At 39.5% G+C, this 144,179-nt stretch overlaps 6 protein-coding genes across 7 annotated transcripts; 3 read left to right on the forward strand and 3 right to left on the reverse strand.

Moving 5' to 3' along the window:
* The first annotated feature begins 4,441 nt into the window (after nucleotides 1-4,441).
* On the forward strand, nucleotides 4,442-10,425 carry stbd1 (starch binding domain 1). The gene is made up of 3 exons (XM_034125651.1): nucleotides 4,442-4,787; nucleotides 5,851-6,227; nucleotides 7,079-10,425. The coding sequence occupies exons 1-3, from the start codon at nucleotides 4,511-4,513 to the stop codon at nucleotides 9,491-9,493; spliced, it is 3,069 nt and encodes a 1,022-aa protein (XP_033981542.1). The 5' UTR covers nucleotides 4,442-4,510; the 3' UTR covers nucleotides 9,494-10,425.
* Nucleotides 10,426-15,370: 4,945 nt separating this feature from the next.
* atp8b5b (ATPase phospholipid transporting 8B5b) lies at nucleotides 15,371-32,403 on the reverse strand. The gene is made up of 28 exons (XM_034125938.1): nucleotides 32,093-32,403; nucleotides 30,558-30,635; nucleotides 30,381-30,439; nucleotides 30,138-30,251; nucleotides 29,505-29,603; nucleotides 29,290-29,351; nucleotides 29,100-29,172; nucleotides 28,848-28,918; nucleotides 28,530-28,612; nucleotides 27,663-27,821; nucleotides 26,423-26,511; nucleotides 25,770-25,963; nucleotides 25,469-25,677; nucleotides 25,312-25,355; nucleotides 25,052-25,217; nucleotides 24,422-24,610; nucleotides 24,163-24,278; nucleotides 23,900-24,064; nucleotides 23,553-23,664; nucleotides 23,270-23,375; nucleotides 22,640-22,790; nucleotides 21,899-22,082; nucleotides 19,620-19,843; nucleotides 18,953-19,036; nucleotides 18,581-18,826; nucleotides 17,935-18,073; nucleotides 17,531-17,661; nucleotides 15,371-17,223 (listed from the first exon to the last, which is right to left on the reverse strand). Exons 2-28 carry the CDS (start codon nucleotides 30,610-30,612, stop codon nucleotides 16,957-16,959), a joined length of 3,591 nt encoding a protein of 1,196 aa, XP_033981829.1. The 5' UTR covers nucleotides 30,613-30,635; nucleotides 32,093-32,403; the 3' UTR covers nucleotides 15,371-16,956.
* Nucleotides 32,404-35,232: 2,829 nt separating this feature from the next.
* On the reverse strand, nucleotides 35,233-102,151 carry LOC117479029 (protein unc-13 homolog B-like). 2 transcript variants are annotated; one of them, XM_034126044.1, is made up of 41 exons: nucleotides 101,943-102,151; nucleotides 90,699-90,728; nucleotides 81,945-82,044; nucleotides 80,124-80,241; nucleotides 79,656-79,779; nucleotides 77,541-77,614; nucleotides 77,203-77,260; nucleotides 75,604-75,817; nucleotides 63,303-63,593; nucleotides 63,118-63,208; nucleotides 55,056-55,102; nucleotides 54,752-54,830; nucleotides 54,472-54,477; nucleotides 53,782-53,856; nucleotides 53,406-53,625; nucleotides 53,086-53,313; nucleotides 52,819-52,960; nucleotides 52,443-52,612; nucleotides 50,389-50,504; nucleotides 49,350-49,513; nucleotides 48,743-48,893; nucleotides 48,434-48,502; nucleotides 47,984-48,073; nucleotides 47,583-47,720; nucleotides 46,769-46,899; nucleotides 46,448-46,533; nucleotides 45,860-45,986; nucleotides 45,601-45,697; nucleotides 45,089-45,232; nucleotides 44,459-44,536; nucleotides 44,242-44,319; nucleotides 39,723-39,811; nucleotides 39,484-39,630; nucleotides 39,174-39,297; nucleotides 39,029-39,082; nucleotides 38,520-38,597; nucleotides 37,921-38,068; nucleotides 37,140-37,196; nucleotides 36,835-36,927; nucleotides 36,590-36,749; nucleotides 35,233-36,017 (listed from the first exon to the last, which is right to left on the reverse strand). In XM_034126044.1, exons 1-41 carry the CDS (start codon nucleotides 101,962-101,964, stop codon nucleotides 35,732-35,734), a joined length of 4,794 nt encoding a protein of 1,597 aa, XP_033981935.1. In that variant the 5' UTR covers nucleotides 101,965-102,151; the 3' UTR covers nucleotides 35,233-35,731. The 2 variants fall into 2 exon arrangements, with proteins under 2 accessions (XP_033981935.1, XP_033981937.1); XM_034126046.1 differs by lacking the exon at nucleotides 54,472-54,477 and having other exon boundaries at nucleotides 35,732-36,017.
* Nucleotides 55,615-60,873, reverse strand: LOC117479030. The gene is made up of 3 exons (XM_034126047.1): nucleotides 60,717-60,873; nucleotides 56,116-58,535; nucleotides 55,615-55,852 (listed from the first exon to the last, which is right to left on the reverse strand). The coding sequence occupies exons 2-3, from the start codon at nucleotides 58,448-58,450 to the stop codon at nucleotides 55,803-55,805; spliced, it is 2,385 nt and encodes a 794-aa protein (XP_033981938.1). The 5' UTR covers nucleotides 58,451-58,535; nucleotides 60,717-60,873; the 3' UTR covers nucleotides 55,615-55,802.
* Nucleotides 102,152-103,862: 1,711 nt separating the features above from the next.
* LOC117479032 (stomatin-like protein 2, mitochondrial) lies at nucleotides 103,863-109,996 on the forward strand. The gene is made up of 10 exons (XM_034126049.1): nucleotides 103,863-104,055; nucleotides 104,489-104,641; nucleotides 104,756-104,855; nucleotides 105,181-105,239; nucleotides 105,338-105,439; nucleotides 106,630-106,764; nucleotides 107,096-107,240; nucleotides 107,831-107,910; nucleotides 108,005-108,133; nucleotides 108,807-109,996. The coding sequence occupies exons 1-10, from the start codon at nucleotides 104,011-104,013 to the stop codon at nucleotides 108,897-108,899; spliced, it is 1,041 nt and encodes a 346-aa protein (XP_033981940.1). The 5' UTR covers nucleotides 103,863-104,010; the 3' UTR covers nucleotides 108,900-109,996.
* Nucleotides 109,997-110,562: 566 nt separating this feature from the next.
* Nucleotides 110,563-121,357, forward strand: pigo (phosphatidylinositol glycan anchor biosynthesis, class O). The gene is made up of 11 exons (XM_034126048.1): nucleotides 110,563-110,942; nucleotides 111,085-111,581; nucleotides 112,196-112,339; nucleotides 112,432-112,555; nucleotides 112,636-112,795; nucleotides 114,166-114,348; nucleotides 114,802-116,395; nucleotides 116,609-116,812; nucleotides 117,125-117,309; nucleotides 118,107-118,177; nucleotides 119,109-121,357. Exons 2-11 carry the CDS (start codon nucleotides 111,086-111,088, stop codon nucleotides 119,236-119,238), a joined length of 3,291 nt encoding a protein of 1,096 aa, XP_033981939.1. The 5' UTR covers nucleotides 110,563-110,942; nucleotide 111,085; the 3' UTR covers nucleotides 119,239-121,357.
* Nucleotides 121,358-144,179: the final 22,822 nt, after the last annotated feature.

Below are 144,179 nucleotides of genomic sequence, written 5' to 3' on the forward strand. Positions count from 1 at the left end.
CTGAAGACTTTGACAAATGTTAACATTGTAGCACACTTACTTCCCTAGCGATGTGACATAAAACATCATTATGTATAACCTATTCTTATTTTTACTTATTATTGGCGATGAACTGTGACGTTCCACATTTTACAATGGAGGGACAAAGGTATCCTCTATTTTCTGAAGCACAGAAGATACAACAAGTGATTGTGTGGAATGATTTATAGGATAAATCAGTTCACAGGCAGGTAATGGCTAGACAAACAGAGTGGAAATTGAAACCATTGACTGATTGGGGACAATTTGAAGCAGGTGGGGAGGAAAGGGGGGAAGGGAAGGGAATGGAGGCGGAGTCAAGAGTTTGGAGGAAAGGTAGAACATGTACATGAACAGGTTTGAAGAAGTGGGAATGTGGTTGGAAGAAAGGAAATAAATTCAGGATATAACATCAGGTCAGAGAGCTTAACATCAACAGATCATTTCGACAGGGTCAAGCTTATACCCTGTTTGTAACAACAGAAAATACATAGTTTTTTAAGTGTTCGTACATTCCCACCAATGACAGGGAGCATCACCGAGGGTGTCGGGGCTTTCAGCTGCTAGTTGAGCCTTTGATTATTCTACATGACTCAGTATCCAGATGACATTTACACCAAACAGCTGGAAATGAAAGACTTCAGACTGTTAAGCTGAGTGCGGTTGGGACATTGTTAAAGTTGACCTGAGAACTCCTGACATCTTGTGGCGGAAATTAGTCTAACAGTGTTTCAAATACAGTTGTTACTTGTCGACCATGTGAAAATCATTTCTGCTCAGTCATTTCATTGCATATACAGTGTTGCCAGAGCCGGCCCGACCCATTAAGCAACATAAGCGGCCGCTTAGGGCCCCACAGCCACTAAGGGCCCCCTAGCCCCCCTACCATCGCCGTGATAAGTATATGTTTAATTAATTTTGTTAATATGCCTAGATTGCCTACTCTCAAAGTCATTATATTATTGAGTCAATAATATAATACATTAACCGTGCTTTACCTGAACCTCATCATGACACTAGAGAGGACGGCAGGATTGTACTTTCCCGTGTTTAGTGAATGCAACAGAGGCAAGACACCAGAACAACCAGAGAGTTGAATGGAAATAAACATCTGTCTTATTGGATGACAGGTACCTATCCTGTGAGCTGTGACAATGTTTAAAATAAACTGTCAGTCGGACTCAGAGTTTTTGAAGATGGACATAAGAAGATTTTTCTTTGGCTCACACAACAACCCCAGAGCCAGTACTTGAGCCAGGTAAACAAGGTATGTAAAAGTCAGTAAACTTCCAAGTTATGCGAACATGTAAGCAAAGCATAAATTACAGCTACGTTGAAGTTACTTTGAATCGTGGGGGTAAGCTAAACCGTTAGCAAGTAGCTATAACTAGCCAGATATATTAAATAAACACTTTGTCATACAATCTAAATGTTATGTTTTTTAGCGTTACCTGGTGATTTCAAAGAAAGCTCTCTGGGAAATGTTGACTTACTGTTCGACATGAAGCTAGAAGCTACCTTACAGTACACAGTTGATCCTAAGTCCTGTCAGTTAAAGTGTTTCATAGTTAGCTTAGCTAAGCATCAACCTAGCACTGAAATATATGGATGTTATGTGACAGTATTTCTGAGAAAAAGTCAGCTGAAATGGTGGCATAGTTGCCACTGCTTTACGTGTCGACAGCATGTTTGAATGTATTTGCAGCAGTAAATGTGGCTGTTTGGCCACTGACGTTGCCATAACAACACCTGCATTTAAATGTGCAACCTCTTTTTGTGACAGATTTTTGCATGAAATTATAATTCTTCTGAATGATATTCCTATTGACAGCTAGTTTATATGTGAACATTATGAGATGGACAGCCAGAGAGAATAAATGTAAAACAGTCATGAAATACTATATGACAAAACAAGAATACAGTTTAAAAGGGCAGTGATTAGTAAAATATCCAGAAAGAAAAATCTGTTTACAGTTCTGTTTCATATGGGTGTTGAGAGGTGTATCCATAGATCTCTTAATTTTGCTCTCAAAGTGCACCAGATTGATGCTTTTAACTTCAATATTAAAAAAAAAATCTTCCCGGGGAAGCATGCCCCCGGACCCCCCTAGAGGAGGTTAGGTCCACGGTGTTTACATGCTTATTTATACAATATGTGAGCTTATGCTAACATCATAAGACAAAAGTTGGTTCCGTGTTGTGTGTAGTGAGAACGCACTAGAGTGAGGGGGGCCCCCAAGCCAAAGCTCGCTTAGGGCCCCCAAAAGTCTAGGGCCGGCCCTGAGTGTTGCTAAAAGCAAGTTGGAATGGAATATTGCCAGCGGACTGTGATATACCTTTTGCCATGTTATGGAATCAAACCAAAGATTCACATTTCAAAAATGTTCGCAGATAAACTAATTGTATGAGTCAGTGTGCAAGTGGGTGAGTCAAATTCAGTACCATGCAGTGAAAACACACCTCATGATAGTGAATTTATATTCTCCCCACAAGGCAGCTGTGTACAGGTGAATGTGTTTTAAGGCAGAAGTTAGGAAGTGGAGATTATATATCATCATTATAATCAAGATGTTACTCCGTTGTCCATTTCTTGCCTCAAATGTTTTCCTCAATCTGACAACATTTACCCCTCCCTCATCGACCTGGGCTGCCACAGCAGCAGCCACGGTGCTGCAACTGAGGCTAAACTTCAAGGTTGATGAGGGAGGGGTAAATGTTGTCAGATTGAGGAAATTCACCAGGAGAGTTTTCTTGACTAATAGAATGAATTCTGGGGGTTGGAGCTTAGACTTTCCGACTTTCAATTTTAAGGACCACCCTAATGTAAGTGTGCAGAATATGGAATATGACAGTTTAAAAGCTGCTCTAACACAGCTGAGAGCAATCTCAGTTAACGATCTGCATCTGCTGCCAATCAGGAGGACTGTCAATCACATGTCAGTTAAACAGAAACACAGAATAAATCACAACTCATTACAAAGGTTTAATGTAACTCATATACTTTGATCAGCTGATATTGTTTCTCATTTGACTTGTATTAAGCCTCACATCCCTGTGCAATTGTCTGAGGAAAACCTTCACAGAGTTTGCAATGTCCCAAAAAAATGTTAAAAACGTTTCAGTGTACATATTTGTATGTATGTGATCTGTGCACATTCTTCTTTTAATATAGACTTCTTATATCAGAGCACCTTGCAAAAGACACTCACCAAATCCTTCTCAGGCCTGTCACAAGAATGTAATTTAGTGTGTTGAGTCTTGTAATGTGTCTTCTCCTCTGTATTTATTTCTGTCGCTGCAGTGGGACTGTCCCAGTTTTTATATCCAGCAGGAGGAGCTTCAGAGTGTTCAGGAACTTTCTTGCTATTACTCCATCTCTCCACTGGGAGGAGCTGTGACTCCGCTGATTTCTGGATCTTTCCTGTGTGTTCATGAAGCTATTTTTATGATACATCTCTACTTGGATTTTGATGCTAAAGAAAAGTATTTATTTGTATTTTATTTTGAATATATCTATATATTGTCATTATGAATTATTTGTTAATCGATCTAAGAAAATCACTGACACTAGAATATGTACAGTAGAGCCACATCGTTTATCAAAAAGCAAACCATTTTACTCCTAAGGCGGTACTCATGAACAACATTACATATTGCACAAACCTGCACAACCCTCTTATTCTAAATAAAGTTTAAAATGTACATATCACAGTTATATATTTGTTACAATATGTTTTGTATTTTATTTTCTCTATTCTATATCTATGTTCTTTATATTACAGTAGCCTACTTTGTTTCGGTTTTTTGACAAAAAATACTGTAATTTTCAAATGTTTTATGATTATGTATATTAATTTGATTTATTTTCTAAATATTCGTTTTGTATTTATTATAATGTATTTATGCTATAAACACCCTCATTTATAATTATGGTTATCATCATCAATATTATTTGTATTTATTATTTATTTGTGGTTCACGTATACTGCCTATAAAGAGATATGGTTTGTTTTTTGAGCAAAGTAGATTCAGGCAATGATCAAACAAGGTCAATAGATAAAAAGTAAAAACATATATTTTTTTCTTCGGCTTTAAAAATATATTTTGATTAAGAAACTGTGCACACACACCCTTAACGGAGGTGTACAAATAACCTTCCCTTTGAAGGGCCAAATCCTATTCATTATTTTGAGACAGGATGTCATCAGACTGTCTCTCAGTGGATCACGGTTTGCTCCTCTCAGTTGGATGTGTGGAACAGGCTGCATAAACAGCTCCTTTCCCTTTTTATGAATGAATGCCGAGTCCCCGTGATCCAGCCAGCCAATGGGCAGCTCGCACCTGCACCGTGTGCAGCTCTGCAGCAACAAGAGGTCACTACACTGAAACTACGTGCAGGATAGAGCGACAGCCCGCAGCCGATCAGTCAGGCCTGCATACGCACATACAGACACACACTTCGGGCAGATTACTCCCACCACAGACCGCCATAATGCCGCTGAAAAACGGCAACACCGTAGGCGTGGAGAGACGCATGGACCTGGCGTCTCTCTTCTGCATGATCGGGCGGCACGGTCCCGCCGTGGCTCTGGCTGTGATCGCGATCGTGTCGGTGCTGGCGGGGTTCGTCATCTACCGGACCGTGAGGGGGAAGAGGAGGAAGGCCCCGGCCGCAGACGGTGATGGCAAAAGCCCCGGAGAGGAGAGAGACGCAGCGGGGGTCCAGGAGCAGAGCCCGGAGGAAGCCCGCAGCTGTGTGCAGTCAACAGGTACACATCCACACATAACGGAATAATAACGTATATAATGAGGAGAGTGTTCAAGACCTTTGCTTTCACTAAGGTAAAATAATATAAAATAGCCTTTGCATTGTCAACACTAGGTCAGTATATTGTGCATAGGACAATAATGCCTTTGAATCTTGAATATTGAAATATCATAATGGCACCATGCATTTGAAAGGGTACATCACATGTTACTATTAATATATTGTGAGTTAGGTTACAGGAATGATACTGTAGGTCAAACATAACTATACAACTCTATTATTAACCCTGTAAAAGCTTCATAGGTTTATAAACGGATATATTTAGCTAAAACAAATAATGTTAGTAGGCTACATGTTGGCAGTGATGAAAACATTGACTACTTTGTAAGGTATTTCCACACTTCTTTCTACTCAATTCAAGTTCTACTAAGGTTGCAGTTACTACTTTTACCTTTTATTACATTATGACAGTGGAATTAACTGGTTACTGGTTATTTATTCTTCTACTATACTAAAATCCACAAGGGAAATAATGTACTTTCTATTATTACTACATACTGTAGTAAGCTATCTGTCTGTTGGAGCAACTATGCTTATCAAATACATTTTTTAAAACAAAACATTTCATAAACTTAGAATATGTAATGCATTGTTATGTATTAAACTAACCCTAACCCTATAGTACAAATGTTATTTGATCAAATTACCTTTGATCATTACTTGATCAATTCAGATTGCCAAATATACAATTGAGTAATAGGGGTACACAAAGGAGATTTGGGGCAGGTCAAATAAGTTGTTGTTGCTGATTGCATTGATTACTTACCCTGTGATTAGATCATTTGCTGTATTGTCCTTTCATAAAAGGGTACAAAGGTGGAGAAAAACAAGAAACCTTTTTGTAAACCAGTAGAGATACTTATCAAATGTTACAACTGAATACATTTATCTTGCACTTACCACTTTCAAGTAGTCTATTCATTGTTTTGATAAAGTCAGACAAAAATGTTAAAAGGTAGAACCCAGAAATAAATTCAAAATCTTTCCTCTTATATCCCATTTAGACGCGAGTGATGACGTTTTATCAGATGTTGGTCTGATTCAGAGTGACCTCAAAGTCAGGCACCGTCGTTCTGCTGCTGCTGAAAACACATCTTCACCTTACCCTCATCTCAAGAGTGAGACCCAAGTACCAGACAACAAGCACACCACTTCAGATGACGCGGAGGAAGTGGCAGTTGTGTGGGACTCTTACCAAGTATCAGAGGCGTATGCAGAAGAGGCTTCTAAGAGCCAGCAAAGTGGTACTTACACGGAGGCTGAATTGGTGCTGGAGGATGCTGTTGACTGCCAGGATGTGTTGGAAGAACTCCATTATAATGAGAGCTGCCTGAACAAGACTGAGACTATTAAGGATGAGAACAATGAGGAGGAAGAGAAGGTAAGCAGCCATTTGTCTCAGAGTGAGGTTATATGCAAGCTTCAGACACATTTCAATCTAAAGGGATAGTTTGGACGTTTTAAAGTGGGGTTGTATGTGGTACTTCTCCATCAGTGTATAACACAACCCCATATTTTAGCCACCGGAAAGAAAGACCAATAAAAAAAGAACAATATCAGAATAAGTGTATGTTATATTTATAATTCTTAGATTCAGTTTGAATTTAGTTCCCTTTCAGAAACATTGTCTGTATATCTGTCAAACAGCAAGTTAATGTGGGAAAACAATTCTGAAAATATCATTCATATAGTTAGAATACGTCGAGCTGACGCCTCTGTCCACAGCACTGTAGGTTTGGCTTCAGTGGCGTAACCTCTATCTGCTTCTCCCAACTCATAGTGGGCTGAATGACCTCAGGCAACCCCAAATCAACACATCCAAACTATCCCTTTGAAACAATTATTGAGGTTCTGGTAGCTGATATTTTGGTTACCTTTGGACAGAGACATTTAGTTTCGACCCCCAATTCCACATGGTGTGTTTTGATGAGCTTAGCTAACAAGTTTTAAACTAGTATCTATTTTGTAATCCAACGCTTGGCAAGAAAGCAAATAAGTATATTTCCCCATTTGTCAGATCTCCTTTGTTTTAGGATTTAGAACACTAACCCAGTTGGAATATTTCTCTCTCATCTACAGATCAATTTTCCTTATACTTCATTCTCTGTTTAGTAACCGACTTGCACAGAGTAGGAGATCAGCCACAGGCAGTTTCTCTGTCTTGTATGTATTTTTATCTACTGACAGGCAAAGTTAGACCTGAAGATATTAACTTTCTCTTCATGTGTCTAGGTGTTGAAATCAGAAGGCCAGGAGGATGAGGATCTGAGCACAGATGAGGATGTTTCTGACAAGCAAACCAGAGAAGAGGGGGACAACTTTCTGTGTGCTTTCATTAATCCAGTTTGCTTCGAACAAACCCGTCATATGAGTGAAAACAGTGATGAAGACAAAGATAATAAAACAACAAACGACATGGAGGACTCTGAAGAGCCTGTCATTCATATAGAAGATGTACCTGTTCCTTGTGTTTGTTATGACAATGAAGAGTTTGAAGAAGAGGACCCAGAAAGTATTGATTGCAATAGTTATTCCGCTGATAATTACTTCTCTCCGGATGAGGGAAATGGATGTGAGGAGGCAGAGGAGGAGTGTTTAAAGGATGAAGGTCATGATGACAGTCTGTCAGGTATGACAACTGATCAACCAAACGCTCAAATCTCAGGCATTGAAGATTTCATCGACTTGTCATCAGATTGTCCACAGAGAGAATATAAAACAGCTTCATCTCTTGATGAAGACACTGATATTACCATTATTTGCCCTCACATATCGTCACAAGAGACAGGAAATCAGCATGAAAACATCCAGAATGGTACAGCTGTGGCGTTGGCTGAAGAACGCGATGACCAAGTGTATGAACCTCATGTTCAATCTCGCTATGAAGACATAGAAAATGTCCAAATGATAAGGAATGAAGCTTGGGACGAGGCAAGTGTTTCTGATGAGCCTGATGTAGTTGCCAGTGATGGTGAAAACATTGCTACCCCAGAAGATATTCAAAAGGCTGCTGATACGGACACAATTGAAAATGGCACTGATTCTGTAATTGTTGAAGAAATATTGTGTCCTCAACTGCGCCCCATTTGCCAAGAACAACAAAGTGACCATGTAGAAACAAATGAAAATGTCGACGAGACAAGAGTCGATGACCCTGATGCTTGCAAAAATGCTAGCTGCACCGCACTACTAATGTCAGAAGCTATCTCTTGTCCTGTAATGTTGTCTTCCTCCCATGACCAACAAAGTGACCACATGGAGAATAATGTAACTTTGGACAAAATAACGGTTCAATCCGACATCGATGCCCCTGCCTGTGACCATTCTACAACCACTTCACTAATAATGCCTATGGAACCATCCCATCCTGACATGTTATCTTCCTCCCAAGACCAACAAAGTGACCAACAAATAATTCCTGAAGATACCACTGGTGCTGCTTCCGTCATGACCGAGGACAATAAGCCTCCGAAATGTCAAATTCGCTTGCCATCTTTCGAGCAATTCGAAATGAGGGATAATGACCCATCATTGGTTGGTAGTGCTGGTGTAGAGAGTGGGATTTCAAGCATGGCTGTCAGCCCTGATGCTGGGAACGACTTTGACGTGATCTTTGAACATACAGTGCTTCCGATGATGGATTGTTATCTAAAGTCTGACGGACAGATGGAGGCTCAAAAGATCCTCTTTGCTAATGATGCAGCCATATCCAGCATTGAAGACGATACGGCAGGTATGGTGTTCCAACCTTTCCCATCCCATCACTCCCAGCAACCCCACAGCGAGCAAACAAGTTGGACTGATTATGAATCATTAGCAGCAAACAAGGACATGTTTGGCCATGAGATCGAGGAGAGTTACCACAGAAGAGCGATAGATCAGTTTGCGGCGGAGATTGCAAATAGTGTTACTAGCTTTGTCGAGGAGTTGGACAAACAGTCAGATGTGAAAGTTGTAGAGGTTGTAGAGGTTGTAGAGGTTAAAGAACAGAAGGCAGGAGTAAGTGTTGAAAAGAAAGAGGAAACAAAAGCAGAGAAAGAAGAGGACTACGAAAAGACTGAAATCAGTATCATGGAGGCAACTATGGACCATAATGAATGGATCATGGATGGAAACTACCAAACCCTTCCCTGGATGAATCTTTCTGCTTTATCTATTCCTCAAGACCTTACAAAAACCAACGAGCTTCCCACTGAAGAGAGCCAAAACAGCTCGGCTTCAACGGACACCACTTGTGTGGATCCAATAGAAATCCCACCTTCTACTGATGTCCAACAAACCAGCACTCTCTCTCTCGTCGACGATAACACGGAAAATAACAAGAAGGTTGTGGCGGTCCAGCCCATGCCCCAGAACGTTAACGTGACCTTCCGCGTCCATTATATCACCCAATTGCCAAACCAGACGGTGGCTGTCACGGGGAACCAGCAGGAGCTTGGGAACTGGAAGGAATTCATCCCGCTTGAGAGAGCCAAGAACGGGCACTGGGCCACGGTGGTCAGCCTGCCCGCGGAGAGTCACGTGGAGTGGAAGTTTGTGGTGGTGGACAAGGGAGAGGTGTGTCGCTGGGAGGAAGGCGGCAACCACCATCTTGACACGGGTTACGGAGACGATCTGCTGGTGCACCAACGTTGGGGACTCTTCTAAAAGGCGAGGTTCGAAAAAGATTGACAAGGGCATGTTCAGTATTGGTGGTGGATACGGATCCAGAGAGTTTATATCGTATGGTAATGTATATCCATCGTTATGGTTTTACAACTTGATTTGAATTTGAACAGTATTTGGCCACACGTGTTTTGACCTGAAGGGTTAGGGTTAGGGTTATCCACACAATGGCATACTTTAGTTATCTAATGGGATTTGTCTTAGAGGATTCCTCTAAACTAGACAGTGATTAAATGGATCTTTGAGGGAACTTTGAAGATTGCCTTCAAAATACAGAAGCATTACATGAGACGTCTTCCTTTCTTCCGTGGCAGTATCTGTGATTATGCAAATTGCACCTCTTTAAAAAGCTCTACTTAATGCAAGTGTTTGATTAATGTGAATGGAGACTTTATTATACTGTCCTTATGCTGCTTAAGTACTCTCCAACAATGTCTGAGAATAAATGCACATAGTTCACTTTTACTACAGCAATAAAGAAAGCAATAAATGTATATTGTATACTGGTGTTATATCAGGTATTCTAATGTGTTTGCCTCTTAACTTTGATATAGTTGATGCTTCTTTATCTCGCCGGACTGTGTGCATGTACCACTGTCCCATTGTTGTTCTATCAATGTGCCTTTTAAACATGATTTTTCTAATAATGTGTTATAATACATCAAAACAGTGTTTTTCTTTTAAAGCGGTAATTTTCTTCATTTTAAGTTGAGTGAATGTCTTAAGGTGTATTGTCTATTTTCTTAATACAGTCACTTTCTTGGTCATGTGTATGCTTTTAATCGAAATAGACTTCTATCACAAATCATGTAAGTTTTATGCAAATATCTTGTTATGCAATACTGTGGAGATAATGCTTCTTTTGAATGTCATTGAGGTAGAGTTTGTTACCAAATAAACAAATCTAACAAGTCTGTCAAATCTATGTGTTTATTATACCAGTTCATTCATTGAGTCCACATTTTCCGGATTTGATTGAAGTTGAAATGTATTATTAGCTAAGCACATGAGGAAATAATATAAAAAATCTGCATTGAAGTTGATCAATTCTATGTATTTATTTTAGTGTCTTTTTTATATTCTGTGAATCTTTTAATCTTGTCAACACTTATGTTAAAGCTAATATATTATTATTTTACACAATATATATATATATATAGATAAGGGGATGCTGCGATCCATTTGTGAAGACAGATTTGCAGATCTCCATTCCAAATGATTGTTTTTAAACTGCTTACAGCAGGTCCACTCAATTATTTCTCAACCAAGCATCGACATGTACAAATGCTGTGCTTTTGCTCTCTCAATCCATGTGAATCATTTACTGTTGTTGCGACAAACAAACAGCCTGAGACAGATTCAATATTTTAACTGATACCTTCTTACATTTCTGTGATTCAGACCAAAAGCCGAGCTGGTGACCTTGTTCTGAGTCCAGCTGGCTCAGAGGTGGCTCACGCAGAGAAAGCGCCATTAGCAGGCGTGTTTCCCTGCCAACTTGTCAGCTCCACTGAGCGCCGTGCTGAAGGTGACTTCACTGCGTCTGAAAAGAGGGTGCTCTTCATCTTCCAGCCAAGGAACGAACGTACGCATGCACAAATGAAATGTTTCGCCAGTCCCGTACATGATTAATCTGCACTGCAGGGAAGCGGGAGGTTATTTCAGGGGATGGAACCAAAAGAAAGCAGTGCTGGGAGAGGGAGGGGAGATGCATTATGGGAAGAATGAGTTATAGTTCATTGGCAATCTGGCAAATAGAAGAATTTAGAGTAAGCCATGCAGACTTTGAAATGAAAAGAATAATAATTTACAGATAAAAAAATCAACAATGAACACACACACACACACACACACACACACACACACACACACACACACAACACACACACACACACACACACACACACACACACACACACACACACACACACACACACACACACACACACACACACACACACACACACACACAAAAGCTGTTTGATCCTGTTTTGCCTTGATCTTTACCCTTTGTAGTGTGTACACAAAACTATCCTAGAACATTATAAACATTTTAGATCTTCCAGATATGTATAAACATTTTACATTTTCTCGCACTGTCCCCCTCGCACCTGCACGCCGGAGGAGGGCCTAAACAGAGACATAACCGCACATTACAGTGTATAGTGCAGAACTACAATTATCTACCAGCAAAATGGCCAAAATATATTCTGCTCAGAGAGCCTTGGAGCTAATAATGGATGAGAGTGAGTGGAATGCATTAGAAGAACTTCATCAATATATTTTTCGGATATACTGTATTTTATGAATAGTGACTGTTAATTGTTTTTATTTGCTTTGTGTTTATATCTGTTCTACTGTATGTCATTTATATGGATGTTTCATCATCTCTATATATTTCACAGCCAAATACTTTCGGATGTGTGGTTCTTGTGTTTCAATTACTGTTAAATTGCTTTATTTCCTTCAGGGCTTTGATTATTATGACAGATTAAAAATAATAAACATTAATGAAAAAATGTTTCATTTACATTTGTCCTAGAAAAGCATGAGCAAAATGTAAACCTAGTTTTTATTATAGTGTATATTTTTTTAACATAAATTACATTTTTATCACAAAAAACGATGGACACTTCCATTGTTAAATTTGATCTAGCAAAGAGTATTTTCAAAAACGAATCATATATTTCATTTATATTGTTGGGGAATGAGTTAAAGACAATATATATAAGGAATTGTGCTTGTTGAATTTTGTTCTGTATTTTTTTTAAACCCTGAAACATGTCCCGGGTCAATTTGACCCGAACATTACCAAAGGGTGCGAAATGTGAACATAACACAAGGGTTAAGCACTTTAGACATAGATACAACATTGTTTAGCGTAAAATACTGTCAGCTGTATTATAGACTTTGAGTTTTCCTGTGGTTAACAGTTACACAGAACGAGTGGATTTGGTATCTTTGCTTTTGTCACGGTTCAAAAAGGAGTAATAATGTTTGCCGTCTTGGTTTGGACCACAGAGCCTCCATTTTAAAATCATCCTCTACATGTTCTGATTATACATCCATTATCTTCATTCATAAAACTCATTCAGAGGAAAATGTACAACCCTTTTTCCCACTTAACATTAGCTGTATAATATTTGCGTACTGTATGAAGGTTATTATGACAACAGCAACATTTAGACCTGCCACTGTGCGTCTTCTTCATATACATATGTAACAGCCTGTGAAATGTCTTAGCAGCAGTTGTAAGCATTTGAAAAAGCCTAACTATCCAAAAAGAACAATTCTTTTGGGAGCCTATTGACCCTCAAGCTTTGCATAATAAACACGTTGCACCTTTTAGCCAAAAAATGCCTCTTGGACTCATCTGCCTCACTTCAAACAGGGTCAACTGACCAGGTGAAAATCACGTGATTTCTTGGATCCATTCTATTTGAAAACAAGAGTTCAGGGAACTTTTGCCCGTTTGCCCTATTGCAGAGTTCCAAATGTAACAACACATGATGTTATTTAGAGGTTCTGTTTACACTGAAAGCCTCTGATGTCAATATGTTCAATTTGTGTCACCATACAAAACTTGGATAAGATCTGTGATAAAACCCCTTTCTAAAGAGCCAGCAGAAGTGATGTAAATGCATTCTCCTGGGTCATGTGTGTGGCGTGTAAATGCAACTCACCCCCCTCACTGGTGCTAACGCGGCAGCAGGGAGCGTGTGCACTTTTCTAAGGTTGAAGGTAATCCTTAATTTAGACACAAGGCTTACAAGTGACACCACTCAAACACTCTACTTATAGTTAACTCTCTCTTTGTATGTCTCCTGCTATCTCACATAGACTTTTGGACAAGTACACACACACAGGGTTTGTCCAACATCTGAACAGTTAAGCCACTGTTGAACCAATGTTTGATTTCTGCAAAGGCTAAAGTCTTAACACTGGCCATTGCTCTGTCTTCAAATGCTGAGTAAGGTTGTCCTTGAGTTGACAAAGCCTTCAAATCATCACCCTATAATGGTTATTCAGCTCCTACTGTGTCTCACTGTGAAAGCTAATCATCCATTGTCCATCCAAAAGATAACGCTTTATCATCCAAGATGCCTGAATGTCCCAGAGAGGCTGCAATGTTACAAATAAAAGTATGATGGATAAGCGATACAATATTTTTTCCGTAATCCTTTCTTATTATCACCTTAATCTGCAAACCTCTGCCTATAGAGGGAAGTGACAGTGTTGAAAGGGGTAGAGAGAGGGGATGACACACAGCAAACAGTCGCAGGATGGATTCATGGGGATCTTATATCTAAGCAACACTACAGCCAAAAAAATCAAGAAATACAGTTTTTTGAAGTAGATTTTTTTTTATAATTGTAATTTAATTTATTTAAAATGTTGGCACTTTTCACGCATTCTTAATTAATTTTTTCATTTGTCTTGTGTATGTTTTAAAAAAAGATAAAGTATAAAAAAAAGAAGATATCCTCTGGGGACCATCAATGTCCAACCAATCGAGATGGAAATATGGCAGGAAGTCATCGTGGTTCTCTAAAAACAGCGCAGCGGTTTGTTGCCTGGTACTCTGACACACACACAGTGATGATCCTCTAGCTGGAGTTGGAAAGCCTCGTGTGAAATTCTTTTTGAAGTGGACTCTACCGTCTCCTCTTACAGGAGCTTTCCACTTGACCTTTGACCCAGGAGAGTTTTACGATAATGTCACAGTGTATGTACCATAGTGTGTCTTTACCCCAACATCTAACTATAACTCTATACATCTTACATTTGCTTCAAATCTGCCCTTAATTTATCTATTTCTGTATCAAATCTGACTGTCTTTTTGTAACAATAAATGTCAGAGCTTATTTTTAGCTTAAAGAATTTAACTGAATTCTTTTTGGGTCTCTGCTCGCTTCTTATTTTAACGATATGGACCAGAAGGTAAGTTTTAATGAATAGAAAATGTTAGACTAAAGTTTAACAATGTTTATCTGGTTAATCAGAAACACTATCTCAGGTTCTTACGTAATGAAAAATAGTCTGTGGTTGTGGTTTGGGTGTGTCACACTGGCAGGATATTTATAAATCATTCCTGTTCCATACTGTGGGATCATGCAGCGACCTTCACTGACCTTCACTGGAGTCTGCTGACTGTGCACCGCCATAAGGGGGGGGACAAGGGTTAAACTGGAGCAGAAGGAGGCTGTTTGAGTTTCATTTTTTAACCTTTATGCTGAATAAATGTGGCATTCAGGGGCATCATGTCAAGTTCATGTGGAAATCTATCAAAATGCATGTGAAGAGTTTTGATTTCTAAAGTGTTTGGCTTCTAATGGTATTTCAAAATGAGTCTATACAATTTCCAAAGATTTATTTAAGGAATTAAATGTTTTTTCTTTAACCTTCTTGTTAACCTTTAGATTTTGAGCACATTTCTGCAATAGAAATGTTATCCTCTTCAGTTACTGTTTTCTTTTTTTTAAACCTGTTATTCGGAAAAGCTTTTGTCAGTGATGTCATCGCTTGCTGTCCCAGAGAAAACTGCAGTTGTGAGCTGAATGCAGTAATCCGTGTGTGTGTGTGCAGATGTTACAGTCAAGGATGTATGTACTGCAGACAGGCAGAGAGAGATGTGGGAAGGTGATACAATATTTACAATAATCAAACATTGTTGAACTTTATACAGATGATGCTGTCTGTGTAAAGGCTTGCACTTGTATGCATGTTTCTATCAATCAATCTATAATATACATGCCTAGTTTTAATTCAAAGAAGGATTATACAAATCCCATAATGATCCTGTTTGAAGGCAAACATGCTGTTAAGAGCTTTAAATAAAAGACATCACCCAGTACATTGTCAATTGTATGATCTTATTTGTTTTGCACGCCAATAACCTCCCATGTGGAGACTTTTTGACGATGAAATATTTTAAAATCTCCTCCGATTTGACTCTCGTAGACTTAAATGATACAAATGTTAAAATAAAAACACAGGATATGTTGCTGGACTTAAAAAAAAGATTTTATAAGGAAATATGTGCAGAGTGCTTTCACTGTTCCTTTTTGACACTTAAACCATCACTGTACCTTCATTTTTCTGATAAAGGGTCCACACTGACCCCTGGCTGTACTTTGAGAATACTGCGGTACCTAATCTCTTCATAGGCGACAGACATATTACATGAGCAGACAGGTTATTAACACAGAGCAGAGAAATATAACAAGGTTTAACCAAAATGTAAATCAGTATGTAAACAACAGAGGTTCCTAGATCTTAACAGAAATGACTCTTTTCTCAGAATGACACCCTGAGTCATGACAATTCACTCAAGGAAAACAAATACAAAGTTACAAAAGGCATCTTCATGTTGCAGGCACTGTGGGAGTCCAGTTTCACCAGATCAGGTAGTGGCAACCTTTACACAAAAACATCTACAGATCATGACACAAAGTTAATCTCATTCTCATTTTGCAAGTTCTAGCCCATTAAGTAGCAAAACACAGTATTTCTTATCATTTCCCAAAGCTTACCATAAGCGTTTTCGTTACTCCCTACAGTGTGAAATCATGCTTGAGATAGGCAATGCAAACTTTTTTTTCCTGTCAAATATATTGAACAGTCTTCTAAGGCAGCTGGGCTGTGAGGAGGCACGGTTCAATTTAAATCAAAAACTCTCTTTGTTAGTGCGGTAAATGTTGTGTTGACTTCTGAAATTTGAGTCAGCTGTTCCAAAACCTCCTTATACATCAAATTCAAGGATTTATTCTAGGCCAATTTGCTAAAAAAGTGCTAAGAAGGCCAGTAAGCAAACACTGGAACATAGACCATTTGCTAACGTTGGTATTAAAAAAAATATCTAGTATGCCTACATTTCAATTGTTGCACAAAATATTTTTTAATCAACCACAACATTTCCCCCCATAAATTCCTTAACATTCACGAATCCTGAGTAGGCATGTTGACGGTGTATTCAAAGAGTAAAAACCTGAAATTTAAGATAATGCAGATTTAATCTCTCTCTTTTTTTACTAAAATGTGCTTTGAAGCATCTGAAAAGTGTTCAGTTTTTTCTCCGAAAACATCCCTGCTGAAAAGCATTTTAACATACTGTACGACGTCTGGACTTTCTTGATTGTCGTTGTAATAAAATGAATCTATCTGTAAGGAGGAAAATAAGTGTCAAACACTCTGGTATGCTTTGAAAAATGCCCATGAATAATGTAGACTGAAGTGTTTCTGTATTAACAGTGTTATACTTATTTAGCTAAAACCTGCAAAAGCAGCATTGTGGTCCTCTCGGTTCTTTTGAGCCACAGGTTCACAGTGATAACAACATTCATACCTCACAAAAAAACTCAAAGTCAAGTGTGAAAGTTCCGCGGAAACTATCCAGATGATGAGCTTTACCCTGTATTTCAAAATCAAAGCGCTCTACCTCCAGCCTACGGGCTCTGAGCATCCTCCTGCTCCTCTGTGATGGTGCGGTAGTGCTGCGGCTGGTTCTGAGCCAGAGGAGAGTCGGTCTGAGAGAACAGGGCGGGGCGGCTCCTCAGGGGCAGCCTCAGCAGGAAGCGGCGGGACGTCACCAGGTCTCCGTAGCCCTGAGCGTGGGAGAAGGCGTAGCCGGAGCGACGGGTGCTGATACGCCTGGTGGGGGGGCGACGGGGTGCGGGGGCCGGCAGAGCCTCTTTACGAAGCTTGTGTCTCACCTACAGGGAGAGAGGGACGAGAATGAAATGAAGATGTGGGTTCATTTTGTAATGTATTTATCCAATGTTGATAGTTTCTTTAGGAGTAGTAGGTTAGTCTATCATAGTGAATTATAACTCAGTCCATATATCTTCGTATTGTGTATTGGGTATATTCCTATTGTCAAGATATTTACTGTTTTTTTTTATTCATGTGCAAAGGCTTTTTTACTTGCTGCTTTACCGACACAAATTCCAAACTTTGGGGACCTATGATGCTGATGTTCAGGTTTATATATGTTGTGCCTCTACTGTGACATGTTCTCACCTTGTCGTTGATGGTGGGCCGGAGCTGAAGGACGATGAAGCGGTAAGCCACCACAGGCAGAATACAGAGGAGGGACGTCAGGAAGATGGTGAGCCACACGTTGGGCTGAGTCAGAGAGTTTCTCGCCGTGCCTGGAGTTCATCAAAATCAGTCAGAATCACAGAGTAAAAGGCTTTGCTATTTAACAAAACAATAATATTGTATATTGGTCGTAAGTGATTGTGCACATAATTAAAATACTCACAAAAAAAGAGGATGACATGACAAATAATTTACATTGGTATATCGAGATTGGCCTTTTATAAAGACATTACCTTATACATATTGCGTTGTCTGTTTCAGAAGACTCATATTTGAAAAAACATGCAACAATCTGCCTCCCTGAATGAGCTGAGTGAACTCACCGATGAAGGGGAAGTAGGAGGTGAAGATGAGGAACATGCCGTTGCTGTACATGGTGAGTGTGATGGCGAAGTAGACGGCCAGGCTTCCCCAAACAAAAAACTGGTTCACTGCCGTCCAGTAAAATGTGTCGAGACAAAGCTGAAAAAAAGCAAACATTATTTATATTTTATTATGAATAAAATGTATATTTCCTCTTAAATGTCGTGTTGTTGGTATTTATGGCATTTTGATTTGATTTATAGAGAAAATTGTATTTAAATAATTTCAGAATCAGAATATGTTATTGTCCCACAGAGGGAGTGAATACTTTTTTATTTTTTAAATGAATTTCCATTATTAGTTTTACATTTCAAAGAAAAATTATATATTTTTTAAGTACATTTTTCTCAAAAATGTGCGACTTTAATTTGAATATTTCAAAGATTTTTCTGGCAAATATATATATTTTTTTATAATATCAGAGAAATATATTTTCATGAAAATATTCAACACATTTTTAATTATTTTAACCTACAATGGCCCTGATATGCCATCATAGCAATGTATTAAAATATCTTAAAGAATCGCTTTATTATATGAATTCAAAGCCCCTGCACCCTTGCTACATGGTGTGTTGCTCCTGGAGACAGGAAGTGTTCTCCTCACCTGCACGCTCATCACGATCAGCAGGCAGGTCTGCGCCAACAGAGCGAAGGACTGATAGTCGGCGATGTCTTTGCCGTCGTCTCGCACTGTGTCGTACATGGCGGCCCACGGGATGAAGAAGAGGATGAGGGAGCTGTAGCAGCTGTGCAGCATGCAGCGCACGAACATCTTCTTACTGAAGTACAGGTTGAGCTGGCCCGGAGTGTAGAGCTGAGGGTACTGGGAGCTCCAGCGGTCGTTCACATCCTGCACAAACACAGCATCAGTGAGAGAGGATACATACTGATGACTCATATCATTTTCAACAAAAGAAAATATTTGATTTGAGTTATTCCAAACTGATTTATTAATAATTCCCCCCTTAGTGCATACCTGGTCAAAGAGGCTCATGCCGAGGACAGGAAGCGCCGTGTACACCAAGTTATACAGGGTGATGAACCACTCGTCATACACTGTCTGTGACCACCAAAAACATGTAAATACAGTGTTAATAACATTTACTCATGTTAACGCCTCCAGAGCAACATTTAGTAAAGAAAATGTCACTACAATTTGGAAATAGTTTTTTCCAAATACATTTTTGGATAGAAACATTTCCACACGTGTCCTTTACATTTTAGCTTGAGCGTATCTGTGCTAAAATGTACAAGGACACGTGTGGAAATGTTTCTATCCAAAAATATATTTGGAAAAAACTATTGACTACAATAAGTCAGCCATATTTACTTTTGTAAAGAAAATAATATTCATATTTAGTTGGAACTATGACGTTTTGTTTAAACCTTATGGCATTTCAGTCTGTATTTGTTGTTATATTGTATAATCTCCATGTGAATATTGAACATCCCCTGAATTGCAATACATGTATACATCTGTACTACGGATATAATCAACATTAGAATAATTTATTTATCTGTGGGTTGGTTCGATTTATAAATGTTTTTACATACTGTATTACTTGTGTGTCTCATGTGGTCCCTTATTTATTCTCTCTACATGTAACCCTTTTAATTATGTAAGAACATTCTGTGTCCCTCACCTGTGCAGAGAAGCCGCAGAAGAAGGCGTACCAGAAATGAACGAAGGTGAAGGTGAAGTTCTTGTAAAAGAAGTACTGTAAGAACTTGCACATGCGCAGGTAGGACCAGCGGCCGTGCACCAGCAGGAGGCGCTGCAGGTAACGGAACTGAGCGAAGGAGTAGTCGCTGGAGAGGACCGCCTGCATGCCCTCCTGACCGCTGATACCCACACCGATGTGAGCGGCTGTAGGACAGACAGAAACGAACATTTTAATAATAAAAAACAGTACGTATTTTCTGGCTATTTAGTTTTACAAAAGCTCAATAGAGTGGTGCAGTGATGACGTATTGTTCTAGACCAGGGGTCTCCAACCTTTCTTCATCTGAGAGCTACTTTCAAAAAATGAAAGTGGCCAAGAGCTACTTGCATCACATCGCTTACATTTATTCACATAGCCCTCATCAGTTGAATTAAGCTATACTTTTGTACACGTGTGAAATTGCAATACCTAAAGCTTATCAAAAATAAGGTCCAAGAAAACGAAGATTTCTCACATATTATTATGGCCCACATAATAAGTACATCACTGAACATTCACATAAGTGTCCTTAATCACCACCTTACAAGCATTTCACTCTTTTGTTAGTGAGATTAATGGCACTGCATACAGTCCACCATAGAGGTGTATGCTGGACCCACTTAGGTTCACTTAATAGAGTCATTTAAATGTTCATCAGTCGGTCTTGTTCTGTATTTAGATTTCATTCATGTCAGAAAAAGCTGCTTCACAAAGGTATGTAGAACAGAACCAAATAAAGCAGACATTTTCAGTGCTGCTTGGTGAATGTTCTTATAGTTTTCTGGGTCTACAAGGCTCCAGAAATGTTGTGAGTTTTGCTGAGACTTAAGCTGAACATTATTTTGGAGATCTCCACAGGATTGACACTGAACAGTTGTTCAGCCATCTTTTTCTTCTTCTTCTTCGTCTTGACATTAAATTATAAACCATAATAAATCAATTGTATAGGTCTAGCCTCCCTATATCTGTGTGTGAAAATGGTTCCATCCTCAAAAACAAAAAACTAATACTTCTGCAGTCTAGCTGCAGCTTCTAGCTACGGTCTTCTGTTAAAAAAAAGACACACATGACTTGAGTCTGAAAACAGCAGGAGTATTTACAATAGCATTATAAAAACAAAAATAGTGCATGTGGGTGCACACTTACATTCTCTGTCTTACTGTTACATAAATCCCATGAATGTATGAGATTAAGTTAGCTTCATCATATCTCAATCAGTGATTAAGTGAATAATAAAGTTTCTATCGGGTCACTATCAGCCTGTCACTCATTATTTTCAGGGAGGGGGCGGGGTTTGGAGGAACGGAGAGGAGACGGTGATCGCGGAAGCTTTCCTCCTGCCTTCACAAACTTTACACAAGTATTTATCAACTGAAAATAGCAAGAGGACATTCATACTCTGCAATCCAAGACTTGATTAAATCCACCAAAAACCTGACATGACGATAACGAGTGTTTTTCAAAAAACACAAATCCCTCCCTGTGTGTCTCTGAGGCGCAGCGACACGGCCTGATTCAGAGCGGGTCATTCTGCTGTTAGTTCTGGACTCGTGCTGGTGGAGAAAGCAGACTGCTCCGTGTGTGTTGTCGCTGTGCTGCTGTCACGTCTGTTCCTTGATCTCTGCGTCACCGACCATTTGATATTCGTGTGACAGAAAAAAATCTAAAATAAAAAAACGTTATTGTCCAGCCGCGGCCGAAAAATCAATAAGCAACCTTACTACGCTATAATCGATAATCGAGCGGCGAGCTACTGAAAAGCTGCCCGCGAGCTACCGGTAGCTCGCGATCGACGTGTTGGAGAGCCCTGTTCTAGACAGACCAGGCAGTTAGCATTGCAAGGGCTCCCTCGCAATGGGATTCTTCCATTGGAGTTTGGAAAAATGAACATAAAAAAATTACATATTTGGCACGTTTTTGATACTTACAAGTTTAGTGCAGCAAGATAACTACCAACTATTATGGCCTATAGTAAACGTAATGCTATAAACTAACAACATCATGGTCACATAACTTGTCCTAACCAATGCTATGCTAAAGGCGGCTAATATTCGCGTGATGACATTTAGTAATGTCATTTAGTCCCTTGCTAGCAATCGGTTTTAGGTTCAAAAAACCTTTGAGACAAGGGAACCAGAAGTGGTAAAATGGTAACACATTCCCAGGATTAAGGACTCATTCCTGCACCACTCTACAGTGTCTGAGTTGAGAGAGCTCACCCTTGATCATGCTGACATCGTTGGCCCCGTCCCCGATGGCCAGAGTGATGGCCTGCTTGTATTTCTTCACCAGCTGAACCACCTGGGCCTTCTGCAGGGGGGTGACCCTGCAGCAGATCACTGTCTGACACATACAGGCCGTCCTCAGCAGCTCCAGGTGCAGGTCCTTCTCCAGAGCAAAGGCCTGAGGAGCAAAGGGAAGAACTGGTTAGGCAACTAGTCAGGTCTAACCCTCAAACACCACCCTAACCCCCTCAAAACACCTAACATAAGTCCTCTCCCCACTGTAGAGAAAGACAGTACGTTCTAATGAATAAATACTTAATCCTTAATTTAATTCTTTTCCAGAAGCATGTCAAAATGTAATAATATTCTACCAGGAATAAGTGAATACTTCCACTTTCTAATACGTTTCCTTAATAAACTTGATTTTAAATATTCTAGCTTTCTGCAAGAGTGTCTAAAATACTCATATTGATCAAATCAAACAAAGATTAAGCATTTAAAATACAAAGAAAAATGTCTTTATGAAGAACAAACAAAACAAACAAACAGTACTAGAATAATCTGTAAAGATCTGTATAATACAAATATGTATATTTGAATTGTACAATGTGTTGACCGTTTATCTAGAGTTAAAAAATAAAATAAAATAAAATAAAAATTATTTTTAGAAAGACTTTCTTTGGATAGCTGATATATTTAGCAAAAAGGGAAACATTTAGAAATGTGCTTTCTTACCAGACTGTGTCCGTTGATAACCAGGCCGTATTCTCCCTCCACCTTCTCATCCTCCACCCTCTCTATCTTCTGGAGCCAGAACAAACCGGCGCGAGACGAGATCACAGACGGCTCGTCCGCCGATTCTGGACACATTTTCTTTCTTGCATTCCTGAAAAAAGGAGGAAACGGAGACGAGTTAAAAAAAATAAAAAGCTTTGACATTTTTATGAACTTTTATGTTTTCCACAGTAATGTAATTGATTCAAACAATAATTGAACTCATATACACATACTAATTAAACCACTGTCATTTGGAGCTAACAAGTGCTAAGTGCATATCTAAAACTAATACCTTTTAAATACTAAAACATCACTCTATATTTTGTAATATAAATGTCACTTTTACAATGTCTTTTTTATGTGTAAATAAATATTTTCATTATATTTTATTTGTATTTTTTATTGGACATTTGTCACTAAACCCCATTACCTCTGGGATGAAGAAGTATAATAATTTGAGTATACCAAAAAGTAAAACATCTAAAAGCTTCAGTGTGTTTAATTTAATATATTCATTTAAGTAAGATGATGTTGCCTCTGCCTCTGATGAGCATCCTGTGTGTAGTTCTTTGTGTGTGAGTAACTTACACCAGCTCCTCTTTGACTCCTTCAGGCGTGTTGGCCGCCACGACGAAAATCTCCTTCATCTCCTCTCTCAGCATGTTGCAGGAATACCCGATGTTCTCCGCCGTCTCTGTTTCAAAACATACATGTTTAAAATGACTGTGATTCAAATGATCTGCTAAACATGTCTAGTCCACGACTCGTTCAGTAACCGATGACACAGGATGATCATATAAACACAAACATATTTCTTTCACATTATAATACTGTATTACCTATATTGGTAAATATCATTTGTGACACTCACCCTGTTTATCCCCAGTCAACACCCAGATTTTGATGTCAGCTTTAGCCAGTTGCTCTATGGTCTGCGGCACGCCGTCCTGCAGCTTGTCCTCCACAGCTGTGGCTCCCAACAGCTAAAAACCACAGAGTATGGGGTGTTAATGGAAACAACTATTATTTTGTATCATTCTGTGTGTAAAAAGCAACAATAATTTCACTTTTTCCCCCAATATTGTATGTTTAAAGCAACAATTGTAACACAAGCATCAATGGTCAACCTTACAATATCATCACAATATCTTTATTGAGGTATTTGGTCAATACTAATGTGATGTATGATTTTCTTTATATAACCCAGTCCAGACTGACCTGCAGGTCTTTCTCTATCTCTTCGTAAAGTTCATCGAGCATCTCCTCTCGGCCGTCCATGGCGGTGCTGGCCTCATGGTGGCGCTTTCTCCACTTATCCATGTATTCCTCATCCAGATCTTTGTAGGCCAGGACCAGAGTCCGGAGACCGTCGCCTGCATACTCCTGTTTCAGTTCAGAACAGGTCAAATGAAAGAATCCTGACGATTGCTGAGTGTGTTATATCACCAAACATATCACATCAATCGAACTGCATGGCTCACGTTCAGGTGTCTCGTGGTGACCTCCTTCAGCTTGTTGCAGGACGGGTGTAGTCTCTCATAGATGATGGTGTCTGCTCCTTTGCAGTATAGAGTCAACTTGCCTTCGGGGCTACGCACTGCAAATCATGGTGAAAGTTGCTTAGTGAGGGCATTGTTATTGATTAAATATCTTAAGAACATTTTGAATTACTATCTTCAAACAGCAAGTTTTGGCAAAATCTGAAACAAAATAAATAAATGTAGCACATATTTCTCTCACCTATGACTGACATCCTCTTTCGCACGTTGTTGAAGTCAAGAACCGCCAGGAGTTCATATGTGACTTGTTTTCCCATCTCCACGGCCGTGATGCTCTCCGGTGTGCGTGAGCGGAACACAAAGCCGAAGTTCCTGGCTGCGGTCACCAGAGCGCCCTCGTCAGGAGACTGAGCCTGGTAGTACAGCTCCCCTAAAAGAAAGAATTACAAAAAAGTTAGAATGTGAGGATTTCTGTAGTGGGAGGCATTGCTTTCTTCCACTGGGTCACTAGAGAGCATGTTGGCTTTACTACCTTTCTCAAATGATACCTGGTAAATGGTTCATATAAAAAAAGGAAAACTATCTCGATGTGGTTTTCTATATTGTCTTAATGTGCAATATTAATATGTTTATTTTTACGATTTGTCTTGAATTCTTTCCTGGCTCCTTCAATAACTTATATGTTAGTTTATTATTTATTTTTTTATTTTTTTGGTACTGCTACTTTTTATTTTACAATGTTTTTTGTATTCACTAAGATTTATTTAACTTTTGCCTTTTATCTGCACAAAAATAATGAGGCAATGGGCAATGTGATTCTTCTGTTATGCAGCCATGTAGTAACAACGCCTTGCCACTAGAGGTCGCTCACCCTCTTTCTTCTCCTCGGGCATCACTGTGTGGCACAGAGCCAGCAGGCGGAAGAAGTCCTGAGCCTCTGGGTTCCCCTCCTTCACCGTCTCCAGCAGACTGTGGTCGTGAAAGATGAACTTGGGATCCGCCAGCTGGTTCCAGGAGAAGTCCAATCTCTCCGTCTTCTGCAGAGAGAAAAGAAGCAGACAGAGAAACTAAAGAGCTGGAGACAAGATTCACAAATATATAAAAAACTGTGTATCAGTTTTCTCCTCTCACCTCAGTTATTTCCACTCTTTGTCCAGAAAAGTCAAACAGCTCCCCTGAATAACAGAGACCTTATTTCAGACATCTTATCATCCTAACTCATTCCCACATTAAGGAGTCATTCCTGCACCACATGTTTAACTCGTTTATCGTTATCAGAGCAGCTCACCGTAGGCTTTCCCGTTGATAGAGCACTTGTTGAAAGCCATGATGTTCTGCGTCAGAGTTCCAGTCTTGTCACTGAAGATGTATTTGATCTGGCCCAGCTCCTCGTTGAGGGTGGTGGTCCTCGCATGGGCAGGGGTGTCATTCTTTGGGTAATACATTTTCCTGTCCCAGTCTATGTAGAAGCTGTTCCCCAGGCGGATGATCTCCACACTGATGTTGAAACAAAAAGGGATCAGTGTAAGACGCAAGACAACTCTAACTCTGAAGGCGTCGCGATAAATGTTGTCGATTTCTGTACCTACCTGACATAAAGCGAAATGGGCACCACCGTGTTGAGGACGATGACGTAGGACCAAAAGGAGAAGAAGGATGAGAGGCCAGCACCGACCCCCTGATCACGAGGGAGGAAGACCGTAAACACAGAGCCCTCCCTTACCTCCCAGATTGCACTGCCGATGGCCAGAATGGAGCACATGGATGCCAGGAAGCCAAAGATCTGATGGATTCAGAATAGCACACATTCACATCAATTGACTTGTAAATTAACAAAAAAATGTAACAGGAAGAGGAAAGACACAAACAAGGTTTTTTCCAGTGTTTTTAAAAAGTATTTCTTGTCACTGTTTGTTAAAGGAGTCGATTAGTTATTTGCAAAATCAAGCAGTGCACAATCCTGAAATTATATTATGCTTTTTTTCCTATTTTTTAGCATTGCAATGGGAAATTTCAGACACATTAATCGTAATTTGGTTTAATTGTTAAATAGTTTATTTAATGAGAGAAAACTACAGTCATAAAAATGAAATACCCAATTGCATTTGTTGCTACAACAAAGTAGCAAAGCAAATGTATAACATATTTACTGTAATATGAACACTAAGATAACATAAGAAAACCTTTTCTGCTGAGCATGTGTGTGTGTTTGTGTGGCAGTGAGCATGGACAAGACACTCACACACAACACCAGGACATTCATCAGGTGGTCGATGCTGGTGCGTTTGAATGTGGTCTTTCCACTGTTCTGCATCAGCTTGGTGTCTGGACCTGGAAACATTCAACTTCTTTTTAGATGCATTGAAAATCATGTAAGCAAAGGTACACAATCCACCTCAGACACTCCTAATAAGCCATTCACATTTAATGTTAAGTCTTCAGGAAGTTTATAATTATGGTATTGTGGATTCATTTTAATTAAGCATACATTGTTTTCTCATCAAGTGTATACTTTACAAATGAATGTAGGCCTGTAATGACAAATGCAAGCTATTTTCATTTAATTATTTAATTTGAGGCAGCACCTCTTCTTTTTATCCTTAAAGGTAGGGTAGGTAAGAATGGAGAAACCAGCTCGAGTGCGCTAGAATTCGAAACTACGCAGCCGAAAAAAATCTGCCCCTTCCTTCAAACTTCCTTACAGAGCCCCTCCTCCAACACACACAAACGCGCACATGACCAATGAGGGCACGAGATAAGTTTGTGCACGAGATGGAAGGCTGACAGGCAGGTAGGGCTAAAATAACTGGTCGTGCTTTTTACAGCGCTACGGCTTCCACAGATGACATTTTTGTATGTAGGCTATTTATTGTCAAAGCATTTAATGTATTCATTGCTATCGGGATGTTAAGAGCATTCCATGGAATATAACAAAAAGTGTTTCTGAAGTGAATTACCTACCCCACCTTTAACGTTAGCACTAGTTGCACTCAACTCAAGATATTTATTATGACTTATTTTACTTTCGGTCAGATAGAATATTTTTTGCTTTTACTCAGTTGACCAGGCTGGTGTTTAACATGACTCACTAATAATATCTTATCAGTCAAAAGTTCAAACTCAGCTTATCAAATGCTAACTGAATGTAGTAAAGTGGTAACAGTTAGCTTATGTTTTGCCAAATATGTTAATAGCTTGAAGCTAAAGCAGTGTCATTAAATAATTATACATACCTTAACGTGGCTTTATCTTTTTAAATTTCATTTATTACATATTCACTGCTGTATTTACCGTTATTATTCCGTATTTTTGTGTGTTTTAAATACATAATTTGCTCAACTTGACCTAGTCTGTTGTGTGTAGCATTAGCGCCCTCTGCTGTCCCGACATGAGCGGTGCAACCCAAATGAAATGTACCTGTCCTCGTGCGTTTTTTGGACTACATTAGCATTAAGCGTTAGCAGACTTGAGGAACTACTTACCTCCAAAGATGACCAGACCGAAGCACCACTCGGTGTTCCTCAGCGTGCATCCTCTGAGCAGCACCTTGTCGTTGTCCAGAGAGTAGGTCTGTCCGTCCAGAGACAGGGTTCCTTTGAATTTATCCAGCCGGTTGTTGGGAGGCTCACATCGGACTTCACCTGAGAGAGACCGAGGCTAGTGTCAGCAACATATCGAAGTAAACTGTCAAAGTATCGTGTGGAAATACAGGGAGTTATACACTGAAACGCCTGTGTTAATAGATAGAAATATATGAAGAACTGCATTGATTTATATGGCACCTCTCATACAAACATGCAGCCCTAAGTGTTACATAAAAGGAAACTGTTATCAAAACATTTGCAAGATAAAAAATAAAATAAAAACCGTCATATTGTGAAAAAAAAAACATGTTTATTATATATCATATTGGAGCCATTCACGAGGTAGATATGATATTTGGCTCGATTCTTAGAGGTTTACATAAGAACAAATATTAATAGATTCTTACCTTCATTTCTAATACAAAAATATTACAAATCACATTCAGCAAACTTACATTTGAATGAAAATCCACTTAAAACCTTTTCCCCTCAATATTTTTTCCCTATAATAATTTCAATTTTCATATTTTTTACAGAGTAAATTGTCATATTCTTAGTTAACGTCCTTTGTATATTATTCTTGTAAACATTTCTTTTTTTTGTAGTTTTTAAAATAGCTTTTACATGTTTTTTAATTCCTTTCATTGTTTTCACCCATGCACTATACGTCAAAGCAAATTCCTTGTATGTGTAAACCTACTGGGCAATACACCGGAATGGGATTCTGACAAAATCTTGGATTCATTTCTTATTTCAGATTTTTACCAATGAAGTGAGTCAGGAGGTCAGTGCTGTCCCCCAAATCCCCGGTTACAGTCAGCGCCTGCTTCACCTTCAGATTGGTCTCACTGGGGGACACCAAGAGGACATGAGAAGGAGGGAAGACAGTGTGAGACGTTAGCCGTTAGCCGTAAGTCACACACACACACACACAGACACACACACACACACACACACACACACACACACACACACACACACACACACACACACACACACACACACACACACACACACACACACACACACACACACACACACACACACACACACACACACACACACACAGTTCTGCACACTCACCCATCTAACTCAGCTGTTTCTATGTAAATCAGGTTGAGAGGCTCGCTGCTGGACAGCAACATAAGATCCGCCTGAAATGAAAACAGAATGGTTAACTGATAGAAGATTAGATAAAAATCACTTGTGGGAACTTTGACTTATTCTAGCTGTTTTCACCTAGCTGTTTTCACTGTTTCATCAACGTATATAGATCAGCTTTACGCTATAAAACGCCATAATGAACACACAGTTAACAATCATGTCCATACTTACTGTGACAAACTGATTATTCTTCAGTTTGATGATGTCTCCAACCTGCACGTTCATCCATTTTTCTTTTTTTAGTCTGACAAGATAAAAAAGAAGATGACATGAATTCACAGAACAGCAAACAGAATATGAGCTTTCAAAGACTAAAACGGCTATGTAAAATGTTAAAAGTATACAGTGTTGAATATCTTACTCTCCATCGATGAGGACGTTTACCATGCGGTTGTTCACCTGCTTGTCGCTTGTGTGTCTGTTCTACTCAGGTGTCATGGAACAAAATGAAAATAAATTAGATAAATTATATTTTTGAATTCAGTAAGTCATATTCTGCCCCAGTATTAAGTGTGGTTCCTCTTTAGTTATTGTGTTTCAGTTTAGTTCTGTTCAATTGTGATAATTAGATCTTACTATGTCATCGCTGGCGTCTTTGACTGCTGTTATAGACAGCACTAAAATCAGAGGGACGGCGGTCGTGAACCACGAGAGAGAGGAGATTTGTGGGATCAGCTGTTGACACAAACACACACCGATGCTTTAATATTATGCATCTGTTCATGATGCACACAGATTCAATATTCGTGAGGCTAAATAAGGTCAAATTACTGCCAAAGAATTTGCAGATAACATTGGCGAAGACATCCATTTCTGCCACGATTCTCACTATAATAATAACAAGAATATTATAATAATAACTTTTTATAGCAACTTTCATAAAAGTAATGCAGCAGGAAGCACTCAAGGAAAATAGACAAACACAATTAAACTAATACAAAAGTATACACATGATGGAAAAGTATACACATGATGAAAAAAGTAAAAATCACAAAACATTGATAAAAAAAGATGAAATTGAGAACCTAGCATTGGACAGAAAATCCATGAACTTAAAAAGTAAAATAATAACAAATGTAAAACATTAAAATCAGGCTAGCTACATTTTGTAATAATTCGTACTCATTGAAAAAGTCAAATGACCCCTAATACAGTCCGTGTTGACATGCATCACAGCACTAGAGTAGGTCAATAAAGAGAAATGTCTACCTGCAGGACCATGAGGAACATGAAGTAGGCGTTGGCGAGCCTCCGGAACTGCTCGAAGAGGTTGAGTGGCAGGAAGGTGAAAACATTGTATTTGGAGGTCCGGATGGCGTTGTTCTGAAGGACAGAATAGTTACACATGAAGGGACATAAGCAAGTGATAGCTACAGCGCTGTGTAGCCTCATTTGATGCCATATTACTTCTGCTTTTTTAAAGACAGCACAGAGCTTTGTGTCTATACTTACAGCATATTGGTAGGAGAGGTTGTACGGTCTGTCGTTAGCTCGAAAAAGTCTCTCCTCCTCTGTTAGAAAAGAATAATGAATTATGTAAGCATCAGTACCATGAGTCCATGTACTGTATGTTACACACTTTAGGACATATACAGACACACAATAACATTTGTGAGCTTCCCAACTCACCTATCTTCTTCTCTTTCCCACACAACCCGCTAAAGAATGACGTTACGGATCCCATGTTTAGTTCTCCATATCTCACACCTGGAGGAAGAGCTTGTGTTTACATATCACAGAATAAATAGAACTTATTGAAGTGAAGTGAACCATACAGACATATCAACTGAAAAGGGAAACTGGCATGAGTGAGGGGGAAGCAGTTTATTTATGGTAGGTCATGTTTGTGTTTAGCTTTGGTTCAGTATGAAAAGATATATAGATGACCAAGTGCTAGCAGAGGAAATAAGTGATTTCATTTAAGCAAAAACAATTGTAAGGAAGAAACGGGGGATAAAAAACAACAACGAAAAAATATGTTTTTTAGCCTTAAACAGCAAGGTGTGTTCAATTATACACTTGTGTCATTATGCATCACATGTGGTGTTATTAGTCAATTTATAGTTAGCCAAGGCTGGAGACCATCTTTTGACGTTAATTGCAAGCTTTTTTAAAAATAGTCGCAATCTTAGTAAAGTAGCTATTCGTCATGGAACTAAGGACTACGGTCAAGGACTCCCTGGATCAAGACATACAATTGATTAAATTATATTAAATATACTCTTAAGTGACATCACTATGTAACACTCGCTCTAACACATTGTACGTGATAGGCTAATGAGCGGGAAATCTCTAAGCGGACCAATCACAACCGGTATTATGAGAAAAATGAAGCATTTTGGACATTAAACCATGCAAACATGTCACGGTCGAGGCCTAAAATTCGAATATGAAACCAGAAAATGAGCATAATAGGACCCCGTTAAGTGAGAAAACACACAGCTCTTTCATTAAGACAATATCAGGCAACATCCTTGAGACGTTATCTGTGCTGCAGTGCTGTAAAGACACATCTAACCGCTCCCTTCTCAACCCTTTGTACCACAGTGAAGTCTTTGGCACATAATCCATGATCGCAAAGATTAAGATAGCGATATGACCATGAACCTCTGACTTGTTCTGAATCAGGTGAGGAGAAGAAAACTTTGAATACAAAACAGAACATCTTGTTTTTGCCTCATAGTTGTGATTTTGTATAGTCTTGGAACAACAGATCCTTTCAAAAGTGGAAAAGGAAGAGTGGGAAATGTTCAGGGTGAAATTCATAACTATAAAAGTAAGCCAAAGGATGGTGCCTGCTTGAATATATAGCAAAGAAAATAAACCAGCTACTATTCTATACTGTATTCCTTATCGATATTAGTCAAAAATATCCTACACCTTAGAGAAAAACACTTTTCTCACAACTACACTACTGCTAATAGCTTGACCCCGATTTGTGTTGTTATATAGATCCAAACTCACTCTGTATATTGTTCTCACAACACTTTGAAAGAGTTATTGTGAATCGGAAGTGTGCCACCAGGCTTGGACTTTGAAATGAGAGAAACATTTGAAATACATGACCTTTCTAAGGGTTTAAAACGTGAGCCCATTTCCTCAAAAGCGCCTGAACATCCACCGATTCCCCAAGGTGTGCAACCAAATGTAAAACAGCCACATACCTGAAACAAAAATGGGTTTTCCCGCAGACACAGACTCAGGGAACACAGGGCCCTAAAAAAAAAATAGAGGACAAAAACAAATTTCAATCGTCCCTTTGCCTCCGCTTTAAACGAAGTAAATCCAGGCCTTATAGAGGTCTGTTTGGACGTCCAGGCTCCAGCAGAGAGGACAGACGGGGCCCTCCAGCCGGGATGAAAGACACGCAGGATGGACGACAGGTGAAGTGGTGACAGAGGCGCCTGCAGCAGAGGTTTCAGGTTCGTGCAGGAAGAGCTGGGATCCCCCCGCGGCCAACAGCTCAGGGCCTTGAGTAAACACTGCAGCGATCTTTGGACCTGGATGGTAAAACGGGGCAGGACGGGGGCTGTAAAACAACAGTACAGGTGAACGGCTACAGCCAATCAGAGCCAACGTTAGGGTTGTAACAGGGGCGGTCAGGTATGTAACACACCCTGTGAGGCTGTGCATGCTCACACTGGGGACTTACCCCTACAATATCAGTACCTAAAAACAGTTTACATATACTTACATGTAGGAAATGCCAATCATCGGTCACATTTTTGATAAATTACTTAAAATGACAGCTCCATATATTGTGACTTCCTGACTGATATGCTCTTCCAAAATGGAATTTAATATGTGTGCTCAAACACAAAGGAACCCAGTGTCATCCAGGGGACTTCAACATGCTCGCTAAATTAGTTATTGTGTTGTGTGTGTGTCGTGTACATGTACATAGATGCCTACAGTATCTGCATGTATGCACAAATACTACCAACAACAAAAGTCCCGATATATTGTTTGTCCAATTCAATATGCAAAAGTACCTGCATTATACTGTATGCAAGCAAGCGTGCTTTTATTTTATGGCTATTCCGACCCACAATCCTTTGCAGGGGGTATACTGTTTAAGCATTGGGGTCAAAGCTCAAGGCACTATGTCATGACAAAGTAGTATGAGCCAAATGGATGCATACTGCATGAGACACTAGACCTTTTATTTATTACCACCCTTTTATTTTATGTTATTGTTTGTTTTGTATTGCTTTTTATTCATTCTACTGTGTTGTGTACTGTTTTTATACTGTTCCATGCCCACTGCTTGTAGCACTTCGAGATTTGAAGTCAAATATGAAGTGCTTTATAAATGAAACCCATTATTATTATTATTATGCAAAAAGGAAAAAGGACAAGATTTGGAACGCAGCAGTGATTCGTTTTTTTTAAGATGATGCAACTCCACAGAAGACACTAAATGATGTCACGTGTATCAATTTTCAGGCACCATCAAATTGAAATTGAGGAACATTTAGCATTTCACTAGTGTTATGAAATTGCTCTGCCTGTTTAACAAGAATACCCAATAGGAGAAAAAGCATACATGCATTTCATATCATCAGTTGTTGGATTATAAAGGGTCAGTTTGGCTACATTACAGTAAAAGAAGGAGATGTTTGCTATTATTTGTCTTGGTTTTGACAAATGTATGACACATTATTAAATTAATATTGATAAGATGAAAAATCCAATCAAAACCTGTGGTTCATATCAGTTGGGGAAAAAAAGCAGGTTCACAAAGGTATAGATACTTCTCAAATACTTTATACAAAATTCATTATCGGAATGTTGACAAGGTGACAATACAAAGAAAACACCACAAAATGGCAGTTACTGTGACTGATACACTTGTTAACTATTGCAGTGATTTAGTGCAAGGGTTAACACATTTTAAAATAAAAAAAGAGAGAAAGATCAAAAGTGAACACTTGTAACTTGGCACGAGGAACATGTATATTAAAAGAGGCTATGAACCATTTCGTATTCACAAAGGATAACGTACTGTAACAAAGACAAGTCGGTTTAAAAATATGCACACATTGAGGTTCTCATATTATATATTCATTAAAAGTAACATTATAATATCCTTTCATCTGTTATACACATTCACTGGATCTCACTTCATATTACTCCATAGAACAGAATGTGATTGACATCTTTAAAAAGGAAACTTAACACAAAATAAAACTAAGAGATACAGTTAGAAATATCAAAGATAAAAAAAGACAAGGTACATCACTTGGAAAATGTAATAGACATCCTAATGGGCAAAGACTTGGGCAAAGACTTGGCAAAATTAAATACAAGGATTTAAAAAAAAGGTTAAAAAGATACACATTTCACCAAAGTAAGGCCACTCAGACAGAGCAGGAAGAGAGTTGTAAACCACAAATAAATCTACGCTCGTGTTCAAATGTTCAGATATGGTGGAAGAAAACGACCTGAAAGTTCGACATGTTTTTTTCCTCAATTATAAATGAACAAAAGACTTCATTATCGCTATTGTCAGTCAAAGACGCGATTCCCCATCATTTAGTTATTAATAAAACACTTTATTCTGAGGGCGTGTAACTCATCTTGTTGAGCTGCAGATCTATGCAACTCGTTCAGACGTACCACTCTGTGCAAATAAAAAATAAAAAAACCGGTAAACAACAATTTCAATCTAGGGCTTTGGAAAAGCACAGACAAAGAATAAATATGTATAAAAAAATAAATAAAATGGCTGCACCCTCATGGTTGAGTAAATGGAGCTTTTTGTGAGGAACAAATCTGGCCATAGCAGGGTTCACTTTTTTCGCATTTTTAATTATTTAAATCATATTGTTGTTGATTATATACGTATTATATCATTATTCTTTTCCTGGGGGGACACAGGAATGAGAGTTGAAAATGGCAAGGCACATCCTGGTAAATCCTTTAAATTCAGGGAATACAATATCACTTTTAAGTACCTTCTCTTGACATTAACTGTCCACGATATGAAACCAGTACATATTTCATCACTTCCGCTCTATTCAATAATTGACCTATTAAGATATACGCCCGTATCCTAGCTACAAGCCATTAATTTGTTCCAAAAAAAGAAGCCTCTTTTATAAGATTAAGTGAATTCACATTTACTCAAACCATCACAGTGGAGCTACACAAAGAGACTTTTTTGTTTACTTCACACATTCACAGTTGGCAGAGTGTAAGGCATCGAACACATGGCCTAGGTTTGAAGGGGTTTAGGTGGTGGTTGGTGGTGGTGGTTGGTGGTGGTGGTGGTTGGTGGTGGTGGTGGTTGGTGGTGGTGGTTGGTGGTGGTGGTGGTTGGTGGTGGTGGTGGTGGTGGTGGTGGGGGTGGGGGGGTTATTGCACAACAACACTGGGGGAATTGTGGGAACATGTTGGCCCTCCAGCCGGGCCTGGCACCCGATGCTCCCTTGAGGCTGTGGCGTGCGCACTTTGCCTCTCCGGCTGATGAGGAGAGAGGTTAAAGAAGGTTAAATGACAGAGTAAGTGGTCTAGTGCCGAGTGAAACAGCTGGTTAGTGTGAAGGTTGAGTGACTTGTGTGCCGTACAGTAGCTCGGTAAATAATAACAGGAGTGATTGAAGAACAAGGAGTCCAAAACACCCAGAGTGTGAACGTGACAGTGTGTCGGTGACTTTGATAAGGCGCCATCAAACAGTCAACAGCAGCTAAGACACGTCAAGTAAAAGTGGTTGTAAAAAAAATAAATGACCACAGGTTTTTTTTTAGATCTTTGTGAAATCAGAAGACCTTCGAATTCCGTCTTTGTCTCTCCAGCTCCTCTCATCTGCCCTCCTCGGCCGATCGAGTTTCTGATTTCAGCTTCACGAACTCCTTGGCCACGTCGTCGCTGGAGCGCTGGGAGAGGATGCGCATGGCGGTGAGGCCCGTGTCATCCATCTGGATGCGTTGGCCCAGATGACACCAGCACACGCAGCTGCCCTTCCCCGTGATGTCTTTGAGCTGTATCACAGACATGCCGACCACTCTGTCTGCGCGGCCGAAGCAGTAGTCTTTGACGCAGAGTTGCAGCTCGTAACACTCAAAGCCCTCCTGTTTACCCAGAACACTGCAGGGAGAAACAGTCATTTATCAACACAGCAGCAGGTTGGTCAACTTGGGTTAAGAATGTACAGAGGAGCACCCTGTTTAAGTAAGGCTGCAACCAACGATTATTTAGAATTGTTTGGTTTATAGACAGTATAAAAAGTGTAATACACCATTTTTCAGAGCCCACTGTCAACTACTAGAGAAGCTTGAAGTGCTATTGTCTTTGGTCTTTTTTTTCCATTCTGGTTTTTGGATAGAGATTTCTCTCTATCTAATTGACAATATAAACTATTGGTCAATTACTCAACTAATCATTGCCGCTGTAGTTTTTAGTACTGAACCTGGCATCTAAAGCAGCCACATATCATGGATTAGCCTGTTTGGCAAACATAAACATCACTGCCTAAGGTGAAATACTTAGCACATCACTGTAAATGTAAAAGTCTCATGTATACTCTAAATAAACAAGATAAGGGGAAAACAATAACATGGCTAATGTCAGGTATCCAATGTTCAACATCAATAAAAAGGAGATTACAGTGGTCCCTTTTCCTTTACTTTTCATGAAGAATTAAGAAAACGGATACTTACAATTGGAAAGTCTCGTTGAACTTTGGAGACCAGCTGTTGTTCTTGGATTTGGTCTGGAATTTGCGTTTCTTGTCGCTGAGGTTAGGCCCGATCATGGTGACCTCCACGAAGGGTCGGAACATGCCCGACGTCTGCCATTTTATATCGTTGGCTCCTATGACTAAATACGCAAAATGGCATTAAAATCACACTTGGTTTTAAAATTGCCACACATTTAGCACCACGTTATGAAAACTCAAACAGACCTTTGACGGAAACTTTCTGCTCCTTGTTCCCAGGATTCGTGTGCAGCTCAGTCTGCACTGTCACCTCACCAATTGGCTTGTCCACGCCTGAAGCTGGATAAATGCACAGACAAAGAAATTAGCCTATATTTGGCCAAATAAAGGAACAGAAATGTGTAATACACAATGCAGAGTAGGTATGAAGAGGGGGTGCAGGTGGAGAGGTTAGGTTAGGGTTAAAAGTGAGGCACAAAGTGACAAAATGTACAAAGAGGGAGCGGTTGGGGAGGGAGAAAGGGGCTAGCAGATGATTTAATGAGACCTACCCCTGCTGGGCTGTGTTTTCTCATTGGGAGTCAACCTCATACCCTTCCCATTGTGCACTGGCACAGAGGCAGCAGAGGAGATAAAAGAGAAGACAGCAACAACATGTCAACACATTTCTGCATCAAAAACACTTCAAATACACAGGTGCAAACCAAAAACACACAAAACAACAGGTGCAAGGAGGGGGTATTATCAAACACACTATATGGAGGTAGATTTGTGTAAATATTATTTGTGTGACCAAATCGACAATCCCTGTTTAATCTGTAAATGTAAAAAATGGCGAAAGAATATTTAGAAATTATAAAACAGATCTGCAAATACACTAACAAATTCAACAAATAAAATAAATCTGTGAAAACATTAAATTAATTTACAATTAAATGAAAAGCATTTGTAAATATATGTCTAACAGTGACAACTTTCAGGCATTCATGAGTTTTTACATTTTTATTTATGAATGGAGAAATGATTTTACTTTTACTCTTGACACACAGACAGCAACACAAACTATGTGTTTATGACGTGGTTTCCACATTTTAAAACAAGAGCATGAGGTCGGATTATTTGCAGATCCGTTATCTTTTCAAAATCTTTTCTTGAGTTTACAATTATTTTTGTGCATTTGTGGAAGGTGTTACATTTGCAGATTACACATTTACACACCAATTTTCAATCAGTTTACACAATAAGCCAATCCAACTCCATGTACATAGTGCCCTCTCCTGGTCTAACATGGGACATTTTTCAGATGTGTTATTATGGGGGGGTCAGAAGTACCTTGTGCTTGCTGGGTGGTCACAAAGGTCTTGATGAGTGTGTCTGTTGACTGAGTGTAGAGGGACAGCGCGTGGCGTAGCGACGATAGCTCGGGACTTTTCTCCAGGAACGCCTTCTTCAGCCCGTTGCCTCCTGCGTGGAAGTATTGCTGCAAAGGAAAACCGAAAATGAGTCGGCATATAAAAGTCTGGAAGAACAACTGGTGGTTTACTGTATTTTGGTCAAATAGTAATAGGAACTCTAGGTCAAATAAATAACTCCTTAGCAAGATGAATACGCATTTAATTTGACTAAAATTACTCTAGTCTGTACTCTACATCTAAAGGCAATATTCCAAAGATATGAGAGCCAAGATGTACATCCTCTAATCCAAAAACCCCAATGGCTTCTTAATTATATTTCAATATCAAGAAAAAGAAAAAATCACTGTATTTTGAAACTAAAGAGGAAAAACTGTGAGGTTTAACAAAAACATAATAATTTTACCATTTTCTTTGCAAAATGTTCTAGCTTTCAAGCTGCTTACATAACCTTTTAGAATACTTGATTAATGGATGAATAGTTGATGAATGAAACCAAAACCTGCAGTATAAACTGACCTTGATCGTGTCCAGTGCCACATCCATGACAGCACACTGCCTGGGAGACAGGCTTTTAGCCTCCCCCGCCATGTGATCCTGCACATCCACATGGAGAGCAAAGACACAAGTTAAATCCACAACACATCTATTAAGGTCATTTAATCTAACATGCTTTAAAATATTAGAATATTCCATTTACAAAAAGTACTTTTAGTCAATCTGCGTATTCTGTTAAAGCTGCACTAAAATGGAAATCTATCCACAATAACATTTCTTGTGTCATTTTTTTGTTTTTATTAGCATTTCCTGTAGAATGAGCGCCTACTGTATATTGCACACTGTTATTGTTTTATTAACTCAAGAGTATTTCAAAGTATTATAATTAGTTTGTTTCAGGTTTTTTGTCCCGGGATGACAGATGAAAAACAGACTCATGGTTACTCTGCCGCTTTAACAGAAATGTCTTTTAGTTTGCACTGACCCTGTTAAATAAACTCACAATAATAAACATGAATAAATTATAGTACCTTGAGTTTGGAGAGCTGACCCAGTTCTTTGGCAGCTGAGAGAATCTGTGCTCCCTGAAAAAAAAAAGAAAGAAGGGGAATTCATTTTTTTGCTGCGGTTATAATATGACGTTTCACTGTAAATGTGGAATGCTGTTGAGCTTACAAAGGTGTCGTTGCCCTGTGGCAGGACTATAGTCTTCTCCAGGCTACTCATTACGATCCTCCACAGCTCCTTCAGCACACGCTTCAATACGGTCTTCTCACAAGCAGTGGCAAACAGTGTGAGCCTGCAAACACACAATACATTCAGCAAAGTGTGAAAGCAAAATGTGAAGTAAAATGTTGCCTTGTTGTTATATATTGTTGGGCAGTTTAATCTACAACGGACAAGGTTCTCTAGGGGTCATTGCACCTTTGAAATTGTCTGTAAATGTGGCAATATTGGCAATTTATTGTATTATTCATCCACTCACTTTCCATCCAGGAAGTCCATGAGTGGCCGCAGCATGTTGTCAGAGTCGGCGTCCACCTGGTTTTTGTTGTTGTCATTGAGCGGCCCTTTGATCTGGTACAGCAGAGACGCCATCTGTCGCATGCAATCGTTGATGCGGCTCTGGAAACTACAAAGGAAAAAGAAGATGATCAATCGGCACAAATACATGTGTGGTCACAGATTTAAATGTAAAACAATGTGTTTTTAGGATTAGGGTACCTGTTCCCGAATGTTCTGCTGAGCTCATCCAGCACGTTGTTCAGCTTCACCTGCAGGTCGTTCAGCAAGTCACTAGCCTCGGAGTCCATCTGCAGAGAGGATCGAGGAAGGGTGTTTATTAGGATTTAACAGGGTTTTTTTGCATATAAAAGAAAAATCCTAAATATTTAAACTCCAAAGTATGTGCTAGTTTTGGAGCTAATGTAATTATTTAACTTCATAATTGCAGATATTAGAATCAAAATCCATCCAATAAACTTGCTGCACTTAAGCGCAAATTCTAGAAGATACAAGTAGAAGCAAGAGTATAAGATTTTAAATAAATATCTTCACGTTATTATGAAAAATGTACACCGATGCCACCAGTCCAGCTTCATACAAAGGGGGTCCCAAAAAGAGGAAAGAGGCAGGTTTTATGCTGCATTCATGTTGTGTCGCAATAACCTTAAAAAAGGAATACTCAAAACATTTTTCAAGCAAATCAGGAAGTCTGAGACATTTTTGGAACAAGACTTGCGGAAGTTCACCTCGTGTTACGCAGAAAAATGGCGGACAAAAGTGATAGTAAAAAGGTTTAATATTAATCCATACAGTATGAAACAATATAGAATTAGGTTGTAACTACTAGTTGAAAGTGTTGTTATAGTTTATTTAATAAAAGAGCACAAAGTGACAGTAGATAGATTAGTTGCAATTTGGTGCTATAAATAAGTATTATTAAAAAAAAAAAAACACCTTGAATTTCCGGGGGGGCGCGGGGCTCCGTCAAGACAATGGTAGGGGAAACACTGGTGACCTCTAAATGGCAAAGTTAGATATATCCGAGTTTTGGTAGTTTTATGAAAATTGCTGTTGCAACAACAAGCCTGGGAAATACCTCTTATTTTCTAGCTAGCATTTTGTTTCACAGCTCATGGACACACCCAAGACGGAACTTCCTAACATTGTAACTGGGACTATCCAATGGCATGCAAAAGCACCAAAACTCTAATAATGTTTGTAATATACACTCCATCACAAAAATCATAATTGTGGTTTGTAAAGAGTATAATAAATTATTAAAATTCAAGGCACACATCCGAGTAAAACCCACCTTTTTACCAGCAATGTCAATCTTTCGAAGGTAGCGCATAAAAAAAAAAAAAAAAAAAAGTTTAATATTGCAGGAGATGTGCGTGTCATACAACTCACACAGGCACAGGGCGACGGAACAAGTAGGAAAGCAAATTACCTTTCAGTATACCTAACGCAGGTATACTGTGGGACATCTAAATAAGCACTGCCTGCAGGGAAGCTAAACCGTGGCACGGATCATTAAGTCAATGATCCAATGGCCTTTTGATTCATGGCCTGTCAGGGTGGTGTAGGACCATTAGTGAGGAGAGACTGAGACGCAGCACAAAGGGAAGGCTTCAGGGGAGGAAAGGCAGCTAGGGATGGATTGTGTTCGTTTGTAATGTGCTCTACGGGTTTTGTTTTGCCTGGGAGTATTTTTGGGGGATATTAATATTTATGGTTCTTTACTCCTGCACTCACCTTCTTGTCTTCACATGGCTACGACAGCATAGAGATGTAGAGGGTAACAGAGGACAACCTCGATTAACATTTAATCTCCCATTTGGAAATTCATTTATTTTAAAAAGACTACGGAGAATCGATTACCATTACACAAAGTGCTGTGGCAGCAGATACTGGAATGCATACCTTGTCTACTGGTTCATCAATCTTTGTGTGGTCGTAATGGTAAAAAAAATGAAAATGAAAAACTGTTAAACGACTCCTGTTCTGTTACTGCATCCCTGTATAGTAAAATCTAAAGAATACAAATATTTTTTTACAAAAAGGTTTTTCCCATTGGAAAGATAATGCCGTATTTCACCCACCTTCTCCGAGTCAGGCTATTGCAACAAAAAGTTACAAAGAAAACACAAAATTAAAGAAAGGAAACAACAAAATGTCAGAAATAACCTTTTTTTTCCGGGGGGGGAATGACTTTTGAAGGAAAGGCTAACAAAAGTGAAAGAGGGTAAAGATTTTGAGGTGGAATTCACCACAGATGACCTGATAAAAAATGAACACAATAAACTCCACCATGATAACCACGCTTGTGTCAGTAGGACTGAGTATCACTAAGATGTTGCTGTGAGTAGGAAGAACATGGCCCACAAGAATGATGAGGTTAAAGCACTTCACACTGCAACAAACCTCAACCTCATTTTTCTCCCCTACTTCTTCTTCTTCCTCCTCCTCCTCATCATCATCACTCTCCTCAAACTGGGAGTGGCAGTGAAAAGACAACACAATGTAGTTAAATCTCACTGCCGTAAAATACCACAATCGTAATCAACAAAGTTTGTTTGTTCAAGATCATTTAAGAGCTTCTATTTTGCACAAAATTATAACAAGTGATGTCAACATTTGAGTATATGCAAACATGCATCAAACATGTTTGCATATACAGAGAACTTGCCTGCCATGCTAGCATTCTATTGTTGGGCTAGAAAAAGAGAGGGAAAAACATAATTGAGACCCAAAACGGATTCACTATTTATGTAGTAATGACTTGAGACCGACCGTTGCATTTTCACCCAGAGTAGACAACAAGATAAGCACATCCAGTGCATGCTAACTGATCATTTAGCCTAACCTAGCCTTAGCTAAAGCTAAACCTTTAAATTACAGATTGATTTATACCATAGGATTAAAGAAAATTACCCATGTTGATTTAATTTAATGAAATCAGTAATATAGTTCCATATCCAGATTATGAAATTAGTAGTAGTTGAACCCCAGAAAAGAATAAAAAACCACATCTCCTGCTAGCGTTAATTAGCTTAGCATACCTCACAAGCTAACAGCTTGGCTTTTGACTGATGAATTTTATATAATTCGGTGTAGCTATCTTTAAAATCACATACTTAAAACTATCAAAATTTAAATCAATATGTGTCAATATATTTTAATTTCCTATATGCTATAGCTTGCGAATAAGGAAAATAAAGTTCACTCTGAAACAAAAGGCTACATTTGACCAGAAAGCTGAAAACATTTTGGTGGTAGATACAACTTCCACTTCCGTAAAGAATATTCTTCGCTGAACTCCAGTATCTTATGATTTCCTGATTTTAAGCCACTCACTTAACATCTCAAAGAGCTCACGTGTAACATCAACATTAGTAAAATACTTGCAAGACAAAGTGACTTATCTCAACAACCAACCTTAGAAATAAGTTCTAAATAACCATTTTTTTCTACAGATGTGGCGACCTTCAGTTTTCTTTTTAAAGCCATGGTTGCAGTGACTTTGGTCTGACCTTTCCCCAAGCAACACCATGAAGTACACATTTGTACTTCATGAAAAAACAAATAGGCATACATAACAGGGACATTTGCGACAGACATTTATGTCCTACGTCCTGACTACCAATCAAGTGTCATCATCAGGTAAAACATTTGAGAGGGGGTGGCTAAGTAAGATAGTGGATATACGGGTCTCTACACTACAGTTGAAACTACTACCAATGATTCTAATATGCTACCACCCACAGTACCCACCAGAGCCTCTGCTTCATTATCCTCAGTCATGACCTATTTCCAAGTCAGAGGCAGATGAAGATAATCAATACAGGGGTGTACCACACACCATTTAACTGATTAAACAACCAAAATATGTACTTTAACATCTGCCCGTTTCGGCTACTCAGAAAGACCATGAAGGAAACCTACCTCCTCTTCTCCTGCCTGTTCCTCCTCCTTCATTTCCTCCTCATTTTCCTCTTCCATCTCTCCATATAGCTTTAGTTGTAAAGTGAACACACTGGTTGAAACTCTAGCTACAGTGTCTGACAACTGTAGTCCTACAATCGACCACAAAAAAGCTACATCTACACTAAATGGGCTAAAACACTTAATGTAAAAGCATGGCGAGTGATTTAAAGCAGTGGGAGGTCAGATCTGACACAGAGGCTATTGATTGTTCTCACTGTAGCTACACTAAGACATTAATAGAGGACATGATTTCATTAGGTATGAGGCTAATCTCTGTCAGTATTGATCTATGCTTATGCGTCATTGAAAGCATCACATCAGACATCGGGACGGCGTATTGACCTGTTTAACAACTTCCAGTCCGGCTTTATTAGGAACAAAGATGATGTCCTAGTACGAGGATAGTACGAGGATTCTACTTCACATGGTCACAACTAAGACTACTGAACCTACCAGCACTTCTTCTGTCGCACTCTGATACACAAGAGACACAAAATAATGATGAACAAGGAACCACCGCTAGAATATGTGCATTTCTTACTCAAGATTATTTTCTTTCTTTTAAGACATCATATTAGAGTTCAAATATATTAAATAAATAAACAAATAAATAAGTAGCCAGGGTAGTAACTTAAAACCCACAATGGCCCTAATACTGCATTGCTATTAACATGATCGTAGTGGTATACTCCAGTCATCCATCCCGTTTGAAGCCACAGCACATCATGCTCACCTTTGTCTTTATGCTTACCTGTTTTGCACCCATCGACTCAAACATCTTCTCCAGCTGGATTCTTAACTGCTGCACGTTATTCAGCAGGACACATGGCTGCCAGAGGACAATGGAAACACATTACACACATGTAGCAGGAACTCTACAGGGAATTGTAATAACTATTATATTGAATATTCAAAACCTATGTAGAAGAAGTTTGAGGAAGACATGTTATAAGGTGTTGACAACTTACAATCTTCTCCTTGTCAATATAAGTAGGAAAACTCTTGGTCAGAATGGCACTGTACTGCAGAAGAACTTTGGCAATAGTCTGAAAGAGAGAGAGAGAAAATAAATGTATTTAAAAAGTGTATGGAACAAAATGTCGCCTGGAACAAAAAGTTTGAAATCCGATTACTTTTTTTTTCCACGGGGACTATACAGTATTACATCGAAGGATCACTCCCAACTTTTGGTATTAAAAACATTCCCAATTGTCCTGTAATCTATTTTCTGGCATTCAGGAACAAAGAATTGGAGGGAGGGGAGTATTACCACCAATACAACATTTATTTTTAATGAGAAAATATAAAATTCCCTTGAGAATGTCCCTCCAGACAATGCTGTAGCCATTTTGTTATTTTCCCTATATCTTACATTTTCCTTACATCTTTTTTTTCTAGCATAATCAAATATTTATAGTTATTTTCTGCTTCATGATCCCCGATGTATTATCAATTATGCACATTTTAGACCTAAATCCATGTTTCATGTAGCTCCAGCAACTAAAAGTTACAATAATGCAATGGTTTTTTTTTTTTCCCCTGTTGAATTATTTTGCAATGTGATGTACTTGATATCAGATTTTTGTGTCGGGTGTTACCATGGAGAAGCGGCGGCTGTACTGAGCCATGACAGCGGGGTCGGGACACTCCAGTTTCTTGATGATCTCAAAGCTCTGGTTGAGCTGCGTGAAGATGTCCACCACGGAGCAGGAGAACAGAGCGTGCTCCGACGTCTGCTGGAACTGAGACACAAAAAAATACATTGACCATACAGTTATTAGAGTTTTAAAAATATCTACATGCTGTAAAACAAAAACGTTCAAATCAGAAATTAAGGTTAAACCATTTTTATGAAAGACCATCATACAGCTGAAGTAACACGACAACAAAAGTCCATTTTCAAGTAGCCCTCTTTTTTTTTATATCCTATTAAAGTGAATATATTTTGGTTTTGGAATGACAAAACTACGACTTTCCAAAACCAGTATTTTTCAGTTTTCTGACATTTTTTGAACAAACAAATAATAGACGACACTAGAAAATAATGGGCAGAATTATATATAATAAAATAACCATTAGTAGCAGCTAAAGTCAATTTCAACTTTCTTACTCCGTCTTTTTTGTCTCGCTCTAGCGCTCCATGCATGAACTCCATGGACACGCCCTCATTTTCCTCCAACCACTGAAGCACGAATTGTAGGAACCATCTGCAAATAAAAACAATTGGAATTATTTATTCATTTGGATAATATATTATTATATATATATTTCCCAATACCTGGTTTATGGATCAATAAATTGGTAATCAAAAGTTGCTTTAAAAAAAAAGATGTAATGTTTCCCCGTGCCTGCGAGTGAAAAGCACTTACGATGGGTAGTCGGGGACAACGTCCTTAAAGCTCGGCAGGTCTTTGACGTATTCATTGTTGAGCCACTTGACCTTGAAGTGCAGGTTCATGTAGTCGGTGCTCTTACACAGCCTGTGCTTCTCGTGCTCTGCAAATACAAACACATACAGAGAGATGTATGCCATAGCATTATGGGAAAGGGAAGAACCAAGTTTGTTTAGACTAAAAGTCAGGATATCTCCGGCTCGCCATTTTGAACATTCTTTTTTAAACACGTTTCTACAAATACTCATTTCATAACTGTCTTGTGAGGCTTACTCGCCAACATTGATCTGACACAGACTGTCGTTACTGTAGGGGATTCATCTCGAGGACAGGGGCTGTGATACAAATCTGACTGCTTCTGGGGACTGGTAGTGCTCTACAGTACACTTTTCGATGTTTTTAATATACATATTTCTTCTCCGTGTTCTTACACAATTTAGCCCAGTAGAGTAATAATAGTACCATGAGTCTTTGGTATGGTTCTACAGGATATTACGAATAGATATACCCAAGTTTTATCCTATACTATGTGATGATGGATATCTGACACTGGGTGTGACTTACCTTCCATGGCATACTTCATGTCTTGAGCGAACAATGTCCACATGACCTCGGCTGACACCTTCCCCACGTTCATTTCTTGAGGGAATCTAAGAGAGATAGGGGACAATTTGACATACATTTCCTATTCTTAAGCATACATAAACAATCCTACGCAGTTACCACTGGAAAATGGAAAAATATAATATATAATATAATGAATAGACATCCACAACAAATGCATGAGGCAGGATGCAGGGAAACTGCTTAAGATGTTGTAGGTCGTTATGTTTCCTGCAATTAAAAAACAGTTAAAGATAAAGGGAGTGTGTGCATGTCACTAACTGGTTCAGCACAGGCGTGTAGGAGTTCCTGTCCTCTTCAATGATGGAGACGATGAGCATGATGAGTTTGGGCCAGAAGTCCAAGTTCTTGATGCTCGGACCTTGCTCCTCCAAAGAGAGCTCATCTTTGTTCTAGATTAGAAAAACAACACAGTCAGCCACCGAAAAGAGACTTCCAAACAATCAGTTTACATCTGAAACACATGTCTGGCATTACTTACTTACTTAAACAACTAAGTAAAGAGTATAGCAAGGGGTTCTTTGGGAACATTTTGTAGAGGGCGTAATGCAATAGGACCTTAAAAATGCAATTGCTTTGGCACGAGAAAAGACCCTGAATAATAAACAATAAATATTTCTAGTGAGTTCAAATTCATTTTGACAGCCATATCTGACATCTAAATGACAGCAGAGCACCCTCAGAGTGTAGCTCAGACAATGTCCTGATGTCGAATTTCAAAACCAAATCCCTTTAAAATGTAATGTAGAAGCAGCTGGATGATTGGCACATGAGGTTCAAGGTTCTTTATTGTCAAACTAACATAGCTACAGAGTAATTATGTCGTTGAAAATCTTAGGTCACAGGCTTCTCCAACAATGCAACACAATAATACAGATAAGCAGACAATATTAACCAATATTAAAATATACTATATTAAAGGTAATACAAAAAGAAAAATGGTTTTAAAAAAGAAAGTGAGAGAAAAAAAAGTGGAATAGTGCAATACGAGTCTATATACAAGTTATTGGAATGATATATTAGATAATAGATAAATAATGACTAAGTAGCAGATGAATGTTATGACATGACTTACTGTGTCTACAGGTTGGTACTGTCTGCTGTACAGCTCATGGCAGTTATTGAAGATGTAGTCGTATGTGGAGTTGAGGCAGGCCTTGACACAGTCCTTCACCACCTGACTGGCTCTGGGTGGAGACTGTAACTCCTGGACCTAAACACCAGAGGGAGATAGCAACACTGGCAGTGAATGACGGCAAACAATCATTGTTACCCAATTTGTTTTTACATTAAGTTAAAGGAAAGGGTTATCTGCTATAAGGGGAGTAGATACATAAAATACTGTACATCTACACCATCAGGTTGGTATTTCATGGACAAGCTGTGACAAAATGTCATATTTAAAAAACAATTGATAACCGTTTCGTACAGAATGCATAGGTCTTAAAAAGAAAAACATGAAACACTGTTTGCTACCTTCATCCTGAAGAAGGTGATGCTGGTTAGAAGGTCCACCGTGGATTTCAAATCCTGCAGGCGATCCTTGTTGCTGGCAGGAAAGTGGTTCTACAGAGGGAAAATGGTTTTATACGTGTCACAAAATGCAGATTCAAACATTATAATTGCAAGATTTTCCCCTGTTCCTTCTTTAGAGGGTGTCATTTGCTTAACTTTACACAAAGAGACCCAAATACTAACAGTCATTGTAAATTAAACAGTTTTTCTGCAATTGCCTGGGTCATATTAATGAAAACAAGTGAGGGAAGAGGTACTTGAATTCAACTTTGCATATAGAGTGATAATAAAAGAAACCTGAACAACATAGCAAAATAAATATTTAAAGATATCAGGGAAACTATTTACTTTTTCCAAACAATATCAGGCATTAATGGCAGGAATATATATGAGTTACAATCAGATAATTACCCTGTAGGTTGAGAGGTCAATGCGCAGGGAGTTGTGTAGCTGGTCTAAAAGCTTCACAAAGCGTTCTTTCTGTATGGTGAATAAAAGACAAAAACAATGAGATTTCATATGTACACAAACATATTTCTAATTATATAATGTATATGTCTAATAAATAATGAGATTTTAAATGGAAATCAGGATCAGTATTTATATATAAGGACAAAAACACAAATTCTTGTATGTGTTTATGTTTTAATATTAGAGAAAGAAAGAGAGAAAGAAATTAAATACATATGTATTGTCTGTGTGTGCTAAATTAATACAAACCCCAAAATTGGAAGCAGAAAAGCGGTCGGAGGCGGACACATTGGTGGAGGCGGTTGTGTGGGCGTAGAAGGCGTTGATGTTGGCCAGCAGGGTGCTCATCACCGCGGGAACCCCGGGACACATGTACTTAGACGACAGACAGGCAAAGTGCCTTGAAAGAAAAGCACAGGGAATGCTTGATGAAGACCTGGGACATTTGTTTGTCACAGAGGAAAGGTTTTTTTCAAAGCAACGTGGGAGTACAGGGCCATGTCTTTATTTGATCAGCCTGCGTAATCAACTTGTTTTCAGCTAATGATCCCTTTTAGAAACATCTGCCCTGCCGTCGTCATCTGTCCGTCAGCTCATTGGCACATTCAGGGAGAAGGATGGTCCCATTGGGGTGTGCTTTGGGTGAGTGATGGGCCCAGCTATAAGGCATTTATATTGTTGCATGACATCTCATGGAGACAAATCCATCCTCCGCCCATTTATAATTGATTTTCCTTCATTCGGAGGCCAACAGGGAACTACTAAGCCACTGAGAGGCACTTTGATGCGAGAGCAAAAGGTGGATGGGACAAACACATGGACAGGGCTGAGGAGAAAGTTCATATCTGATACTTACGTCATGGCCTGGTAGATTGACTCAATCCCATAGCGCATGGCAAACTCGTCCACGATTTCCTGAGCTACGTCGTCATAGTAGACCTTCCAGGAGTCGTCTCCGCGAGCTTCTGGGATTTTCACCCCGCCTTGGCCGAGAACATCGGTGTAGTGGTGGAACAGGTTCTGTAATGCACGGAGACAATGTGTTAATGTCATCTGAATGGCTTTCATACAGGAGGTCTCTTCCAGCCTTTTTGCCTTATGTTTTGAGATTGAAGTACGATGGTACGGTGGCTGACAGGTGCAAACATGCTACAACAAGCCAAAACTCTTCCATTAGGAGAAACACACTGCAGCTTGAGTAATGATGCAAGTATAAAAACACAAATGTGACAAAAAACATGCAAATGCTGAAACATCTTCACCAACTTGACAACCCTTGCGCAGCATTTAGAAAACATTAATCAACTTGATGACAGGCGCGAAACGATGCAATAAACTCAAAACACAACCAAAACAGGGGCACTAGAGGTGATGCACACAGCTGGGACCTGAGCGCTTGTTGACAATACAGATTATAAAGTTGGCCAACAGTTATCTTGGCATATTTTGACAATGTAATCGCATGATTCCTTCTGATATTATTGCCAACTTTGTAATCCCCGAACATCAAAAAGCAAGCGCTCCGCACTCAGTTGTGTGCTTCTTGCAGTGTTTTGTTTATGCAGCGCTTTTGGTTAACAATGTGCATGTTTTGTCAAATTGGTTAAGATGTTTCTTCATTTGTATATGTTTTGGCACATTTGTGTATTTATTATTTACGTTATCTCAGACGCTGCAGCGCGTTTTTCCTAATGGATCTGTTTTGGGCCGTTGTAGCGTGTTTTCACTTGTTGGCCTCCGTAAATTTGAATAAAGAAGAAATATTTTCAAACAATTCAACCATGGCAAGTAATGAGATTATCATGATTATCAACAACATAATTCCTAATTTCATGCAATGCTCATTGATACCATGTGTGTTTAGCACAACCCATGGCAAGAGAAAAATCAAATACCTCATGCAGGGAGGTGTACTGCACATGATATGGAGCCACTTTCTCCTCTCCCTTGATCTCCACGTTGATCTGAAGGCGAATGGCACCTGACACGGCGGATTTGTCCGTTCTCTTCTCTGTAATTAAACATAAATTACATTCAGATACATGTGCATGCGTTCTCGATTCATAACTCTGATGACATGGAGGCGCACATGGATCAAGGTCTGTTTAACACTAATTACAGGCTATTACCATGGCAGAGCTATGTAGAAGGGGGGGGTTCTGTTTCTGCAGTTAATGGCAACGCTTGAGGGTGAGGGAGACAATGGCAGTGGGCTGAAGACACTTGAACCAGAGCTTTCCTGGAGGGTGTAGTACTTGGCAGCTAGCCCCTGCTATTTGCCCTGACAGGCATATCATTAGGGGTAATTAGTACATGTCGAGCCGAGCGGTCGATTTCCGACTAGTGCTGCTTCATGATAATCACACATCAGGAGGAGAAACAGGGAAAGTGCAAGAAGATAGAGATAGAGAAAATGTTGCTTCAAAGTCTTATTTCTAATGACCCCGAACCAGATTTATATTTGTCCTTGTTGATGTGATTATCAGGGAGATATTAGATTGAGCACTTCATGGATCCCAGATTGTGAGACACAGCTGATTTATTGGCACATTCATATTCAGTGTCATGCTGTTTCAATGGGAGATTTATTAAAGCCACGGTTAAGTAATTTAAAGCACTTCAATCAAGTAGAAACGAGAGATGCTCAAGGAGTGAACGCCTCAGTCTTAAAAGCACCATGGCTGTGAAAATGAGTAGTGCTTTTAAAAAGGACAGTGATCAAACCAACATGAGACAATGCCTAAGGTTGTTCAATATATGTGGGGGGAGGCATATAGAGATCTGTATCGCAACCGGTTGACCAATCACGTCAAAGCCAGAGAGCTAACCAATCAGAGCTACTTATACTGTACAACCAGTGCTTATAGGAAATAGACTAATAAATCAGCTCCTGTGTAATTAACCGTATGGAGAAGTACTGGGGAATATAATGAAACCAAATGTTTTTGTCAGCAATCGCAGAGGGAATTGACGGAAAAAGCTCGCCAGAGAAAGTCAGTTATCTTAATGCAGACTATTATGAAAGATAAAAAAAAGTTGCTGGAGGCAGAATAAACGTGGCTAATGAGCTTCAAACTACACACTGACTGAACTTTCTGCAAGCAGAACTTTTACTCGCTCAACAGAACAACACAGATGTGTTACGACTATGCACCTCATTGGTAGTAGATCAATTCTACTTTAATAGAAAGTAATGTACTATGTAAGAGGGAACGTGGGAAAAAAGCCAAAGTTAGAACGTAGCGAAACAGACATCGTAAATGAGGAACAACATGCAGTATGTCAAGATCCATTGGCCGTGGGGTAAGGTATTTCAATATTTAAAAGGAGGTTGTGTTTCGTACCAGTGCACAACTTTCTACTGAACTAGCTCAGGTTTTTTAAACCAGTTCCATTAGGGATTCTTGGAAACTTGGAGCAGTTTATGTAGAAACATTGTGATCAAGGATGTGCAATCAACAGAGGAAAATGCAGACTGTACACACAGTAGCAAGATGGTGGATTGCATCAGTAACCTGTAGCTTCTCTTCAGTTTTAAAGTTATTTGTGTTTACAAAACAAAAAATTACCAACTATTTACTGATAACATTGCACACCTTATTTTTTCTGAAAATGTCACACTAGACGTACCTACAAGACATACCAGGGTTGTTTAAATTACATTTGGGAACTTACTTTTTGGGTTAAGAATTGTTTTTACTTTGTTCCAAACTGCTCTGAACAGTTCCAAGTTTGCATTTTATGTTGATGAAAAGGTGAAGAGAAACTGCTGCTATTGCTTTTACTTAGCGTTTTTACAGTGGTGCTATCCTTATGTCTAAATGTTCATCCTTTAAAAAAAGAGCATGAATGAGTTTTTAGGTTTGTGCTTGACTTGGTTCTATTTAATGTTTGATGTACAAACCGTATGCTTCTGATTGAATGTTCATAACAAAGACAGCGTACTGACCCAGGTTGTACCAAACGTCCATTTCTCCACTCAGAGTTCGAACTTCAATTATACTCTGGCCCAGGAAGTCATCAGATTCCCTCTTTAGACGCTGCTTCACCCTCGACTTGATGTCATCATCCTCGTCCCAAACGCGCACTTTAATTCGATCTGAGGAATTGTGGCATTCGCTAGCGAGATAGCAGGAAAAAAAACATGTATATAACCCAAAGAAAAGTATACAAGATTCAATAGCATAAATAAGAGAGATGGTACTGACAAACGAAGGTAGTGCTACTCTTAGTTTGTTGTATGCTTGGGACTATTAGAAAGAACTTTGCTAAGTGTTTTTACATTTATACAAACATTTAATATTCAAGGAAAATGTGTGACTTACAAGTGGTACTTCTCTTCCCAGACAGGATTGAGGTTTCCATAGATAGTCTTGGTTCTCTTCTTGGTCTTTCCCACCTGAACGGTAACATATGGATCGCTGGATCCTGTCTTGTCCTTTGCCTGAAGACCTTGGGCACAAAAGACTATCGCGAAGAGGGAAAAACAAAAACATTTGGAATAACCATTACAAAGAATCAGATGAAACAGATGAGGATGATGCTGAAGGTTAATGATGTGGTTGAGTTCAACAATTTTCTGTCAGTTTCACCTGTGATGGTGATCTTGGCTGACCACTTCGAGGTGCCGTCCAGTACGCTCTGCTTGATGGTCTTCATCTGCTGCGCATGGATGGCTTTGCTTATGATGAACACTTCCCTGATCAGCTCAAAGATCTCTGGTTTGTTCCTTTCCCGGATCTTCATCCTGTCCTTCATGGCCATGATAATATTCTGAGTACGGTCTTCAGCCCCGTGCTTACAACTCTTCTCCGCAGCACCTGAACATTCAACAAAAAATGTATTTAGGAATAAAATCCAAGTTCGAAGTAGAGCCTGTAATGTTAGTAATTGTTTTCGGTACGGTACTCACGCTGTAGACAGTCAGCATTCAGAAGCTCTTGGCACTTTTCATGGCACTTGACCCCACACTCAGAACAACGCATGCCTTGGCGGGCAATTCCCCACAAAAGCCCCTCGCACTCATAGCAGTATGTAGGGGTAGTGGCGGTCCACACCTCGAAGTTATGTGGTGTAGTGCAGGATATGGGGTAGATGAGAGCCTGCAAGGTCTTCTTGTACACATGGTTTTTCTACAGAAGGAAGAATTTTTTGTTAAAGATGGAATTCCTGATTCAGTTATGTTGAAAGAAGAAAGGGTAACATTCAACAACTACAGCCTCAACATAGTTATATTTTTGGTGGATTCCAAAAATGAAGCCAGAAGAAGTTTAAGGTGTTGTACTCACCAGCTCCCCGTCCTTGACCGAGGACCGTACAGCCATGGCCGAAGCGATTCCCGCCTTCCTGGCTTGAACGAGAGACTGAACAACAGGTGACGGACGGACGAAATGTTAGCATTTATGAAACAAATCTACAACCCACAACCAAAGCACACCTCAAAATATTACCATGAAAAAATAAAGGGTCAGTGTGGTTAAAAAGGATGCTGGGGTAGTTGGAAGGGAGGTGAGTAGGGTTATTATTTTCCCAATGATGAATCCTTACCAGAAGATCAGAAAACCCGGGTTAGTATTAATATTTCTAAGCAGCTACAAATGATACCGTTATACCAGTACAGCAACAACACTATAAAAAGATACCAAAACCATCAGCCAGACATTCTGATGGAGTGTTAGTAGAGTATTCTGTCCTTGTACCTTTATTATTTGTGGCTTGCGGGTGAAAAAGAATGCAAACCAAAAAGGTGGAGGAAGGATTTGTTACAGTATATTTTACTGCTAATATCAAGTAGGAATACAAACTACCAATGACCAAGAAGCTGCATGCAAGTGTTTTAATTTTTTAGAGGTTTGCGATCAAAGAGATCGATATGGTGTACATACATGTTCGAGGAAACTACTTTTTTTATTTGTCCTACTTGATATTTTGGTACTTAGGTAGAAAAGGGAAGGGGCAACTGGGTTCTATTAACTTACCATAGCCTGACCAAGGAGAGTGAGTGCATTCAAGAGAGTTGTGGGGAATAGTTTTGGGTTTAAGAGAGGAGGGAGAGAGAAATTAGAAGGCTGATTTAATATTTTTCTCCATTTTTTTATAACAATCTCATCCTAAATTCAGCTTAAAGGTACAGAGAACTGTGACTCCTGGGGTGGTCCAACAAGTACAGATATATGCATTTACATAGAATGAACCAAACAGACAGGATGATGTATGACATACAGTTTAGATAATAGTGAATGACAAGTTAGTACTGACCACGTCGCTGACCAAGGCGAGAGGTTTCTTTTTACGCAAGTCTGGCATGCTGTCAATTCCATACAGACCAGGTCCGCCCCTTTGCACCAAGAAAAATAAAATTAAGGTGAATGAAAAGTCCTCGCAAACAAAGCATGGTAATGCATTACATTTTCACGGTTATCCTAATAATCAAATGATTGCAATCACAACAGTATTAAATTGAATGCTAATTGTTTTAATGACTTGTAATAAAAATGTCAAAATATGATTCTGAAAATTGTGTTAAGCCAAACAAATGTTGGGGTAACTATATATGACTTACCCTGGTTTGTCCCAGGCTTGTCTTGCATTGGGTTCTTCATCTCGGACCTACAAGGTTTGAAATAAGAGAATTTAGCTTGACAATGTTAAGGCTAAAAAATAACAGTATATATTATGGGAAAAAGTTACATTTGGTTGAGTTTCACCTCTCTGATGTTTCAGAACATGCTAAGTCAAATAAAAATGAAGTGATGATGCTTTTAAAAAAACACAGAAACACATTAATGTTGCTCGGCTCTTTAATTGTAAAATAATTGTTTTGTGAAATGCAATGGTGGACCAACATTATGTAGGAACATGTATACAAAACCACACAAAAAGTTATATTCACACAAATTAAGATAAGAAAAGTCTGTTTACCTACAATCTGCTTTTAAAAGAAAACCAGGTAATTCAGAAGGCCTAGATCAAACATTTCCAAGGCTTTCACAAACCACCAATTGTATGAAACACGTAAAGAAGTTATTTTACTTTCTCTTAGTTAATGTAAGTTTCTTATATTGTTTAAAAAACATTAGGGGAAAATAAAGCAGCTGCACAAACACTAGCACTAGGAACAGAACTGGTGAATCTTTCTCTAACATGACATGAATAAGACAAATTATAAACTATTCATCATATAGAATAACTTGGGTATATCATGTGTTATTTTCTTTGCAGTGCACACAGACATTCCCTTTGACAAAGACAAATAATGGAGAACAAGAAAAACTGTTAACCCAACATTATCAACAGGAAAAAAGCATAACTATAGAGAAAGTGTTATATGAGTAACCTGATTATCTTCTCCACCACACTCTGCAAAATAAGTAGAAAAAACGAAGAACAATTAGTAACCATATGGAGTAGTTGACCAAACTATTTCAAGCATGTTTGAAACTGGTTAAAAGAGTCACAAGCAATCAACTAATGACTCTTAAATCAACAAGTGTTTCTAAATCATAGCAGTATAACTCTATATACATTGAGTCTCAATGCAACATACACACATTATATCTAATATAAGTTGTTTCTGACCTTATTTAGCAGTAGAAGTCAAATAAAGTATCATTAAAATATACCTGGGTAAAATTCATCTTGAGATTGGGATTGAGATCCCTGGGAGCCTTGAGAGCCATGGGAGCCTTGAGAGCCTTGAGAGCCATGGGAGCCTTGAGAGCCTTGAGAGCCATGGGAGCCTTGAGAGCCTTGAGAGCCATGGGAGCCATGGGACCCCTGTGACCCATGAGCAGATTTGGACAGTCTATGACGCGTTTGCCTCTTTTCCCTCAGAATGCGCTGGAAATTAGCTACACGCTCTTTGTGACTAGCATCCATGTGCTTTTCTTGAATAACCTCATCAGGAACATGGTTTTCCTTAATTGGACTTAACCGCACCTCATTCGTACTGAGTACTGTACCCAGTGGACTGTCGGCCTTCCTTATTGGACAATGGTCTGGTGTTAAGTCAGAGTTGGACAGTTCCCCATCTGTTGGACATTCTCCTTTGTCCTCTGAGATCTCTACAGAGTGATACTCAGTTGGGGTGCAGGGAGAGGGGCTTGCGTCACGGGGGGATGCTTGAAGGAAACTTGATATGTTTTCACGTGTCTCACTACAATCCACATAGACTGAAGCCTCACTTTCCTCCTTTGGAGTGCCGCATTGAGTGTGATTCTCTGTCACACTAACCTCTCCCTCTGTGTAGTCTGTGCTGCTCCTTTCCTCCTTGGGTTCACTACGTTGACCGACAGGGGATGCAGTTGCCTCCGTCCCACTATCATCTTTAACACCTTCAGGGTTAGGCACTTCCAATTTTTTCAAAGCCCCTTTCAAAGCTGACCTGAAAGTGAGTACAGCCTTACTTAAAGTTGTCACATCAAAACCTACATTGGGGGTCTTGGATGGGCTATCAGCATCTATTTCAGAAGACTCTGGTGACAAAGACTCTGCTGCTTCATCCTTGAAATTAATGTGATCTGTCCATTCCCTGTCCAAACTGTCAGCAGACCCCAGATCAAGAGTATCACCGGAAGATGGACAGTCCTCACACAGTGAATTTGTCTCCAGGTAACCATCATCACAGTCCGTCAACAGCACGGTGGAGCAACTCAGGCTCCTGGAGGGATCGCTACCCATTTCATTTGCACATGCACCCATGGTGTGGTAACCAGAACTACGCGAGTACGGGCAGTTTGCGGAACAGTCACACTCCAAGTGTTCTTCCTCCTTTTGTAGTCTAGGTGGCCTCCAGTCAACCATACTAGCAGAACTAGTTGGAGAGATAGAATGTTGGCCAAACAGTAATGACAGATGTTCAGAGCTGTCATGAGAAGAATGACCAGGTGTGCTGTTTCTTGTCTCCTCTGTGGCACACCTGTCCCAAACACCAAGACAATTCTCTAACCCTTCTCTACTATTGGCACAAGAGTATATGTCCTCCTCGCTCCAACCTGTTTCTCTGCTTATACTGTGGTGCATATCACCAGAAGGCCACCTTTGATATTGTGTGTCACCAGAGATAAAGCTTGCTTCTTGACAATTGGAGCTGTGACACGAGGACAAAGAGCTAGTGCTTTGGTAGTCATGGCCTTGCTGAATATCCAGGTAGCAGGGGTCAGGTTTTGTATGGCCTAGCATGTGTGTATTTGAACTCTGCTTTGAGTTTTCTTTGTCCGTTTGTTGCTCCGATTGGAAAGTGACTCGATCCACATGCCATTGTTCGGGTGATCTTTGAGATGGCATGCATCCACAATCTGTTCCACAATCTTTGCAATCCAACAGTGGACTGGTGTATCGCCCATGAAGTGAAGTGATGGCGTTCTGTCTACCTAAACTTCCTCTCCTGATGCGGGGGGTTTGAGAAACAGGACTAGGTTCAGGTGCAGCTGAAGCCCCAGAGTATAGCTCGCCTATTTCACTGAGAACTGCATCAACACAACAAGATACCTCATCTACCGAGCCTCGCACAGATGTTAGATACTGCCTCAGGTCAGAAATTTCCTCCTGGATCTTGTTGATGCCCTTTAGCTCTTTCAGGATATGTTCCACTATATTACCCGACCCTTGCTCAGCATCCTCATCTTCCATCTCCTTTTTCTCTTCTTTATTTTTGATCCTTTCTATCAGTTTGGGTAAAGTATCCTCCAAAACCCCAACGCCCACCAGGCAATCCGAACTAGGCTTTTCCCCACACAGGACGAGGTCTGCTTTGGTGCAGGCAGTGTCCACTGACGACAGGTCAGAAAGGGAGTTATCCTCGATCCCCTGCAGGCACTTCTGCAACTTTCTTCGCATTCTTCTCCCGACATTGGGGCTCTTTGATCTCTTCTCCTCCAGATCTTGCCTCTTGGGCGAGAGAGGAAGTAGCTCTGACTTATAGGGTTCATCCTGTCCACTGTGTCCTCTGGGGAACATCCCTGAGAAATGGAGCTTTTGATCAGCTTTTACCACACATGGAAAGATCCCTCAGTGATTCCTTCAACTTCAATTGATTGAGTACCTGCCGGACAAAAAGACAAGTTATTTTGTTGACAAATAAATCAAAACTTCAAGAGCTGAGCTGCATTTGTTGTGTATCAATACAATAATTATATGAATCATATTTTTAGCTTAGTTGGTTGGCAGTTCTGCCTCTGCTATATATCTGATGTTAAAAAGCAACCAAGCTGATTATAAACCATCAATTCAATAACATATTTTATATGCTACTTAAAAGACAATAGCAATTTTTTAAGTGGAATGAAATCTTCAATAAAGAATATTATTAATCTTTTGTATTTTGCATTTACTGGAATGACATTTTCATGACCAACAGACAAACAGAGAGAGAAAACAATTTCTGCTTACATTGTCAATACTAAGTGGTTGTGTTTCAATAGTCCATAAATCATGGCTTTAAATATAATTGTTATTACAATATTAAATGTTGCCACAGAGACTATATTGTACAGTATAACATGAGGACAGACAGTGTCTGTAAGGGACCTGTTCTCAGTCTGAGTAGCAACTTGCAGAATAAACTACATGCAGCTGCTTACATCTCTGTAATTAAGATGCTCTGAATTAAGATGCAGAGACAGAAAGGCAACTCAGTAATTAGATGACAGGTCAATTCTTTCCTCTAAGGCCATGTCACACCCATACCAGCTGCACAGCTTGATACGTTAGCTCTACATAGCCAACAGTGTAACAATAATCTATCTAATGACATTACATTATCAATGAATGTATGTTGTCAAAATGTGTATCAGAGAATCATGCCTGTTTTTGGGGAAGCATGGACTTGTTTACAAAAAAGAAAGGTCACAAGTTGAGCAATTATATTACAGATCCCATATGTTCCTTCCATTTAGTCATAGTATTTGTTAGACACAGCTCAGTGTTATCATCTATGTCCACTTGGCATAGCCATTTAGATATTATGACCAGGAATATAGAAAGTCCTAATGTATTGCTGCTGTTGACATTTCCTGCTGATCACCCCTAAAGATCAGCAGTGATTCGTAAGTAAGCCATTTTTGGGGTTTCTTGACACTCCTAACTTGACTATTTAAACAGCAGGAACATGACATATATACAGGAACCTGCTTGTCTCTTTCTTATTCGGATTCTTTATTTCTGTAATAAAAAAAAATAAAAAAAGGTCCTATAAAAGGTTCTGAAATAAAAGCTTTAGTGTAATTTCAGCCTCAAACAAAAAACACACAATCATGTTAACTGTCTCGCATACTATATTTTAAAGGATGCATGCTTGAGTCTAGGAAAGTTCCTCCACTGTTTGACTTGGAGCGGACTGATTATTTTTCTATATTCATTTTAGAAGAAACCTCAATATGGAATATTTGGATTTTGTATTCCATTAAAGTAAATTACTCCAGATGGTTGCAAATTACATTAACACACCCCTGCACTGGATTTTTCCAATAAGCACTTGAGCGCTGAAGGTGTGTGTTAGCCTGATAAGGGTTTGGTAGAGCAGAACAAATCTAATCAAGTATTTCAGAACAGAATGTGTCCAGTCGCTACTGAATTGGAAATTAAGCTCATGAGCGTATCAGCTAAATGGAATCTGAAATAAACTGGGAGTATTATCTCATGTGATTGAAATACCATGGGTAAATGATTATGTTTGTCTGAATAAGAAATGTGAACATCTGTGTTATTGTATCTAAGTAATTTGTCGTATGACGCATTAGCAACCAAATATTAAATAAATCCCCCAAATTAACTTCACTTCTGGAGGGCTACTGGCTCTTTTGAAAGAAGCCATGATCTGCAATGGGTGCCCTCTAATAGTCAGTGATTTAAAAGTCAGCTGTCCAGGAAAGAGAAAGGTTGAAGGGCTGTTGGGGTCAGGCCCAATTTCCAGGACAGTCATTGTAATAGCCTGCAGCAATCTTCTTTCTGTCTTTGCTAAATGGTCTGTGGCCTGAATACAAAAATACATTTTATTTTGAGGTTGTTAAGTTTACATCTTATCAAATAATAACATTTGCTTTAAAAACTTTGATAAACTGACTACTTAAATAGGCGGAAATCCTGATGTTTCCATTGGACGACCAATTTTCTATGTACATTAACACACATGAGTTTATATGTATTACTGTGTATTATATTATTAAAGTCAACACAAACTTGAGATGTAATGCTTAATAGAATAATAATAAAATGTCATGCTTACCTTATCAGGGAAATTATGATCCGGGACAACCTGTAGACATCATCTGGCAATATCTGTTAAGTCCGCATGTAGGGTTGCAGAGTAGATCAGTAAAGAAAAATTCCCTGTTTACTTAAAAATATATGCTCGGGTGAATGTTTAAATGTTTGTCAATCAATCAATCAATCAATCAATCAATCAATCACCAGCATATCTCCTTTAACTGACCGAGATGCAGAAGTGCTGACTCTTCTACTGGCAAGTGCGACAGTAGTAGAGCGCGATCACACAGCAGTTCACCCTCGGTTAAGTAGCCATCCCTAACCCCCTCCCACCCTCTTGCATGCTTTCTTTGCTCTCTCCCTCTCTTTCCCTCCTCTGGCGATGTATTCCAGCACAAAGCTAATCTGAAGCTGTGAGAGTGCCAGCTCAGTCTCATTCACTCCATTTCTGTATCCACATCTGCCAGCAGCTGATATTTCGGGATGTTTCTCTTTCTATTCATAAAAAAGTGAAAACACCCCTGATAAACATATCAGTATTGCTGCTTTTCTTTAACTATACTTGACTGCTTTTAACTTGTCAATGCAACATTTTGAGAAATAATTTGTATTCCAGTGGGTTTTGAAACTGATACTGGAAATTGGCCTGACAGCCAGCTCCATTTCCTGCTCTAAATGCCCCTTGTGTGTCACTGCTTCCAAACATTTTCTAGGAAACTGTAAACACACCACATATCTCATCTTATCCTATTCCACGAATGTAAACAAGCATGTGAGGATGTTTTACAATGTCTTATTATCCTGGTCAGTGTTGATGATGGACTGATTAACAACCCATTCTAATTCATTACAGTCTTTTCAGCATTTAGACTTGTGTCCTAAGTGTTTGCTTTCATCCTGTATTAAATGGCCCTTAGACAGCTTTCACCTTGCTTTCCAGTTATACTCTTCAATCAGCCGTCATATACAGTACATGTTAATCTCAACCATCCCATGCAAACCAATCATGATAATGGAGCCAATCGAGGTTCTACATTAGGTACTCCTTTACTGCCGTGCCATAAAAAGCTTAATCAAGGGGATGAACCACAGTTAGGGCTGAGAGATTCTGATGATTTCATTACGAGCACCCTCTACAGATTTACGATTGTACCCGCAGGATTAGAACCGACATACATGCGCTGGATACAAATTATCCTATATGGTATTGTACAATGTAGTTCAATGTGAGGCTACATGCCATCTTATCCCGACACCAAAAGTAAAATATGATGGAGACAAAAACAATGTCATATGAATGCCTCGATTTGTATTATCTATTTTTCTTTTTCAGAAAAAGGAAGGGCTCCAAATGCTAAAAATTAACATTTATTACTCAGGAAGTTAATTCCTTGATCTGAAAAATTATAAACTATACACATGATTGATTGATGAATGGCTATCATGATGCAATTCCCACATCCCATCTTCTAAGCTAGAACCTCCCCTCTCATTAGATTGTTCAAATTCTTGGAAACACTCAATTATTTTTGTCCACCCTTAGGGATGAGATGCTGGGTGATTCAAATGAGCAGAATATACAACTCATCAGTACAAACCTTATTTGTATCTTGTCCCTGGACTACAGATATTGATTCATTGGGTATTAGTGCAAAATATATTGTTTTATATTCTTTTACAGATTCTGATAATACTAGAAATGAGTGATTGACCCATGTAAACATAGGGAGAGCTAACTTCATCATAACTGGAGTTTCATCTGATTTATTAAATATTAGATGTTTCTTGGAACCTCTATTAAAGCAGCATTTTTGCTGGATGGCTATCGCATAAAAGCAGATCTGATATGCAAGAAATATAGAGGTGGGTGACACTAAATCAAATACACTCATCCATAACTTGAAAAACATTTATGTTGTGGCTTTTAATGAGTTGCTGAATCGCAAGTAGTTCCACTATTGCTGCCCAGAGGCTATCAAAAGTGTGCCATTGTGTGCAACCTACAGAGGAGCATACGCGTGTTGTCGCAAAAAAACTATTCTGTGACATCTTGGTGCATAATTTTAAACTACCAAAGAGGTAAAACTCAACAACATACACATATTCGCAGATGTTTTATCCATCTAGGTATGCGTCTTAAGCTGCATTCACACGATATGTTGAAAAACTGCATCAATGCTGACGTTGCCGTTATGCTCCTACGGAGAGAACGGAAATTCTTGCAAAGCGCTGCGTTTAAAGTATATATTATTTAAACATTGACCTCAAACCCTGCTGACCTTTTGAGGGGCAACCAATCAGATGACAGCAGTAGGAAGTGGCGCAAGCCAGAAAGGGAGCCAACAATAGAAACAAAACTTAACTAAAGTATAAAGGGTAGTCAGATATTGGTAGAGCAACTCTATTAAACCACTGCCTACCTCCCGGAGCTGAACCCTGACTTTATTGATGGCCTTCAACCAACAAATCCTGGATGGGGTAAAGGGTAATGGCGGTCCATCATCATGGAACCTGTGTTACATGGATGGAAAGAAAGACTTGAAGACTCAGTTCTTATGGATATTCATCATAGCACATATATTACCAAATTGAATTTAGAGCATACCTTAGGAGTTTAGAGGTCCCCCTTTCTGTTGGAGTGTCGTTTTTCAGGCCCTGTCCTTCTTCAGAGGTCAGCCTACGTATCTCCTGCTCACCGACGGTATAGTGTCCATTTGTAGGAGGTTGTCCATTGGTGCGCGGCTGCCCATTGGTGGAGGGGTGAAAGCTAGTACTGTGGTAGGAGTGGAAGGACTCCTCCAGTTCTGACCCTCCAGTGCTCTGGCCAGTCTCACTAAGCTGGGAGCTGGTCTGGCTCAGGTTTCCGGATGACCCAAAGCGACTACTTTCCACTGGACTACAATTGGGAGAGAGGAGTGAGGAAAATATTGTCACATTACTTTTTTTGTTAAATCAGCACAAGGTAAAAGACTATTTCTAAATGTTACAGTTTTTCTTCCTGTGGCCAAGGTTAGACAAGTGGGGATTATAACATAACCTGTGTTTACATTTTTACCCATTTTCATAACCACTTTTATATTCACGGGGCATGATGCAGATTAGCTACATTTCTTTCAGAATACAATTTTAAAGATATACAAAAGTTGATTTCTGTTTATATATAGACAACTACAATTATTTCCACCCTGTAAAGCAAAAACACAACACAGATCAGAATTCCATGCTCAAACTAAATGTATATCGTTTATAATGTTGTATGCTTATATTTAACTATAAATATCTCAAAAGACTTGTCTTTCGTACATGCAATATAAATCATTATTAGTACATTCACCATGAATATATTAAGATGTAAATTTAGTTTTGGAATTCTGTTTTAAAATGACATGTACAATTATGAAGGTGCTACACATAAAACTAAGAATCATTTCAAAACACACACAAACACTCATGCACACACATACATAAACTCAAGCTAAATATGACATGTAACTATTGAGGATGGATTGCAGAGCTGAACAGGGAATACATTTTTTCCAAAACGTCAATGCATCATAAATGGTGTGGGAGGATGCCATTTATTATGCTTTTACTAGCCTTTTTGCATTCAATAGATCCTTCTTGGACTGGATGTCCAGCTGCACTCCAGAGGTAGGACCTGCAGAGGGGTATGTTTCTACAAGCCCTTCCTTCTCCTTTGGGGTCAGGGATGCTGAAGGATCTACTTCAGGAGTGGAGATGCAAATCTGGGGGTTTGCTACATCATCTGTTGAACCTACCGATTCAGATTTGTGTGCATCGGCTGTTGCAACCTTTTGTACAGTTTGAGTTTGACCAAGTGTTGCTTTGTTGTCAGTTTTGGGTTGGGATGTTACAACTGGAGCTTGTGGTTTCGGTGGCTCTGCCTGCCAAGGAAAACTGATTTTTGTGCCAAATAATGACGTGGTGGGTGGCTCTGGTTTTCCAGCAACAGGTTTTTCATCTTGAAATAGACCACCAGAAAGGGTTTTAAAACCTGAAAACAGACCACTTACTCCTTCAGTTTGAGGCATTGATGGAGTACCTGAGGACGGTGTTTGTGAAAATAGAGATCCAAAAGATTTTCCTGCATCACTTTGTGTTGACATAAAACCAAACAGGGACTTGGCTTCAGGTGGCTCTGCATTTTTGGGCAACTGATTAACCGGAGGAGCTAAATTAGCATGTGCCTCCTTATTATCCGGTGGGGCTGATTTGTCACTTTCTTTACTCTCAGAGTCTCCCTTAATCACCATGGGCTTCTCATGTATTATGTCTCCCTCAACTGCTGGCGTTTCTTTTTCAGAGTTTTCACCTGGATGGGTGGTGTCATATGTCACAGAGGTTTCCGGACAAGCCGCCTCAGTTGCCACCTCACTACTACTTGTCAAGTTGTTAGATTTGACTTGATCGTGAACTGGTAGGGTTGGGTCCACCTTTTTATTTGTGGTAGTCTCAGTGCCAGATGGAGACACTGTAGGTGGCACACTTTCATTCTTAATCTGTGACTGTGGTGTAATGGCAGGCATTGGCTTTGACTCAGCTGGCTTTGGTTCAGTTGGCTTGGGTGGTTGGCCCACACTCCCAAATAAAGATCCACTTATGCCTCCAAGTATTGATGCTCCAGCCTGTGACCCTGCAGTCTGAGCAGTGGCTCCTCCAAACATTCCTCCAAGTAAAGAACCTCCAGGCTGTGCTGTTGCCGCAGATCCTCCAAACATCCCACCCAGTAACGATCCACCAGTCTGGGGACCTACAGACTTGGCAGTGGATCCTCCTCCAAACATACCACCTAATATTGACCCTCCAGGGGTGGGGGCAGGGGTTTGAGGACCAGACTGAGGCGCTGACCCCTTAAATAACCCTCCCAGTAATGATCCCCCTATCTGGGGAGCTGCATTCTCGGTATTGGAGCCCCCAAAAATACCTCCTAACAGTGATCCTCCACTCTGCCCAGTAGCAGCTTGAGGTGCCGTTGCTCCATGTCCAAATAGTGAGTTCTTCTGCTGTTGCTGAGGAACTTCAGAGGAAGCAACTGTTGGTTTGAAAAGGGAGGACATAAAGCCTGTGACTGCATCTGCTGCTGTGTCACCAATAGATTTATCTGACTCTGTAGGCTTTTGTTGTTCCTCGACTACAGTACTTGCTGACTGAGTGGCTGGTGTTGCTTCTTCTACTTTAGAGAGTGTTGCATTTTGACCTGACTGACCACTTAAAAGCTCTGGTGTAGATAATTCAGATTCTTTGGACTGAATATCATTAGCTTTGGTAGTTGGCTTGTCAGCATCTTGGTGATGAGCTTCTTTTGTGACTTCGCCATCAGTTTTTGGTAAGCTTGCCTTAACACACTGGACTGTACCGCCAGGTTGCTGTAATGTTTCTGCCTTTTCATTGCTTTTTGTAACTGTACCACTTGCATATATTTCAGGACCTGCTAGAGCTGGAGCAGTTTTCCTGTCATCATCAGGTTTTGGTAGAATTGTTACATCTGAAGTAGTGTCTGTAAGAGCTGTAGTTGAAGTTTTCTCGTCATCAATGGATGTTGTAGCTGTTAAAGCGGGAGGAACAGATCCTCTAAGTATAGAAGGCAAACTTTGACCAGGTATCTCATTAGGAGCTGAAGCTTCAGGTAAAATACGATTGGGAGCAGATGTGACTGTCTGTGCAGGAGCGGTTTGAGAAGATGACCCTCCCAAAATACCTCCCAATATAGAGCTAGTATTTGGGGTGGTTGAAGTCTGGGCAGCAGTCCCACCAAACAATCCACCAAAGGACCCACTTGTCTGAGGTGCTGTTGCTGAAGCTGCTGATCCCCCAAAAATACCACCCAAGATAGACCCTGCAGTCGGAGATCCTGCAGCCTGGGGAGCAGATCCGCCAAATAAGCCTCCAAGTAAGGACACCCCTGCCTGAGGGCCTGGTGTGGGAGAAGCTCCACTCTTATTGGGACCAACTTGAGTAGAAACCTGAGGAGCAGATCCACCAAATAAGCCTCCAAATAAGGATCCCCCTGTCTGAGGGCCTGGTGTCGGAGGAGCAGACCCTCCAAATAAACCACCTAGTAAAGACCCCCCTGTCTGAGGGCCTGGTGTCGGAGGAGCTCCACTCTGAGGAGAAGCCTGAGGAGCAGACCCTCCAAATAAACCACCTAGTAAAGACCCCCCTGTTTGAGGGCCTGGTGTCGGATGAGCTTCACTCTGAGGAGAAGCCTGAGGAGCAGACCCTCCAAATAAACCACCTAGTAAAGACCCCCCTGTTTGAGAAGCTGGTTTTTGGGTTGAAGAGCCTCCAAACATTGCCCCCAATAGAGAACTTTCAGGCTGAGAAGAAGGCTGAGGAGCAGAACCTCCAAGCAAGGACATCAGACCTTTGCCTGGTGAGTCTTTGGGATCTGATCCACTAATCATAGACAGAAAGCCGGAAGCTGGGGATTGGTTACTGGTGGTAGGATCGTGGGGTGCACTTTCTGTGCTTGTTTCCTTTTGAACAGTGACAATTTCTGAATCTGGATCCATAGATGCAATATCAGTGCCTTTATTTGTAGCATCCTGTGAAGTATCTACAGTAGCTTCTTTGGATGACCTTACATTCACATCACTTGATATTTCACTGGGTGCTGCTTGGCCATGGCTACTGGTAACAGATGATATTTGGGAAGAACCTTGTGCTGTTGGTGGCACTTTAGTGTCGAAAGTTGATGATGAATTGGGAGTTTGTTGTGGAGGTTGTGGAGGTGTCAATATATCATTAAAAACAGAGAATATACTCTTTGCCTGTTCTTTTGGTGGTGCAGCTCCTGCTGGTTGAGGAGTACTGGGTCCACTAAACATGGAAAACAAAGTGCTTTTTGGAGTGTCACTAGAGGTAGAAAAGCCACCTAATATTCCCCCAAGTACAGAGGCAGCTGGCTGCCCTTGTCCTTGTGGCTGTGCTTGTGGTTTAGATTGTGTGTTGGGTTCCCCTTGTAGTTGAGTTTGTGATTTGGCTACTCTTTGTTGAGATAAGGGTGTTGTTGGCTGAGGTTGCGGAGGACTGGGTTCACTAAACATTGAAAACAGTCCCTTCATTGGGCTTTCAGTTGAACTTGTTGACCCAGGCAAAATCCCCCCTAGTAAAGATCCTGTTTGAGCTTGCTGTTGGTTGCTGGGACCACCAAACATTGAAAGGAATCCTGTATTTGGGGGGTCTTTAGGAGGAACAGTTCCCTGTTGTGGTACGTCAGCAGTAGGCTTGGTTTGAGGGGGAGGCTGAGGAGGACTTGATCCTCCAAACATTGATAATAAACTTTTGCCGAGTGATTCCTGTTGAGGAGGTTGTGGAGCTGCACTTGGTGGTCGTGCTTGAGGCAATGGCTCAGTTTTAGTTGCAGCTTGTGGGGGATTGGGCCCACTAAATATTGATAATATACTTTTACCCAGTGATTCTTCTTGTGGAGCTGTAGTTGATGCAGCTGATTGAGGTGTGGGTCCTGATTGGGCAGTTGCGGATCCTGACAGCATTTCTCCGATTGAAAATCCAAAAAGTCCGCCAGATGGTTTAGTTTCATTTTTTTTCTGTTCTGTAGTTGGCATAGTTTCTGATCGGCTTGTAAACGGGCCTGGCAAAGAACTGGGAGGAAATGGTTGGGATATACTTTTGTTTGGGGGTTGGCTCGGCACAGGGCTACCGCTTTGGTCCATGGTTCGTTGTCTCTGTAAACCCTTAGGTTTAGATGCTGATGTCAATGAACCTTCTGTAACACTCGGTTTCATTTGCTGTTTCTGAGGCGGAGGGGGCTCAGCGCTAAATAGGCTGCTTATTGATCCAAATAGATTTGACACTCCTGTAGCTTCTTTATTTGTGGGAACACTGCCTGGTAGGGATGCAGTGCTGCAAGTTTTGCTCTGCTCATTGGAAGATATCTGAGAACATTTCTGGGCATCTGGCATGGGTTCTTCTATTCCAACTGCAGATTTGAGAAAGTTCATGAAGCCTGCCTGTTCAGGTTGTTTCTCCACTGGTATATCCACTGGCTTATCAGCTGTACATGGTCCATGTTTAATAAGAGCTTCTTTTGTTTCTAAAGGCACTGGTACATTGGGCTGTGTTGGTGGGGTTGCTTGTTGTGCCATGGTAGCCTGACGTGTAAGTATAGGTTTCTGTGAAGCTGTATGTGATTGAATTGAGGGTTGGGTTACTTGACTCGTTGTTTTGACTGTAGGCAAAATTCTTTTATGTGTGCTAGTGGACATCTGCATTTGTTGAGTCACATCAGCAGTAGATTCCTCTTTGATAATCTTTGACTTCAGACATTGGAAACCTGATGCAAGAATGTTCTTAGATTTGTTGTCAGAAGCTTTCTCACAGTTGTTAATGCTAGTTTTGTTTAACTCCGCCTGTGATGTTTTTCCAACAAAAGAGGATATAAGGGAAGAAACCTGTTTGACATGACGATTAGGTTGTTCTTCTCCCGGGGACACTCTTTCCCTCCATTCCTTCTGTGATACATCTTCTACATGCTTCACTGTAACTCCTGTTGATGAACGCCGCCGTTGACAAGGCCTGTAACAGTTGTGAAGTAGCTGCTGATTGGAATTTTCAGATGGATTAGAGTTCAAAGAAACAGCCAGCTTTTGAGCAAGAAATGTCTTCGTTTCCTGGTTGTTCCAATAAGGACCATTGTGGTCATTATTACGACAGGAAAGGTCAATAACATCTTTGCATTGGTCGCCATTGATATAACCATTCTGTCTTGGATCCACCCTGACTTTGTTTAATCTGTAAGATGTGAAATCTACACCTTGTTGCCCTTGTGACAGAAATGAATTCTCAAACATTTCAGAGAACTGTTGAAGATTTAAATTCATGATCTGATTTCCTTTTCTATAGGCAGCAGACAAATCCAGGGGGGCATTAACGAATATAGAATCACTGTTATCTTGACCGGGTAGCCATAAAAGCTCATCCTCATTGTAGAGTGGGATTTTAAAGCCACACACTGAAACCATTTCACTGTGTAACCAAGCACTGGGAAAACCATCTAAATGCTGTGCATTTTCCAAAGACTCGCCTTCAGGGGCACAAGCATACACATATTCGCCTTCTGCATCTGTAAGCAAGGCATAAATGTACTCGTGATCTGTGTAAACAAAGTAGCCACAGTCACTATCTTCTGCTGGCCACCACATCCCTTGCTCCAAAAGTGCAAGCCACTGCTGATACCACTCTGTGTCTTCGAGGTACTGGGAGTCTTCCATCTCAGTTGGGGCACTTGGGGGATACATTGAATCTATTTGTCTATTCAAATTAAACTGATTCTGATGGAACATACCATTAGTATGAAAGTTTTGTTGGGCTGTATTATCCATTCCATATAGCCAGTTAGCTGAATAGGATAAGCTTGGTGCAGTCTCCTCGTAATAACCTTCATGATATGAAACCCCATTCAAGCTGTATGTGCTGCCATTATTAAAAGAGTGACGTCTCGCAACATTTGCATTACTCGGTTTATTAGTTAAGTTCAACGCACCCTCCTCATGAAGCGAATGTTCTTTGTTTCCCAAGTCTTCGTGGCTGTTCCATAATTTCCTCTTGGGATATGGATCATCATTGTGTTGCTCAAACTGATATGGTTGAATTTGTTCCTGGCAAACAACACCTTGCATTGGTCCGGTTGAGTTAAATGGCTGATATGTATTTGAGGGGCTGTGAGGAAGAGCAGATGTCTCACAGCTCTGTCTATACAGTTGATCCTGGATTTCATAATTTAGTGACTCATTCTGTAACATCTGCAAAAGAGCACTTTCACGGATCCATTGGTTTTCATCATAAGAGGGACTTGTTCTATAAGGAGACAACTGACCCTGGTTAAGATTTTGCCCTGTTACTTCATACAAAGAGGAAGTGCTTCTGCCAATAAATGGCTGCATGGACATTATTGACGGAAGAGTATGGCTTTGTAAAAGTGAATGAATATTTCCTGTACTATAAGCCATTGGGGGAACTGACTGAGGTGTGCCGGAATAATATATCTGAGATATATTGCCATTGCTAATTGAGGAATATGGTGCTTGATTCTGAAGAGATCTTGCAAAAGTAGCAGTGGTTCTTAAATCCAAACTCTCACCATCAATTGACACAGGTACCGTAATAAAAGCATGTCTGCTCTGTCCAGGATAGAGAGAATCCCGGTCCCTTCCAAAGTCTGCGGAAGCACTTTTTAATAAGCCTGAATGTAACTCTGTGTACTTATTTGAGGGTGTCTGTGGTTCTGTAATTTGACCAGATGTGTCTATTTGTTTGGGAGTGCAAGCTTCCTCAGTTACATTTTTGCCAAAGAGTCCAGATGAAAACCCTTGTTGGGCAGGTCTAAGAAACCTCTTCTCTTTCTCTGTATGTTCTTGTGAGGATTGTTGTGCTACACTAGTGTGAAGTGGGGTCTTCATTGTGACTGAATTATTATTGACTCTCTCATGCAGTGATTGTACTGCCGATGTCTGGCAGGTTGGATCGATGTTTTCAGATGATTTTGTGAATTTGTTAAACAACCCTGAGAGCATGCCAGATTGACTTGCAGTGTCCACGTGTGTTTCAATGGGTTGGTTGCTTTGAACTGGTCTTTCTAGTTGTGTCTCATGGATCATTTCAGACTGCTGCTGTTGACCCATATTTTCTGACGAGGATTTGAATAGTCCAGAAAGCAAACCACTAGATTGAGTGGTTCTTTGTGATGAGCTATTTTGTGGTTGATTTTGATTGGACATTGGGAAATCTCTTGCACTTGGTTGCTCATAGCTAGATTTACTTGGCATAATTCCATGCTGCTGAGCTGATGGGGGCTCTTGTTTATTAATGTTGTCTGCTGAAGCAAATTTAAAGAGACCAGATAAAATACCACTTTGTTGGGATGGTTGCCGCTGGAGTGGAACCGTTTGTTGTCGAGTAAAGCCTGGCTGCTGATTTGATGCTCTATTTCTGAGATGATGCCCTTGGTTTGGATCTTGTTGACTATGCTGTTGATTGAAACCCTGTTGATTGTGTTGAACATTGCTTTGTTGTTGCTGAACTGTTTGGCTGCCTGAAACATTCTCAGATGAGGCAAATGTAAACAAGCCAGACAAAAGCCCCTTTTGCTGAGATTGCGTTTGCTGTGTTTCATTAGAAATCTGCTGCTGGCCAGTTAGATTTCCAGGGATGTTCCTCTGCTTTTCAGCTTCAGAAGGCTGCACATTTTGTGGTATACTTTCTGTTGATGAAAACTTCAATAACCCTGAGACAAGGCCCGCCATCCGTGGTCCTGAAGTACTTTGTTGTGGTGGAGGTTGATTGGGAATCTGTGGGAGATCACTGCTCCTGTGTGGTTGATTGTTTTGGGAAGCCTGATGTGGCATATTGGCAGAAAGCTCACTGGAAGAGCCAAATTTAAGAAGTCCAGATAGCAGTCCTTGTTTTGGTTGATTCGAGCCCATAGGAGAGTTGTCTTCGGTTGAGCTCCCTTTAAAAAGACCTGTCAAAAAACTTTGTGATTCTGTCTGATTTGGGGCTTGATGCTCCATTCCATGGGGGGCAATTGGTTTCTGATTCGAAAGTTGTTGTGCTTGTTGTTGTTGTTGTGAGCTGGATGGCACATTGCTGTTTTGACTTTGCAAATTACTAGTCACATTCTGGTTTGAAGCAGACGGAGCAGAGGTAGGGTTAAATATACTGGAAAACCATCCTTTTTCAGTGTTTTCCTGGGGCACAGCAGGATTTTGTGTAATTGTGGTAGAGGTTGTTGAAGTTGAATTATGATATGATCGCGCAGGATTCTGTGTGTTCATGGAGACACTAACATCTTCACTAGATGCAAACTTTAAAAAACCAGAGAGCATGCCTCCCTCTGCTTTGGGGCGTTGAGTTGAGACATTTTCAGAGGAGAGGAAAGGCGGTCTACTGCTCAATGATGGGTCCTCTACTGGTTTTTTGTAGTCGGGGAGCCTCTGTAGATCTAAACACTGGATAAACCGTCAGAGGTGGAGCTCCCTGGGGGGGAATGAGGCCAGCAGGTGTGAGCAATGAACTCAATGACTTCTTGAAAGGACTAAAGAATCCAGAATGTACTGATTCTGTTTGGCTAGTGGACCTTGCTGGACCCAGATTAGGCACATGTTCTTGTTTGAAAATCATTGGATTTTCTATGCCATACATATTTCCATCTCGTTTTTGTTCCGAATGTTTCTCTTGCAATGAACTGAATGTTTCGGATTTTCTATCTCCTTCTGCTGCCATTGACTGTTTACCTTGATGAACATATTGCTCGTCCCCTTGTGTATGGCCTGGAGGATTTGTGGATGTTGGTGCCTTTTCAGCGGCGTTCCCATTATCTACTGCAGAAAAAAGTTTTAAAGGATTCAATTTTCCCAGGACTGAGTTACCTGGAGCATTTTGAGGTTTGGTTACACATTCTAGTACATGTTCTTTTTTACTAGTCTGACTCCTTGTGGGAGACTTTGTTTCTTGATAATGACCTTGTGTCTTGGCATATTGTGATGGATGAGAAGGCGGAGAACTGAATGGTTTTTCATGAGAATTGTCTACCGGAGATACAACAGCTACAGGAGCTGAGCTATTTGATTTGGGAATGAAGGAAAATAGTTTTGTTAGTCCAGATTGGTTGGAGGGTTCTGCAGATGGCGCCTGTTGAGATGGGACCGGCTGTTTGGGGCCTCCTCCAACTTTGTCAGTAAGAGAACTAAATAATGAGCTCATGGCATTTTTTACTCCTGAAATGCCCTGATCAGGAGTTTGTGATTGGGTTTCTTCTTTAGGATCTGTTGATGAACTATTTTGCTCATCGCCGAGAGAATTGGTTCTATAGCTTCCAATAGATGATAGCCTAGATTTGTTTGATTTAGGAAGGGAACCATACTTGCTCATTTCTTCTTCTTTTTCAGCAAGGTATTCAGAAACAGTTTCAACTAGACACTGGAGTTCATCCAAAGGGTCTACGTATTCATCACTTGGTTCCTCTACAGGAGAGAGCATTGCCTCTGGGGCCCAACCTCCAAGTTTAGCTTTGCCAGACTTTTTCTCTCGAGGACCATGAGAATTCTCTGAGGGACAGGAGAGGGAATACCTGTCTTTATAATGTCTTGCGTTCTCCGAGTAATAGTCTTGAGCCATAAAGGCGATATCATCAATATCCTCCTCTGCTCCCATGGAGTAGCGAAGATCCTCAGAGTCCTCGAAATCAAAATCAAACCGTTTCCTCATTCTACCCTCTTGCTCTTTTTTGTATGCCACATAATTCTCCAAGGTGTTGTCTAGCTCATTTTTCGCCCACATCCTTGTCTTGTAGAGAAGGCCATTTTGGTACGGCCTGAGGCAGGATGTTATGCGCTCCTCTTCTTCCTGCATCTCAACTACCTGCCGCATAAATAGCTCCCCTCTCTTCTCACGGAGCAGTGCAATGTCAGAGGGGAAAGCCTCTTCTCTTTTTTTGTCAGCATCTGTACTTAGCAACCCTCCTGGGTCTCTTATCTTTTTCTTTCGCCGTCGATCAATAGTGTCATAACCCTGGGGGTAGGTGGGAGGCAGAAAACCACTGCGTTGAGTATTTTGACTGGTAGAGGTGCGTGACGACTCAGGGTCGGGTCTTCCCATTCGAAGGATAACATTTTCTTCTTCATCATCCAAGAATTCACTCAAGTGAGGCTTGCTCTGTCCTTTGTATTTGTTTTCCCAATCTTCAACGCCCATGCCAGAATCCACAGGTATAATTCTGACCCTTCCTTTCTGATTTAATGGTCTAATTTAGTTTAATTAATTGATGTTACAAAAGGGAGGGAAAGAGCATAGGGACAGAAAAGAAGCAAATAAAGAAGAAGAAAAAAAAAATGCAAACAAAAGTTAAGCAGAAAAATAAACAGAAATAAAGACGAGAACAGTTTCATGCAAATGTAAAGACGGAATTCAGATTAGCTAGCAATGTTTTTTAAGAATGAATTGGAAAAGCTTGGTTACAATGATAATGCAAAGAAAATTGCAATACATTTACTCTAAAACTCTAAAAATACCATCAAATATATATTACTGTGCATGGGTATTAAACAGTATGTCTTAGGATTTCTTCAGTGAAATGGCTTAACTATCAACCAACGAAACAGACCCTCATGACCAAAAACAAACACGACTGATGAGCTCTCCCCGACTGTAATCCAATTGTTTTCTTTTTTCTGATGTAGAATTATCCGGATCAACTTCCTATCGTTCCACACAGGCTGATTTGCAGCAGTCTCACTGGTACCCATGTATTTTACAACAATCCATGAGTAAACAAAAGTACATCCAGTGCACTGGGACCATTATTATTGACCAAAACTGGCTTCAAAATAAAAACAACGACAGTATAATATATTATTATTCCTATAGTGAAAGTCACGCTGTTCTTTTCCTCTTTAAATTGAAAGTAATGTATTTGATTTATAATTTGAGTGTAATATGCCTTGTGACAAAATCCATTTAGCCTATGAAGTATGGATCCCTCTTCTTTTAACAAACCATTTACTCTGTCACAAAAAATTAAAAGCTCCAGCCATGTTTGATTCTAGGTCAGATAAACTATTCAGAAGAAAGAAATATGCATAATTGTTTAACCGCCTACTTTTGCCATTAGGCTATAACTCTAAAAGTGAAGGCCCTCCGACGTATGTATTTTATAAAAAAAAGAGAGAAATTATATACTTTAAGATAACCTAATGTCTTATAAGGTTCATTGTTGAGATAAAGATCATTTCTGATTAATAAGGGTGTTGTTGGTGGCATTCTTGTTTCAATATTGATTTCAGAGAGTGCTGCCTATGTGATTGGGACTCTGTGACAAAGTTAAGAGTTTCATTCAGAAGGTGTGTTTCGATGGATACTCTCCCTACCTGGTTGCTATCTGGTCCCTGTAGTCCAGGTCCAAACTGTGGACAGAGTCTGTGCAGGAGTCCGGGTGCTGCTGCTGCCGAGGCCCCATGGGATACTGGTGCATGGAGGAGTTGGGCTGAGCCGTTGTGTGGTAACGCGGAGGCAGGCTGTTACTGGTCTCACTGCGATAGTCACTGTCCCGGTCGTCTACGGCACTGTCCTGGTCATCCAGAGCTGCAAAAAGGAAACAGGGTGAGCTAAGTGAAGGAATCTCACCTGAAACATCTATAAGTATGCTTTGTGTGGCAGCAAGCATTTGAAAATAAAATCCTCATTAACTCATGTCAAAGCGGAAGATGCCAACCAGTTCAAATGTTGTCTAAGTGGACAAAATTGTTTGCAGTTTATCAAATAAACAAAAGTAAAACAGCATATGCCAGGTTGAAATTAAGGGCAATGGGCATGCATTTTTTTTAAAGATTATATGGTATTTATACATACAAGATTTCCTGCTTAATGGAAAAACATTGAGCTTTATCTACGTTATCCTTGATGTTTATATTGTACAACACGTATCATATACTAGTAATGATCATAAGAAAAGCACCTCAACATTTTTGAAAGTAACCTTGCCAAACCTAATAATAACCCTTAACCTTTTTCAAGAGTGAGTTTGGTGTGTACTGGAGGCGACAGCTGAGTTTATCTTTCCAGAGCGATAAAGGGAGAGTGTTAAGATAAACTGATTCTATTGATATCTCTTGGGAGGACAACAAAATGTCAAGGTGACATACAGTCAAAAATATAGTTTAGCAATGACTACAACCTATAGGTTCAAAGATGCAACTGCAACGTGCACCCTTTAGGATTTGATAAGGGCTCCTGTTGTTCAGCATTATATCTATGTATTGCTACTCACTAAATGTCTACATTTCAAGGAGAGAAAACACTGACTTTCTGACATTTATCTTTCTAGGATGTGTCATATAGCAATATTGTAAGTATTAAGGTAACATGGGTAATGAGAATTATATGACCGCAGCACAGAGCATAAAAAGGAAAACAGCATAAGCAGGAAAAGGAAGCTGAAAAAAGAGGAAAAAAGGGGATTAGGAAATCATTGAGGAAAAAGTGTTAGGGTGGAATAATGATATTAAAATGCAATAAAACCTTATAGATTATATGTTATCGGGGAATGTGGGACATTAGGACATGCAGAGGGCACTGAGGATTGGCCGGGGGGGGAGAATTTGATCAAGTTTTGTTTACATACTCAGAGGCTCAGCCCATCCGAAATAGTTGCCTGGTGAAAGTGCAGACGTTACAAGTGAGAGGTACAGTCAGAGGAGGCAGGGGTTGTGAAAACAAAAGTGTCCCTGTTTTGTAATAGTAAGAGGATGAGGGAAAACCCCATCAGAGAGGAAGACAAACATTTGACATGCATACGGGTTCAAAAGATAGAAGGACTCTTTTTTTAAGTCTTCATTTTAAACTCTGATTAAAGAGGATTTCAGTTCGGCAGAACAGTAAGGAAGTGAGAGGAAATCATATTAAAGTCTGAAAATAGAAAGACGGAGAAATGGCTCTATCTAGAGGTCAAAAGGAGCGTGTGCACTCACAGCACTGGGAGGCGGCAAATGGCAGAGGGCGACTCTGAACGTCATCGTGAAGAGGATACTACAGAGGAGAGAGGGAGAGAAAACAGCATTCAATTTGTTTTGCATGTTGGCATATATCTATTATTTACTACAACAATTCACCATTACCACTCCATCAATATTTATAAAAAGGAAAACCAGTCATGTGGCATCAGAAGAAGATGTAGTAGACGAAAACATTCAGCACATCTTATAAGACATACAGAGTGATTATCAGTATGAATAAACTGATATGCGGTGCTTTCTTGAAACAAATATGAATACAAATACAAGTCAAATATTGTCAAATTGCACTTTACCTCATCATGGATCCCCATGGTATTGATGCGATCCAGCTTGCCTGTCCAGTACTCAGCCTCATCATCTGGGATGTCTACATAAAACACACACACACACACACACACACACACACACACACACACACACACACACACACACACACACACACACACACACACACACACACACACACACACACACACACACACACACACACACACACACACACACCACACACACACACACACACACACACACACACACACACACACACACACACACACACACACACACACACACACACACACACACACACACACACACACACACACACACACACGTCACCTTACTGTGTTTGAAGTAAACATCCTGCTCATCATAGAGCAGGATAAATATTGGCTGCCAAACTAAAGCAAACAGATTCACTTAATTGTAAACAAACGATTAAATATGCTATAACAAAAGAAGTCATCACGATGTCCTATTATTCAGGACAGTGTGGAAAGTTTCCAAAACAACTTGAACCTGTGTCTGGTTTTCTAAATTCTACATGGAGTGGTACATCTTACTTTAGGCCAATTTTGGCTAATTCGACAACATCTCTTTCTGTGAGAGCAGCAGCCATCAAAACAAGGAACTTCACCAAACTCAATGTATTCTACTCTGATATAACTTTATTAATGAACAGATCATTTATATATATAAAATAGTTTGTATTTTCATTAACTTAATCATGTTTATCTGTGTATATTTCTGGCAATATTACTCCCCTCAGCCAGCTCTGTAATCCATTAATATTCTCATCAACAATAGCCCTCATACAATCCATTAAAATAATCAAATTATTAGATTGTTTTAAGTATTGGAGCAGGTCGTCTCACTATTCCCTCTTTGCAGGGGGATTTGCTGCTGCTCAGTCGACAGATGCACATTAAAGGCCACTCACACAAAGGCCAGGGCTTCAAAGACACACCGACCCACAGCTTTAATGAACGGCTGTGGTGGCTCAGAGAGTCACGATGGCCTCCTGCAACCTTGAAAGGTCTCCTCTTGAATACAAATAAAAAAACACTTGGTGGACAGACTCCCTGCTCTAACTTTGATGATCACAGGGCTTGAGCTTAATATGGAGTCCTGGTATCAGAGATACTGTAGGATAACTGTGGTCAAACCCACAGAGAACAGGAGGAGCACAGGGGACGACCACCCTCTGGATATAACTGAATGGTACCCTAGGGCAAATATATTTGAATGAAATTCATTGAAATTACTTTTTTTAAATGCTAAGTCAAGCTAATAGCTAATCAAGGAGGTGTCTGAGGTCTAGCATGTTCTTTGATCAATGAACATGAAATTAGTATAAATGAAGTCTGCAGGAAAAGTATGTTGAAAATAAAAAGATTGTGGGATGTTTGATTAAGCTAAGGGAAATGTCCCAGTAATACTCTCCTCTTCTTCATTTTAGCTATATATAAACATATTCTTAATAGTTCCTTAATCCTGTTGGCCACAATGGAACAGCCTGGCGAAGACCAAATTATATTTACTGAACCTAAGTTAATAAAGGAAGATCTGCCATATATGAGTCAGTGCCCTCAATTTAAGCAGACCAGAAACTCCTAATCCCCAGTGGAACCAGAGACGGGACATTAGGCGGTTGGACGAACGTCTAAGAGTGCCCTGTTTCTAGACATTAGCTGTTCAACTTAAGTGTCCTGATTTAATGAGATAACGCTATTTGGTTATGATTTAATTTTGTTACGGGGAGAAAGTGACCTTGTACTCTTCTTGAACATGTTGTTCATTTAGTCTTTTATTTTTGTATTTGAATTCAAATGACAGATGCTTGCATAAGACTACAGGACACCAGGTTAGAAGATACGATTCATTTGAAAGGCAGTGCCCCAGGCTGGATAGCATTTCCTGAGCTGGTGACATTTCAGCAGGAAACACGTGTGCACCTTTGTGTACCTCATTGGATGACGGTTTGATTTGCCCTACGCTAACCAGAAACTCAAATTTACTTTTTATTATCATGCACCCATTGTGGTCAGAGCTGGTACTTGAGATGATGGGAAAATGTCTTTCATAAAGACCTGAACTTGACAACTGTGTCAGAGACTCTCGCATCTCACCAAAAGGCAGCTCGAAGCGAGTGTCCAGCAGGACTCGATGAGGCGTTTGGTTCTTGGTGCCATATATCTCATCTGCCTTCATCAGGACCTCTGCGTCCAGAAAGAGCCAGTCCCCCGAGCCCTCCTGCAATGAAGACACATATATTGATATTGACATTTGGACAGTTGGATCTTCTTAGTGTTCATTATTCTACTAACTTTCTGCCATCATTATCAGTAATCATCATTTTCAAGTATTATATCTTAGGTTTATATCTGTGTTTGTACTAGTGTTTTTCTTTTTAACATTTGATAGAGCAGGGAGATGTGTCTGTTGTCTGTGTTTGTTTTTAGAGTGTGTCAGGATTGATCCCTTGTCTTTTTTATCTGCAAACTAAATCTACCTACAGTACGGGTACAAATAAAGAACCTGAACCTGATCTCACAGAATGTGTGTTATTTCTATTGTGTATGGGTGCATATGCGTACCTCCTCTGATTGTTGGATACCCTTCAGAGGAATCCATGATGTCCCCACCATGGTGTCCCAGATGAGGCCTTTGTTCCACACCTCGACAATGAGGCCGAGGTCCAGCTTGTTGATCTCACTGAGGAAAGATTCAAATTAAAAAAATGATGAAGTACTGTCAAGCGTGTTTATATCACTTTTTGAAAACCCAAGGGTTGGAAATGTCAGCACACTCAGCGGATAATAACAATAGTTGTGTAGTTTGAGCCCTTGTTATCAGAAAACAAGTTTCTGATCGCCATTAAATTCACACACAAATGTCTCCATAGTTACTGCCAGGCCCCATAACTGTCGATGACAAAGGCTACTTCCTTTCTTCGTTGTGTGTTAGCTATCATAATACATTCAAGCCTTGTGTTGTCATTCAACGTGCTTTTCAAAGGGCTTGAAAAACAGCTTGATGACAGCAACAAAATGGCATATCAATTTTGAAAGGAGCAGCGCTACAAGGGCATTTGCATATTCTCTCTATCTGTGGCAGTTTATAGCGATTGAAGGGCCAAACAAAAGGAAGATGAGAGGAAAAGATAATCAAAGAGAGCAGCTCATTGAGAAAAATTAAGGGGGGGGGCTGAGTGTCCAGGTGCATATTGGCATTTACTGTAGGCTTTCTAAATCATGTGCTCATTCATGCATATAATGATATATACAGTTAGAACAATATAAAAAAGGCATGATATATCATTTGCTATATACCATGATATATGATAGGACTTAAATGTATTATTTCTCTATAATTTATTTCACACATACTAACTTAGGCTTTCCTGTGTGTTTTTGTTATACAGATTTTTTATTATTGACTTAACAGAAATCATTATATATCCTGATATTGTTTACCCAAATATTAAAGAGGCCCTATAATGCACATTTCTGGTTCATATTTTATATTTAGTGCCTCTAGTGTGACATGTGTATATGCTTCGATGTTCAAAAAGGTATTTATAGGTCTAAGCCTATCATGTACAATGTGTAGCGAATAGAAGTGTGAGTGTTACAAAGTGATGTCACCATGTTAGGAAAGTAAACTAAGGAGGGTTTTTTTAAATCTTTTTAACAGATTTGACATACGAATGGTGCTGGGCATTTGCTGGAAATGTAGATGAATATATATATATGTTTTTTTTTTGGTTTACATCATAGCTGACACATCATTAATGGACAGCAGAGCGATGAAGGTCTGGAAAAACAAACAGTGTAGCAATGAGCGACTTAACAAAAGACAAACAATGACACGCATGCAACAACGTGCCGGCTCTCTTGTCACCATAGATACCTTTCACGGGGAAAGTAAAACGAGGAAATTAAACCAATGAATTACAAAGAGGAAATGAACAGCAGCTGTTTAACAAGATACTCGCACAGCGTGAAAACAAAGACACCTTTCCCCGAGCTCAAAGCACCAGGTAGGAACTAGGCTGGGGACCGTTCACATTAATACAATAAATAAATGAATGATACTGATTATATAATAATATGGGATATTATGAACATATTTTTGATATTCTATTCTATTTTATTTTACATTTAATTATTTGTTTTAACATTTGTATTGCACCATTACTTATCGTTTATATGTGTATTTAAATATATTTATTCAATAATATTTTATATCATTTTAAAAAGGGAGCAACTGGCCAAACCAGTCTTATAAAAACATTCTGGTTGTAGTTTGTATTGAAGTGCTTGATGTCAGTGCAGAATTAGCTTTCTTTACCATGAAAGTCATATTTATTGCAGTTGGTGAATTATTAAATTGTGTCTTTGTTTGATATAACTTACAACATGAAATCCTGTTCCCAGCAGGGCTGGTCCCCACGCACAGTGATCGTCGTGCTCTTGACATTCTGCACCTTCAGCGTCACGTAGGTGTTGAACTTGTCTGAAAACAAAAGGAAAAGAGAGATTATGTTTAAATTATAGCGAGGCATGTAATGTCCTTTTGAAAAGGAGACAATCGGAAGCAATGTTGAGCCCTTTCTAGACTATAAGCAATACAGTTTGATGGCCATTTACGGAGTTCATACAATTGAAATAATAATAAATAATTGTCCCCTTGTTACGACATCTCTCTCTCTCGTTTTTTTCCTTCCCTTTTTTTTTATTTCACTGAAAACTCAATAAATCCAATTTCAAAATATAGTGAGGTACACTTACTGCAAATACATGCGAGAGACTTGTGTATTATTATAAGAGAACATGAGATGAAAAAGCTCTACAGATGATTGGTACAGTAATATTTATCAGACAAAACGGGGCCAAAATACATCATTTAAAAAATGGTCAACAGTCATAAGATGATACAATATAAAGACATATATTTAAGTCGAAACAAATCAAAAGGCGACCTACGCACTTTCAAGTAATACTACATTAATATTCACCGGGCCGGGCTTTGTGTGGTAGACATCAGGAGATCCAGTGAGAGTGAAAGCAGATAAGCCCACCCCCCCAACTAAGTCAAGCCAAGCCAAGCCAGGCCAGGCCATCACACTGACTCTGTTAATCTCCATGCAGAGCCAACCTCATGCAGCATGCAAAGTCTTTACTGCACAGTGAATACCATCTTCTTTTGAAACTACTCTATTCATTGCACTCTTAATATGGAGTGTGTCATAGAGGCAGAAGGTCCGCTGTTACCCATGACCTGTTTCTGCTGCGGAAAGGTCTCCGTCAGCCCCGATAGCATCAAGACTAACATTGAAATTCAGTTCAGTCAAAGGTGAAGGCAGTCTTAACAAAGAAAGGTACAATATAATGGCGGATTGCAGGGTGTTGTAGTTATTTGTGCAAAAATCACAGAAAATAAAAATGTTGTAGCCTTAACATTTGGAGATTTTGGACCTGGAATGTTATATATCAGAATATAAATAAACAATAATTGTTAAATGGTAAATGGATTTCCCTTTACATATAAAGGTCAGCATCTACACACATTCAAACACTGTTGGCCACAGCATCGGGAGCAACTTGGGGTTAAGCATCTGCCCAAGGACACTGACAGCAGAGGCTGGAGATTGAACCACCGACCACCCGACTGTTGGACGACCCTCCTGGGCCACAGCAACTTTAATCTAAAAAAATATCGATAAATCAATCAATGATGAAGAAAAGTGTTGTTTGCAGCCCTAGCTGGGACTGTTTGCTTTTGTAACGTGGAGTCAAGTGCCTGTCTGCGAGTGTGTAGACGATTTTCACACCCAGTGATCTCCATCAGCCTCCATCATGGCGGTAAGCAGAGCCACAACACCCATCCGTCTGCACCAGCTGTCAGCGCGGGGGGAAGAGGGCTGAGGGGGAGGGGGGGGGGGGGGGGGGGGAGCGGAGGGCGGATTAGACGGCGCGTGACGCAGCCATCCCACTTTTCATTTCCCGCTGCAGGGAGAGGGAGCATCAGCACCAGGGGGGGGGGGGGGGGGGGGTCTTCCCTGAGACTCACACTATACAAATAAATAAATACGACCCCCTACCTGGGCACTCAAGCAGCTGGAGGAACGACTTACACTGAGACCCCGTCCACACGGAGACGAAACGGGTGCCGCGGCTACGGAGCCCTCAAACGATAACGCATCCCAAAGTGGGAAGATCTGGTAACGTAACGCTTGCGGCACCGTGTGTACGCCCTAAACGATCATAGCCCCGCCTCTCCCCACCTCTCCTGCTCACCCCCGCGTCATTGCTGATGCGTTTCGCCAACAACAACAATGGCGGATTACAGGGTTGCGTTCGTGCTCCAGACGCTACTGACCATGATACAGATGTTAGTGCAAAATCTACAGCTCCTCTACCACAACGATCAGCAACAAGTGGACATGGAGAACTACATGAACTACATGTTGCTAAATCCACTGCGGAGAATAAACAGAAGGGCAACCAGGCAACCATGGCAACCATACTCGGGGGTCTTATTCGCTGCTTTTGGTGTATTTTGTGACGGAAGTACAGCGCCACTTACAGGCCCGGCATATGAACTACAGCGTCTCCAGCGGGTCGAGCGGTCTCGTGTGGACGGGCACGTTTCTTGAGCCGATTCCGTGTGGATGGAAGACTTTTTGGATATCGACCTAGTTTTTTTTTCGTTTTCGTCTCCGTGTGGACAGGGCCTGAAACTCTGATCTTGGGTTTTGGTTCATATTGTATCACACTTCATACTAAATTATTACAATTTTGTAAACGTTAAGATTTGAGAATTTTAACTATGAAACTGTATATAGATGAAATAACCAGATAGGTCATCCGTTTTGGCCTTATCCATTAAACAGGCCTAATATGGGTTATCCCTGTAGTGTGTTATATAGGTTTTTGTGGAAATAAATGGTCTACAAAGGCTAAAATCCACTCCAAAAAGTTCCCAACAGACAGAGTTTCTCTCACACTCCTCCCTACCCTGCCTTAAACGCCTCCACTGGACTCCTTTGTTCAGGCCTCTTTTAGGTGAAATACCTGATAGCTTTACAACACAAGCCAAAAGTCACAATCATTCAAACACTGGAGGCGAGTTTTTTCTCATTGGAAGCGATAAACATTCACACACACTTTTTTGGAAGACATGACAGTTTGTCCCCGTGCACATACAGAAATCCAACACTAACACACACACACACAACCTTGGTCTGTGGGAAATAAAAGCAAGGCATCAGCTGTTCCTTTGTTGACTGATTACCTGACCACCCTAAACAAAGATTTTCCTTGATACCCCGGCAACATTTGGAAACATTTACTTTGCACAGCCCCTTCAACACAGTAGCCAGATAACTAAACCAAACTCAACTCTTGACACAATGTTACAATAAACATTTGACCCAGTTGGTTTCCTACTGCCACATATATAAAGATTAAATTCGGCCCTTAAAAAAAACCATGTTGTAAAAAACCCCCCCGGTGACGTAATACCGTCTAAAAGCATTGTCCATCCGGCAAACAGCGTGTGTGAAAGAAGACAGACCTAATTATTGTCTTGGGTGGACAGTAGGACAAAACACAGGCATTATTACAAAGGGAGCCTGGGGGATACTCAAGCCTCTCCCCTAATTAGATAGTGCATGCCTTGTGCCACGTTTGGGCCGGCTACCATGAATAGAAGAGATGAGATAAGGGAAGAGGATGTATGGATTAGATAAGAGCCACTTAGCGGCTGTGGATCCTTTGCAGCAGGTGCTGTCCACAATACAGCTGATACAATCTGCACCATTAAGGAGAAAGCAGCCATAACTGTCCGGGAAGACACCAAATATATGGCGGCACACTGAAGATGAAGATGTTCTATAGCTAAACATGAGATTTGGCGTCAATGGTATGGAAAAGTATCGGTTCCTGTCTCCGAAGTGGGCACGGCCAATTGTAATTGTATGTTATTTTGCTAATATTAGATATTTTAATAGCTAAAAACATTTAGCATTGTGAATATTAGTTAGCTAGGGCTAACGTTTAACAATTTTCACAGCTTGACTAACTTTGTGTAGGAGCCATATGTAAGGTCTTTGTTTTTTATTTATTATGTTTTTTCACTTATTGGTGGTGGGTGTGTTCACTGGAGCTTGGGGAGTGAATTGTTCTGTTGACCTCAATAGCTGAATTGAATTGCATTGTGCCTTTTGTGGAAGAATAAAATGGTCAAACAAATGCAAGAAGTGGAGTGGATTTATTTAAGTGTATCGTCCTTATTTTTTTACTACCTACAGCTGCAATACTTAGTTTCACATATTGAGACGGACATGTCAAAAACAAATTGGTCTCAAGCAAAGTTTATTTTCTCCTGATTTGTACTTCTCACAAATGGCATTTTGGAGTCAGATTCTTTGCAAGAAATGTAGCCAATGTGATGCAGATACAGAAAATGTACTGTCAACTGTCTTCTTTTTGAACCGTCTCTGGTAAAGCCATACCCATTCTGAATTTGTTGTAATCCAATATGAACTTCTTCTTGCTTTCAAATGTACCTTTTATTTAGAGTTGTAAAAAAGGGATTTTTTAAAATAGTGGATTAATTATTTAAAGTAACTTTTCATGCGACAGAAATAGCAGAAAATGCTGTTTTACGGAAATGTAATTATGGAGATGTCCTGCCTTTCTCAGATTTATATTATATTGAAGTAAATATTGGGTTTTTGGACTAACAAAGGATGAATCTACTGATTCAGAAAGACATCCGGTAGAGCCCTAATATTGTCCCTACCAGTTCCCTGACCAGGATCCACCAAATCATGCCTAACCCAACATGAGGTTAAAAGTTGGCATGGTATGAGTCCTTCCTCATTGAGTGGAGAACTCATTCTGACATGTCAAAATGCATGACAGCACACACACGGTGTTTGCACACACTCATTCTCTCATACTGTGCAAACACACACATGTGAGTGTGTTGTAAAGAAGTGACGATGCAGGCTTTCTGTCCAGTCCCTGTTTTGAGACAGTCCTCTCTCTCCCTGTGCAGCGGGACCCCGAGCCCTCAGTCAAGCGTCTTCATCCATTATTGATTGATGAGGAGTTTTCTCAATAAATTAGTCAAGGAAACGCAGGCAGTTGGAAGGCTGACATTTCAAATTCATACCTCTCATCAATATTGCATGTAATAGAAGATTTATTTCAGGACTATTCTACTATTGTTGCGACCGCCTGATGAGAAGTCTCTCTGCCTTCAGTTCATAGAGTTATGGACTAAGCGAACAATGCAAGATGAATGTGAACTAGGGACGGTTCAAGTTTGGGGAATATGTGGTTTTTGGCATCTTATGGCAACATTTACATAATAACCGTTAATATATTGGAATTCAAGTAGCATAAACTACTATTAGAGAGAACTATAAAAAAGGTGGGCAATGCTTCGCTAGAATTGTCCGACATTTTGATAAGTTAATCTTCCTCTTTCAGGTTGATTTGCTGAGTCAGCATGTTGTTGCTTACGCTGGAATAGCAACTTTTCTTGCAGTATATTCCTCCGTAGTATCAGGTTTTGACAGAGGGCCTTAGTTGCACGCGCATCTGCTTTTGAAAAACAGCCAATAGGAACTCTCTTTTTCTCTGAAATGGCCTGTGGTCTGAAACCAGAGCAAACTGTAGATGCAGAAGTCTAGTGTTCACTCGGACCCCTTGTATAACTTTATGCCGAGAGGTTGTTATGACATTTTTGCCCATCAATGCCTAAAATTAGTCGCTTAACCCAGCTTTAAACTTCTTTTATTTTGGTAATGAAATTGAAAAGAGTGACAGACTATAAGTCCAGAAACAACTTGTTTTTAAAGGGTGCCAAAGAAAAAGCTTAAAATCTGTCTATCGGAAGGTGTGGCGAAGCGCAAACACACTTCCAGACCAGCCTTATGTAAACTTTAAGAGCTCTTCCAATACATCACACGTCTCCCAATGCAGAACAAGTTACGGTTATCAGAAGCAGATCATGTTAAGTCATTCATTCCTTGAGCCTGAGTAAACAGAGAAAGGCCATTACCTGACTGAGGCTAGATTAGGTGCAGATCTACGCAGTGGGATATATATGCAACTTATATATAGATATAATCAATTGTATAGCAGTTTAAGCAGATAAATGTAATCTAAATGGAAAATGTGCCAAAACAGTAGCACAATACCATAATACTTCATGATATCATATGAAAGTTAATATAGCTGCAACAGTAAGATTTATCAATAAGTTGGTAACATAATTACACCCTATTTTGATAATGGATAGACGATTAAAGTAATTTAAAAATAGAAAATATGTTTTCAGCTTCTCAAATATTACGTTTTTCTGCTTTTCTCCGTTTTAGTTCATATGAAACCGAATGTTTTTGGACTGACAAAACGAAACTTAAAAAAAATATGTTTTGCTATTAATTGACAATGTAAAGACCATAAAATAATCAGTTAAATCATAACATAATCTGTAGATTAGTGGAAAATAAGGGGAAAATAAGAAAGTTATATGTTATTGTTGGTCCATTCATCATGATGTGGAATTTTTGCATATACAAATATAAGCTACATTCTGCAATACACACGACACATTCACAACCCCAAGTATTTGAATATCCAAATTTGATTGCTATTTCTGCTGTTGGAACAACAACCATAGGCTAATAACACGTGTACTTAGAAATGTAAGCATGCTGGTCCTTTATTATTTCCCAAAAATTGCCTCAAATGTATACTACGCACTGCAAAAAGGCACAAACCGTACAGTATTTAATTTTACATTCTGTGTTATCTTATTCCATCTCACATAATTGTACTTCCTTATTTCTCTTTTGCCTTATGTATAATGTATTGTTGGGTTTTCATTGCCTACATGTTGTTGCTATTGTTCATTTGACGACACATCTGCAGACTGCCTTCTCAATGCATATTTCTCTCTACTGCAGCATGTAAACAGTCTCACTCATTTACAGCGTGAACATAGCCTTGTTTTTCTAAAATCTAATGCTGGACTGTACTCAACTTCATTGCCATGTAGCAAAGAAAAAAACAACAACTGATTTACAAATTTACATTTCGCCTTAAGGAGACGGCAGGCTTAACTGAATTCCCTGATGTTTGCTCTGGGACAGGTGTCACATGAGGAGGGAGGGGACAGAAAGAGAAGGCTGACAATCTAAAACCAATATCTCACTAAACCAATAAACAGTGCTGCCTCTGACATAATGTAGACACCTCAGACTCATTTTTTTTTATTATTTAAAAAGGGACACAGCGAACAAACGAAGAGGCCTGCTCTGTAATTAACTTTAACAATTATCCTCGGCAAACACAGGGTCAGACGGGGACCTAGAATGAGAGTGAGTATCTAGCCAAAAACGTCATACGGCTTAGTGGAAGGCGTTATGTTAAACACACCACGGATTTACTTAGGTGGAGAGCGTGGGGATTTGGATTTAGCCACCAACAATCTAAGCTCACCTGTGCACGGTTTTGACATAGAAGGACACCGGAGAACATAATGCAAAGTCAACCCGGGCCTCGCTAGAACTTGACTGATTGACCTACATGCGAAAATGGTTGCAAGTGGCATGCTTCTAAAAATCACAAAGCGAATTATCATTAAGTTAGGTGAGCCATGTAGGCGTCTGGCTTTATACAGTGCAAACAGCTGCATTAGTTAGGGTTGGCTGTGTACATTTCCCAACAGCTCAACACTGGGTCAGAGTTGGAGGTCTTTAAGATACGCCTTTATTTTGAGATTCCCCTGGTGTCTCTATGTCTCCATTTCAATCACTGGGTTAGGTAGTCGGAGATTGGAGGATCCATTGTTCAGTATTGATTCAATGATCTATGATCGAAATGTATCGATACATGTTATCTTTACGATGTGTGCCTTTATCTTGAAATGTCCATGGCACACCTGTGTCACTAGTTGGAGATTATAGGATCCATTGTCTGTATTGATTCAATAATATATAATCTAAATCATCGATTCAAAGTAAAAGACATCCATACATATCATCGTTAAAATACGCTTTTATTTTTGAAATTCCCTTGGCACGTCTGTGTCAGCGTTTCCATCTAAGTGCAACTAAAAGACATTTGCACTTAAATTATAAGAATTAAGGCACTTTATAGTGAACAGGAGGTCTATTTTTATATGTTTATTTAAAATAATATCTTGTTTTTCATTTAAATGTCTGGAAGAAAGCCCAGCTATAAAAATATCAAATCAAATGTTAGTTGTTCTCTTTAACAAATGGGCATAAAAAAACAAATCGTATCGTGGTATACTTTGTAATGTCAGCAAATATCTATATTTGTCCAGATTGATTATAATATTGTGATAAAACTTTGGATAAACACCCTTGGTAGACAATGGCATGATTGAACATATGTCTCAAAGCAACACTACCAATCCTGTAGGTAGCCATAGAATATGCTCTGGTCTCCCGAAAAATGAGAAAATGATCTGCACATAAAAAAGCTTCCTTTCTCCAAAATCAAGAGAGGACTTAAGAGCTCCGACAGTGTTCATGTAAAAACATTTGAAACATTTAGATCAGGGGTGTCCAAACTACGGCCCGGGGGCCAAATGCGGCCCGCGGACCATTTTGAATCGGCCCTCAGCAAATTCAAAAAGTATAATGGAATATGGCCCACAAATGAAACTTGTGCTTATCTTATATTGTACTTCTTAAATATAAATGAAAAATATATTACACAGTAGTATTTATGTGTTAATAAGCCCACTTTTCAAATACATTCAGTCAGCTAAAGTTGGAAACATTTTCTAACATATGTTAGTTGATAAGAAAAAAGCCCAATGACTTATTTACATAACAAGCTTGAAATACACCCTTCATATTTCTCCTTATTATAATCAATCTGAGGCTTCTGTTTTAAGGGATGAGCTGCCACCACTCACGAGCATCATTTACCTACATTTCATTGGTTTTGCTAACATAGAACTGAACTTATGAGGCAACTGTATATACCTCTAGTGAGTGGCCCAGCCCTTCGTATATTTTTCTGTATGTGGCCCTCGGTGAAAAAAGTTTGGACCACCCTGATTTTGAAGACCAATACAGTCCTGAAAAGTAGAAGAAGTTCCGATGTACTCACCTGGAGGTCCTTGGAGCTTGGCTTTTTTCACTGTAACACAAAACAAAGACAATATTTAGGCTCTTTGGAAAACAGATTTCAACCATTTTGAATTTCTTTAGTAGAACTTTAAGAGTTCAAGAACACTAGGACGCTGGGTACAATGTTAAACGTGGATTAAATAACAAGCCGGTAATGTATACATATATGGGGATGAGTAGTGTACAGTATCTCATGTTGTTGAAGCGTGACACATTCATTTATATGCAGAGAAACCGTGAGTCACAAAAACATCGAAGGCGATGTTGACGTCCTCGAAATGAGGAACACGTAACCTGCAGCTTGATCAAAAATGGATGAGCCATTTGTTTTGGTGGGCAGCGTTACGTCAAAATGTAATTAAAAAACAAAAACATCAGAGAGATTTGTTGAATTTATACACACCATGCCTTTATGATCATTACTCATGATGTTATCATTTATCTTGCCTTACTTCCCTTTCCCCATTACAATATTCTTCCATAATAACTCATATTCATTAAAGAACAAATCTTAGTTTTTTTCCCTGATACATTTGTAGATAAATATCCAATCTTTGTTCATGCATAAATGTCAAGTTTCTTCATGCGTCATGCCCAAAATAGGTTTGAGAAATTAATTTTCTTAAAAAAAGGACGCCTGATGCTTGCTTTAAGAAAAATATTTTAAATTATAAAAAACAATTTGGTAGTCACATTTTATCAGAGTTATTAAATAGGGCTGCACGATTTGGAAAAAACAACTTGCAATTGCGATGAGATTCACCATATTGGATTGATTGATCATTTTCTTAATCAAAATTCTTATAGAAAGATATACTAGGCATGATTATAGTGTGATTAATTAAAGGTGGGGTAGGTAAGTTTGAGAAACCGGCTCGAGATCGCTAGAATTTGAAAATACACAACCGGAGAAAATCTGCCACTTCCTTACAGAGCCCCTCCTCCAACACACACGAACGCGCACATGACCAATGAGGGCACAAGATAAGTTTGTGCACAGATGGAAGGCTGACAGGCAGGTAGGCCATCCAGTTATTTTAGCCGGGCCGGCTAAAATAATTGGTCGTGCTTTTTACAGTATTAGGGCTTCCACAGATGACATTTTTTTATGGATTTATTGTCAAAGCACTTAAGATATTCATTGCTATCGGGATGTTAAGAGCATTCCATGGAATATAACAAAAAGTGTATCTCGAGCCGGTTTCTCAAACTTACCTACCCCACCTTTAAGAGGATCTTTGACAAACACATGTTTTTTAAGTCTGAACAATACAATGGGATGGAAATATCAGCTAGTGGAGCATCGGACCATTCGTGATGTCTCGCTGTCTCGCAGATCCCACGCAGCAAGCAGGAAATTAACCCAGCTCACACTGTCCGCTCCTCGCAGCAGCGAGCCCCGCAACCTCCCGCCAACACGGCACCCAGACCCCACGCATCTGTTTGTCCTTACTGGTGTCATTTTCTGGTTGCTAACGCCATTGTAACACATAATCACTGATGTTCCTCTGTAACGGTGGTAGACTCATCAGAACAGAGTGGGCGAGCTGACCAATCAGAGCACAGTGGGCTCACAGGGAGGGGGGGCAGGAGCTCCAACAAGCCGTTTAGGACAGAGAGTAAATACACATACTATACAGAGATGCTGTATGAGAAACCAATGTGAGTTTGGAAAATTGCACAATATAAATCTATTCTAGTAGACCTCAACAATGGAATTATGATCAGTAGAAATGGCCATGATATGGGACCTTTAATATAATCAAGGAGCATAAGCCCAGACAGCTATATCATAAAACACAACAGCTGGTAAACAAAAACAGAACAAAAACAGTGGCAAAAGAGCGCAAGGGCATTAAACATTACAGGTATTAAAATAACAATACACATGAAGTATGGGTTGAAAGCAGCCTTTTCCGAATAACCTCAAAAAGTTATGAAAGGGAATTATGTGGTTTATTTTTATCCGATCTTTAACCCCCTGATTCATGTATACAATAACGTTTATGGGATTGTGGAGCGATTTGGAGGGGATTAATTGTGATTGCTGTGGCAGAGAGATGTGTTCAGGCACATAAAGCTTTGCAGCCGGAGATGGCAGATGGACAGGGCGGGATGATGGGGGCACAAATGAAGCTTTCATATTTCTAACATCGCCTGTATTCCCCGCATTACGTAAAACAACTACGCAGGAGAGACATATTTGTTTGTTTTACTTTCTGTCCAAAACATCACTCCTACAAAAATACACAAAAATGACTGTACAGCTAAAGAAATGTCCCTATAATGTTGTCTTTTTGGTAAATAGTCCAAAGTACAGTTTGACTCCAGAGCCCACCAAACTGTCATCCCTTCTATCTCCCCCTTTCTAATCTGTATCTCCAATAAACAAGGTACTCTCTGGACCAAAAAATACCTCAATTATTATAATTTTTTTACAAGAACAATGAGAACACATTATGGACACCCCGATAAGCCATTTGAAGCTTTAAAAAAACACTAAACTGAAAGTATTTACAATATATATACACATTTAGCTGATGCTTTTATCCAAGACACAAAAAGAAGAATGCAGATATACTTGCTTCAAATAAGCCAAACCATTGCGTGTTGGCGCATTTGTTTCAAATAAGCTTAACTCTTTAAGTGATCATTAGAAGAAAAAAAGATTTGTTGAATTTGATGGCCAAATTACAAGCGAAACAGGTGGGTTTTCAGTCAGCGACGGAAGATATGTCGAATTAATGAGAGTTCATGTTTTATACAGAAACATTAACAAGCTAAATAAAAAAAACACCAAATATCCTACAAACTAAATTAACCTAGGCATAACTATTCGAAATGGTCCTGAAATATCCATTTAAATAGTCTCATTCGTTTAAAAAAGATAAGATATAATAAAAACTGACGAAAAACAAGGAAAACATAATTTTAAGTGGAGTACTTGTTCAGAAGTCTGTAGTGTAGTCAAGCTTTGACATTAACAACTGCAGACTTCAGCACTTTTTAAACGGTGGGAAAAGGGAACTTTGTAATCACAACGGAGAAAAGAAACTAAATCTGAAGCGCTTCCTGTCTTGTGCATACCTCACTGTGAAGCGGAAAGGGAGCAGTGGAAATGTTCAGAGAGCTGTGTTTTGTTTTTTCTGGATTTCCACTAACTCTTTGTCACCGAGGAAAGTGAGCTGGCTCAGTGGCCTTTTGTTCCTCATTTGCATGATGTTATTTAGGGCTGTGTTAAAGGGCAATACACCAGGTGACCATTATGGTGGAAACTGATGCTTATCATTTCCTGTCCTGGGCACTGCGTGGCTTTAGAGGCCATTTAGCTCACTGTTTTTGCAGGGCGAGTTGCACATTTACCCTATTATAGCTACTGCTTTTACTTTCCTTTTCCAGTACGCTGACTTTCTACTCAACATGCCTTAAACTTAATTCAAATATATTTAATAAGGCTAATGTTTCTGTCAGCATTTTTGTTCTGGAAAGATTTCAATGTCCGTGACACAATGTAATTCCGGTCACATATGATTTATTATTCGGTTTAAAAACCATCGATACGAAGGCTATATAAAGAATGACTTAATCCCTGCATGTAGATTTAAGTCCTGTCATAAATTCGTCCATACAAACAAATATACATTTTAGCATCCCAAAATCTTAACACAAATAATTTCCCTCAGCTTTTTGGCTGATATAAAATAAAATAGAATTTATAAACAAACCAAAATAGATGTAAGCCTGGCTCAAACCATTTTATGCCGACTTAAAACACATTTAAATATTCTGTTCTGCAGAGAAAATTAAGTATAAGTAAATGTAAACAAACAACGTAACACACATAAAAATACTCTGTAGATAAATATTATGATATTGTATTTCTTTTAACTACAGATTAACATACATGATCCTCAAGTGTATCAATACATTTTCACATACCTAATGTCAGATTAGGACGTATAGGGGAGGTTAGAAGTGACATGTCAAAATGTCCGCTACTGAAATGGTGGTTCATTTACTGTGAGTCACATCAACACCAAAAGGACCAGTCTTTTTTTTTTACTATTACTATTCTGCTGTTAATTTTCTTATTATTACTTATTAATCACCTTGCCCTTTGCACTCTATTTGTTAACAACTTTACTAATAACTATTAGCTTATACATTTTTATGTCGTATTTGTCTGTGTTCATACATGTATACCTTTTGTAATTTTACTGTATTTTGATGCTATGCAGTTTTGATTTCCTTCCGGGTATGAATAAAGTGAACTATCTGTCTATAATATAATAAAAATGTATACTGCTTACCTAAAAAGGTCTACTTTAATTGGATGAATTGAAAGCTGACAGCGCAAAAACTCACCACAGCAACACCTTTGTTTACTCTAATTACTTGAAATAAAATAACTTTCGTCTACTTAAACAATCCTAGGCAGTAGATTGTTCTTGCATTTCGATCACATGTAAATATGTGTTACAAAATGTGCAATAAAAGGTTAACCAAATCTCTATATGTATTTGATTAGATTTTTATTAAGACATCATCTTAAGGGAAAGCCATGTAGAAAAGCAGGACATTGGTTGATCCCTGTGTCACTTCCTGCTCCTACTGTACAGGCAGTGGTGTACTTCCTCTTTGTGATGGCTGTGATCAGGTGGGGCGAGAGAGGGAGAGAGAGGGAGGGAGGGAGCAACAGATGGCCAGGGGATTACCCACAATCCCTAAGCGCTCTCTGCCTCTTTCCCTCATAATTCCACTACTCTGCTGCATGCAACCACTCTGCAGTCCTAGTCCTGCACAGCATCCAGTCCTCATCCTTTAATAGATTATTTTCTTGTGATAACTCCTCACCTACTCAGTCAGCGGCAGAGCCAAAGTCATATAAGCAGAATCAAAGCAAACAATGTTGACGCAGTTGTGATGATAGTATGTTCCGTATAGAGCGGTGCAGTGATGACGTATTTCTGTATTCTAATCAATAGGATTTTTCCACTGGATTTGGGAATTTTGCAAAAAATAAGATCTGTGGCGAACAAACGTTTATGATACTTTGGTTTAGCAGGATAAACTCCACATATATTATAATAATTGATGCGTAAATGCCGTAAATCGCCAGATGTAAGTAGCTAATGATATTCTTTAAACAAACTACCAGACGCTTTTTAGCTATCGTCTTTTTTAAGACGCGTAAAAGCTTCAGACGTTTAAGAGACGTATTTTGAGTACCAGAATAAAACTTTTAAAATGTCGTAAGCTTGTATTAACCACACTTTTTTCAGGCATCAAACAAAAAAAACAGATTAAAAAAGAAGTTTAATTTGTGCTAAAAAGCCAACTCCTTTCCGGGTTCAGTACTACACAGCCTTATGATCCATGACTTAAACTCTTTAATTACTTTAGAGTGTGTGCCAGGACACACAACTGCTACGTCACTGTTTTCAGCTGATGAGCAAAACTAATTTCACTGTATGTCAACAGAAGAATCAGCAGCATACAAAAAGTGTAATGATGGACGAAACAAGCGCCACATCCTGTTCAGCTGGCAGTAAAACCGCAGGACGATGTACAGTAGGAAGCATGAAGCCAGTTTAGCAGCACCAAACAAGACTTGGCAAATATTGATGTAACCCAGATTGACCTGCCATTTAGAAAATTGAATTGCTTCATTGACCCACATCCTCCACCGTAGTTTGGTCAAGTGCCACAATAGGGATTTTATCCTAATTGCAATATGGACTAGGGCAATATCCAAATTGCATGGGGAACAATATTGTTCAAAGGCAAAGCATGGGTCGTTCTGGGTTAGGTATTGTGTTGTTGCAAAGATGACCTTGCCTAGAAATCATATCCAACAGGCTTGAAGAGAAGATTTTGGTTCGATACCATTAATGCAGAAATTATCAATACCTTGGGTTAACGTTAAAATAAGGTGTTTTTTTTCCAAATGATTCAACCCCACAGCTCTTCCAATGCCAATAATAACCTCCAGGATGTTTATTAAGGCGGTGCATGATGATGGTCAACTTGAAATCAACTCAGTCCTCTACGCCTTCTCTTAAAGACTTGAGACCAACAGTTGCCACAAAAGCTGCCATTCGATACCGTGTAAGAGTTTAGCCTTTTGTGAGGAAGGGTGGGATCCGTAAGCCTTTTTAGAAATGTAACTGGATTTACTCCACAGTATTTAAATACAAAAGATGTCAGTACATTTTTACTTTTCTTCTACAGTTGTGTTTTTATGTCTGCCCAAACATAGGATTGTTCGGACCGTATGGTTTATACCTTGTTACAAAGCAACAGATTGCATCCAAACAAAACAAACTCTTCTCCTAATTGAATTAGACCCACTCTGAAATCACTGAGTGAATGTTTATTCTAGTCAGTCTAGAAGGCTTTCTGCCAATTTCCATATCTATGTTATTTTGGTAGTACAAATGAATAACATTCAAGACCTTTTTAGTACCTCGTAAAAGGAAAAATTCACAGTATTACTGCAGGTCTGCGCCAAAAAAAACAGCCAAAAACACTACAGTTGAACTCATATTGAGCCCTATTGAATTTGAATGACCTAAATATTCAGTGTATAATTGCTAACATTATTCCTTTTTCCTTAACAATTATAACAATGTATTGTGATGGATCTAACAATGGCCCCCTGCATTTACCATCAAATAAACGTGGAAACAACTCGGGGGTGAAAAAGTTACTCTGGGATTATTTTTCAAATATCATCTGTAACATGTGGATTTACAGTCGATTTGTTGAGTAACGGGAACACTCGCTGCAGATTTGAATTAGTCTCACTGCTACTAAAGTAATGTAAAGGGAACATCCAATCAGAGCATTTCAACTAAAGTACAATGATTACAGATTTAACGTCTATCCTCCTACAATTCCAGACTTTCTTTCTTTTTTTCAAATAAATGTGTGAACAAGTTTATTTGTGGAAATAAAAATTCTAAATTATTATTATTTTATTTATTTATTTTATTAACCACAGACCCTATTTCTAGCATCCAAAAAAACGTTGACTTACGGACGAGGGATGCGCTAAAATCTGTATAAATATCAGGTATTCTGACACTAAACCTATGACATTTGTGAGTGTGTACCTATGACGTGTGTGAGTGTGTAGATCTCAGATACTGCAGCATCATGGGAGCCATGCCCTGCCCTAATACGCAGCAGGAGACCCCCCCCACACACATGTCCACTTGTAAGGGCAACCACTTATCTGTTGTGTAAAGACATCGCCATGGAGACGAAGCATCTCGACTCCCAATAAATAAACAACATTGTCAAGCTGCGTTGTCGGGGGATGAGTCACAACGTCAGCTAATCACACAGCCCCCTGCCCCAAGACCCTTTCCTCTGTTATCTATGGGCTGCATAAACTCCAAACAGCTTACCATAACAGTTATCGATAAATGGACGGTGGGCCCATTTGGTACGATAACTCTTCATTCAGCCATGGGGCTGAACTTTCTGTGCACACACAAAGCTGCCTTGCCTCTTTTTAACCTTTTCCCTGCGAGTAACATTTCTCTTTGCCAGCTTGGTGTATCGATGTCCGAATTCATGCTGAGGCTCATTGTTTCCAGGTTTTATATTTTTAAAAAGGACTTCCAACCGCAAAACCTGGCAGGTAAAAGACTATTTTGTCTTTTTTACATTTGCTCCTCTTACATCTATTATTAATATATATATATTTTTTTTAAAGGTGGGGTAGGTAATTTTGGAGAAACCAGCTCGAGTGCGCTAGAATTTGAAAATACACAGCCGGAAAAAATCGGCCACTTCCTTATAGAGCCCCTTCTCCAACACACACGAACGCGCACATGACCAATGAGGGCACGAGATAAGTTTGTGCACAGATGGAAGGCTGACAGGCAGGTAGGCCATCCAGTTATTTTAGCCGGGCCAGCTAAAATGATTGGTCGTGCTTTTTACAGTATTACGCCTTCCACAGATGACATTTTGTCAAAGCACTTAAGATATTCATTGCTATCGGGATGTTAAGGGCATTCCATGGAATATAACAAAAAGTGTATCTCGAGCCGGTTTCTCAAACTTACCTACCCCACCTTTAACATCAGCTTTGAAAATGGAACATCAGGTCAGAGGGCACATGAAGAGGGCTGATGGGAGTTCAATCTTGGTAGAATTTAAAATAAGTTGATATAAATATCTACAGTAGGTTTCATGCAGTTTTTTTTATAGTTGAGGCACCACACAAAGCCTGCACCTAAAGAAAGCACTTCCTTTAGCATAAAATGAAGTGATTACACAGGCGTATTAAGGTTAAAAATGAACCCTGGAAAGAGAGCCAAATATTTAACTGTCAGACTTTGAAAAACTTTCTTTTTTATTTTATAAAAGAATATATATGCCTAAAGCTGAGGGAAATTATTTGTGCTATCGTGTCAGCCTTCCATACATTTTTTTTAAATGTTTACTTCAAAAGTCTATTAACGGCCTTGATGAAGTCATTCTTAAAGAGGATTTGTTATGCTTTTTTGGGGTTTTCCCTTTCCTGTAGTGTGTTATATACTATAAGTTTGAGTGCATGTAAATGGTCTGCAAAGGCTAAAATCCCAAAGTTCCCTCCAGAGGGAGTTTCTCTTTTTTGAACATTAAAGCATGGAAACATGTCAAAAATAAAAGGCACAAAATAAAATTACGGAACCTGAAAATAAGCATAATAGGTCCTCTTTTAGCTAGCCTTTCTATCAATTGATTTCAAGCTCTAAAATAAACACCTATTATATTTGACTGGAATTTCCCATTTGTGCAGAACATGGCAATCTTCCCGGGCAATTTGCCAGGATGCCACCGTTTTGGTGGATTCAAAAGAAGAGAAAATTAGCTAATAAAGTGCCAATTCACTCCTGATATGTTAGAAAAACACTGTTAACTTAACACAACTCCAAAGGGGGAATTCCTGCTCTGTATGTTGTTGAAATTAGAGCTGTTTACTTGTGAGCATAATTTCTCGGCAGTGACGTCCATAACATTTGCACAAGCATTAAGGAAACTTAAGATCATGACAGATTGTGTAAATATGCATGATCGGAGATATCAGAAGGATATTTGCAAATAATTAGCTGTGTATGAGTCCTGACTTAATTTTCCAATCATTTCAGAACATTTGGGGAAATAATACTGACAGTCATTCACACATGCCAGGTACAAAATGTATAACAAGAAATGCTTAAAGCCACAAGTTTGGAACTTTCAACACCCAAATGACAATAATGAGACAAACAGGATCAGACAGGGGATTACCATACAAAGCCTCCATCTGCAAAACAAACATTTGATTTTTAGAAGTGTACTGGGAAGTTCAGGGAGTGTGCTATGTATTCCCTACACAATGTTACACCTGCAGTTCATACTTGCAGTAATAATTGAGTAAAAGCAAGAGGACTGCAACTCTAAAAGGTGTCGGCAGGATTTACGGATGATTGCCTCAAGCCTAATGTTATTTCAAGTGACAGGATACGAAACAACTACACGGAAGAATATACTCCCTCATTTGAGTATTTCAAAAAAAATCTCAAACCCTAGGATCATTTAAAAAACGTTTCTGCTTGGAGCACACGTATTCCAAGTCCTCTGACCAACTACATAAAAGTTCACTTTTTTACCCAATTGCTCAATGACATCCCAAACATAATTTATATAAAAAGTATGACACCTGAGGCAGATGATGGGACTGAAAAGTACACTGTTATAATTTATTTGATAATGGGGCAGAGTGTTGTTCATTTTAAAAGTTATGTTGTCAATGACCTCGAAAACAGTGTTTTTATCTAAAAATGGTGAGAAGATTTCAATGTTGAATTTTTCTTTTTCAATTCAGTACATCCTGTCTACATTTATCCCAGAGAACATGGACAGATGAATGTTGGTCTAACTTCTTGCACCTACAAACAAATATTCTGCGATAAACAATTAATACAAATATCTCTATTTGATTGTCATCTTGGGGAGTGGTAAGGAAGTATTTTTACGCTCTGTAAAATATTCTCTTATACAATCTTTAAAGCAAGATTTGTTTTAGCTAAATATTATCCTAAAGGAAAATAAGTTAAAAACCATTAAAGCAGTCTTTCTTATTTATTTTTTAGCCCATCCTCACAGCTGAACCAAATAGCTTGGCATTGGCCTTGTTGGCACAGAATAGGATGTTACATAATGTGCTTTGCTGCTGGGATGCTGGGGAGGGCAAGGATTGTCCAAGCAAGCCTGATTTACTTTGGTGTCATTTTCACCTAGAAACGTGCTCCAGTAAAGAAGACTTCAACCTTCTTTTTAAAAAAAAGGAGCTGTACACACAAAGTCATTGGGCATATTATCATTTTGACCCCTGAAATTATCTTATTTATTGCTGGTCTTTTTTTTTCCAACATGGACGCCAGATTGTTTGTCTAATTAACTTTGACTTTATTAACATTTAGGGGGTTGTAAAAGCTCAGTAATTTGATCATCCACTAAATTAACAGTGAGGCCCTTAGCAACCTTCAGAAGAAGGCAGGAAGGCCCCTGTATCTGTTTTATTGAAGGACATGAAACTGCTTATATCATAATGCCTTCTTGGCCAGGTCAGCATTGAAAATGAGATTTTATCTCAATGCTTTTTTATCTGGTTAAATAAAGGTTAAATAAAAGTATTCGTCAGTCAAATTAAAATACCCATCAGAAAAGCAACAACCTTATTTATATGTTAACCTTAACCTGTACAAGTGATTTATTTATAAATTAAGTGCAAATAATAAAAAAATATTTGTATTTGGCTGGAGTTTAACCCAAATTGAACATCATTTTCAGTCATGGCTGACATTTATTTTGTAATATCTTCAAAACCTCTATAGACAACAGGTCAGTAGTGTTTCTCTACAACAGCTGGTATAGTAGACTATAAAGGGCTCAGACAAACGAGTAACATATCGTATCCAATTTAGCAAAACAACCTCAATATGATTTTTTTTTTTTAAACAAAAGTGTGGGGTTATAAAGCGTTGAATCACAACAGGACCATTGTCTGGCTATTGGCCACTTGTATAGTCCCAGAGGAGGATGTCTCCCAGAAAACCTGTTATGTTAGATTATATTGAAATAACCAGATTTAACTCGACCAATTTAGTTTTTTTTAAGCATCACATTTAGAGTTAAGTGCTTTATAACCGTGTAAAGAAATGAAAATAAGAGTGACATTTACCTTTGACACACAGTAACGACATGGTAAAGCTCTTCCAGTGATAGTCCAGTAGTTTGACACAGTTTGTAGAGCAGCTCTCAGCGGAGATTTACTCCGTCGAGTATCATTGTAAGCGGTAAATTACTTTTTCAAATCGCTGATAAGCTCCAAATCGACGTTTACAGGTGGTTTTCCGAAGCTGGACTCGGGCAGAGAGCGGCAGCCCCCCGCCACGGCCACGCCATTATTAAAACTCTCATCACAGCTTTTCCAGACTGACGAACAACCTGAGGGCGCCGAGAGAGGCGGGGTCGATGCACCTGTCACTGGCGTCTGAGCTGACCAATCAGAGTACAGTACCGTGCTAGAGGGCGGGGCCGATTAAAATATATCCAACCAATCGCTGAGAGGAACAGGTTGGAGGAAGACCAAGCTAAAAGATTATATTGTGCAGTACTAATTATTATTTCAAGCAAGATAAACATGACATATTCATGGTTAACTTGTTGATATTATATCATTTTTTTATTTTATTTTATTGTTAATTGCTTTGAATATATTAATAAGATAACAGTTTTTATTGCTTAAATTGTATGATGGAACCTTTGAAAAAAAAGTCTAATTATTTTACATTACATGTTACTTGTTAGACGCTTTGGAGCGACTTACATACTCAATACTGTGGGCAATCCCCACAGGAGCAATTTGGGGTGAAGTGTCTTGCCCAGGGACACAACGACATGCTGACTGCAGTGGGGTTTGAACCTGTGCTCCCTTGATCCGAACACCAATGCTCTATCCACTGCGCCACACGCGCCTCGTTATTAGAATTTATTTATTCCTTGATGATTTTTTTGACAATTTCTTTCCATTTTATGGATGCCAATATTGTATTAGGCTACACTTTGAAAACGTTTACATGATATGTTAAGCAAAACAACACATGCAATAGAAAGTTATATATTAACCTTAAGACAATGATAAGTGTCCACTGTTAATTACAATTGAATGTTATTTTGTACAAAGAAATGCATGTCAGCAGTTTCTTTTAGTTTGTCTGTCAACAAATATAATGCTTTTTTTTATTATTGTTGTAATGTATAGATCCCTCGATGTGACTTTCTTTGTCATTAAAATGGATGACTGGTTGTGTAAATATACAAATGTCAGTTTGAGCACCATCATTTCTTATTTTATGATAAAGTTATTTTAATAACGTTTATAGTAGTTAGTCTCCTGTATTCATTAATAATATGCCTTTTCACACAACATTTATTTTTTATTGAATGTGAATGGTGACTTACATTTTACAGTTTTTGACTTTTATTCAGAATCAGTTTTGTTACCAAGTAGGTTTACATATACTAGGCATTTTTTATTTGCATATGTGGTGCATACAACGATTATTGTATCTGAAATCACACAAGATCCCCAATCTCTGACTATTTTGTATTTCTCATGTAATGGTTTTTTACTGTAATGAATTTGATCAATGCATTATAACAATTTTTTGCTTTAAGTATTTTATCTATGACATTACTGTAATATGTTCGATGGTTGAGTTAAACTCTGTTAATACAACAACAACAAAACTGTCAAGGGTCAAGTCAGGTCAGCTTTATCAGACCCTTATACCCCCTATATTGTTCACTGTTGCATGTTTCGACGTAAAATACTAGGAAAACATTATAAAGCCATATACAAACATATACTCATGTTCTGTCCGCTGTCTGCTTGTCCTATTTCCCATATTGACCCAATGTCGTCCTTTTGAACAGATACGACATAAACCAAGAGATCCCAAAGAAGCTACATTTGGTACATTTAAATATATACCACACACCTGCAGCAGAGCTAATACCAAGCCAACAGCACCCCCCTGTGTGATAAATAAAAACTGTAGTATCAACTTGTAAGCGGAACCATAGTCGTACGGTTTTTGCAGCCTTCACCGTAGGGACGTTTTTACCGTTGCACCACTGATGTAACTTTCATTTCCTCATCGTTAAGGGTCATACACACGAGAACAGTTCGTAAAGAGTCCAATTTACGAAGCCGAAACTAAATACAATCACTCAAATTCATTTTAATGATGCTACGGGCGCTGTGTCGGACTGGCGGGGCCCTTCTGCAGGTAAATTAAAGCTTTCTAAGCACTTCCGGCGGCATGTTAACTTGTGTGGTTGTCATTCAGCGTGCACCAGGGTGTTATTAATCCACGAAATGTCCCTCTTTATTCGGATAGAATAACTCCTGAGACCGTGCCAAGTTAACACGAGAGGCACACTTTATTTAGCTTACCACTGACTGTCATGCTAACCGTTCATTATGGCCTGGGAAATGCTAACAAATGCGTACTGTATTTCAAATAAATACCACGAGCAAATCAGAAATGTTATGCACAGTTTGGAGGCTTTCTATAGACTTAATAAATTGAATCATCAAATTAAAATAAATGTTGCAGCTTTATCTATATTCATCATATAACACTCTTTGCTGCAGGGGCTTTGGTTTCACAAGCATATTTTATTTATTTGTTTGTTTTTCCTGCCTGTTTGCGTGTGTAGCAGACCCAGCGTGCGGCGCCGAGGCTGTGGGTCACCCCGGCCCAGCAGCGATGGGCGTCCGGCCTCCCCATGAACACCGTGGTCCTGTTTGTGCCGCAGCAGGAATCCTGGGTGGTGGAGAGGATGGGTCGCTTCCACCGAATCTTAGAGCCGGTATACAGCCTTTGTTGTCAGAAGATTCCTTACCAAATACTGTTAAATATTACTGCGGGGAAACAATAAACAATAAACAAATTCTCAAAAACACTTCTATTTTTCCTCTTTTAGGGTTTAAACTTCCTCATACCTGTAATGGACCGAATTAGCTATGTGCAAAATCTCAAAGAGATGGTCATCGATGTCCCGGAGCAGTCTGCAGTATCTCTAGGTGAGGGGTAAATCAAGTGTACAAAATTAAGTGTGACAATTGTCCAATTAATAACATTTTTTATAGGAAATCGCAATATTCAAATTGCAGCAGGCAGAATATTTGTTAGAGGCTAAATATTTGTGGGAGAGAAACTCCTTCCTGAGGGAACTTTGGGATTTTAGCCTTTGCAGATAATTTACTGCGCTCAAATCTTTATTAAAAACACTACAGGAAAAAGAAAACCCCAAAAAGCATAATAAGGCCTCTTTAAAGCATTTAAATTGTGCAGCTCCAGAGACAGCAAACACTATTTATTTTTAATGAGCGCTTCTTGTATTTACAGATAATGTATCGCTACAGATTGATGGAGTGCTTTACCTAAGGATCCTAGACCCTTACAAGGTATGCTGTTAAGAGCTGCTTCAATTAATACAATAATTGTCGTTTTACCTCGGATTACATTAATACTAGCTTTACCTTTTACATTTTTTTGTTCCCAGGCCAGTTACGGTGTGGAGGATCCTCAATATGCCGTCACACAGCTGGCACAGACCACCATGAGGTCTGAACTGGGCAAACTCACACTGGACAAAGTGTTCAGGGTAAGGGCACATACTGATTCGATAATTACTTGTATTATTGTTTTGAATGAACTTAATTCAATAAGAAATAAATAGGCGAGAAAGAAATACAAATACAGAGGTGAGTTGGGGGTGGGGTAATGAGGACTTTTAGAGTAATAAACAAAGATACCTTTTGCCAGGGGTAGACATTAAGGGTACAATTCCACAGTGGAATTGTATTATCACTGGCCCCACCATTGTAACCACTGGCCCTAGAGCATTCATCCAAAAAATCGACAATGAAAAAAAATGAACACATTTGTTGTGTGTGCACAAACTACATTACTACTTGTACTACAACATTTGAATCATCAGTTCTTCCTCATTTTCCTCAATTGTTCATATTTGGTTTATTCAAATAATTATATTGTGGTCATTGTTAAAAAATGTCTGCTATTATCATTATTATGAGTATTATTATTTGTATAATGCGCTTTCTGCCTTCCTGTCTTCAGGAATTAGAAATGTAATGGCTATGTACATGTAATAGCCTAGATTAGAACCGTCATTATCCTAAACTTCTAGGACATTTCCCTATAGCGAATACCTTTATATTTGTTCTACTCTTCACTTACTTGTCAGCATAGGTCGGCAAAAGTTGTTTGCTTTTCACCCAACAACGACAACCGCCTCACGAAACGCTATGTTGTAGCGTTAATAAACGAAACAATGGTCAAAATACCAATACCACAGGACCATTTTCTTTTTTTAAAGCAATATTTTTAGTGGCCCGAGCGGGCAAGTGGAAAGTACGTTATGCTGGCCCGGGGTGTCTAAATAGTGCTTCCGGGCCAGCGGGCCATTTATAATGTCGAGCCCTGCTTTTACACATACGGTTTATAACGTAATATTGTTTTATTATCAGTAGCTGCAACACATTTTTAAAGCTGCGTTATCGATCCTTCAATAAGAAGTACTTTGAAGACTTATTTGCGCTTTTCTTTAATACGGACAATGCAAACAATTTAACTTGACAGATGTGCTGCGTGTTTCTAGCATAGGCTAGTTTTGAAACCTTTCTCAAAATAAAACTGCAACTGTGTTCTATTTCTTGTTTGGAAAAGGAGAACAAATGACTGCTTTATTTCACATTCTTCTTCGGTATGATTCAGTATAAGTTGTCATACGCACTGCAGTCACTAAACGTTTGTTTCTTTGTCCCCTCAAAGGAAAGGGAGTCCCTCAATTCCAACATTGTCCAGTCCATCAACCAAGCCTCAGACGAGTGGGGGATCCGTTGCCTGCGTTATGAAATCAAAGATATTTATGTTCCCCCTCGGGTAAAAGAGTCCATGCAGATGCAGGTGGGGGCCAAATATTTTTCCTTCAACAAATGCTTTTTGTGTCACATATACGTTTGTTTCAGTATATTTCATTGAGATTGAAGAAGCGAGAAAATTGACAAACTTCAGAATTTGTATTTACCGGCCATTCAAATGAAGTAAATGATTGTTGTCAACACATTTTCTTATATGAAAACAGAAACTGTTATCCTCAGAGTCTAGGAAAACATGTCAGGTCTTGTGTTAACTGTACTAACAACCCTATAAAGTGGCATTATACCGGTGAGGCTGGATAAGTTAGAGAGCTGTATTAATCACAGGAAAACACACTTTTTTATTCCCCCCCGTGTAGGTGGAGGCTGAGCGTAAGAAGAGAGCCACAGTGCTGGAGTCTGAAGGGACGAGGGAGGCGGCCATTAACATCGCCGAGGGTCATAAACAAGCCCAGATCCTGGCCTCCGAGGGAGAGAAAGCAGAGCAGATCAATAATGCGTCTGGTGGGTGCACTTCAAAGACCCAGCTCAGTTGTTTTGTACCTATAGTTTTTTTTGTTATGTGGTTCTGAGCTTTGAGGGATTGTGCTTGTTTTGCCTTCTCTGCTGTGCTTAGTTATGGTTGTTAGGTTCAGGATGCAAGGCTTACAATCTTGTATCACTATGGAAGCCTATTTCTGCATGTAAAGATAGAAAGTGAGATGAAAACTTAGCCTTCTGATAAACAAAAGCTGTTCATAATATTATGATGACAAACTCAAAAAGATGACTGAGCATCTAAAAAATGTGGACTAAGCGTCTAACATTTTTGACTTAACTTTAGTGTTTCCAATGTACAACTTAGCATCTCAAAAATACTGAACTCTCAAATTAATGATAAAGCATCTCAAGTGTGAATTAGCTTTTCAAAACAAAGAGAAATTGTTTCAAAAATAAAGACTTGATACTTATTTTGAGATAACAAGTCAACATTTGCAGAAGTTTTGCCATTATGACCCACAGGATTTCTTTGGATCAGGCAGAAGTGGGCTTGACTGATCAGGACACAAGTGAGACGTTATTAATGGACAGAGTATTACTGTGTTTCCCCGCAGGAGAGGCTCAAGCAGTGTTGGCCAAAGCAGAGGCTAAGTCTAAGGCTATCCGTATGCTGTCAGACGCTCTGACCGAGCAGGTGAAGAGGAGTTTATCTTTTTCAATGAGCTCTATACGACCATTGTCTTATCTTTCAAAGCTAATGTATTTCACCTTTATTGTACAATGCACAGAATGGAAACGCGGCGGCCTCCCTTAGCGTGGCTGAGCAGTACGTGTCAGCTTTCTCCAAACTCGCCAAAGAGACCAACACCATCCTCCTGCCCTCCAGCGCCGGGGACATCAGCGGCATGGTCACACAGGTACGTACACCAGCATCATTATCTCAGAGTACTTTATTATCCAGGGGAAAAAGGGGTTTTGTGACATTTTCTTCATTTTACAATGAAATAAAGAAAAGCTAAATAAAATAAAAAGATAGAAACAAACTATTTATATGAATATGAATCAGAAACAGGTTTATGCCAATAAGTTAACACATACGAGGAATGTGTCTTGGTGTACATTGTGCATACATAAACACATTTAAAGAAGATAAAAAGCAAGAAAAAACACCAACAAATAAAATGTAAACTACGTTAAGATATAGGCAAGGCAAGTTTATTTATATAGCACCTTTCAGCACACGGCAATTCAAAGTGCTTTACAAAATAAAATAAAAGACATCGAACATTATTTACATGAAATCTGGATATACCAAAAAAACGACGTGCAGTATACTATTGCAAAGTACTTGGAATAATAAAATAAAATATGTACAGTATTATTATTTAAACACAAATTAAAATAGGAATGGGCAGTAAAAAGTACAATGTCTAATTAAATATAAAATAAAGTGAAATCTAACTGCAGTCTGAGTTTGACAAGTGTCAATGTTGTACACTGAAACTTGTGTTTTTAGTCACCAGAATGATTCTCTCTTGTTGTCTTTAATGCATAGCAATAATTGTTCTCATTCTGTCCTCCTGCACTCAGGCAATGACCATTTACAGCTCATTGGCAAAGACGAGCACACATGTAGTGGAGGAGAAGAAGAGTGATGATGATGGGAACAAACCACATCAATAGCAGGACTCAGCGGACACAGAATGAACTCTACTGACACAGAACCACAAGCAGCTACAGTTATGTTTTCAGTTATTGGGACTCCAGGGCATCGCTGTGAGAAAAGCTTCACACAGCTTCAACTGACAGGACAGAAGGAAAACTGACAACTTTAAACACTTCAGGAATGTTTTGTCTTGGGGGAAATCATGTCCTGTTTCAGAGGATTTCTAATCTTCACTGACTATTCTTTACGTTTAGTTATTGTCTGATTGGGAAATGAACACATTTTTAGCCAAATATACTCACAACAGTGACTTTGGCTGGCTGGCGAGAGGGAGAAATAGATGTCAGGTTTTTGGGATTCACCAGCTTCTGGGTGCAAAATACTGTCGTGCAGTAATGATATACCATCATACGTTAATTATTTGTACTTACATGACCTCAATTGGACTTAAAGGTTTCAAAATATAATTAAAACACACCATTTTGTTAAATGTATTTGACTTTTGATACTGATATCGAGGGCTGTCTTACATAAGCTTTCAGGTTTGTAATAATGTCTTCAGCCTTATTGGGACCAGCAGCTTTGAGTTACATGTGATGTCTGACTGTTTGCTTCATAATGCTGATAAGTTTTACAAAATTAAGTTGATTCACAAAAAGCATCTCCCTAAAAACAACCCTTATCCAGTATCTACTTATATTATTTAACAATACCTTATTAGTTCATTGTAAATACACAGCTGGCCCTATAGGAACAAATGTCCCATCATTTTTTTTTTTTTTATTCACCTTCTATGTCATGAGGTTCATGAAGTACAAGAAACAAAGATTTGTGAAGTGGAATTAGACTAAGTACGTTTGAAAATATACACGTTAGAAGAATACTGCATAGACGATCCTAAAGAAACAATTGGACTTCTTCAGATGTTATGTTTGGGAACCCTTGACTGTTTATGAATGAAATCTTACATTATAATTAGAAAAAATACATTAAAGTTGACCTCCATGTTAAGGGTCACTTTTTTTGGTTCGCCAATGTACAATTACCATGACAATGCAATGTAAAAAAGGTGTTTAATTTGGTCTGAGTGTCAATAAATACATTTATAAATGTTCGACTATTGTTGTAAATCAGTAGAGGTATGTTGAACATGCCAGGGTTCATTATTCGTTATAGGGATACATGGTATGGCAAATGTAGTCAGGAATATTTGGAAAACTATAAGACGACAAAATAAATGCTTCAGTATTGTAAATGGGAAATACTTTAAATGTAATGCGTTTACATTCAAAATCATGTAAACAAAGTATATCTGTTCTAGGTACATTGTCACAAGATTACAATTCGCAGAGGACTGAATTTGGTTCCTCAACATAATGACGGAGTGACACCTCTTTACTCACGTCCTCGCTCTCCTATCTGTGATACAGTGTGTTTCAGCCCTCTTCTTTGCCTTACGGACGGACAGGAAGCTTGTAGTTATACAGTCTACTACGGTTTGCATTATAAATTGTTTTGCGTATTAAATTATAATAAAGCAGTTCAGCACTATCCAATTTAAGTTTCCTTCTATCTGTTTATTATAACATGGCATCTTTAAGGGTAAAGCCCATCATAACGACGTCAACAAGAACTTTCTCTCCAACCGTGTTAAAGAGGCAACTCAAAAAGTTAGTAATAGAAGCAGGCTAACTAATAAAAAATGTATATAAAACAAAGAAAGCTAAATGTTAACGTATTACTACATCCCTGCAAGTGAACAGTGGAGCGAAATGTCTGTCTGAAAGTCCGGGTGTGGGGAAAAAAAACACACAACATTTCTGCGCTACACAGAAAACCGTCCTCCTCATATTTCCGCCGGGTTGCGCGCACGCTGAAGTTCCTAGCTGCTGTCACCAGCCTCTAATCTCACCGTACCGGAGTCCCAATGAAGGTGAAGGGGGTGTTGCGCCGTTCTCTATTTACCTGAGACACCTGTACCCTTGTGTTGTTACTAAACACACACACACACTCACATCCGCCCTCTGGCAGAGAGAGGAAGAAAACCCGACTGCTGCAAGGTCAGTGACAAGAGCTAACACAAGCTAGCCGCAGCTAACAACTTACTAACGGTCTCTTTCAATGTTACTAGCATTAGCATCTTGTTAGCCCCATAGACAGGTTTATTTGACTGTATTTCTGTTTGAACCTGTATGTGTGCAGAATGAAGAAGCTTCCAGTGCTCTCCCTGCTCCTCTGGGTGTGTGCGGTGTACTTTGTGGGCATTTACCTGTTCGTCGGCGGGTTCCTGCTGGTGAGGCTGGAGGTGAACCGGACCAGTACCTGCGGGGACGTGCTGCAGCCCGGGGACGAGCTGCAGCCCGGGGAGGAACCAGCCGACTTCTGCCGGGTCCAGCCTCGGTTCCGCCGGGCAGTCCTCCTCATCATCGACGCCCTCAAGATCGACTTCGCCTGGTTTGACCCCAACAACACGTCTCCGAGACCTTATGAGAACAAGCTGCCCGTGCTGGAGGAGACAGTCACATCCAGGCCTTCCCACAGCCGCCTGTATCCTTTCCGAGCTGACCCACCTACGACCACCATGCAGAGGATCAAGGGCTTCACCACTGGCTCCTTGCCTACCTTTGTGGATGTAGGCAACAACTTTGCATCCAGTGCCATCCTGGAGGACAACCTCATCCACCAGTTTGGGCAAGTGGGTGAGTAGATACACAGATGTCTTTATCATGTGTCCTCTGCAAGACACTCATTTAGGATGTTCTGCAGAATTGAAGAAGATAATCTATCTTGACAGTTCTTTACAGCCTGTTAAGGGGAGGTTAACGCCACCAAAGGGCTGCTCTGCTGACTATGCTCCAATGGAAGCTTGTGGTAAGGCAGGACAAGCACAGGTGTGGATAATATCGTTAATGATGGCCCAATAGATTTTCAATGTCATGAATGAGTGGCACGACAACTACATGCATCATCTAAATGGAATGGAGCCATCTTTAATGTTTTAATTCCACCTGTGATTTTTCCTGCTTGCTTTGACAAGTAAAATTTATATTAAAGTGTGAATGTATACTGTTTTTGAGTTATATGCCTATACAGACATTTCTGTTTTGTGCCTATTCATACTTTATGACATTGGTTTCAGTCATTGGGTCGTTAGATTATTCCTGAGAGTCGCCATATGATTGTGGAGTAAAAAAAAAACATGGTCAATTGCTTTTAAATTGCATCGAACCACTGCTTTATCACACCTCAAAATCTTCCAAGTCCATTTTTAAATCACTGATGGCATGTGCTCTGATTTGAACTCCCTTCACAGGCAAGCGCGTGGTGTTCATGGGCGACGACACTTGGGAGAATCTGTTTCCCAAGAAGTTCCACCGCTCGCTGCCCTTCCCTTCTTTCAACGTGAAGGATCTGCACACGGTGGACAACGGCATCCTCCAGCACCTCTACTCCACTAGTATGTATTCACCTTGGCACTTCCTGTTACCTTCTCGTATCGCTCTCGCGCTTCACACCTCTCCATCTCTCACTTGCTGTTGGTTTTCTCAGTGGTGGGCGAGGATTGGGATGTCCTGGTCGCTCACTTCCTCGGAGTGGACCACTGCGGTCACAGGTTCGGCCCCGACCACCCGGCCATGGCGGACAAGCTGACGCAGATGGACGGAGTCATCAGGTCAGGAATGCCACATCCGAGACATCTTTGATGAGTCTCTCCCTGAAATCCCTCTGACCATATTCCCGTTTTTCCTCCAGGTCTGTGATCGACCGCCTGCAGAACGACACCCTCCTGGTGGTGATGGGAGATCACGGGATGACGGACACGGGGGATCACGGCGGGGAAAGTCAGAAGGAGACGGACGCTGCCATCTTCCTCTACAGTCCCTCCCCTCTGTTCCCCGGACCGCCAACCCAGGTCCGTAGAGCACCGCCGGTTTTAGAGAGGCCCTATTATGCTTTTCCCTTTCCTGTAGTGTGCTATAGGTTTGTGTGCATGTAAATGGTCTGCCAAGGCTAACATCCAGTATGAGGAAAAAGAAGACCTTTTTGAACATTAAAGCATGTAAACATGTCAGAGTAGAGACACAACATACAAATATGAACCTGGAAATTAGCATAATATGGCCCCTTTTTTTATTTTATGATCAAGAGCTCAATAAGATGAATTTCTAGCCAATGAATGAATCTTAAGAAAGATTATTTCAGTTTATTGTGGAGGATAAATGGACGAAGAGAAGATAATAACCAATACATAATATTATTTCTGTGTTTTATCTGTTGTAACTTTGTTCATGCTGCCCTTCTTGGCCAGGTCGCTCTTGGAAAAGAGATTTTAATCTCAATGAGACTTTTACCTGGTTAAATATAATAAACATTTGAAAACGTTTCAGAAGAACAAAAAATGCTGTCTATCTGACAACGTTAGCTTCTTCCTACATCTTTATGTATGATCTCATAATAGAATATGAATTCCTATTAGACACGGAGACTCTGTTATTTAGCAATTTTCCTCATGATTCAACTTATCTAGCAATCTCCCTAATAAATACCACCGCAGTGGCAAATGACTTCTTCATTTAATGGAGTCATTATTCATAATCTGCTTGCCGGTAATTTACTACGCCAACCTTTGGGAGATTTGTGGAGTCAGGTGCTCAAACATCTATTTGTAGATGAATCAAATTGATCTAAGCTTTCAATTAGTTAAGTAATTATAGGCAGTTTGCATTCGGCAAACGTTGAAGATGAACTTTCCCTGCAGATTTATCTTCTTGAAACTAAATTTAAAAAATGCCTAAATAGGTACAGTGATTTAAAGAGGACATCATATGCTCATTTTCATTTGTATTTTGTGCTTCAATGTTTAAAAAGGTCTCTACTTTTCTCATACTGCCTGTGCTGCAGCACCTCTTTCCCCCCCCCCCCTCTCTGAAACCAGAGCCCAGTCTGCTCTGATTGGTTAGCTGCCAGGCTCTGTTGGGATTCGTCAACTGCTCACAGATGTCTCGCCCCTTAGCTATCATGTACACAATTGAGCTGATGAAATGTAAAGTATGAGCACAGGTGTAAAAACATGTCATATTGTCAGTGAAGCTTCATTAGACAGAACCTATTTAAAGTTTGAACAACATTACATTGTTAGCAAAGTGCTGCAAAAGTAATGACTTATTTCAGAAGGTAGATGTAACTGAATACAGGACCTCAGCCATTACTAATGACTTTTCTCCCAGTTGTTGAAGCTGAATCACCCTAACACCCTGGGCTGTTATTCTCTCACCTTTGCAGAGTGAACCGGACGTGGTGCCGCAGACGGACCTGGTGCCCACCCTGGCTCTGCTGCTGGGGGTCCCCATCCCGTACAGCAGCGTGGGCCAAGTCCTGCTGCCCGTGTTCTCCCCCCACGGGCAGACAGGAGGTGCAGTAGGAAGTCTCAGCCAGCTGGAGGCGCTGTGGATCAATGCTAAACAGGTAGGACCATCAGAGGACACAATTGAAATATCTTCACCAGGGATGGAAGAAGCATTGCATCAAGGTGCATCGTATTCTATACTCATATATTTCTCTCATGAGCTGTTTTTTAAGATGCATTTCCCAGCTGATTTTGAATTGGTTGGTTTAGTTTAAGAAGGAGAACTTTCTTACCTGTAAAGTGACACTTTTTCCTTCAGATTATCATAAATATTCAAAACCAGTGCATTTGGAAACAAGTGGTTTTCATTGGATAGGAAGGGGATGAAAAATTAAGTTTCATTTAAAGTAAATACTCAAATAAAGTAAATTTAAATTCTGAATTTAAATACAGTATTTAAAAAATGAATAATTAAATAAGTTCTTTTCCAAACATATTATAGAACATGTTAAGTAATCATGTTTTTTGTCTGTTTCTCGAATTCACCTCACCTTACCTTGTTGTTCCTGAAGGTCAACCGTTTCCTGGAGACGTACTCCGGCATGGCCAAAGACATCCCGGCGGAGAGCCTCTCTCAGCTGAAGTCAGAATTCTCCCGCCTCTCCTCTGAGTACCTCGCCACGGTCAGAGAGGGCCGCCCCCCCTCCCCCCGGCTGGCCGCCTCGCTGCAGGCCTACCTCACCTCGGTCAGAGCCACCTGCCGCGCCACCTGGGCCCGCTTCAACCCGCTGAAGATGGCGGCGGGCCTGGCCATCCTGGCGTTCGCCTGCCTGACGTGTTTCATCGTGTCCGAGCTGTCCCTCGTCTTGATCCGGGAGAGCGGTCCTAGTTTAAAGCCGCCGGTTCGCGTGGCTTTTATTGCGGGCGTTTGCGTGGCGATCGGTCAGATTGGCACGCAGGGCTACGTGGAGGCGTCGTGGTGCCTGGCTGCTGCCGCCCTCAGCTCAGAGCTCGTCTTCCTCTGGAGAGCCCGCCGATCCAGAGCTGTCCCCGAGGAAAAAAACTGCTCTAAACCCCCGAAGAGTCCCAGCTGGCTGACCCCGCGTCGCCTCCTCCTCCCGTCTCTTCTGGTCCCGCTCCTCCGCTGCGCCTCGCTGCTCTCCGACAGCTATGTGATCGCAGAAGGTCGGGCCGTCACCTTCCTGGTGTTCTCTCTGGCTCTCTACATTCCCATCCATCTCAACTGGGACGGCCTGCTCCTCCCCCCCATCCACGACCCTCTGAAGGCAGCTGGCTTCCTGCCTTCCCCGGCCCTGTCCCCGTCGACCGTTAGGAAGGAGAGCGGCACCCTCCTCGCCTGCCTCGGTGTCCTGGTTGGCAGCCTCTACCTCTCCCTGTCCTTCCACGCGTGTCGGGAGGAACAGGGCTCCTGCCAGCCGTCCCCCTTCCTCTCCCCCCTCTCCCGGCTGCAGGACAACCAGCTGAAGAACCTCCACTACGTCCTCTCCGTCGTCTCTCTGGGCTTGTGGACGTACCTGCTGAAACGCTGCCTCCGCCACTACGGTAACCTCAACGCCTCGAGCGGGGCGGTGTTCACGGCGCACTGGATCCTCCCTCTGACCTCCGTGTGCCTGGCGCTGCACTGGGCCGTCAGCGCCACCCCCGAGGACAGCTTCAGGAACCTGTCGGAGCTGATCGGCCTGGGCCAGCTGGTGCTCCCCAGGGCCGCCTTCTGCCTCCTGGGACTCGGGATGTTCCTGATCTGGCTGGATCCCCTCACCGTGTTCATAAAGCCCAAGGATAAAACCCCAGCCCGGGGTCAGTCTCAGACCCCGTCCCGCTACCGAGCGAGCACCGGCATCAGCACCCAGGCCGAGCTGCACCACCTCATCCCGCAGATCTACCAGCGCATGCGTCGCTCGCTGGACGACGACGAGCAGTTCATGGGCGATGTGGACAACAGCCCCGCGGTGAAGGCCTACGGGCTGGGGACAGTCTACTCGGCCCCCTTGATGCTGTTCTGCGGCATGCTGGGAATTGGACTGCTGCTGCTGCACCCGGAGGGCATGGCTCTGTCCTTCCTCCTGCTGCTGCTGGAAATGGGAGCTCTGTTGCACATTCACGCGTCCTCCACCACCCTCCGAAGCCTGCAGGGAACCTTCTCTGGTGAGATTCACACAATCACACGTCTATTCTTCTAGGCTTTATTTGTCTCGTATAAGAGAGCCCTGTGAGGCAAGAGAAGAACAAAATCTGTTCTCAATTCTCAAGTTTTATTTCAATTGTTGGTTTTTTTTCTCCTGTGTTGAAAGAACACATTATATACTTTTGTATTTGTCAACTTAATTCCACTGAACACCTCCTCTCTGTTCCCCACAGCTGACTTTAACGTCCCCTGGACCCCGGTGGTGCTCTGGTCTCTGGCCGCCACGCAGTTCTTCCACGCCACAGGTCACCTCCCCACCTTCCCCTCCATCCAGTGGGGCGCAGCCTTCGTGGGGTTCCCTGACGGACACACAGGCACCCTGCTGCCCGCCTCTCTGGTCACCCTCAACACCTTCGCCTCTCACATCTTGTTCTCAGGTAGTTATTAACAGTAAAACAGAAAGAATGTGGGTCGACAAAAGGACATTTTGTAACATTATGAAGCCAAATTGTGATGTGAAATAAATATGTTTTACTAGTTGGAGATGTGAAGGATTTATATCCTGTACCAGAAATGTATTTTAATGAATTTAAATACAATTAAGTGATCTTATTATAATGATAAAACACACTGGAAATTAGATATCTTGGAATGATTTTTTTAAAGAAATTAAATTAAACAAAGTAGCTAATGTATAGAACTGTAAAGTTAAGATGAACCTGAACCTGATTACACGTCTCTGTGTGCAGTGGCCTGTCCGCTGCTGCTCTTCTGGCCCCTGGTGTGTGAGGTGCGTGGGAGTCGGGGGGGCAGAGCCTGCGGGGACGAGGGAGAGGACGCTGTGATGGAGATGAGACTGAGAGAACACCCCCAGCAGTTCACCTCCGCCCTGCTGCAACTCGCAACACGCTACCTCTTTATTCTCGGAGCACAGGTACGTCTACAGACCGTGAAGCGCTTTTGTTCGGTCAGTATACCAAATATATTCGTCACCATGAGCAGCCGAACCCTTTTAAACTGCAATTTAGCTGCTCTTTTATCCAACGCAACTTACAATAGGTGTATTAAACCATGAAGATACAAAAAAGGCAAGAATCCTGTAAGAACATTAGCTTACAAGCCAAACCCATTATAAGTGCTACTGCATTTGCTTCTTTTTAACCTTATCTTACCTCTATATTTTGTATTGTACGTGTTATATTGACGTAAAATGTGCGCAATTCTACTTTAACTTCTAGTGTTTGTATACCGATTTTTTATCTTTATTTGACATTTTACTTAAAGAAATGTATACAAAAATAAGAATTTATTTTTGTTCATCTAATTATTGGAAATGTCACTACCGTATATAAATGTCTATTTTATAGCAAAGTGCTTCTTTCATTTCTTATTTGTATTCATATTTTTATTTTAAATATCTTTTGTATTTATCGTTTTTTCCATTACCATTCCAAAGTGGAGAAAGTGACACGAAACCCAATGATTTCAGTGGGATAAATACAAGTATTCTGATTCTGATGATTGATAGATTTCCACATCACGGCAGCATCTGTCACTGTACCAATACATTTAGTCACCAATCTAAAACATTTGTGATATTCTGTAATCTATAACCTAGGATTACCTTTCTTTAGTCCGATGTTTAATCATCATTTGCCGTCTTGCATGCAGTCCTTGCTTCCTCCGTGTACCTTAATCACATCACGTCGCTGTGTCTGCGTCCCTTCACAGGTCTTCTCTTCGGTCTGTGCTGCTGCTATCCTCAGGAGACACCTAATGGTGTGGAAGGTTTTCGCACCCAAGTAAGTACCCGAATGGATTTTCCAGCTCACACAAACTCTCTTACAGGAAAGACTCTTAAATATATATTACAGTGGTTGACAGTAACACCGTGTTCGTGTCCTTATTTACATCTGCTTAGCCCGAAAGCACAATTCCTGACTTTAATTAATGCTGTTTGTCATTCATCAGAATGCATCACATTGAGACTTCAACAGAATGGAGAAACACATTTTTCCAGATCCCCTTTACTCAAAACATTTGTTTTTCTTTAGTTTATGTCCCTGACATGTCGGACCGTGACTATTCTGACACGCAAAGTTTGCCACTAGAGGGCAGGCGCATCTCTTCACTGACAGGAGGGATTTATGTTCCAGGAAAAATCAAATGTACTTCGAATTCGGAACCCAATCACTGTCTTTTACACAAATAAGAAAAGACAGAGAAAGATCAACACTGGCAAAGAAACCTGAAATCTTGAGCGCAGATCAGACATTGTGCAGTTTTTAGATTTTGAACTGTACCCTGGATCTTTTACTAAGATAATATTGTGTTTCACAACCACCAACATCCACTGCCAGTTGCAAGCTAACAAACTAACACACAGCCTGAACAGAATACACAATGCTGATAGTTTTTTACTTTATGTGTAAAACCATGTTAAGAAAAAGGTGTTTAAGGATGGGAGGACTTGTTGTTTTTTAATGAAATATCTTGATTTATAGATCTTATCCTTAAGACTTACTATAGAAAAACCTTTCTGGAATCATTTTCTTGTTCAAATATTGTCATGTTTTTACATCTTAAATGGGAAAATCATGTTACGGTTCCCTATTTAAAAAAATAAAATCATAGATCTTTATAGTATGGACTTACTATAGGAAATAAATCCTGTTTAGAATGATATACTGTGTATATATAGACTCTACTATGTCCTCTGTTCTCTCCCCGCAGGTTAATGTTTGAGGCCTCGGGGTTCCTGGTGAGCAGCGTGTCTCTGCTGATCGGGGTCGCTCTGGTGCTGCGAGTGGACGTGGCCGTGGGCGGATGGTTTAAGAGACTCATCCCTGACGCGTCCAGGTAGCAGAGAACAGAGGGAACGGACATGGCAGACAACACTGTATAGTTTTTATACGGACCTCTCACAAAAACATTGCCATCTGTGTCTGACATCAGGATCTCCACAAATACGTCATGGCCAGGCCAACGCACACTTCCTGTTCAGCCAGAGGGACTTTAGGATGTCGAATCTTGGACTGACTTGAGCATCTTTTGAGTCTCATTTAAAGATTTTGTACTATAAGACGATAAGCTTGTAGACCGCCTCACTTGGCTGATGAGGTTGGAGACTTTTAGTTGTGTGTGTGGTCAGAGGAGGAATGTCTGAATGTCTCCTGTTTTTCTAACTCATAGCATGGATACAACCTTTCAAGCCAGACGGTTTACAGCAGCAGTCTGTTAACAGATGGCTAGCAACCATACTTAAACAAATTTGGCCTTTTGAGGATTTTTTTCCTCCAATTTGAAAGGGAGTCTTGCATATGTACGGAGGCCCTGAGACGCAAGTGAGAAAAAAAAATGCTGAATCATTTTCTAAATCTGCTGGAACTAGTTGTCTGTCCTGCATTTATTAAGCTGGTAAAAGGTACATGTACAGTTTGTTAGCAAATGTTGTTACTGTCATGTCTTTGTTTTGGATAGAAATTAACTTTAATCATTTAATTAATTATACCTTGATTGTGACCCATAAATACATTGAAGAACATTTAATTATAGTACAGTTAGAAAATTACGAAAGAAAATATAATTATACATTACATTTTATATAGCTTTACAAGCATATATAATAATAATAATAATAATAATAATAATTTGTATATGATATGAAAAAACAAAACCTTTTAATCAAGACAAGACCACCTAGGAGTATGACATGAACAATTGTCATCGCCATAAGGGAAAAAATGTACGGAACTCTTATCTTTCTGTATGTTATTCCACGTTTCGCGAGTTCAATTAGAAAAACTACATTTTAAAAGCTCAGTGTACGCTGTTACAGACCTTATTCCAGCGTGTTTTTAAGTGCCCATGTATGTGCCTCGGATTTAGAGCGCATGAAGAACGTGTGAAAGAAAACATTAAAATGCTTTTAATCCTATTTCATACATGCGATGGAGTTGCACTTCAGCCTATTATGGACAAAATTAGATTTACAACACCTGACAAAACCGTTTTGTTCGACAGTTTTCACAAAAGGATCCCAGCAAAAACCTTTTATTTGTTCTGTTCTTGAGTCATAAACAAAAGAGACATAACGATTTTGATTAGAAAATGGATCACCAGAATATTCTTTTTCCCCATGCCTCATTGGCCTTCCGTACATGTGTGCGTGCAGGATTCATTGTAAGTGGGAAATGGAAGAAATAAAAGAGCATGTGAATGTGTTTTACTGCAGAGGCTTTAACCACCAAAGCCATCTGCCATCCAATGTGTGGCGCTACTTCATGATCAGAAATCAAGTGCATTACACGTCTTAAGTGTTTGCTGGAGGCTTTTTTCTGTATGTTTTTCAAGATTGTGAAATAACCAGCACGTGTGGTTACTGCCAATTTACATAGTATTACTGTGAACTTCGTTTTTTTATTTATTTTTACACGGTTTTGGGTTCTTAATCATTTTTTTAGGGGTTCTGATTCCTATCTCTAATGCCTATTTATAATTCCTTCTTTAAATCTCAAACTAAACTTTTGTCTTACTTAGGCCTGAAACTTTTATTCCCTGGAACAGGTGCCTACATTTGACCAATGCCTTTTTTTGTGTATGATGTCATTATGTTGACAGGGACATTTAATCCAGTTGGTTAATTTATAAGTCAGTATCTGAAGTAAGATCTGTGACTGTTGTGCAGCTGTAGTCAGCAGCTAAAGCTAATTAGCTAATGCATGATATGGAAGGGATGTTGACTCAGAATGAATTAGCTACAGTGAAATAGTGCTGCGTTTCTGAGGCTGCTGTATGGGAGTGACTGGTCATTTAGAGCGGCTGCCGTAGTGATCAGCCCAAAGTGAAGGTTTGGCTAGGTTGTGTGATGACGGGGCACTTTCTCTGTTCTGTTCTCAAAAGTTTAATATATGAATATCTGATTAATTATGATGATTTTTTTCATTCTGTGAGAAATGTAATAAAAGTTTTTTACAAGAAAACCTCAGACGTGATTCATTTTGTGGCCGACGAAGAATGTTTGTCCCTATAACTTTTGTAAAGAAGGAAATTCACCAAGGTCATTAGACATCTGAAATATATCTTTTAAATGAAAAACACAATTGTACATTATAGAAAAGGGATACATCTTGTTGCAGACTGAAAATGAACGCACAAACTCTGGGTCTGAAAAGTAAAGCTAATGTGAAAGTGCCTCCACTGTTTGCAAAAAGAAGTCTGATTGTTAGAAGTCTATGAGAAAATGACCGAACATCTCACTTGATTCCTTATCTCAGTAAACATTTTCCTAATGATTTTTTGCTTTCAATTGCTGGTTAAAGGTCTTTTTTAATACCTCATGATATTCAATGTGTAAATGATGGTCCCCTTCGAGTAGACTCAGAAGAAACTCTGGGTCTAAAGTTAAACCAATGCAACATTGCCTTTAGGTTGCAAAACCGAGTTCAATTGTATAGAAAAAATGACCCTAATTCATTACCTCAGTAAACATTTCCCTAATGATTTTATGGTTGCTAAAAGTCGCTTTGGGTGATCTCCATGTTTTCGTCTTGGTTCTTGAACCTTTTACATATCCTTGTGGTTCATGAAAGTTAATCGAAACAATTTGGTTACCTAAAATGTCATGCTCAGAGGTCAGTTGATCTTCGCTTCACCCTCTCCAATCACTTTTTATTCCAATAAAACAAGATGACTACGGCTAAAACTTGACTCTTTAAAACAGTTGTCCACAAACAAACTTCTTCTAAACACTCTATGCCAAAAATAAGGTCCTGAAGAATTTTAAACATCTTCTTTATATTCACCAAAGTTATTAGACATGATCTGAAGCTTTGGCAAAATAAAAAACCATTATGGTCGGACATCAACTCCGCAGATCTCGGATGTAACGATCGGACGATGTGGTTTATTGTGCATCCGTGTTGCTACATTAGCATCATTTATTGTCGCACTGGAAACAATTTATACAGTGCAGAAAGTAGTATTTAATGTTCAGTATATTGATTCAAGGACCTCACGGAGGAGACAGGTGCTGCCATACATTCTTACTGCCCATCAGTCAAGGTGCTTCATTCATAATTCACCAGGGCTCTCCATATTTCCACTTCCCATAAGTCTGGAAGCTGTCACACGTCTCACTCGTACAAACGGGCAAAGGGCAACATTATTTTCATGTTCTCTTCCTGACTCAGCCTGTCTATAACATGTTTTTTCCAGTAAAGTAATAATCTTCTTTGAGATGCGCAGTACTCAATAAATAGAATTTAAATGAGTTGGTTTTGATACGTGATTTGCATACACTTTAAATGCAAATTACATTTAGTTTTTATAATGGAAACGGCATACAAACTGGGCAGGGTTGAATTAATTTAGTAAATTATGAATATGAAACCTCATGAGATTTGCAGACGCAGACCTCTGACACAGCTTTATAAACGGTAAAAGACAGAGATGGCATAAATACATAATGGAGAAAATTGAAAAGCGCATTTTCAAAGCCAGAAGTTGAAACACTTGATACTTGAACTGTTATGATTCACAAGGCTAAAGTTAAATGGGAAAGAAAAGTAGAAAGTAAAACAAAAAAGGTTTTTTCGACACCATTGTGGTTTTGTTTTGTATGGAATACTAAGAGGGCCAAGCATAGCAGGAAGAAATGAAGAAATTAAAAATGTAAAGATAATTTAAAATAATTTAAAATAATTTAAAAAAGCTTTAAATTATGAAACAAATTGAAATCAAATAAAAGTAAATATTGTTTTATTTGTAAAAGCAAATGAAAGAGATGAGTCGTAATTTTAAGAAAATTAATCAAATAAAAGTAAATCAAATGTATTACAGAGTAAATAAGAGATCCAATCTGTTATTTTAAGCACAAAAATTGAATACATTTTTTTTTTAAATACCATTTTAGGACTAAATTTGAGTTTGCGTATTCACTGATAGATTGAACGTATTGCAAAATGTTAACCTTTTTAATTATATATTAATGTTTTACATTATGCCTTGGCCTAATACTCTTGGGTGGGATTCTTCACACTTAGAAACCCACTCTAGAATGATCAATTTCCATAGAAGCAACATCAAAACTTTCACCATAACATTAAAAAAACGTTGGTTCTTATTTTTGTTATTTTGGATGTGAAACACCATTCTCTGTGGAGTAGATTGGCACACGTTCATTGAAAGCACTCCTGATCCTCTAATTGCTCATGATTACAGGATGAACAGCCCTTTGGACAACAATACCCGGATTTCTGCTTTCATCCGATATTAAAGTCAGAGTAATGTGTATCATGGGGATAGAAAATCATCCGGCTGCTCTCTGATGTTGGTGTTCAGTGAGAAGGGCTCTTTGCACAGGGGACAAGACGCAAAATAGTTTTGATATAGCCATCATCACTCGCTGTAGCTCCTCCGATGTGAACGAATAGGATCTCTTACATCTTCATGAGCATCCATTAGGCTCGGTTTCAACATCTGTAAAAGCAAACTCAAAGTCCAAAAACGTGGCATCTCAAAAGTTCCAGAATGATTAGAAATCAGTTGCTATAAAGATTCAAAGGTTTATTGTCATAACATATACACAACTGCTTTTTCTACATGGATTTAATATTGGGAGATTTGAAAAAAAAAACATTGAATTGCATTGTCACAATGTTCAAATTCCAGATGTATGTAATCAGGGAGATGGCCATCTTTTTTTAGCATGTATTACTCATCACAACTTTTTCTTAAATTGTACTTTTATAGCAAATTAATACAAATATATATTTTAAAACTTTGCAGAAGGGAGTGTTTATCAGTTGCAGGCTCAGTTCAATTATTTCTGTGATCTTGAAAAATTTAAATAAGAGGACATTTATTTAAAAAAAAGAATTAGATGAATGCTGTTTGAAGTTTTCTCCCTTCATCTTCCTCCAGGGATTTTTTCCAAATCATTTTGTATTCTGCCTGAATAATAATACAATGAACAAAGCTAGGTTAATAAGAAAAACATGCTTTAAAGAGTCCCTTTTTCTTAAGGGATATCTGCTGAAGACTTATCTTTTTGCCGCTGCTTTTAATTGAACTATTCACATCTTAAACTGCACTGTAACTTTTATCCATGTCTTTTTTCTTTTAATGTTTATTTTGTTATCTTATCTTTTAATGTTTATTTTGTTATCTTTTCTTTTTAATGACTGATTTTAAATGCCATTTTCATAATGTCTTCCATTTTTGTAAAGCACTTTGAATTGCCTTGTGTTGAAAGGTGCTATATAAATAAACTTGCCTTGCCTTGCCTTGCTTTTCTAGCTCAAGCTCATGTATTACAACATTTACATAAATACTAGATAAGCCATTGGTCACAGTGATGTTGACTTAATGAAATTGTAGGCACGTTGATTGGTTAAGCTCCAGTCTGTTTTCAGTGTACAGGGATAATAAATATTGTTATAGCTCAATTTGATGCCACCAAGGTTTACCATGTCAGCAGAAATGCCAGAAGGCTAAACATACTCAGAAAAGGAACATTTTCATTATGAAAACCAGAGTGCTTTTAAAAGGATACAATGAGGCTTTAATGCACAGTGAGGGCAAAAGGTTACAGGCTGTAAAAGGAGTATACTTGACTCTTTCTCTTTTTTTGCGGAAACACATTGACTGATGGGAAGTGAGTCCATTATGGACTATGTAGACAGGAACCAACCACATTTTCCAGGTTTTCGACTCATTTTCATATCTTGGTTTTGGAATTTGTTATTTTTCTAAATTGGCTGAAGGGAAATGGTGTCATAAAAAAATTAAATCTGTGTGAATTCTGCCTCCTCAACTCATGAGTAGCCTTTTAATCATAACTAATTGTTCTTTATAACCAGGGTGGAATATGTCCAACGAAAACGAAAGAAAAAAAGGGTGCAATCATGTAAACAAAATGGCAGATATAATATACATTTCTTTGTGCATGAGGGCGACCATTACCAATCTGTGGACATGATATAAATAGCGATAAACATTTCCATAGTATCCAAAAGTATGTCATATTGAACTTGAAAACTATAATACAGGTGTATTGGCATCGCCCACAGACGCAGAGCATGAATCAAACTCGACATATCCCAGTTGAGGGTTTATGGTCTTGACTTACACAATATTGGTACGTTCAGGAAGAGTAAAAGTTTTATGGCCGAAGGGATTTTCAGCTTTACCGAAGCCAAGGAGAGGTTTCTCTTTAAAATGATATATGTGTATATTATCCATGGAGGGGCACAAGTTGTTGCTGGAATGCTTTGAGTTTGCAGAGTTACTTTTTTCTCTGAGCATGGGTAATTACACGCAGTTCAATTTGACAACTTTCTAAATCAAAGTTCCTACGGCACTTGAGGAAGTTCTCGAGCATATTTCAGCCGCCATGCTGAAAAACATCTCTGTCGGGGTAGGCTACATATGTTTTGGACGCACACCAGCAATAAGTCACATAGTTGAAGAAGATATTTCATAAAGAGATATAAAGGTGGCTCAGGATGCAATACTGTAAAAAAAGTTTTGAAAGTTTGAACAAAGAGAATAATTATACTCCGCGTAAAAAACAATTGGCCAGTTTGGGCGTTTTTTTTTTTTGCCTGCAACATCAATTTTTTGTTCACCACCACCAGTCCTGAAAGCGCCATAACAAGCAAGACCTGTTCATCAAACAGAATGAAAAAGTTTGCAACTAACTGGAAAATGGAAGAGCGAACATAGCAAACAAACCAGATAATTTCCTTGATATTAGGGTTAGGGTGAAGATCTGCGTCGCCTGGATTTCTAAATCCAGCTGTCCAAGTCATTTTATCCATTCGAAAACTGTCTACCACATATTTTACAACTTTAATTTAAATTACATTTATGTTCATATGTAACCCTTTTAAAGTTGCACTATGTTTAATATTCAGATTTTGCTTTAACCTTTGGGATTTCTCTTTTTATATAGCTTTAAATATTTAATGAGCTGTTGAAGGGAGCCTAAAATTAAAGACTTTCATTTGATAGGACTGCTTGGTTGTAATTGTTGTGCATATTAAAGGTCTCGTAGTGATACGAGCTCCACACAACAATATCTGTGATCTCAAAAGCTTACTTGAGAGGAGGCATCGGACTTTTGAGACTTCAGAGGCAGGGATGAAATGGACAGGTCTCCGCTCCTTTGATAGTACCAGCACCACAGGGCGTGGTTGATCATTAACCGTCCCGAAGGGTTGACGATTTTCCCGTCATAGAAGTTTAAAGAAACAGGATTTCTGAATTCTGATGAAAGTTGCTCAGCGGCGCATGAAGCCAAAATGGCCTGACTCTCGAAAACAAAGATACCCGGATCTTCCCTAGATCTTCGGGCGATCTTGCCCATTCATTGGTAAGATAGCGATTGTATTTACCTTAAACCCCGCCTCCAATCAGCTTCGTCACAATAGAGAACCGCAGTGACGCGTCCTAAAACCCGGAAGTAAACTTCTTCCGGTTCCTTCGACAAAAATGCAATGCAATTTCTCCATAGGATTTTGGAAAATAGCTTGAAATAAGGTCTGTGGTTGACACACATTTAAAAGACAGATCACGTTTTGTTCAGCCGGGTAATCTCCACATGTCTACCCTACTTTTATAATTTTCTAATCATAAATCTAAGCGATAGATTTATGATCAATAGATTTAGTTTTAGGACGCGTCACTGTGGTTCTCTATAGCATCTTGTGCGGTCTCGGCTCAGTCAAATAGATAAACAGACAATAACTCTGAATGTAAGTTAATGTAAGTCAATGGGAAAAAGTATGTTTGGCCAGAATTTTCGTTTTATGTTGTTTTATGTTTCATGTGTAACTTGCTGCAGGTCTCCCTTGAAAAAGAGATCAATGATCTCAATGGGACCTACCTGGTTAAATAAAGGTTTGAAATGAAATGAAATGAGAATGAAGTCCTGTTAAGACATTCAAGTGTAATACCGCTGTTGGCCACAAGAAAATAGCTTCCTGTAAGCTAAGGTAAGGTACGTTTATTTATATAGCACATTTTCAGACACAGAGGCAAAGTGCTTTACATCACCATTAACACTTAATAATAAGACAACAGAAAGGAATACAATAAATACACATAATGGAATAGCAGATTCATAAAAACCATGCATAAAAGAGATACAGAATAGTTTAAAAACAACATTGTAAATACGGTAGGTGCTAAAACAAGTTAAAAGTCTTCTGGGTAAGCAGCTGTAAAAAGTAGTGTTTTTAGCCTCGACTTAAAAGAACTCAGCGTTGGTGAAGACCTCAGGTTTTCTGGAAGTTTATTCCATTTGTGGGGAGCATAAAAACTAAAAGCAGCTTCGGCGTGTCCCCCCCACTTTTCAAAATCCCATTTGTGTCCCCCCCACTTTTTAAATGTGTTTATTATTTTATTTTTTTACGCAAGCGGTCATCGTCACGGAGGATTGGGTTGTTGTTAGCATCTGGTGCTAGCTCGGAGCTAACGGAGAATTAGAAGCTGTTTCAACAATAAGGAGAGGGAGAGCTCTCTGCTGTCGGACTGAGAGAGATAACGCTCAGGGAGGTAAAGGACTTGCTGAGCGATTAGATTGTAAACTTTAGTCGAGTTATCTCAGTGGGTCTCAAACGGTTTGGTCATCTATGTAAACAAATATTTCCATCTATGTAATATTAGTTGTATATAAAATAAGTTAAGAAATCCTTCCAATGTGTACTATCTATAGGTCAGTACAAAAATTAAAAAACACAGTTTCAAAGGGGAGTGATTAGTCAAATAGTTTATCAATGATTTGTTATTGCTTGTGAGCATATTCTAATGTTTTTTGGAGTATTGAAATATATACAGTTCTGTTTTATATGAGTGTTGAGAACTGTATCCATACATCTCTTCATTTGTGCACCAGATTGATGCATTTAGCTTCGATTTAAAGAAAACAAATCTTCCCGGGGTGCATGCCCCGGGACCCCCCTAGAGGATGTGAGGTCATCACAAATAAAACAGGTTCACATGGATAGGATACTAGATAAGTGTGCACACTCATTATATACACTACACATTTTTCTTGGATTTGTTAACACTATAGTTCCTAATATATTTGTAGAAAGGCAGGAAATTAAATTAAATTGAGAACATTTTTCATTGCGGAGGACCCCCTGTTTTGTGTCCCCCCCCACTTCTCAAACCAAAGTTACACCCTTGTGTGATGGTACAGTACAGATGGCAAAAACAGATGGGCAGACATAATAATACTCTTTTGCCCAGTTGGCACCCAAGTTCACACAAGGCCCCTGACTGTTGCTAAAGAATAGATGCTCTTCTTCAAAGTGGTGACTTCCTGTGGGTGCAATTTCACATATCACTACCTCTCTAGCCAGTCTTTCAATGTATTTTAGTGTGTTTTTGTCTTTGGGATCACTAATCCAGACGATGCATTGTTCTCTATGGTTCAGACACTCACTATAAATTGATTTTCCCAATAGGATGACATTGTGTTAAACTGGTAGAAAACAGAAAAACAAAAGAGACAATGGACAAAAGGTTTAAAATTGAGTGAGCAGCTATTTTTAGTTTTTGGAGCAGAAGTTGCTTGTAGGCGTTTGAAGTGTGAAGTTGAAGTAATTGCAGAGATAAGACAGCAATCTCATCCAACTTTTTTTTATAAATGTTTATTTGAAAGAGGGCTTCAGTGCTGCTTTTGAAAGCTGGTAAAGGTCACCATGCTTGTGGGAAACCTATGTCTGTGCCCTATTTTTTTAAAGGTCACAGAGCTTAGAAGATCCTGTAAAGAATGTCAGAACAGCTGAAGATAATTTTACTTCACCATTGATTCTCTGAAGCAGAACAAAGAACATATAGATCATATTCTGGCAATACAATGACCGAGGGATTTTCTATTGAACTTCATGAGCATAAAGGTCAGGTTTCTGAAGCTTAAAGATCAGATATAACATGGTCTCTTAGTATTAGCATGATGTACGGACTGGAACATTTGCATTAGGCTTAATAAGCATTGCTTATATGTTCAATTTAATTAACATTATAAACGGCATGGCCTTGGTGGAGGTTTCCATTCACAAGATGATTTGTTTTCTCATATTCTTGCATTCCAGTGACCTAGTTTTTATTGATCTTCCCTTTTATATCACATTTCATTTAGCTGACACTTTTATCCAATATGAATCACACTACCAAGATGATACACAACCGAGAAGAATCATGCACAGATCTAGTTATTAACGAAAAACGTTTTTTTTTGCATTATTGTCATCCCATATTTCCCCCCAATGACATTTAGCTCATCAGCAGTGGCATTAGACGTATATAGTGTATGATGGATTGGAAAACTGCCACTGTCCTGTAGTCCACTAAGTGTGGTATTGTCTACCTCGGTTCATTTTAAATATGCTGGTAAGCAATGTGTTTTAAGGGCCTTATTTACCCCACAAACAGACATGCTGGTCAGTCAATAGTCCTCGAATTATATCAAAGCGCTAACACCTCAAAAGAGTCCCGTATTTGACCTGGATGATTCAAATGCTTTGAGGTAATCCCTGGTTTCTCGCACCTTAAATGGAAGTATTGAGCTGCCGTCTTGCTTTCTTTGATGCCAACTGAAGTTTCTAAATGTGGACATGTAGTGTTGGGCTACAGCTAGGATTAAAATTAAATTAGAAAGCTAGCTGTGGTTTTAGGAAGATAGATTACAAGGACTTCTGTGCAATAAATCAAACCGCTTATCTGATGTCACAATGACGCATTTGAAATCCTGATGCAATTCCCTTGAAGGCAAACCTAATGTCTTGTTTAAGAGAACATTATTATTGAATAAATCAATTTAATCTACATTTACAAAAGTAAGTCAGTGTCATGGTTCTGCTCTGCTGTTTTTAGTTCACATATCAACACCACAGTTTAGGTTCCAGTCTTTCCTGAACTGTTCTTGATAATGACTCCGCAACAAAGAGTGATGAAAGAAAGGTTTACCTGAGGAAAATAACAAATATACATTTCCAAAAGTCACTTAGTTTCACAGTTCTGCTGTAACAGTTCTCAGATTAACACTGTAGTTCATTTTGTAGTCTTTCCTAAACTGTTCTGGGTAATGACTCAGCAACAAAGAGTGATGATTCACAGTTAAGATCAGAAGACATTTACTTAAAATACAAACAAGGGAGAGGTCAGCCACAGGGCAAGAAGAAAAGGGCATTTAGACTAAATATAACATGACAGGCAAGGGTCAAAAACACAAGGGCAGCAGGAGACCAGCAGAGAACAATGGACTGCAGCTTGAATGGCAAAACAGAGCTAAATGTGAGAGATGTATTCATAATGGGAGCTGATTGGCTGATTGGGAGCAGATGTGGCGGTGAGTGATGGGATCTGGTGAGTGTGACAGCTGTGAATAGTTCCAGGACATAGGGGGTGTTTCTCAATGTCGAGGACGCTTCCTTAGTAGGACATGTCCCTCCGAGTCAGGTCTTTCAGAGGCTAGGCAAGAATCCTTCCTTTCATTCGGAGAACAAAGAATGGGACAGGCTAGCAAGTGTGCAGGTGTGCGTCATATGAGAGGCCCCGCCTTACATTTTCCGCCAAAGATTTGGGGAAATTGGTCCGTGCGCAAAGCATTGGATACACTGGTGCATCCTCGAAATTTTCCGCAATGAAGGATTCAGTCCTCGGTAGAATTCCAAGGATCCTGGACATTGGAACAGTCCTTCGGCGGGATTCAATGACGTAGCATCCTTGAAATAGTGGCTCTGGAGGAGCCTTCCTCGACATTGAGAAACACCCAGAGGCTGTGGCAGGTTTTTAATTGGGCCTTTTCAATCAAGACATTTTGAAATGTCACAGTGGGAAAACAACTATTGATGGGTGTATTTAATTAGCCGCTTCAGTTCCAAGGTTGTGGCTTTGTGCGTGCTGTCCTGCTGTCACAATTGTTATTGGTTTGCTTTTTACTGCTGTGACAAGGCTAAATGTTTTCCGTGGGGAAAACAGCTTTTGACAGAACAGACTAGAAGAACAAAGTATTGTAGGCAGTGCCATTGTAGGCTAAAAAAACAATTGTGATTAAAGAACCTAGAATTTCAAGATTAGGGTGGTTTGTTTTTCAATAAAATAAAAATGGTAAACTCCTAAGAAAAAACGTGCAAATTTATGAAAAAAGTTGAATATTTTCTGACTTTACGATCCTGTAATAATAATCCTAGATCCTGCAAATGTATGAGATTAAATTTGACCATTTCCAATTTCCTTTTGTCAACAAACATTACAGAAACCCACGTTATCTTTTCCTTAGGAATATCCCGCCTTACCTGTCTTAGTATTATTTTTTACGCGTAAAAAACATCTCATTATAGTTTGAAATGAAATAGACAGGCTTACTGTCAGTGATAAAATGACATTTGTAATACTAGCCTATGCTAGCATTGAATTATACCAAGGTTACCTTGAAAGAATTCCGATTAGATTACAGAGCTGGAGTCAGATTGACTATTACAGCCGTCCTCATCCTGCTTATATACTGTAAATGCCATAATTTAGCAGACCACTGAGTGGGATGATCAGACTATTTATCCCTCACTGACACACTGACTTCCCACTGTGGAAATGTTCATGCATGAGATGGAGGCGTGCAGCAGACTGAAGGCTTCATTGCCCTTACTGTTTGATGTGGGGGGTGAGAAAAGTGTATTTTTACAGTCTCGCTATGTTGCTGGTTGTATGTAGGCTTTCCATTAGGAGTATGGGAATTAGAAAAATCCTTGTGCCAGAGGGGTTGATTATATGTTGAATGCTTTAAAAATTGAAAGCAAAAGCAACCTGATGTGTACTCATACAAATTGAACTCATGATACACCTGAAGATACATATATTTTCAATATTGTAGCAGTAAAAAGAAAAATAGTAGGCCATGTTGTTTCACAATGGATGTTGATGCCGACAAGCTTGCTAAATAAATCAAAGAAGTTAGAGCTGATTTTCACTTACCTACTTCGCTTAGTTTTCCTAGCTTCAGTTTGATTGCGCATTGAGAGACAAAATTCCATACCATTTGCAATGGATTGCACAGTTTAAGTAATTTCTGAGAGCACTCCACTGAGCACACACAGTTCTATTAATACATCATCCAATCACCCCAGAACAGCTCAGATAATCAACAACCAACATTTCCTGCAGTTAGAGAAGAGAAAAGCACAACAAGCTCTCTGAGGAAGGAGCAACCAGACACCAGCTTCACATTGAGATTTGCTCATGATCAAACTTTCCCAATTTAAAAAGGGAGGCTACTTCTTCAAATGTTTTTAAGTGCTTATCATAATCTCCAAATCCCGCAACTGTCTGTAAACCACTTAGTGACTTTACAAAAAAATCTATTTAAGATGAGCTATCATTATTTACTAATGCTGATTAATATAGTCGGGTCCTTTTTTGTTAGCATTACAGAACAACTACTGGCTTGATTTGTATTTAACTTGGTGAAAGGGTGAAGCATAGATTCAAGGATTCAAGGATTCAAGGCTTTTATTGGACCAAGAATATCCTAAGATTTTTGGAGTTGATCTTAATTATACGGAAGCCAAGATGGTGGAGGTCTGTTGTTAATTATTTTTCTGTATGCATTATGAAATATTTATGTAGGAAGAAATAGACAGCTTACCGTTTCAACTTTATTTTCACTGCAAAATAGTTTAAGAAACTGATCGGCACACTCATATGTAATAATAAAATAGAAGTATAAGAAGCAAAATAGAAGAAGCTCTTGATTATGCCCAATACATCACTCTTAATACCTTAAGAAAAAAGTGATCATGTCTTTGAAAATGTATTTTTATCTCGGTCCTTGGTTGACTATGAAGAGAATTTCACCTTGCAAGTTAGTACAGCAACAGATAACCCTGATAATGCGTTTCTTCTTCTGGAAAAAAAGAACCATTTGCCTCATTCAGGTGCATGTTGAAGGTGCTACTCGATTTGACTTTCCGTCTATCATGCTGGCAGGCAGAAAACTTGCAAAGTAAAGAAACGTGCCCTGAAAGTAAGCTTGTCTTTGCAACCAACAACCATACACACACACAAAGCAATATAAATTGCAAATGAGGAAACTAACATAGCAACATTCTTGTGGAATTTGGCATATTACTTTTCCTCCAGATGCCAGGTAATACATAATTCTCTGCTGTTCCTCCTTCTTCTCTGGGGGAATGTTTTTCTTTTCCGTGGCTATCCCCGGCACAAACTTAGACATACTATTTAAGCATATGTCAGATTATTCTCCACTGGTGCACACAACATGTCTCTGCAAAACCCTAAGACACCTCTTGTTTTCCAGAACAAAACAAATATAATTGGTTTTGATGTGACATACCAAGAAAACGCAGTGATTAATGGCCAAATGTTCAAAAAGCTTCTTAGCTGGTGTTATGTTCCCATCATAACAAGAGGGTTGTCCTGACGACACCACACATGTGCCTACAGCTGTACAACAGTCTTTGATGTTCAGCCAAGAAAAATCATTTTTCACCTCAATGCTTTGAAGGTTGTTTGATGAAAAGGTCTCAATCATACAACCAGAAAAAGGAAAGGTTTAAATCCTTAATATTCTCAAATATTTGGAGCCCTTGTTTTGCCAACCTGGACAAACAGCTAAATGCTAACTTAAGCATGCTAACAGAGACAATGTCATGGCTGTTGATAAAACATATACCTTGTGTACTACCTCAGTTTAGCGTGTTAGCATTTTAACCTTAGCTTATTAGAGGCCGAGTTGACAACCTCTAGGGGCTTTTTCAGGAAGACAAGTAAAGAAGTGTTATTGAATTCAATTTAGTTGCTTTGGTGACAGCTTCCTGGTATTGCACATGCCTCTCACTGTCACTGGAACAATTGTCTAGATTGGAGCCATTGTTAATGTTGTTAGCAACACCTGCGCTCCTCCTACTGTGACAGGTCAAAGTGTCTCCTGTGAGAAAGCGTATTGATTTGAGGCGGTACTTTAAGGTGATGGGAATAAGCTTGAGAACCAGTTCCAAACCACAAAAAGATACAAAAAAATAAACAATATTTAATAAAACTCCCAAGGTCCTTCATTTGGGAGAAAAAGCCTTCTTAATAATCATATAAAATTGCTTCTTTAATAAAAAAATGGTCTCTTCAAAATAAATGCACACCCCGCTTTGACAATAAATAAATATGTAAAAAGTGTTTCAATGAAAAAGACAAACTGGATAAAGTGTGAGGTGTTCCCTTAACCCGCCCTGATGCAGTCAACTTAGTGGAAAGCTGTTTTCTAACATTGAATCCAACTATGTTTCAGAAAGTTGAAAGTCACCCTAACCCAGAAAATGATAGACAACAGGTGCTTTAAAAGGTCGTTAAGAGCAGAGTTTCTAGCTAACAACAGCTGTGGACGTGTGCTCCAAGAGGAGGAAGGATCAAAGTGCAACGAGAGTACAGTTTTCCACCTCTCTTAAAACCTAAAGAAAGGGCGAAGTCAGACTCTGATTAATAGAGGAATGCAACCAGCTGCTCTCAATTCCTAATAAGGAAACAGGTGATCTGAATAACCTCTAATCAACTCAGGATGATTGGGATTTTCATCTTAAATGAATTGGGAAAAGGCAAATTACAAAAAGTACCCAATTATAAATAAAGGATTGCAACAGACCAACATTCCTTAAGCCACACCCCTCTCAAATTCATGTTTGAGAGGGGTGTGACATTTGACATTCATGTCAAACGTAAGATGTTTAAAAATGCAAGGATAGTAGCTAAGTAAATGTACGCCTCATTAGTTTTTATTGGAAGGTTTAAAAAAATCTATAAATGACAGATTATTTCCAGCTGTCTCTCATGCCTTGTTGAAACTATTTCCAAAGCACAGTATATGGCTTGACATTACATGTGTGTTAAAAATGCATATTTTCAAGTGAGATTTTAAAACATGCCCTTCCTTACATCATTAAACGTGTGAGTTTCCTCCTTTGCTTGGCTAATCATAACATGTACCATATTTGACACCTGGAGCGCTGACCTCCGGGACCTTTCAGCAGCACTGACAGCTGTGAGGCATATGCTGCTCTGGAAGAGACATATGCTGTTAATGCATCCACTGGATTCTGTTAGATGGCAAAGACACTTCAACTGGCGTACAAACGAACCAAGAATCAGGGCCATTACTTTGTGTTCAGTATATTTTGGACGCAGAGATAGTAGCCTACATTTCCCTCTAATACCTAACATGTGGGCAGTAATATCAACTGTTTTTGTAAGTGTTTTTAGCTGTTTTTGTCTTGGACATGATTGAACATTTTGCAGTCCATTTATCTTTTTCCATTTTCTCTTTTCGATTTATTTGGCAGTCTCATTTTGGATTCTACCAGCATCTAACATTTTCTATTCAGAGGGTTTTTTTTAATTAATGATTTGAAACTGCTTTACATCTGTACCTTTTTTTTTTTTACCTGTGTGATTACTTTGCTTTCAATTTTATAATTAAAAAGGCTTGGCTATATCATTGAATACTGTATGCAGTCCAGTCGTGATGTTTGTTTCCAGGCTTCTATGTTCAAAAAGGTCTTTATTTTTCTCATACTGCCTGTGCTGCAGCACCTCTTTTCACCCTCCGTCTGAAACCAGAGCCCACTCTGATTGGTTAGCTATCCGGCTCTGGTTAGCTATCCGGCTCTTGTGATTGGTCAACCACTTATATACTGTATGTCCTGTCCCTTAGCCTATCACGTACAATGTGTTGAAGCACTAGCCAATAAAACCACAAGTGTTACATAGTGATGTCATTACATTACTGAAAGAGTCCAATTGAGGCGTTTCAAGCAGGGAGGGAATGTGTGGGAGAGAATCTTTTTGGATTTGAGCCTTTGCAGTCCATTTATTTATATGTACAAAAACCTATACAGTATAGGTCACTACAGTTAAGGCAAAAACCCCAAATCTTTAAATTTAAACCTCTAAAAAATGTAGAGGCTTCTAGACACTTTCAGGTGCAATGACATGTAGATTTAGCATCTTATTGAGTCATGTAATCTTTCATCTTCTTATTCTAAGTACATGGCATTAAGAAAGGGATGATATAAAAGGATACGACTCATTATTGCAATAATAAGATGCAATATATTGCATTATTGTCCGTTTCCTCAGCCCAAACACAAAGAGGTGAAAAGAGAAGCGCGCATGAACAAGTAGTCATTGGGGCATTGAAGGGATTGGCTATTGAATGGAAAAGAACACATTAAGCTAATGGATGAAGCCAATGGACTGCTCTATAATCAGCCTCCAAACAAGATCTACAACCTCTGCGCACTAATGTATTATACATCCAAGGCGAGCTGGACAATGGCTATCCTCCCTAAGAGACTGTATGGGATGCTTTTTTATGGATACATGCAGTGTGGAAGGGAATACTTCATGTCTGACATTTAAAAGGCACATGCTAACTGAGGCATTAGTGGGAAAACAGTAAATTACAGTCCTAAAGGTCAGTATGTCCTTACGCTAATTAAAGTGTCAGTACATAGCAACGCATGCAGAAAAACTTTTCAAAACCGTTCTGCGGCATCATGTTGTTTGATAAATCTGCCCCAGTGTGTGGCTCGTGGCCTCCAGTTTTCCAAAAAAGGAATACAGGGCAATCGTAAAAGAAATCCAAGAAGGTCGGCTTTTTTTAACCCATTCTCAAAGGAGCCCATCTTTTTCTGGACATTTTGCTTCAAAGGACAACTCTCTGTGCTTAGTTTGGACAACATGAATCAGTCATACATGTTTGAGTTATTCTGGAATATATGTTCTTAGCCTATTTTATAGAAAACCACTTGTTGTTAGTCTCGTGTTTTCATTCATTGAAAACACAGTGGCAGTGGCAGTGGCAGTGGCTCAGTCAGTAGGGGCTCAGTCAGTAGGGGCTCAGTCAGTAGGGGCTCAGTCAGTAGGGGCTTGGACTGGGAGCCGTAGGGGCTTGGACTGGGAGCCGTAGGGTCGCTGGTTCAAGTCCCCGACCAGACCTAAATATGGAGTGTGGACTTCTACTTGGAGAGGTCCCAGTTCACCTCCTGCCCTGCCGTGGTGCCCTTGAGCAAGGCACCGGACACCCCCATTGCTCCCCGGGCGCTGTACAATAGCTGCCCACTGCTCCTAGTACTAGACTCCTTGTACTAGGATGGGTTAAAAGCAGAGGCCAAATTTCACTGTGTGTGCTGTGTGCTCTGCATGTGTGACCATTAAAGAGGGTTTCATCCCTCCCTATTCTATTCTATTCTATTCATTGAAGAGCAGCATCTTCGAGCAAATTGATGCTTAGCTCTGTGACTCCGATGTACAGTAATAGCATTACATGAGAGGAACACATTAAACCTATTGATCTGTACTTTCAATTATGTTTCCTTTTGGCTTTTACATTTCTAAGTATAGCTTTAAAGTTATGATGAGACCATTGAACTCTGTTGTGGAAACAAGATTGTCTGAGGATCCACAAAGGAACGTGGAATTAGGAATGGCTTTCGAAGTTCATATTGGGGTTTCTATTTGTGTTGTACTTTTGGGACCCGGTTGAAATCCATCGCAACTGTTGTGAATCCAAGAGGACATCTGCTGTCCTCTGTGAGGGATCCATCTTTCATCTTTCATCAGCCTGCAGATGGGGTGTTCAAAAGATAGATTATGGATACATTTGACAACAGAAATCTTTTTTTCTTTTTCATGTTAAGGGGTATTAGATTAAAAACTGGAGGTACACAAAGAGAACAGACAAGGACAAAGACAGCATCATGATACATCACATTATTTGAGATTGTGACAGCAGAGGCCTTATGGGATTTATGAGACGAGTAGAACCATTGATACGTGGCTATAGTTTTATCGTCGTACCCACAGGGAAGGTAGATTCACCTTCATTCAAGGTGGGATGCGCTCCTGTTGCAGTTTCTCTCAAAAGCTTTTTAACATGACAGTGAATTGTGGGTTTATGGAAGGCAAATAGCATTTGACTTAATGTGAGTTCTGCGTTGAGTTTAATTATAACCCTTCCTGTAACAATGCCCAGACATTTGGTCGGTGGGTACAGAAGGGATAAAATCCACACTGGCATTGTGAAACAGGTTTCTGAATCGATTGATAATGCCTGTCAGCTTTTCTTGAAACATGTCCCATGGTCTGAGGTGATTAAAGCCACAATTAGAAAAAAAAAATGACACTGCGCTATTGTTACCTGGTAAAATGAAGGGCTCTCTTTTGCCAAATTCCCAAGAGCACATTCCTCATCCAGCTGGCATGTTGTTAGCAGTCAGGCTTTTTAGAGTAATGCATGCCTTTATGAACAACTGAATGCCTTATACATAAGAGTCAAAGGTTATGAGGGCAGAGAACCACAGGAAAGTCTTTAAGCCATATTTTTGCTGGTTAGTGAGCTACAGAAAGAAATGGGTAATTAGTCAGTCACTTAACCCCTCCTAAGTGCTCTCGAGAAGTCATGACTTGTGTATTTTGACCGCAAACGGTTAAAGAGAGCATGAAGCAAATGCGAGCGCTACTCATCAGTCTGCATGTCAACCTTCGAGAGCACAAAGGCAGATTTGTATGCGTAGGACAACAGAATAGTTAGCGTACTGTAGCATTGATTTGAGCAGCAAGAGGAACGTGGAACTACATTTGAGCTTACAATGATCAAAGGTGCGTGCACAGAAATGTTGACGGTTTGTAACCTCTAAACGCAAACTCAAACTGTTTGTACATTTGACCAGGAAGAAAAGAGTCATCCTCTTCCTCTACTTTCAAAATACAAAGTAGGACAGTAGAGTTTTTTAACCTCCAAATGAAGACAAAGAGCAGTATTTGTTGTCTGTGATTTCTTGAAAATCTAAATACGTAACACTTAAAATAATTACCTGTTCAAATTCAAAGTTAATTTTTGTCGTTTTTATTCTTAAAAGTTGTCGAAATGGATTTTTAAACTAGATGCAAAGGTTTCTTGTGTCGTCTTTTTACGTTTTTCAGATATTATCTTGGGATGTGGCAATTAAGAAAAAAAGTCATGGCTCGAATCTGACATACCAACATGGATAGGTTACATTAAGGGGGTCATTTGGATCATTAGAATTTGGCTGATCTTCAATATTAAGTGCGGATTAAATGCCCATAATAAGTGACATCATAGGCTGAACAATTGACTATATAGGCCTTCAAAGCAGTTGCAAGTCATACATTGTTGGAAACAAATGTTTTGCCCAAAAATACTTGAGAAAATCTAAAGAGCAGACTCAGAAACAAGTGTTCACATGATCTGGATTGCAGTCAAACCTAATTCTGTTGACTTGCAGACTCAGTAGTGCTTGTTATCAGCCTTCTCAAATCTGTTTTATTTCAATCACTTTTTGTTGTCAATATACTTCCATACAAGCAGTGCAGATGCTACTGTCATAGGCCCTTGGGAGAGTCTAATCATAATAAAGTCCAGGCATTGGGGAATGGGGCCGACATGTCCGAGAGCGCTCCATCACATTCGTATTATCACTGCAGCTGTAAGCAGCCAGCAGACAACACGGACGGATGTGAGAGCAGAACAACATTGTAGAGCCTCTCTCACCTCAGCCACTTATTTCCAAATAGAAGGAAGATCAATACAGTTAGTGAGACTTACTGCAGGGAGGAGAAGAAAGATCATTTACACTGAGAGCAGGACAGTGTTTTAGTGTTTTCTTTTTCTACTTTCAGTCAGTACTCGGCCGAGAAAGCTATTATCTCCTTTATTTCATCTCATGATGACAATTACTACTGCTGCAGTAGGCCTACAGTATTTTTGGTATTGATATTTTTGCAGCATAGTAGTTTTTACTAATATAACTTTAAATCTAGAAATGTTTCGGGACCCAGATAACTTTCTGTCAACAAAGTCAAACTGAAAGTATTGAAAGACAGGATCAAAAGTTATTAAATACTAGATATAACAAAATAAGATTGATTTTGTTAATATTTTAAAACAAGCTGAAGTCATGTATCAAAAGTCCTGATTGGGAAATTACTTTTTATTAGTAGGCAAGCATTTTATCAATCTACTTTTCTACATCAACCATTATGAACATTTTTATTCTGGGGTTTTACAAATGCGCCTCACAAATGTATGGGAAACATAAGAAACTAGAGGGAAATAACAGAAAGTAAAGTTTCTAAACACAAACATACAGACAGACAAACACCATTTGGACTTCTGTTGCTAGCTTTTGTTTTTAGCTTCTGTTGCTAGCTTCTGTTGCTAGCGTCAATATTAAGCTAGTTTATCGCTAATTACAGCTAGCTTTTTGTCAAAATATATAGTTTAAGGATTAGCAACAAGCTAAACTGTTACAGTGAACATATTGAAATATATTGAATTGGTTGACAACATTAATTAATCTTGTTCTCATTGCTACCAAAAGAGTAAACATGAAAGTTAACCAACCGAAAGTAACGTTAAAGCAAAAATCAACAGCTCTTGATAGTAATAATTATAGCGTACATTTTGTATCTACTGTTTTTAAAAACATTTAAGATACTACTAGTGCCACAGGTCAAGTACCCCAATCTCACCAAAAGATAAGTCTACTTTTTTTGCAAATTGTAATACAATTGTGTAATGTCATATTTTGCCATACCATGCTTTTCCTCAACAGTTTGTCATGAACATCATGTCCTCTCTTATATTTGTTTGAAATGTGTCTTATGTGTTCCATTCAGCATCATCCTGACCCTTGGGTTAATAAAATAGTGCTTTTAAATGTTGTATGTCCCTACTAATCTCCGGAAGTGGTTTCGGAAGTCAAATTAGTCTCCACTCTCAGTGTGTCTAAAGTGCATTTACACCTTTTGGTTAAGTGCCTTGTGGTTACTATAAAGTAAACCAAGGTGCATAAATGGGGCCACAAAGTGAGCCATAACACTCTTTGGCTAATGGTTTGACACAGAAATAGTCTTGATGCATTCAGCATTATGTTCTTTAAACATTTAAGTAGCCTACATTATACTTTTAAATGTAAAAATTACATGTAGAGTTGCTACAGCTTTAACATTTAAATGCTCTATTCGATGAACAAAACATAGTCACGCGCACATCCAAAACACGTGCAGGATGAAAAGCAGCATTGGAAATATAAAACAAGGTGTGCACACTGTGGCTCCTTTTAATGCAATTTATTTGTACACAATTGTTGTGAACTAATGCTCTTGAGAAAAGAAAAGCATTAGCTCAAAAGTGTGGATATGCTACTGAAGTAAAACAATTGGTTATTTAAACAAATGGCACTAAATCTTATAGTTTTCCCTTCATGAACTACTGGAAGCTACAATGTCATCATCTCCAATGCTATAGGGGTGTAGAAGAAAAGTTGTGGGTGGCACGGGAGAATCGATTCCCCATTCCCACTGACAGATGGCCTTTGGCTTTGTTGTGAAAATCCTATCACTGAGAAGGGGGGGGGGTGGGGGGGGGGGAAAGAAACTTGACTCCCACTGAAAATGCTGCTCAACTGCTTTATTGGAGGCTTGCTGTGGTGCAAATCACATCGGAAACAATTTAGTTACTCACGGCCCGTCCACACGGCGGCGTGCGTTGAAGCTTCAACGCTTCTGCCCATTCACTTTGAATGGGGTGACGTCACGTTTCGCCGAACTGCATTGTGGGAGCGAAGCGTAGCTTCAGAAGCGTTGCTCGCTGCAATAGTTGAGCAATGTTCAACTTTTGAAGCTTTCGGAGGCGTCAGCCAATCGAATCATATGCCAGTACAAGCTCTAGCCAATCAAACCGCGTGCTTGTGTGTCCGGGGCGGGAGATTCATGTGATTGGTTGTTGGTCGAGTTTCAGCCCCCCCCGCCGGCAAGCTTCAACGCACGCCGCCGTGTGGACGGGCCGTCACTTGCATGTTAGAGATCAGAGAGCTAACTATGTCATAATCATGATACTGTATTCACTAATTGTACCAAACAAGCTTAGAATACAAGCGTTCAATGAAATCCAAAGCGAGTGCATCTCTTAATTTCCATTTCTAGCATATGTCTTGAGACAATTTAAAATGGTTCTACATATATTTTGTTGCACAGGGAGAATTCATACTCAAATTCCACCAAAATTATTAATGCACAACAAACTTTTGTGGACTTTTTATGCGCTGGATTTTTCACCTTTTTTACAAGCTGCTCCAGTTTATGAGTTTAATATTTTATGGCTCTATCTTGAAAGAAATACCTAAAGACATTTCTGTGCTAAAAAAAGAAAGTGGCGTCAGCAGCAAGTGCATCTATTTTGCAGAGGGTTTGCCATCTGAATGTCAAAAGTTAGAGGCACTGAGCAATGAAGAAATACTAAAATAATCATTGCCTGAAGTTGTAAGGATTTTATTTCATTTCGTGAGACAAGCCGTCACTTTTTTCAGGGAACAGATGACTTTTTTCATAACCTCATTTTCAAACTGTACTCCAATTGATGACTCCAAAAACAAAAACATACAGCAGCTTTATTTTTTTCTTATCCACATCTCTCAAGCCTTGTTCATATAAGCAAAACTAAAAACTAAATAAAAAGGAAGAGAAGTCTATCGGTCTAACTTTTGGCTGGTACTGAGAGTTTTATTCAAGTAGCTGTCGATGTCACTTGCCTCCACAATCCATTTTGCAGCGTTGCTCGTAGCTGGTGGGCACGGAAGATGACAGATTACATGGAGTAGCAATAAAGCAGCTTCAATAAAGCATCAAATGAAACATTCAGGAGGAGGCAGAGGGATGCATTTATGAACTCAGACGAGCAAGATATCACAAAATCAAAATGCTACAGGTGGAAAGATAGACCTGTCTGTGCCTGCTGGCATCTTAAACCTGCGGAATATTTCAACCATTTGTCTATGAAACACACCATTATGAAAGGCTCTTTTGAGTCATTCATCCATCAAAAGTAATGTACATTTATGGAGGTAAGTGACAGTAATGTCTCTGGAAGGAATGCAAGGACATCACTGTCAACTTTTATTTGGATGCTTTTGTATGAGTCTGGCAGGTATAATTTAGAACAAATGTTTTTTTGTGTTAATGTGCCAGGAAACGTTTTTTATTGTTGCTTTCATTTGACATTTCTACAGTTTTGCGATTCAGAATGAAGAATGAACCACTTTAAGATCCAAGACCCAGCAACATGTTGGGCGCCTTACCCAGCGAGCACTCTTCTTAATCAAATAAGTGCGCAAACCTTCTTCATACGACTTGATATGCAGTCCTATTTATATATCCTTCTTCTTACCCTCATGACCATTGTGTATCCATTTTGGCAACAGTCGGAGCAGCCTCGACTCGAGAAACAAGACATCCATAACAGTGCATCTGCGTTAAGTGGCAGTCCATTTCCTTTCACATTAGGGCCCTGGCCAAAGGGAAACAGGCTTTTTTCAACTCTCATTGTGCACAACAGCATATCCGTCTTTCATCTAACCCAGTGACTCGATCAATTATGCATGCAAGCTAAGCACGCCTTTCTTACTCAAGTACATGAGAGCATCACGGCTCATCGTGAGGCGCCAGGGTGTTGCTGTATAATGACAGGGTGTCGTCGCTATGCTTCGTTTCTCTCCTGCCTCTGGTCCGACCTTTAACTTACTTTACAATTGTCAAAATTAATCTATTTCTCTTTTTCCTTGAAGGTTTATTCAGTAATTTTGTACCACTTGCAATTTCGTCCATAACTAGAATGGAGTGATCGTCTGAGCAATGCTCATTATGGCTCAAAAGACGTGTGAGTTTTTGTCCTTTCTCCTTTAATTGGTTTGAAGTGGGTGGAGTTCA

The sequence above is a fragment of the Trematomus bernacchii genome, unplaced genomic scaffold (assembly GCF_902827165.1).
Source record: "Trematomus bernacchii unplaced genomic scaffold, fTreBer1.1, whole genome shotgun sequence".
NCBI lineage: Eukaryota > Metazoa > Chordata > Actinopteri > Perciformes > Nototheniidae > Trematomus > Trematomus bernacchii.

Excerpts from the sequence above, each read along its gene's own strand:
- LOC117479032 (XM_034126049.1), top strand. The coding sequence starts at position 104,011 with ATGATGCTACGGGCGCTGTGTCGGACTGGCGGGGCCCTTCTGCAG. Across the intron at positions 104,056-104,488 it reads CTGGCGGGGCCCTTCTGCAG|CAGACCCAGCGTGCGGCGCC; the intron begins GTAAATTAAAGC and ends TTGCGTGTGTAG. Across the intron at positions 107,241-107,830 it reads GCAGATCAATAATGCGTCTG|GAGAGGCTCAAGCAGTGTTG; the intron begins GTGGGTGCACTT and ends GTTTCCCCGCAG.
- pigo (XM_034126048.1), top strand. The coding sequence starts at position 111,086 with ATGAAGAAGCTTCCAGTGCTCTCCCTGCTCCTCTGGGTGTGTGCGGTG. Across the intron at positions 112,340-112,431 it reads CCAGCACCTCTACTCCACTA|TGGTGGGCGAGGATTGGGAT; the intron begins GTATGTATTCAC and ends TGGTTTTCTCAG. Across the intron at positions 116,813-117,124 it reads CTCTCACATCTTGTTCTCAG|TGGCCTGTCCGCTGCTGCTC; the intron begins GTAGTTATTAAC and ends CTCTGTGTGCAG.
- atp8b5b (XM_034125938.1), bottom strand. The coding sequence starts at position 30,612 with ATGGGATCCGTAACGTCATTCTTTAGCGGGTTGTGTGGGAAAGAGAAG. Across the intron at positions 29,352-29,504 it reads AAGACGCCAGCGATGACATA|AACAGACACACAAGCGACAA; the intron begins GTAAGATCTAAT and ends ACACCTGAGTAG. Across the intron at positions 27,822-28,529 it reads CCTCCTGACTCACTTCATTG|GTGAAGTCCGATGTGAGCCT; the intron begins GTAAAAATCTGA and ends GGTCTCTCTCAG.
- LOC117479029 (XM_034126044.1), bottom strand. The coding sequence starts at position 101,964 with ATGTCGTTACTGTGTGTCAAAG. Across the intron at positions 82,045-90,698 it reads CAAGCTCCAAGGACCTCCAG|ACAAGTTCAACACCTACGTG; the intron begins GTGAGTACATCG and ends TTTTGTTTTCAG. Across the intron at positions 63,594-75,603 it reads AGGGACCAGATAGCAACCAG|TCCAGTGGAAAGTAGTCGCT; the intron begins GTAGGGAGAGTA and ends TCCCAATTGTAG.
- LOC117479030 (XM_034126047.1), bottom strand. The coding sequence starts at position 58,450 with ATGTTCCCCAGAGGACACAGTGGACAGGATGAACCCTATAAGTCAGAG. Across the intron at positions 55,853-56,115 it reads TCAAGATGAATTTTACCCAG|AGTGTGGTGGAGAAGATAAT; the intron begins GTATATTTTAAT and ends CTTATTTTGCAG.
- stbd1 (XM_034125651.1), top strand. The coding sequence starts at position 4,511 with ATGCCGCTGAAAAACGGCAACACCGTAGGCGTGGAGAGACGCATGGAC. Across the intron at positions 4,788-5,850 it reads CAGCTGTGTGCAGTCAACAG|ACGCGAGTGATGACGTTTTA; the intron begins GTACACATCCAC and ends TATCCCATTTAG. Across the intron at positions 6,228-7,078 it reads ACAATGAGGAGGAAGAGAAG|GTGTTGAAATCAGAAGGCCA; the intron begins GTAAGCAGCCAT and ends TCATGTGTCTAG.